This window comes from Cnephaeus nilssonii, assembly GCF_951640355.1.
Source record: "Cnephaeus nilssonii genome assembly, chromosome: 10".
Lineage (NCBI taxonomy): Eukaryota > Metazoa > Chordata > Mammalia > Chiroptera > Vespertilionidae > Cnephaeus > Cnephaeus nilssonii.
In genome coordinates, this window is record NC_137081.1 from 42,224,338 (window position 1) to 42,354,605 (window position 130,268).

General features: G+C 50.5%; 10 protein-coding genes and 2 long non-coding RNA genes across 17 annotated transcripts; 3 read left to right on the forward strand and 9 right to left on the reverse strand.

The window, feature by feature from the left end:
• Window positions 1-16,785: 16,785 nt before the first annotated feature.
• Window positions 16,786-20,593, reverse strand: HOXD1 (homeobox D1). Of its 2 annotated transcripts, XR_013814062.1 has the most exons (3): window positions 19,813-20,593; window positions 18,479-19,362; window positions 16,786-17,215 (listed from the first exon to the last, which is right to left on the reverse strand). XR_013814062.1 is itself a non-coding variant. In XM_079781751.1 (2 exons), the coding sequence occupies exons 1-2, from the start codon at window positions 20,444-20,446 to the stop codon at window positions 19,049-19,051; spliced, it is 948 nt and encodes a 315-aa protein (XP_079637877.1). In that variant the 5' UTR covers window positions 20,447-20,593; the 3' UTR covers window positions 18,346-19,048. The 2 variants fall into 2 exon arrangements, 1 of the variants encoding a protein (XP_079637877.1); XM_079781751.1 differs by lacking the exon at window positions 16,786-17,215 and having other exon boundaries at window positions 18,346-19,362.
• On the forward strand, window positions 20,066-32,491 carry LOC307105855. The gene is made up of 3 exons (XR_013814064.1): window positions 20,066-20,172; window positions 31,639-31,800; window positions 32,226-32,491. It is a non-coding gene; the product is annotated as an uncharacterized lncRNA (long non-coding RNA).
• A 2,465-nt stretch (window positions 32,492-34,956) lies between these two features.
• HOXD3 (homeobox D3) lies at window positions 34,957-39,956 on the reverse strand. Its single transcript, XM_079781750.1, has 2 exons — window positions 39,366-39,956; window positions 34,957-37,385 (listed from the first exon to the last, which is right to left on the reverse strand). Exons 1-2 carry the CDS (start codon window positions 39,901-39,903, stop codon window positions 36,628-36,630), a joined length of 1,296 nt encoding a protein of 431 aa, XP_079637876.1. The 5' UTR covers window positions 39,904-39,956; the 3' UTR covers window positions 34,957-36,627.
• A 14,882-nt stretch (window positions 39,957-54,838) lies between these two features.
• Window positions 54,839-72,513, reverse strand: HOXD4 (homeobox D4). Of its 3 annotated transcripts, none has more exons than XM_079781755.1 (4): window positions 72,276-72,513; window positions 70,932-71,025; window positions 56,098-60,527; window positions 54,839-55,556 (listed from the first exon to the last, which is right to left on the reverse strand). In XM_079781755.1, the coding sequence occupies exons 3-4, from the start codon at window positions 56,522-56,524 to the stop codon at window positions 55,228-55,230; spliced, it is 756 nt and encodes a 251-aa protein (XP_079637881.1). In that variant the 5' UTR covers window positions 56,525-60,527; window positions 70,932-71,025; window positions 72,276-72,513; the 3' UTR covers window positions 54,839-55,227. The 3 variants fall into 3 exon arrangements, with proteins under 3 accessions (XP_079637881.1, XP_079637882.1, XP_079637880.1); XM_079781756.1 differs by lacking the exon at window positions 72,276-72,513 and having other exon boundaries at window positions 56,098-58,305; window positions 60,502-60,527; window positions 70,932-71,756; XM_079781754.1 differs by lacking the exons at window positions 70,932-71,025; window positions 72,276-72,513 and adding an exon at window positions 61,685-62,794.
• LOC307105854 lies at window positions 71,229-75,119 on the forward strand. Its single transcript, XR_013814063.1, has 3 exons — window positions 71,229-71,332; window positions 72,738-72,827; window positions 73,079-75,119. It is a non-coding gene; the product is annotated as an uncharacterized lncRNA (long non-coding RNA).
• A 126-nt stretch (window positions 75,120-75,245) lies between these two features.
• On the reverse strand, window positions 75,246-78,250 carry HOXD8 (homeobox D8). Of its 2 annotated transcripts, none has more exons than XM_079781753.1 (2): window positions 77,102-78,250; window positions 75,246-76,725 (listed from the first exon to the last, which is right to left on the reverse strand). In XM_079781753.1, exons 1-2 carry the CDS (start codon window positions 77,652-77,654, stop codon window positions 76,445-76,447), a joined length of 834 nt encoding a protein of 277 aa, XP_079637879.1. In that variant the 5' UTR covers window positions 77,655-78,250; the 3' UTR covers window positions 75,246-76,444. The 2 variants fall into 2 exon arrangements, with proteins under 2 accessions (XP_079637879.1, XP_079637878.1); XM_079781752.1 differs by having other exon boundaries at window positions 75,246-76,728; window positions 77,102-78,238.
• A 4,287-nt stretch (window positions 78,251-82,537) lies between these two features.
• On the reverse strand, window positions 82,538-85,691 carry HOXD9 (homeobox D9). The gene is made up of 2 exons (XM_079783267.1): window positions 84,433-85,691; window positions 82,538-84,089 (listed from the first exon to the last, which is right to left on the reverse strand). The coding sequence occupies exons 1-2, from the start codon at window positions 85,187-85,189 to the stop codon at window positions 83,848-83,850; spliced, it is 999 nt and encodes a 332-aa protein (XP_079639393.1). The 5' UTR covers window positions 85,190-85,691; the 3' UTR covers window positions 82,538-83,847.
• A 2,407-nt stretch (window positions 85,692-88,098) lies between these two features.
• HOXD10 (homeobox D10) lies at window positions 88,099-91,117 on the reverse strand. Its single transcript, XM_079781716.1, has 2 exons — window positions 90,348-91,117; window positions 88,099-89,011 (listed from the first exon to the last, which is right to left on the reverse strand). Exons 1-2 carry the CDS (start codon window positions 91,090-91,092, stop codon window positions 88,734-88,736), a joined length of 1,023 nt encoding a protein of 340 aa, XP_079637842.1. The 5' UTR covers window positions 91,093-91,117; the 3' UTR covers window positions 88,099-88,733.
• Window positions 91,118-98,380: 7,263 nt separating this feature from the next.
• HOXD11 (homeobox D11) lies at window positions 98,381-103,286 on the reverse strand. 2 transcript variants are annotated; one of them, XM_079782088.1, is made up of 2 exons: window positions 99,749-100,888; window positions 98,381-99,004 (listed from the first exon to the last, which is right to left on the reverse strand). In XM_079782088.1, exons 1-2 carry the CDS (start codon window positions 100,524-100,526, stop codon window positions 98,769-98,771), a joined length of 1,014 nt encoding a protein of 337 aa, XP_079638214.1. In that variant the 5' UTR covers window positions 100,527-100,888; the 3' UTR covers window positions 98,381-98,768. The 2 variants fall into 2 exon arrangements, 1 of the variants encoding a protein (XP_079638214.1); XR_013814086.1 differs by lacking the exon at window positions 99,749-100,888 and adding an exon at window positions 103,158-103,286 and having other exon boundaries at window positions 98,867-99,004.
• A 3,601-nt stretch (window positions 103,287-106,887) lies between these two features.
• HOXD12 (homeobox D12) lies at window positions 106,888-107,989 on the reverse strand. Its single transcript, XM_079782729.1, has 2 exons — window positions 107,401-107,989; window positions 106,888-107,254 (listed from the first exon to the last, which is right to left on the reverse strand). Exons 1-2 carry the CDS (start codon window positions 107,972-107,974, stop codon window positions 107,016-107,018), a joined length of 813 nt encoding a protein of 270 aa, XP_079638855.1. The 5' UTR covers window positions 107,975-107,989; the 3' UTR covers window positions 106,888-107,015.
• Window positions 107,990-112,954: 4,965 nt separating this feature from the next.
• Window positions 112,955-114,909, reverse strand: HOXD13 (homeobox D13). Its single transcript, XM_079782971.1, has 2 exons — window positions 114,094-114,909; window positions 112,955-113,354 (listed from the first exon to the last, which is right to left on the reverse strand). Exons 1-2 carry the CDS (start codon window positions 114,866-114,868, stop codon window positions 113,104-113,106), a joined length of 1,026 nt encoding a protein of 341 aa, XP_079639097.1. The 5' UTR covers window positions 114,869-114,909; the 3' UTR covers window positions 112,955-113,103.
• An 8,726-nt stretch (window positions 114,910-123,635) lies between these two features.
• On the forward strand, window positions 123,636-127,224 carry EVX2 (even-skipped homeobox 2; the record flags this gene model as incomplete). The annotated part of the gene is made up of 3 exons (XM_079783004.1): window positions 123,636-124,062; window positions 124,978-125,258; window positions 126,502-127,224. The coding sequence occupies 3 exons, from the start codon at window positions 123,636-123,638 to the stop codon at window positions 127,222-127,224; spliced, it is 1,431 nt and encodes a 476-aa protein (XP_079639130.1).
• Between the last annotated feature and the right edge of the window lie 3,044 nt (window positions 127,225-130,268).

The following is a 130,268-nucleotide window of genomic DNA, read 5'->3' on the forward strand; positions in this document are numbered from 1 at the left end:
CAGTTATCAGAAGTCAAAATATGGAGACTTGGACAGTGGGAAAAGGAATCTTTTAGGAAGAAAAAAAATGCCTTAAAAAATAAACAGAAGCAAGTAAGAGCTTTATAAGACTAAAAGACAAAAGGAAGCTAATCTAACTAAAGTACAAGTAGAGGTGTTTGAGGCAATAGTGGGAAACCAGGCAGGATGAGTTAAGTAGAATTTTTTTTTTTTTTATAAATTTTATTGATTTTTTTACAGAGAGGAAGGGAGAGGGAGAGAGAGCTAGAAACATTGATGAGAGAGAAACATCGATCCGCTGCCTCCTGCACACCCCCTACTGGGGACGTGCCCGCAACCAAGGTACATGCCCCTGACCGGAGTCGAACCTGGGACCCTTGAGTCCGCAGGCCGACGCTCTATCCACTGAGCCAAACCAGTCTGGGCGTAGAATTTTTAAAGGTGGCTCTTAAAAGTGAGATAAAATAGTTTTTCTAGAGCCCAGGCCAGTAGCACAATTTGGGGGTTGGGGGGAGTAGGGGTGGAGATGGTTTATGAAGTATCACTGGTGACAGGATTGAGGCTGAATTAGATGGAAAAGACACTGGAGTCCTGGGAAATAGCTATAATCAATCGAAAGTGAATCCAAACACCTGAAGAGAAAAATGAGTAAAGAGATTTACAAAGAAGTTAGTGTAGAAAAGAAAGAAAATTGCATTTCCCAAGAGTTTTCACCTGAGAGCCTAGAAGTGAAGAGAACTGGGTGTCACTAAAGTGACAGCAGTCAGGTCACTGGAAAGGGGATATTGATTTCAAGTTGAGAGCAAGATAGACATTCAGGTAGAAAGGCCAAGTATAGGCAATTGGGAGCCCTTACATTTTTCAGGACTTTAGTGGATTAAGTTGGATACATATAAAACAAGGAGTTCAGCACGGCAGGAATAGCTTAGTGGTTGAACGTTGACCCATGAACCAAGAGATCACCAGTTCAATTCCTGGTCCGTACACATCCCAGGGTTGCAGGCTTAATCCCCAGTAGGGAGTGTGCAGGAGGCAGCTGATACATGTTTCTCTCTTATGGATGCTTCTGTCTCTCTACCCTTCTCCCTTTCTCTCTCTCTAAAATCAATTTTAAAAACATATTTAAAATGCACAGTGGATACCCTGAAGCTCAGAAAATCTTCTCTGAAGAGCAGTATGAAAAGCTTTCAAGAAATGACACAATAGTGAAAATTTGGCAGACCTCACACCTGCAAAAACTTACAGATGAGCTCCAATGTCCACACCAAACAGTCAGAATTCCGGATTCATCTTTTAACTACAGAAAATTCCACAAGAAGAATCTAATAATCCCCTGTGTCATCCAGAACCACTGAACACATACCCTATAGTCTAAATATAACTCTTTGCATTTTTCCTTAGAGAAACATTAATCACATGTGTGGGCCATATGTTAGAGTCTAATATCTCCCCAATCAGCAAGGAATTTCCTCGGATTTTTCATAGGATCCCCGAGGAACCAGAAATAGACAGCAGGAGGACCCAGTTTGAAGTAATCATCTTAGATTGAATTAAATATAATCATATATGTAATGGTACCAGAATCTAATAGATAAATTGGGATGTATTAAGTGTCCCTGAATTTGTGGGTTTTATCTTTATTGTTTTACCCTCACCCAAAGATATATTCATTGATTTTAGAGGGGGGAGGGAGGGAGAGACAGACAGACAGACAGACAGACAGACAGACAGAGAGAAACATCCATGTGAGAGAGTAACATCAATTGACCATCTCCAGTCTGCACTTCAACCGGGGATCAAACCTGCAACCTTTTGGTGTATGAGATGATGTTCCAACCAACTAAGCCACCTGTCCAGGGCTTATCTATTTTCAATTATTTCTTTTAAACTTATGGGGGAAATCTCTCATCAAAATATTTTATAATTCAAGAATCATAAATACATTGGTGGAAGGCCATAGTTAATCACCTCAAAAATATTCTATTTTCACCATGGAATACTATGCGCTGTAACAAAGGAATTCTTACCCTTTAAGACAGCATGGATGGACCTGGAGATTATTATGCTAAATGAAATAAGCCAGACAGAGAAAGACAAATATCACATGATCTCTCTTATATGTGGAATCTAATAAACAAAATAGGTCCACAGGCATGGATGCATAGAACAGACTGACATACCTCAGAGGGGCGTGGATGGGAACAGATTAACCAAAGATCATATATGCATATATGCATAGCCCATGGACACAGACAACAATGTGGTGAGGGCCTGGGAAGGAGTGGGGTCTGGGTGGAAGCAGGCAAAGTGGGGGGCGGGGGGGCGGAGAAGTGAGGGACATCTTTAACACTCTCAACAATAATTTTTTTAAAAACAACAACACTTTATCTTCAAGGTGAATAGGGAATGCACCAGAATAACTCATAGAAAGTGGGACCACTTGTGGCTCAAAGGTTCCCCAGAGCAATCTATCTGCTGAGCATTCCCTCTGCCTGCAGAGGAGGAAAGCTTTGGAAATTGCAGTTGCTGAGTCCCTCTAAAGCCCTGCATCAGAATCAAACCAGGAGCATGCAGGGTACAGCCATCTCCCAAGAGTTCTGAGCCACAAGTTTTTAGCCTCGGATCTCCAAGGCCTTTGGAGCGCAGAAAAAGCCCTGGCCCAGGGGCTCCTCCTGTCTCAAGGTCATTGGAGCTGGAGTGAAGGGAGACGGAAGGGAGAGGGGTGAGGGAGCATACAAGAAGCACTTTCTTGCCCATTACCAGAGGTTATTTTGATTCTTTTAAATTGATAGTTCACAGAATTATATTTTTTGTTCTTTTCTGTAACTCCAGTAAATTTGTTCATTGCAATTAAATAAGATTTTGCAGTCCATTACCTTATAATGGATGTAGCCTTTGGGTATTTTTGAAAACTAAAATTAAAAGAAAAATGAGCAAGTAAATATGTTGATTAGTGCATCTATGAGGATCTTTATACTATCTTTTAAACAGACTAATGAACATTTTGAAACAAAATAATAACATGAAAATAAGTATACTATGTCTTTGTAATGATAAACCTGTTTTTCGAAACAACCACCAATGAGTGAATAGCCAAACCCATTCCAAAGCTGAAGACAGTGAGACAGGAAGAGACCAACTTGCCGTCTCACACATGTTGGTAGGAGCAGCAGCTGCTATCAAAAACTGCTGACTCAGCCAGGTGACAGGGATTACCAGGATATTTGTCAAAAGTGTCAAAGTTGTAGCCAATTTGCTTTAAAAAGGAATGGCTTTATTTCTTTTTACCAGTCTGTACCTTCCTCCAGAGGCATGCCTTCCTGATTCAGGCTGCTTTTCAAGCCCTCTGTTAGGGCAGGGAAAGGCAGGCCCAGCTTGCTTTCGTGTCTTCCTGCTCCCCCGCTCAGGGCCAGTTTAAGGCCTTCCTCCAGATCCCAGCCCACCTCCATGTTTCTCCTTTTTCTGGGTTAACTCACAACTAGAATTGCAGCTGAAGAGGGGTATGGCAGCCAGCCTCTGAGATCCTCACTTCCTGGTCTTCAGCCTCCCACACTGTGTGAGAAATGGCTGAGTGTTCAAATTTCAAATGATGGATTAGGAAACAGAAGCATGGTGAAAATGAGACTTAATAACACTCTCGAGAGAGCTATTTATTTAGACCCTCCTCCAGTTCCTCATTGCTGAGGACTATTTCATCACCTATTTCCTAATAGGTCGCCTAGGTCTCGCTGTCTCCCATTGGGTTATTTTTAAAAAAATGAGCTGGGTCCTTCTGTAGTCTGCCTCCGGAATCTTCCTAGGACATGAGCTATCAGCCACGTGTACAGCTCTCATCCTCTCCCCACCCTCTCATCCTGTTTGCTCTGGGGAAATTCAGCAGCCTCCTGGCCACATGCTGTTTCTTTTCTATGAAGATAAATCAGAGGCATATTTTTTACAACCGAATCATAGAACATTCTGTCGTGATAGTGTGTCATTTCAGAGGTTAGATCAGAAAGGCATTGTGGCTTCCACCTTGTGTGTGTGTTTTTATTATTATTTCTTGCTTTGGAGGACTCAGTAGCTATGTCGTGAGGGCATTCAAGCAGCTGCGAAGAGAAGCCCACATGGAGATGAGTGAGCCATGTCAGTGAGCCACCTTGGGAGTGACTCTCCAGGCCCAGTCAAGCCATCAGATTGCTGCAGCCTGCGTGACGACATTTGGCTCAGAGATCCTGAGCCAGAACTATCCAGCCCAAGCCACTCCAGAATTCCAGACCCACAGAAACTGTGAAGTTTAGTAAGTGATTATTGTTGTTTTGAGCCACTAAGTCTGGGGTGATTTGTTACATTGCAATGGGTAACTAATGCAGGAAGTTAATATATAACCCTTCCTGAGGGGCATTTATACTTTAACCAGAGTCTTTTACTAAAGGACAGAAATGGTGACATGACAGCCCCTCCATCACCAGGCAGCCCCTCCCCTGCTCTGCCTTCCCAGTGAGCCTGTCCTTCTTTCTCTTGTGGGAAAATAAAATGAAGGGCTTTGGGTATCAAGTTACATTTTCCCCCTCAGGCCTGGGCAGAGAGATTCTTGATTGTAACCTAGTGTTCTCCCTTCATCCTGGTTTCAAGAAAACCAGAGAGCTAATGGGCATATAAAGGATCTGATTATTGTAGCTCCAACCCTGGCTCTACATTGAGCCCTCAGTGCAGTATCTCTGGGCCTCAGTTGTTTAAGAGTGAAATGAGGGATAGCTAACATAGGGTTAGTGTTTACTATATACCAAAAAGTACCCTTAAATACTTTGATGTTTTATTTAATCCTTACAACAGGTAATACCATTTTGCTCATTTCCCTGTAAGGAAACTGAAACACAAAAGAGGTCAAATGACTTGCCCAAGGTCAAACAGTAAGTACTGGAGTCAGAATTTGAATCCAGGTCCTATGATCCCCAAGCCCATGTTCTGAGCCCAAACAGTTAGGATTCTGTGCTGTGAAAAGCTGCTCCTAAACCACCACCCACCTTTAGCCAGGTGTGCTGGGGCCATAGAGCCATCTTAGGTCTCACCTGTCCTGGCCACAAGTCTCACCTCCTCTTCCATCAGCTTGCTGGTCTCTTGAAGTTTCTATTTCCACATTGACTCGAACTCATTAGGGTCTATATAAAATAATTCCTGGTTAAAATGTAAACATGTTATCTGGGAAATGTACAACCTTTTGTCATCAACCCTGGCCTAGTAGCAAAGAACAGGGCCCAAAAGGAATAGGAAACAGGGCAGATACATTTGAATCCGGCTGGAATTTGGAAAAGACCTAAACATGTAGCATTTCTGGGTGTTGGAAGGTCACTTGAGCAGTGGAGGAGTGTGAAGTAGGTGAGCAGAGAGTACCACCCCACAAACACCTCCCACTCACACCCCAGACACAGAGAGAAAATGTTAACTTCAATTATCCAGAAGTGTGCAATCAGAAAACCCAGAAATATGCTTTTTTAATTTAAGCATATACATAATTTAGTGTCATTTTGAACAATATAATTTTATCATAAATTACTTATAATGAAGGTGAGGTACAGCAAAATCATTTATATTGAAAATATTATGCTAATGAAATAAGCCAGATACAAAAAGCCAAATATTATATGATTCCATTTACTTGAAGTATTTAGAATAGTTCAATTTATAGAGCTAGAAAGTAGAAGGGTGGTTACCAGTGTCTGAGCCGGGGGGAATGGGTGTTTAATGTGTGCATAATTTCAGTTTGGGAAGATGAATGTGTTTCACACCATTGAACTGTACATTTAACAATAGGTAAAATGGTAAGCTTGAATTTATATACATTTTACCATGATTTTTTTTTTATCATTTTTCTTTCTAGAGCTCTAACATATATATCTGGTCTTACATCATCTCTTTTGCATTAGTTACTAACCCCTTCACATTTTTCCTCCAAAGTGTCTGTTTTATGTTTGATGTTTCTTCGTTGCCCCAAGCCTTCATCATCTCTCATCAAGTCTATTGAAATGAATCCTTAAGTGGCCTCTCTGACTCCTTCCTCTTTCCATCTAATCCATCTTACAACACTGCTTTCGAGGTCATCTCGGTGTTTAATACTTTCAGTGTCTCTCATTCTTGCCTCTAGAAGAAGCTTAAGATATATTAAAACAGTCTTATCTCCCGTTCAGAGGGAAACCCAGTACCAGATGTAGTGGTGGACACATGTTTTTAACATGCATTATTTCACTTTTTGATTGTGAAATACAGCATACATCCAGAGCAGTACATGAACTTTTGGGTGGGGCTTAAAAAAACCATCATAGGAGACCACTTGTGCAACCAGGTTAAGTTAGAGCATTGCCAGTTAGTACTTTAGAGCTGACTTAATCCACTCCTGACTGGAAGGTGTGGGCTGACCTACAGGGTGGGCAATGGCAGAAAACCCTCAGAAGAAGAAAATACAGAGACAAACGTCTCTTCCTTTATCATTTAACCCAAGCGTGGGGGGCAGCACCTTCTAGAAGGATCAGAGTGAGGCACATACACAACTCTTCTTTTTTTTTTTTTTTAATCTCCTCAAGAATTATGGCATATAAAATCAGCACAACACTAAACATAGCAAAATGGATATGGTAGGGAACCCAGAGTTAGGAAGATGAATATATCCTGCTCCTGCCCCGGAGGAAACAGACATGGATGCAGATCATTGCAATAAACAGCAATCATTCTATAAAAAAGATGTGGCCGAAACCAGTTTGGCTCAGTGGATAGAGCGTCGGCCTGCGGACTCAAGGGTCCCAGGTTCGATTCCGGTCAAGGGCATGTACCTTGGTTACGGGCACATCCCCAGTAGGGGGTGTGCAGGAGGCAGCTGATCAATGTTTCTCTCTCATTGATGTTTCTAACTCTCTATCCCTCTCTCTTCCTCTCTGTAAAAAATCAATAAAATATATTTAAAAAAAAAAAAGATGTGTACCAAGTGCAATGTGGAGCACTAAAGGACTTGGAAACAGAAGGAAATAAAAGTAACCAAACTATGAAACAAAGCAAGAAGCAACTGGTAGTGGGATCTTTGTTCATCCTTTAGTCCAAAATGCCCACTTTGAGCTGAGAAAGTTCTTGGGAACCAAAAGACCTGAAGGAAAAAACCGACTCCACTTCTTCATTGCCAGAGTCTGTGGAGCAACTTAGAGCGAATTACCAGTGGAAGTTTTGGAATCCCCTTCTCCAGAGATCTTTTGATTGACTCTGAAGGCTTATGCAGTCAATGGGCTGCCAAGTTTGTTAAAGCAACTGGGTGTGCGCCAGACTGCCACTTCATTTTGTGCTGTGTAGACACAGTCCTAAGCATGTGAGGCTCCCATTAAGCACTTAACGTTATTTTTGGACTTGTCCAATCTCCCTTACTACTGAGTTTATAAATTCCTTGAGGGCAGTGCCTCACACAGGGTTTGAGAGACAAACACTGTTCCCCTCAAGCTAGTTTAAACAGGAAAAAGAGAAAAGGTGAACTTCAGTTATCTTCAGGGCTGTGGACGGTGGCTAGGCTTAGCGGTGGCTCCACAGCCCTGAATGGAAGTCAGGTACGGCCCAAGTTCACATCACCACCATGGGCACAAGACTCAAAAAAGTGGAGAAGGGCTGTTAGAGGGAGGAGTAGATATAGGGCAAGCCAAAACAAGCAAACAGCCTTGTAATACATGCTCCACAAAGTTTTAATAATTTCAGCCAAATGAAGATACCTAATACAGTTACAAAAAATATACATATTTATTTTGTGTGTTTTTTTTTTCACACAGACCTAAAAGTGTCAAGTTGCTAATGAAATAAAACCAGTAAAAGAATTAACACTTTCTCACTGTGGTTAACTAACTCTTAATTAGCCTCTTAGAGGCTTAATTAAACCTGTCTTGTATTGTTTTTCTTTTTTTTGGTGTGTTTATCTCACAGATCACTGAAATTTTATGTCTTCCTACAACTGAAAGATAGAAATCAAAGAATGTTTTGGTGTTGCTCTCCAGAAAAAATGCAAAGCTTATTAAGAATGCACATTCTTGCCTGGCCAGTGTGGCCCAGTGGTTGAGCACTGACTTATGAACCAGGAGGTCAGGATTCAATTCCAGGTCAGGGCACATGCTGGGGTTGTGGGCTTGATCCCCAGTAGGGGGCATGCAGGAGGCAGCCAATCAATGATTCTCTCTCATTGATGTTTCTATTTCTCTCTCCCTCTCCCTTTCTCTCTGAAATTAACAAAAATATTTAAAAAGAATACACGGTCTTATAAAAAGTTTGATTGTATCTGTATAAACTTGCTTTCACCATTAAAAGCAGCATTTCTTTTGTTTTATAAGTATTGCAAAAAATGGTACTCAGAAGTCTAGTTTTCCATATTTCATGGCTCTCCACTTCACTTAAGCAAAAGGTATTCTTTTCTTATTCTTTTGCTAATCGTTAATTCTGCTTCTATCAGCACAATTTGGAGCTTGTTTCCAACTGGTAGGGTGGAAATTGAACATATGTGACAACCAAGTGCTGAATTCCCTGTTGAAGAAATGAATGATAGACCTTATCTATCATTTATTTGACTCATGTGTACATCCATGTATATTATAGACATTTTTATTTAATTATTCAGGAATTGGCACATGAGATGCATTATCTAATTCCTCTGAGGTCTCCAACTGGCAAAAATAAATGCAATGACTGTGACTACCAAATATATTTTTTCCTTTTTCACATATTTTAAGATAATGACTTTATTACCTTTACATTTAATGTTTTATTATTTAAAATTTTAAACAATGTAGAAGAAAAGTACTACAATGAAAAAACATCAACAAAATCTTACTATGTAGAAATAATCATCATCAACATTAAGTGAACATATTTCTTGACATCTCTCTCAGTGTAGACACAGATATGAAGAGTGATGAATAATACATGGAGAGATAGTTTGGTACACAGCAATAATTTTTTAAAACAGTACATTCCATGCATATTATTTTTAAAATAAAAATATTAAATTTAATAAAAGAGAGAAACAGGTGAAACTAACAAGACAACGGTTTTTTCTTTACTAAGAGAGTAGCTTTTAACAGAGCCTTCTGATATTAAAAGGGAAAGATATTTTAAAAGTTTGAATTTTTTAGCAACCCAAATGTGGTTTTGAATTTTATTAAAATGTCTCTAATACTACATAATCTTAATTAAGAAAGCTTTAAGCTAACTCTACTTATCCTGAATTCAAAATAATAATTGTTTTATAACTAAAATTGGAAGGGGCAGAAATGGAAAATATGAACTTTTATTTACAAACTAGAGACCTGGTGCACGAATTCATGCACGGGTGGGGTCCCTCGGGTGGCCTGCAGGGATCAGGTCCCAGCTCATGCCCCCAGGCTTGCAGCCCCAGCTTGCGCCCCCAGCCTCGCAGCCCCAAAGCCCCACCTGGCACCCTGCAGTGGCCTGGTGCCACCCCCTCACCTGCTCCACCATCCCACCTGCAGGGCAATTGATCAGTCTGGTCCCTTGGCCCCCCCACTTGCACACGCCTTGGCCTGGCACCACCCGCTCATCTGTTCCACCATCCCGCCGTGGTCCCGCTCTCGTTGGGGCCCATTGGGGCCAGCAGTGCCTCCACTGCCACCTGCTTCCAGAGCCGCGTTGCCCATGTTCTGTGCCACTAGAGGCCCGGTGCACAAAATTCATGCATGGGGGGGAGTGTCCCTCAGCCCAGCCTACACTGTCTCCAATCTGGGACCCCTCGGGGGATCCCTGTGGGATTGGGCCTAAGCCGGCAGTCAGACATCCCTCTCACAATCCGGGACTGCTGGCTCCTAACCACTCACCTGCCTGCCTGATTGACCCTAACCACTCTGCCTACCAGCCTGATAGCCCCCTAACCACTCCCCTGCCAGCCTGATTGATGCCTAACTGCTCCCCTGCCAGCATGATCGTCCCCAACTGCCCTCCCCTGCCAGCCCGATCACCTCCAACTGCCCTCCCCTGCCGGCCTGATCGCCCCCAACTGCCTTCCCCTGCAGGGCTGAGGGGACTGGCTGGATAAGGCAGGGCTGAGGGGACTGGGCGCCGCCATCTTGTAGCTGTGAGCGCCACCATCTTTGTGAGGGTGTGGCAGTCAATTAGCATATTCCCTCTTTATTGGCTGTGAGTGCTGTCATCTTGTGAGGGTGTGATGGTCAATTAGCATAGTCCCTCTTTATTAGATAGGATATCTTTATTTTTCTTTGATCATTCAGAATGAAATTCCTTCAGTATATTGGTATATTAAAATATGTAACATACAATAGTTTGAGTTTATATGGGACCAGTTAAAAATCCTATGGCATTTTCTTATAAAATATATAAATTTTCAAAATCAAGGGCCAAGCCAAAAATCACAAACCTTCGATAAAAGTGGACTTGGGCAGTTCTTGGATAGCATCACCATGTGACAAATTCCAAAGCATATTCAGAGATTCAAACACAACTGTTTTTGACATTTACAAAGAAACCATATGCTGGTAGGAAAAAAAAAAAGATTATTCTGATTGCATGTGGTATTTTATTAACAGTCAAAACAAAAGAATAAATTGGACTTTTTGTCAGGTTAACCCAAGAAAGATTATATTGCTTTTAAAGTCGATTGAAGAGTTTTAGGGATAAGTAGTATGCTACTTTTATCTGAATGAGAAATATTATAGTTTTAATTTGTCCATTGAAGCTTATTTTATTTACATTGACTCTATCTTTTCTATAATTCTTTCACAGTAAAGCCAACACACTTCATGAATTTGAAATTTAGATCAGGTTTAAAATGTAAGAGGAGAAATAAACATTTAAATTTGATAGAATAATCACTCATTCAAGCAAGTGAATACTATTTGGACAATTGCTCATAGGCATTGAGGAAAAATAAAATACTTTATATTTTATTTAGGACTATCCTTTAGCCATTAATTAGACCTAAAAGTGTCCTCTTTGTGGTAAGCCCCACCCTCCCCCCAATACACACACAAACACACACACACACACACACACACACACACACACACACACACACACACAATTTAACAGCAGGCTTTCATAAACCTACAATGGACATAGTTACAGATTATGCACAGTTGGGAAAATTCAGGATTCCCTACTTCCAGAGTAGGTAGAGGGGAAATTTTCTTCTTTCCACAGCAATAGAATCAATAATATGGTTGATCCTATTTTAACTTTGATGTCAACAGAACACAGCAACCAGAGTCTCTGTTTTTGAGAATGATAAATTCAACCCGGGGAAGCACCACAATGTAGGAAACTCATGGAAATCATCACTGCATTCTAATTTATGACATCTGACCCTCAAAATACCATGCATGCAAATTCACATGTCCTTTTGCATAGGGAAAAAATGAGCAGAAATACAATGAATTTCAGTTTTCTGCATTTCCCAGAATGATCCAGTAAACCAGAAGCAGTGTTTAAGGATCTGATGCCCCTCCTGTCCTTTATTTCTCCCAGGCTTCTTCTAAGGTCTTGGGCTCTTACTTAATTCAGTGAGTGCGCAACCATCAACTGCCATTTTATTTTCCAATGGCTTGCAAATTTTATCCATAATCCCAGGCCTTTACTTACTCTCTCCAACCCGATTTCCTGTGATTCTTGTTCCTTTCTCGGTATCTCTTTAATTCTAATAGTCTATACCTGGCACTTGGGAAATCAATAAATATTTGTTGTATTTATAAATAGTTTTCTCCCTCAGCCCATATTTCCATCCTAGCTGCCTATTACAACTCTTATAATCTATTCTGTCTTAATAGCAAATTTTTATTAAGCATCAGACATTGCACTATGCAACCTACATATATTATCTCTGTTTATTCTTGGATGTCAATGAAGTAAGGACATTATTATTCCCATTTTTAAGAGAGGAATTTAGAGCTAAGTAACACAGTGTCACTTGTCCCAGGATGTGCTCCCTAACCTATCTGCCGCCTAGGTGCACTACTATCACCACTGTATTTAATTGTCTCCAGACCTTTCTTGAGAAACCCCACACTGCACCTTGTTTGGTTTCAATAGTCCTCCTCCCGTCTTTTGTTCCCATAAGGTACATAGGTGACAGTAGCAAGTAACAAATGCAATATATGAAAAAGCCTCAAACAACAACTAAAGTGCATTATAAATTATATTCTGTACGGATAAAAGGGATCTTTTAGATAACATTCACACTCTTTATTGGTTTACACTGTATTCAATCAAAAGAATGAGCCTTAAAGCATAGGAGGGAAGTCTATAGTTTCCCCTCCTTTACCTCTAGCCTCTGATTTGTATTTTATTGTGTGATCAAGAATAGCTATGTTCTACTGTAAATAATGAAATCCAAAGAATACTTAGCAATAAGTCACTATAATGCTCTGCACCTAGCAGAAGAGGTGCTTGATGAGTAGCACTGTATCCTTTAATCTAATAAAACTATATTCCACGTTCAGCAAATAGTGCTATATACAAGGTACTCGATGAGAGATAAAATATATACCCGTGGAGAGAGAACTAATGGGAAGGGGGAGAGGGAGACAGCAGCAGAGAGGGAGAGAGAGAAGGAGGGGAAGAGAGAAAGGAAAAAAAAAAAGAGATAATTTAATATGGCAGAAGATTGTAAGTGCTGAGTGAGTATTACAAACAGTAATGCTGTAGCAACTCAGAGGAGTTTGCTTTAGAATTGGATGGTGCAAAAAAGATTTCACAGAGGTGGTAGGATTTGAGATGTGCCATTAAAGAATGACTTTGAATAGGTAGGGGAAATGTACAAGATAATTGTGAGAGAGCAGAATGGCATGAGAAAAGGTTCCAAGGCAAAAAGTATCAATTTCCTTGGGGAGAGAATGAACAGACTATTCTAACTGGGGTGAAGATTTTGTGTCAATAAATGGTATGAGCCCTGGCTTGTGTGTTCAATGGTTAGAACATCAGCCCAAACGAAAAAGAGTCCTGAGTTCAATTCCCAGTCAATGGCAGGGGCCTGGTTTGCAGGTTCAATCCCTGGCCCTGGTTGGGGTGCATGCAGGAGGCAACCAAACCAATCGATCTGTCTCTCTTACATCAATGTTTCTCGTTCTCCCTTTCTCTCTCTCTCTCTCTCCCCCCATTTTCCCTCTCTCCCTCCCTCCCTTCCACTCTATCTAAAATCAATGGGGAAATATCCTTGAGTGAGGATTAAAAAAAGAGAGAAAGAAATGGTATGAGATTAACATGGAAAATACAGAGGTTGGGAAACTTGAATCTCAGGCTAAAGACGTTTCAATTGCTCCCACTGGCAACCAGGAACTACAGAAAATTTAAAGTGGAACACGATGAAGACAGGCTTTACAATGGAATAGCTGGGAAGGATACCAGAGGCAAGGAGACCAGTGAGGCACCCACTGCATATCTGAATGAGAGATGATAAAGCTGAAGCCCATGGAGAAGGGGAAAAAGGCAGCACTTGGGAAAGGAGGAGTAATTTGGTTGTCCTTTATCTCTTTTCTTCAACAAAAGAGAGCATTTATTTTGCAATCCTACATATTTTAAAGGAATAAAAATTCAAGATTATTTCTCTATTTTGAAAGTTGACAACTTTGAAGTATGGAATTAAGGACAAGGAGATTGAGAATCTGAACATGAAGTACTGACGCCTATTTGAAAGGTTTCTTATTAGACCCTAATTTATCTGGTCAAAGAGAAGTGGTAACTTTGGGGTTGGGGGGCGGCAAGAGCATTGTTAGATTTTTTGTTCATCAAGTCAAGACCAATGAGAAACATTACCTACCTCACATACAAACACACACATATACTTCCTAAAGCTAGAGAGATGAAATTTTGAAGGCCTCTGATATTACTCCAATAACAACAGTCTCTCATTGATGATAATCTTACAAAGCTTCAATATTGTTAAATACACTTTTCAGTAATAAACAGCAGAGTAAAGGATTATGGAAGAATACTAAGGTGATAAGAAAACTTAAGGAACATCCAGACCAACTCCCCCCTTTTTATAGGAGAAACTGAGACCAGGGAAGTTACTTTTCCTTTTAATCAGAAAACACAACTGGTGTGAAAATCCATGTTTCCTATCTTAAGAGTAATTTTCTTAGTTACACAGTTCTTTACTTCATTCTCAGTGATTCTATCCTTCTGTGAAATTTTTAGAAGATTGTAGCTGTGGACTCTCTAAACCCTATATTTCTCTTCTGCTTGTATCATTGAGAAGGAAACACACAGAAAAAGGCCCCCGAGGATGAGAGGGGGCTCCCATTCCAAGGAGTGAAGTAATTCAGCCAGCCAGTAGCCCAAAGCAGAGTGGGATTGCGATGCTCAGATTGTAGAACAAAGCCCCAACCTGCCCTTGTCCACGCAATATATATTATTGAATGCACTTGATCGTTCAAATAGTAATTCTGGCTGGAAAGCAATTGTTGTTACCGTCTTATAGGCAATGGCTGGATGGTGGGCATGGAGCAATGGTTTCAGGAAGGGGCAGAGATGGATTTACCATGAACCCAAAGAAACTTAAGCTTCACTAACTTGGGCCCTTCTAGATCCTGGGAGGTGGCCTAGCAATTTTGTATTTATGATTTTGTATTTATGATTTTGTGTGGGGTTTTATTTCTTAAAAAGGACCCCTCAAATTGTAGGTTAGCTTCTACACAACCCCTAAGGATGGGATGTGCTAATAGTCTAGCGCCCTCTAGAAATGCCTCCAAGGGTCTGCAACCTGCTCTATTAGCTATTATAAGTCCAAATGTCCACTCTTTGGCCACCCTGTCCAAATTATATCAATAACACTATTAGAAATGGAAGAGGTGATGTTTTAAATCTTCACAATCTAAGTCAGGGGTGGGGAACCTTTTCTCTGCCAAGGGCCATTTGGATAGTTATAACATCATTCGTGGGCCATTCAAAATTATCAAGTTAAAAATTAGCCTGCTATATTTGGCCAAACATTAATTAACTAAACCCTAATGCCTTGGCAGGGCCAGACCAAAAGATTCTGTGGGCCTTATATGGCCCAAGGGCGGGACGTTCCCTATTCCTGACCTAAGTAATAGAATTCCCTTTCATTCAATATTTAGGGTTTCTTTCTTCTTAATTCATTATGGAACTTAGCTAAACAGTTTCAATTGAGATTTTATTTCTGAATAACAAGTATAACCTAAGCAGATATAAGTTAGATGTTTAATAGAACTCTTTTGTATATTTGTTGTATGTTTATGCCCTGGAAATATGCTATAGAAGTCAAAACCATGAAAATCTTGATTTCTAGTTAGGTGGAGATTTATCATTATTTGTGAGATATGTCCAGTATGGTTTCACTTTAAAACCACAAATAAAGTTTTAACAATGGGCATTTTTCTTGTTGAGAGGTCTGTGGTCAGACTAAACACCTCACTGAAACTGATTAGGTGCTGAGGTTTTCAAATTCAATATTCAGCAAATATAGAGCATTTGTTTGTCCATAAGACATAATTAAGAACATCAGAGCTAATGCAACTCTCCTGCCCCTCCTTTCTAATGACATGCTAATCGGACATAACCTCTTCTGGTCTTGGGCCTAGCCATATATGAGATTGAGGCAGAGTAAATTGCATACAATTAATCTTTTGAGAATCTAGGTGACATTGCTTTAGGATTTTACATCAGCAAGACCTTCATTTGCTAGTACTCAAGCAATGGAAATTTTATATGCTATTAAATGCTTTATTTCTCTTTCCTCACTCCCAACTATCATGAATCCACAAAAACAGACACATGGTCATTCTGTGAAAACTAACATTGAATAGTTAATTATACAACAGCCAGACTGTCCATTGTGTATTCATTCCTGTAATGGGTCACTGAAAGATGAACTAGCATGTTTAATTTGAAATCTTGTTAAATAGAAATGGGATTGTTTTAGCAGTTGCACAATTTGAGTAGTAACTATCACACTTCATGGAAGATCTGACTCAAAATAATACAAGGTTCTGAATAATGAGAAGGGGACTGTTCTATAAATAATCCACATGGGCTAGTTACCTCTACTGATGAGATGTATTTGATAATTTCTAAAATCCACTTTCCTTTTATAAACACAGTCTCGTCATAATTCTGGGGAAGGTATTTGCTTTCTTAGAACTGAATTCTCTTTCTTCCAGCGATAGGCCTAAAATAAACAATGCAGAAGTCATTGAATTGTTTCTGTAGCATTTTCATGCTGAAAGGAACCTCCATGACCTGGAGAATATTATGCTAAGCGAAATAAGCCAGTCAGGGAAAGACAATATCACATGACCTCACTTATATGTGGAACCTAATGAACAAAATAAACAAAAAAGGTCTAGAGACATTAAGGCATTCAACAGACTGACGTATTTCAGAGGGAAGGGGGAGACGCAGGAAGAGATTAAGCAATGAATTTATATGCATATATGCATAGCCCACCGACAGACAATATATATAGAGCAGGGAAGGCCTGGGGTGGGGACAGGAGCGGGGTGGAGGGGGTCAATAGGGGTGGAAAAGGGGCATCTGTAATACTTTCAACAATAAAGATAAATTTTTTTAAAAGAAACAAACATTTTATTTTAGAATGAAAAAAAGAAAGGGACCTCCAGAGGTCCTCTAGTTTGTCCTGATCTTCAGCCAGGATTCTCTCTAATACTGAATATCGCTATATAGTTATCTGCATTAAGAAAGCTTTTAAAGATCCCTCAGGTTGGTCAAAAAATAGCTAATGTTGGTCTGATTCATAGAAAAGCATTATACATATGTCAAAATAGCCACCTTCATCAAGGGAGACATCTATCAGGGTTAAGTGCTAGTAGTGGCTAAAAACAAACAACAACAACAACAACAAAGCTTTATTTTCTCAAAGAAAAGGGTAGTAGATTAAGGAAATGACCAAGCCTCTTGGTACTCTTTTGTTTAGGTGTACATTTGAACGCTTATCAAAAAGGAAACATTGTCTTGTCAAAGACCACTGCAGGGGAAACCGGAGGTGGCTGTAAGCAAGCTGATCACAACTTCTTTAACAAGTCCTTTCAAATAGCTTCAGAGCTCAGAGGGGAGGATGTTGTTTCAAACAAGATCTGATTCCGTCAAGTTAGTGAAGGGCAGATGGCAAAACATAAGAATAATATTGACAGACCTGCTTTTTAAGTGATATCTTTTCCCACTTATCAGCTGAGTTTGTTAGAGCTGACAATCTTATTTCTTCAACTCCATTAAACTGTGAAAGAGTACAAAGGACAGGAATTTCATTATAATTTCAATATTCTAAGACAATTAATCACATTGCTGTTTTATAAGGAAAGTAATCCTCTACAATCACTAGTTCTCTGAATTATTGGATTTGAGGCACTACTCTTAAGAATCTAGAAATCCTAGCTAAAAAGAAGAGCTTAAGTTCTTATCTGGATTATGTGGGCCTTTAAGCCTTTCAGTTGAATTATACAGAGAACTTAAAGATATAGCTATAGCTATCTATATAGTGAGGAAAATGACCTACCCTAACAATTGTCCCAAGTATCTACTGGATTTTGTGTATTAAAAATAAAAATTTTTTTCAAATAATATTTCTGTAAGGTTACATAAAAACTTGGTCAACCGCAGGTGCCTTCAGGATTGGGAACTGGATGGAAATAAGGTTAGTTTGTTGTTGTTGTTTACCACAGACCTTCATGCCAAGTTTCAAATTGTGCTTGTTCTTCTTCCTATGACTTCATTTGAAAGTATTTAATGTCAAAAACAGAAAGCACCTCTGTGCTATCTCTTGTAAGGCCAGATGCTCAGTCTGGGTTACAGAGAGTGGAAAGCTCTGACTACTGGCTTCTCCGAGCCTCCTTATAATACTTGACTTTGGAAATGGGAATTTAGACATTGAGAACTTTTGATGAGCAGCTGAGTACACTAATCAACTGGCAAAGTCTTCAGTTCACCTTTCCTCTTCCTTCTGTAAGACCAGGAGACAAAAGTACAGTAACTCCCTGCAGTGTCTCCTGGGCTTTACAACATTCCCACAGTGAGCACCTAATCTACAGGTTAATGTGCCGTCTACATATCTGCCATAAATCTAGGGCATTTAAGGTAAGGAATTCCTAGGTTGGTTGATATTTGGCAGAGTAGTTTTTTTTCTCCCTTAACCTGTTCAGATAATTATCCCAAACTTGTTTGTGTACACAACCTTTAAGAAGAGTTATTTTTTTTAAATTATCAACCTAAACAAATTTCCATAGCAGAATCAAGAAAGTTCCAATAGGAGAAATGGAATCAGCTTGAAAGAAAATAAAAATGAGAGTAAGGAAAAGCAGAGAGTAGTATATTCTGTAATTTTTATTATAAAACAGTTCAAACCTTTTACATGCTATGACATTAAATGCCATATATGTTCGTTTCAAGCAAACCTTTTTAAAAATATACATACTGTATATATTTACATTCAAGTTTGAGTAACTGGAATCAAGGTTTAGTTCAGGTTCTAATCTTTACCCACCTTGTGGCTTTGTTCAGCTACTAACTAAACAGCGATTGTATCTTCACTCAGGCACATGGAGAGGTAGAAACTGCTTCTTAAAGAAAAACAAACTGGAGTGCAAATGTGAAGATGTCATTGAAGCAGCTTAGCTACATCGGGGAAGCTCTAACTAGCTTTGGTCATCTCAGGAAGCTGAATACAGGTAGCCTTGTCCTTTAAATTAAACCCAGAAAAACTTTGGGTAAACGCTCTTTGGAGCACATCAGGGGGTTGGTTGCCAGAGCTCTGCACCCAGGAATTGCATATGACTAAGGCAACATAGCAGCAGGGTTGGGCTGGCAGCTAGGCACCTTTTCCCTGATAAGACACAGACAATACACATATGAGTGGCTTAAGAGACCTCAAATTCGTATCTGTACACCCACAGCCTGGAACTCAGAAGTCAACTAAGATACTTCCTTTCCCAAGTGAAACCTCTCTTTCTGCCCAGGCCCACTTCCATCCCAAACTGAGCTAGTTAAGTCTAGACAGGGATGGGCTGGCCTCTGAATTCTGCAGGCCAAGTTTCCTCAGCCTCAAGACTAAAGCTCATGAGGGCTCTTGGGCCTGAGAAGGGCTCCCCAGGTTCTTGCGTGAGAGGGCAAGTTGGAGGGAAGCCACAGAGGTGGCCGAGGGCAAAAGCCCTTCTCTTTCTCTTTTCTTCTGTTTCATCCTGCGGTTCTGGAACCAGATTTTGACTTGGGTGTCATTCAGCTGCAAGGAGTTGGCTATCTCGATGCGTCTGGCTCGAGTCAAGTACTTATTGAAATGAAACTCCTTCTCCAGTTCCGTCAGTTGCTTGGTGCTGAAATTCGTGCGGATCGCGCTAGAGGGGCTAGCGGCTCCACACTCGGTGAGTTTGCCTGCAACAGAAAGACAGATCGTCAACAGGGGCTAGAGGACAGGGAGACCCAACATCCGGGCGCAGTAGGGCTACTGTGAGAACGTACAGTTAGAACCAAAGTCACAGCGCAGCCTTCCAGGGTCTCTGCGGACGGAGTTGTGCCTGGGGCAATGCTCCACGGAGAGAGCCCCTTCCCGCACTTTTCTCCATGCCTGGCACACTTTTCTCCATGCCTGGCACACTTTTCTCCATGCCTGGCACACTTTTCTCCATGCCTGGCACACTGGCACACTTTGTTCGGAGCACGCTCATTAGGATTCTCCCGCTTTAATAACACCTGGGAACGCGTTTCCTCCCTAGAACCCAAACCGCCGTCTGGAGGAACAGCTGCAAGGTGCTCCCAGCGCAATTCCGCGGAGGGGGCTCTGTCCCCAACCCGGGCGCGTCCGTCCGAGACTCCAGTACTCACTTCTCTTAGGGGCGTTCCTCTTCACTTTCATCCACTCGAAGGTGCTGAGAGCGGCGGGGAGGCCGGACGCTGGGGAGGCGGACTTGGGGTAGGCGCCGGGGGCCGGGGACGCGGTCTGGAAGGCCCCGGGGAGGCCGTCGGCGGGCTCTTGGAGACCTGCCGGGAAGGGGCCGGGCTCGCCGAAGGCCGCGTAGTCCACCTGGCCGCTGAGAAGCAAGGAGCTGCCGCCCGAGAACACGGCCGAGGTGGCGTAGTGGACGTGCGCCCCGCCGTCGTCGGCCGGCCGCCCGAGCGCGCACGGGAAGTCGTACGCGGGCCCGGGCCCCAGGAAGGCGTAGTCGGCGGCCCCCGCCGCGGCAGGTGCGGCGCCCGGCTCGTAGGCCCCCTCCAGGGTGCACGGAGCGTACGGCGGGGCGGCGGGGGGCGGCGCGGGGGTGGCCGGCGGCGAAGGCGCGGGGCGGGCGGCGGCCAGGGGCAGGCAACTGACGAAAGCGCCGTCGCCGCTGCCCAGGGGGAAGGCGGGCTGCAGGGCCACCGGCCGGGCATCGGCGCGGCGGAACTTGGGCGCGAAGCTGAGCAGGTCCCCGCCGCCGCCGGCGCGGCCGCAGGACACGTACTCCAGGTAGGAGCTCATGGTGCCGGCCCTCCCACCGGAGCGCGCAGTCCAGGGCCGGGCTGCAGGCCCGCCGGACCGCCGGACCCTGCGCTGCTCCTCCTTTCCACTCTACCCGAGATGCCCTCGCGAAGCCATGGCGAGCGAGCCCGAGGTAAATAGTGGCCTAATATAGCGGCCGGGCTGGCCACGTGGCGCCGGCCGGCCAATGGGCGCCTTCCCCGCACGGCCCCGGCTCCACGCGCCTGCCCCACCGCCAACTTGGCCGAACCTGCGGGAGGCCGCCCCCCAGTGGCCCCCCGCGGGGGGGCAGAGCCGCACGGCCCGGGGGCAGGGCTGGGTGAGGCAGGCAGGGCTGGCCTCTCGGGTGAGGGCGAGAGGATGGAGGGGGCGAGAACTTTTCTGGGTCCTGGGTGGCTAGTTGCTCAGGTGCAGATTGTGAGCGTCGCGGTGCGGAAGGGGTTAAAAGGGAGCCCGGAGCTTGGCCGGTGGGGACTGCTCTTAGCCTTTCTCCGGGGAAGGTAGTGATTCCTCTTCCTCTTTTCTCTGCGTTTTTTTGTTTTCTTGGCACTAATGTTATTTCTCTCCTAAACCTGGAGCGGACGTTTAATTTCAGCCCCCCCCCCTTTTTTTTTCCGACTTATTTAAGGAACTAAATTTTATGCTGTAAGTGCTGGATGCCTGGGGGAGGCACAGCATTTTCACAGTCAGACTAGATTCTCACGTTACTTCGCAGCAGTCCCTCCAGCTTCTTCACTCCTTCCATTCGGTGGGGGCCTAAGTGCCACTGTTGGGAGTGACACGTTTTGATTCGGACGGAAGATAAAGTTTCTGCCTTGTTCAGAGGTTTGGCCGATTTTCCCCTCTGACGAGGTTGTCAAAATAAAGCATCTGCCCTTGTAATGGAGCGACGGCTGTGCTCCTAACTGAGAGGCTGGCGCTCGCACTAGTGCTGGGCACGCTTTCTCCCAGGCACTTGGCTCAAGGGCGCAGAGGCTTCCCAGGGACGGGTCAGATCTCAAAGGTTTGGACAGGCTTGTACCTCGGAGCAATTAAAGCTTCTGTTCCATCCGATAAGTGCTGCGTCGTCTCTTGCGAGTGAAATCTGAGGGCTTACGATGTTAATGGGCTCACGTCTTTCCCTTGATAATATGGTTTTGTTTACTGAGTGTAGAGAGACGGGAAATAAAAGTGCAGTTGGCACAGGAAATGAAGAGTAGAAGGGTTACAAAGACACGATTTACACTGACAAACTTTCCGACTTCCCTGAATATTTCTTTTAATTTTTCCCTCTTTGTGGCTGTAGGGAAAGAACAAATTAAGCAAATAGATGTTATTTACACACAGCAGTAATGAAAGAGCGTGGTTTCCTAAAACTCTGTGAATAAAGAGTCTACTCTTGGCTTTTCAAGTGCCCTTGAGCACTTGATCTATTACAGCCTCTGAGTTATGGTGACGGAGGTTTTATTATTGTTTTACTGATCCACTTGTCATGAAAGAGCCATTGAGCCCTTGCCTAAAATTGCCCTCTGAGGAAGTCTGGAATATAGGAGCCACCAGCGGCTAGGGAGCCAGTTCCTTACGGGGATGTGAACTTGTGAATAAACAAAGCCACACCAAAAGTGTTACTGCTGGTGAGGCTGAAGTTGAGCCAAGATGGGGGAGGGTTGAGCTGTAGTGCAGAGGGGGTAAATAGAGAGGAACCAGCACAAAGCTGAAGGAATCTGGGATTCCTGCACTGCTGGAGTGCTTGGATTTCATTGGGAAACAGAATCCTATGCTGAACTTGATCCCTTCAAACTTCCCTTCAAACTTGGTGTTGCTACTTCAGTTTTCTCCTGTAGCCAATCAAATGACAAAGGTCCTAACTAGTTTTTTTTGTTGTTGTTGTTTTTTAAAGAAAAATAAGAGCTTTTCTCTAGCACCCTGGTCAGGAAATGATAGAGCTCTTCAGAGCTAGCTCAGGCTTCAAATGCAGATGCATTTCTTCACTGTCCTCCCTCTGCACCTTTAATGCAAAAGTATCAGCAAATCACATGCTGCGGAGTTCATAGAGGGTCCTGTGGCTAGACTCTTAACAGCCAGTTTATAGCGACATAATGTCCCAGCTCTTACACTCCTATCTCAAAACCATAAGGCCCTCTCTCAAAAGGTACTCACCGAATGACAACACATAGGCCTAGAGGCCCCAGGGGGCCAAAAATGAAGGGTGGCCTTATAAACCTCTCTGAAGATGTCCAGCTGGCTGCAACCCAGGATGTAGGACAGAAAACCTACCCTGACTGTCTGGCAAGTCTGACCAAAATTTATCAAATGTAGGGCCCTTTCTCTAAGGTTTCAGGAGAAACAAATAGCCTAGATCCGTGGTCGGCAAACTGCGGCTCGCGAGCCACATGCGGCTCTTTGGCCCCTTGAGTGTGGCTCTTCCACAAAATACCACGGCCTGGGTGAGTCTATTTTGAAGAAGTGGCCTTAGAAGAAGTTTAAGTTTAAAAAATTTGGCTCTCAAAAGAAATTTCAATCATTGTACTGTTGATATTTGGCTCTGTTGACTAATGAGTTTGCCGACCACTGGCCTAGATGCCTGAGCAACCTTCACTGCAACAAGGACCAGGTTTTTGCTGCTAAGAATTTGGGGCAAAAGTTGGGTCTTTCCTATCACAATTAAACATTGAGTTTGATGCACTAATGAGCTGTCCACGCTGTTTCACTGAAGCAAAATTTTGGAGATTGAACTTTTGCTGAGAGAAACGAGTATCCTAAAAACAGAATGAGATTTTTTTAACTTGAGTTGTTTTGTTTTCACAGCTGTGGGTGAGGTTGTTCACTATTTGTTCAGACTCCCTACTAATTGCATACAGGGGGATACATTCTGTTCATCCTTCCTTCTACCCCTTTAATCTCCCAGTCTTTGGCATATCCTACACTTTGGGGTTCAGAATTGTCACCTCCACTCCTGAGATGCTCAGGTTAGCAGTCAAGACTCTGATCATCTCAGCCTCAAATTCGACAAACATTTGCCAAGGACGTACTATGTTAGAATATTTTGTTAGGGGAAGGTTAGGCTGGGGGGAAATATTCACAAACCTAAGGACCAAAGGATTCATTCCTGGCACAGGTCTTAGCTGTACTATAAATCTACTCCAGAAGAATCTGTGTCTATAGTTTCTAAGGAGAAATTGGAAGGTAATATTGAGGGCAGTGTATGTAGAAAGATGTGAATATAGGATATGGTTTGTGTTTTGTTTTGTTTTTTTAGAGCAGTGGTTCTCAACCTTTCTAATGCCGCGACCCTTTAATACAGTTCCTCATGTTGTGGTGAACCCCAACCATAAAATTATTTTCGTTGCTACTTCATAACTGTAATTTTGCTACTGTTATGAATCGTAATGTAAATATCTGTGTTTTCCGATGGTCTTAGGCTCTACAGCAGCGGTTCTCAACCTGTGGGTCACGACCCACAGGTTGAGAACCGCTACATTATGATTCATAACAGTAGCAAAATTACAGTTATGAAGTAGCAACGAAAATAATTTTATGGTTGGAGGTCACCACAACATGAGGAACTGTATTAAAGGGTCGCGGCATTAGAAAGGTTGAGAACCACTGTTTTAGAGAGACAGAGGGGGAGGAAGGAAAGGAGAGAGAGAGAGAGAAGAGTGGGAAAGAGATAGAGAGAGAAGAGTGGGAGAGGAGGGGAGCGGAGGGGAAAGATACATCAATCAGTTGCCCAGACTGGGATCAAACCCTGAACTCAGGTGTGTGCCCTGACTGGGAATGGAACCTTCAACTTTCTGATGCATGAGACAATACTCCAACCAACTGAGCCACACTGGCCAGGGAAATACAGGGTAATTTGAGTAACTTTAAAGTTTGTTTCCTAGATGTTTACAGGGTATGGGAGAAATGTCTTACAGATTTTATTGTTTGTTCAAGTCATGAATTCCCTAGGGTCACTTGCCCTGCTGGGTCCTGGTGCTGAGTTCTCAGCAGGAGGTATAGCAGAGGGTCCTGATTGCTAGGTTCTGTTTGATGCAGGAATGCTTTGAAATCTTTCCCATCCTGCTCACCACAGCAGCCACCCCTGCCCAACACACATGACTACTTTTCTCTCCCATTTGAACAAAGGACAAGCTTTTTTTCTGCAGACAGAAGTGATGGAGGGTGGCAGTCTGGTCTCCTGTGTGTTTACAGTTGTTTCTAAGAAGCCTCTTGGCAACCCCTCTCCGCAAGCCCCACCATGTTATTCCTTGGAGACACTTGAGCACATGCAAACTGTTGGCTCCATAGCCCCAAAGCATAGAAAGACTCTTGCTTTTGGGGGTAAAAGGATGGGGGCTTTTCCTAGTGTGGAGATGGGGATGACAGAGATCCTAAGGACAGAAATTCTAAACCTGTCAGGAGTCTGGTAACATGACCCTCCCCCTGGAAAGCAGTTTAGAGTTCTGTGCCATTCCCTGAGAGCTTTGTGAATGAAAGGCTCATGGTCAAGCTTGTGCCTAGCACACAGTAGGACTTCAGTAAGTGTTCGTTGGACAGAAATGAAGAATAGACAGAATGGTATGTCTTCACAATGACTAATACTAGCTAAAGTAGCCTTAGATTATTTGCTTTCAAAACCACTTCAGATGGGTAGGAATCACCATAGAAGCTTGTTTAAAAATGCAGGTCCCTTGGCCCACCCCCGGAGATTTTATTCTAATAGGTCTGACTTAGGAGTCTATTTTTTAATAAACCTTTTGGGTGGTTCTAAAGTAAGGTTTTCTGGAACCACGCTTGGAGAATTTCTGCTTTAGGAGCCGGGTTGAGGGAGCAGTGTGGGGAGAGAAAGTTTATTCTGTGAGAGGAACTCTGGAACCAGCAAGGTGAGAACTCATGGCTAGTTCGAGTCTGAGTGAAGCTGAAAGTGTCCAGTAGCATGTTGGATAGTCGAAACAAAGAGGTCAATGTCAAGGTCAAATTTAAGTCTAATTCAGCTGAAGTTCCAGAAAATATCCTTAAGAAGTAGCCAGTAGGAGTTTCCCAAGTTTTGCTGACAAAATAGTGCTTTGCAGATTGGGCTCACTTCTGCTCCTTGCCACTCCCTAACTTGGCTTTGATGATGCCAGTGAGGTAGGAAGTGAAGGGGATTTGCCTCTCCTAATCTCTTCAGAGAAAATTTAGATTAGTTCTGAGGCAGTGGGAAGAGGGAAGGAGTGGGAATGGGGGTCTCAAGAGGGTGGAGCCAACCCTCATTCCTTTCCACCTCTCCCAAGTTGTCTGGAATGAGCATTTGAGCCTCAGGGATCCAGACGGGATGAAATGTCCCTTGGGCCTAAGCTGTAACTCTTTCTCTGGCTGAAGACTGACCTTTCACAGCACTAGAGGTCCATGTTAGAAGGCCCTGAGAGAGAAATGACATCAAACCCCTCATTTTAGAGAGAAAAATCACTTTAATCAGAGGTTAAAAGGCAAAGCCATCCTGCAGAAATGAGGGAACCAACTTGGGTCTCTGACTATCCCACATTCTGTTGCCTTTTCACAGCCTGCAACAGCAGGGAGTAAGGCAGCCCCTCCTCTGCACTGCGGTGGCCTTGATGCTGAGCAAGCAGCACAGTGATCAAGGAGGCGTCCTCTTTTCTGGAAGACCACACAGCCAACGTGGCTGACTGGGAGGCCTACTGCCCTCCCTTTGCTAAACTTGAGCTACAACTGCAAGAGAGGGCAGTGATGGACCAGGGTCTCCACCTACTCCATCACCAAGCAAGTGTAAAGTATCCCTTCATTTCCTGCTGAGCTTGATCAGCATCAGGGTCCTGGGGGGACAAAACAAGAAGTGTCCCAAGATTACTGTAGCTGAACAGAGCAAGTACAAATAAGGATAAGTGTGAACACACAAGTACACCCAGGTCAGTTACACTTGTAGTGATATTTTTTCTTCTCATTTATTTTTTAAGTAGGTAATAAATTTAAATTTACATGGTTCACGTTGCAAAGGGAATGCAGTGAAAGTCTTCCAAACCCATCCCCAGCCACCTAGTTCCCCTTCACACAGGCAAACAATTTTACGAATTTCTTGTATATCTTTCTAGAGATACTACACATACACACACACACACACACACACACACACACATTTTTTACACAAACAGTAGCATATTAGACTCTTTTAAACCATGCTTTCCCCCTATTATATCTTGAAGATCATTTCATATAAATGCATACAGAACTTCCTGGCTTATTTTTACAACTTCCTGCTGTTCTACCTATCATAATTTATGGGCATTTAGTTAATTTTCAATCTTTTGCTGTTACAAATACATGTTCAAGTTTTTGCCTATTAGAAAAATTCCTGGGTATGAAATTAGTCAAAAGTTTGTATGCTGGCAATTTTGATACGTATTGCCAAGCCTCTCTCCATAGAGGTGAATCAGTTTATACTTCTACCATCAACAAATGAGAATTCCTGTTTCCTCACACTTTTGCCAAGTCACTGGGAATTAGCCTTTTAATTTTGCCAATCTGATAAGTGAAAAATAATACTTTACTTGCCCTTATAGCATTCCTAGAAATAATCATTCTACTTGTCTTATTTGATCTTTTCATCATTCTATTTTATAAATGGTACTACTGACACAGAGAAGATTGCTGTAGTCACACCCAATGTAAATGGCCAAGGTCAGATATTCAACTCTCTTTCATATACTACACTGTGCCATAGGAAGCTTGAGGTTCAAAAAGAGCGGGTGGCTTCAAGCATTTCCTGAAAGATACATGATATAAAAATAAAAGTGTAGAAACTTTCCAACATCTGCTAAGAGGACTCCTCTTTAAGTGGTCTAATACCAAGACCATATTTCTGCATGTCTCCCCTGGAGAGTACCATCCGGAAGCAGAGGGGCTCTGATTAGCAATCTGATCTGACCTAGTCTTAAACATTAGCTTGAATTCAATATCTGGGAAGCAGTAGGCTATTGTTTTTAATTTTCCTGAGACTTCTCACTGGCCACCCAGGACCTAAATATTGATTAGCATGGATGGGAAAGAAAATGTTCCCCTAGGTTTTAGCTTTATATAATAGGACATTCACTTGGACCTGATGAAGATAATAAAACACATACACACACTGCTCTAATTTTATCTACAGATAAACTTATGAGGTATATATCTTTATTGACTGTTTCATTGATGATGAAATTGAAGACCAGAAAGATTAAGTGAATTGCTTAGGGTCATGCAATGTATCAGTTAACAAAGCAGAAAACACAATGTAAACCTAAACTTGAACTAATTAGTTTCCCCTGCAAAGTCTTCTCTTCTCCCTCCTCTACTCATGTTGGTGAAATGACCTGACTACCCATGTAGACTTCAAAATAGAATAAACCTAAGGATTAACACCCACCACTCTATTTCATCTAGTTGATCACTAAGTCCTGTGAATTCCTCCTCCTAAATGACTCCCCTCTTCATCCTATTGCATTAGTTCCTCTCTAGGCTGGGTATTCCAGCAGCCTCCTTTCTCCCCTTTCTCTAATCAGACACAGTACCCCCAAGAGTTAGCTTTCTGCCGAGCCAACATGGCTCAGGGGTTGAGCATCAACCTATGAACCAGGAGGTCAGGGTTCCATTCCTGGTCAGGGCACATGCCCAGGTTGTGGGTTCTATCCCAGGTAGAGAGCCTTCAAGAGGCAGCCAATTAATTCTCTCTCATCATTGGTGTTTCTATTTCTCTCTCCCTCTCCCTTCCTCTTTGTATATATACATATACAAATTTTTTTAAAGTGTTAGCTTTCCAAACAGATGGCCTCACATTCCAGCTTATAACCTTCAGTGGTTCCCCGTTGCCTACAGATTAAGTCTAGATTCATTTCCATGGACCTTCTACAACCTCTTTCCAGCCCGGTGGCCCACTCCAAACCACTCTCCTCATTCCAGGTCCAGACTTTGCACTTTCTTCCCTCCCTCCTTTTGTATGTGCTGCTCTCTCCACCTGGTATGTCCCTCCTTCCTGGGCCCCCCAAAAAACTTCTATACTTCAGGGACCTAAATTCACTTCCTCTGAGAAACTTCCCCCCTCCCCCCCCCCCTCTTTTTTTTTTTTTTTTTTTTGACACTACAGTACTGTTAGTGGTGCCTTCTCTTTATTCCAGGAACATTTTGGCCACACCTCAATGACAGCATTTGTCACTGTTTTAGGATTGTTCTTTTTTCTCTCCCCCAGGAGACAGAAGGGTACTCAGCATTAAAGGCTCATTTTTGTATCTCAGAGCCCAGGACAGTGCATACAGGAACTGTTCAGTCAGTATTGGTGGGAAGGCAAGGAGATGGGCAGGTTCTGAACAGAGAACATCAGGACCAAGTACTTTAATTGCTCAATGAGTTCAGGAAACTGCCAGGCTTAAAGTTTCAGCTTATATATATCTGAAGCAAAATGACAGTAGAACATTTCTTCAAAGCAAGTTAATTTCCACCCAAGAGGATGATGAGAGAGAAGAGGACTGAGGGGAGGGGGAAGAAAGCTGGGACTTGATGTCCTTCAGAGGCTCTTTGCTGTAGGCTGAGGCAACACATTTAACTAACTTCAGAACATTCTTACCTGATGTCACTCAGAAAAAGGTAAAAGAGACGGTAGCCTGGAACTTCCTTAGAATTTACAAACTGGACATTGTGTAGCATTCAAGACTGGATAGAAGAATGCTTTACCACCCACTCACCTAAGCCTCCTGCTGGGAACAGCTCTAATGTCAGTGACTGCCCCTAAGCTTGGAGTCTGTCCCTTTCTGGTGTTTCTAAAATGAACCTAAAAGAACTGAAATAAAAATACTCATGCAGCTGAAACTGGTTTGGCTCAGTGGATAGAGCATCAACCTGTGGACTGAAGGGTCCCAGGTTCGATTCCAGTCAAGGGCATGTATTTTGGTTGCGGTCACATCCCCTGTGGGGGGTGTGCAGGAGGCGGCTGATTGATGTTTCTCTCTCATCGATGTTTCTAACTCTCTATCCCTCTCCCTTCCTCTCGGTAAAAAATCAATAAAATATATATTTTTAAAATACTCATGCAGCATGGTAACCATAGTTAACAATACTGTATTGCATATTTGAAAGTTGCTAAGAGAGTAAATCTTAAAAGTTACCATCACAAGAAAAATTTGTAACTATATATGATGACATGTTAGCTAAACTTATTTGGTGATCATTTTGTGGTGCATACAAATATCAAATCATTAGGTTGTACTCCTGAAACTAATACTAATATATAATACCTCACTTAAGAATATTTTTAAATACTCAAATCCTGCCCTCACATACACACACACACACACACACACACACACACACACACCAAACAAAAACAGGAGAGGCATATCATTGTGTTTGGTGTTTTAAGTATATTTTTATTGTTATTTTAAATGGCATTAAAGTTTAGCTTCAAGTTCAACAGAAGTCTTATCCTTCTTCCTCCCACGTACACTGAGTGGCCAGATTATTATGATCTCTGAGCGCATAATAATCTGGCCACTCAGTATACATATATTAGAGGCCTAGTGCATGAATTCGTGCATGGGTGGGGTCCGGCCGGCCTGGCCAGGGGGTGGGGACATGGGCAGTTGGCCAGCCTGCCTGGTCAAACTCCTGGTCAAGGGGACAATTTGCATATTAGCCTTTTATTATATAGGATATACACTGAGTGGCCAGATTATTATGCGTTCAGAGATCATAATCTGGCCACTCAGTGTAAATACTCCTGCAGGTAAATATAACTAAACTAGTTCAGGCTCTCCCTTGAATTCTAGTTCCTGGAGACATCTTTCTTAAAACTCTTAAATGAAAAGTATCTGCAAGAACTTTCAGACCCATTGGGGCTTTTGTTGTTGTTGTTGTTTTGTCCTGTTATCTGAGATGGGTTTGGCCCTTTCTGGGGATAGAGCAGTGTTTAAGAGTGTCACTTGAACAAGCAGGAGGTCTCGGGGGAGAAGAAGGGGATGAAGGATCACTGAGAGGCAGGTGTAGGGGGCAGGCATGTTGGGCAGGCGCTGGGCACCCTGAGTGGTCCGAGGGCAGAGCTGGTGGGAAGCAGTGCTGGGCCTGTGGGAGGAGGTAACTGGCCAGTGCTTCCCTGCGCCCTGACCCAGCAGAGTGCTGGCCAGGCTGCCCGGTGGCGGGTCTCGCCCTCCTTTGGCGCTCAATCCCAGTGCCTGCGTGCCTGCGTCTCCTCCCCTTGCGGTTTATGGTCAGTTCCCAGCTGGCCCAGACTTGCTCTGAAGCAGGAGGAACCGCTGTCTGGCGGGAAAAGTGCACACCGGGTGATTGATGAACTCTTAATAGGACTAACCTCTCCCGCTCCCCCCACCCCACACTAGACACACACTGAGAAATCGTTCACCCCAGCCCCTCCCCAGACCTCCTCGCTGCTCGCGAGAGGGGGCTTGGCCACCAACCGGTTGGGTGATTATCTCACCGTTTGTCTTTCCAAAGTGTTCCAGGTGGATTCAGGAACACCCATCCTCCCCCTAGCCGCGCAGCTTCCTGCCGCGCCGGTGGAAAGCTGGAAGAAGCGCGCATCCAGCGTCACTTGGAGGCGCAGCCCAAACTGGTCTTTGTGCTGCCCAATGACTGACCGCCTGACCGCCCAGGGGAGGCGGGGGCTATTGTTACCCACGGGGAGGGAGGTGCTCAGACTCGCGGTCCACGCCAGCCTCCTCCCCAGAGTGTCTCCGGCTCCCAGGACGGGCGGGGGGCTTCCTTTGTATGTTCTCTGCCTGCGTGGGGAAGGCGTCGTTGCTGCTCCAAGGGGCAACAGACTGGGGGAGGGGAAGGAGGTGCCAGCTCTGCCGCTGCCTGGAGCTCAGCTCCTGGGACCCAGCTTTTTGTAGGGCAACACTTTGAACAATAGATCCATAAAAAGGCCTTCTCCTTATAAGTCAGGGACTGCTCTTCCCTCCTTCAAAAAGGCCCTGGTCTAGCAGGTTCTCCCTCGAGGCCTGGTTGGAGGCCTGGTTTGAAGCCTGCTTCCCCAGCAAAAAACACTTCATTTGTACCAGGGTTCTCCATGAATCCTGATTTAAATTAAGATCTTCTCCTTGGGCTCTTACTAATGTTAACACCCTATTTTCATAATTTTCCAGATAGTATTCTTCCATGAAAATGATCCAGACTAGTTGTAGGAACCAGTCAAGATAATTTGCCACAAGATCTAGGACAAGAGGACTTAACCAATATCTCCCATCTTGCAGATCTCCTGGGGACCCTTCACCTGCTTCTGCTACTGCAAAGGATTGGACATGCATTTACCTTGACTCTTTTCAAGTATGGAAACCTTTTGTTCACTGTGCATCCGCTGGACTTGGCCTGAAAGTAGGTCTTTGGATTGTCTCTGACCTTTCCAACTTGCCAGTGTGAGTATGAGACCTGACGAAGTGTTTAGGTACAGGCTTTAAGCCAAGTATATAAATCCACTTGGTGCCAACTTAGGTCCCAAAGATAAGGGAGTTTGTAGCTGGAGCGGAAGACAAGGGAACAATGAGAACTAAGGTTTCATTCTCTGTGATGAGCCTCTCCACCACCAGCTAGCACCACCAGTGCAGTAAGTACAGAGGATCCATCTGCCCAATTGTGTTTTCTCACCCAGGCCTTCTCCAGTCCTCAGAGATGGTGAGGGTGTGGCTGGTGGCTCAGTCTTGGCTTCCTGTGCCCAAAGTGTCTAGGGATAGATATCTGGGAAGAGAGCTGGCTACAGGCCTGTGGAAACTAGAGCTTTCTGCCCCTCTCTATTTTTATTTCATAGTCACAAACTTCTGTTCATCCTATTCTTTTCTGACAGTTTCTGAAAGAAGGACCAAAGGAATGCCAGGAACTCCCAGATGAGGAGGACCTTTCTAGATTTGTAACTGGGACTAACCAAGCCTTAACTTTGGGAGGAAGTTTCATCTTGTTCTCAGGTTATGTCAAAACAGGCCTGTGACTGCCCTTTGAATGCTGAAGGTGTCAACCAGCTTCTGGCTCCCCCAGGTCAAGTAGAAGTTGGGTTCCTTCTTTGTTATTCAAACATACACCCACACACCCGGCCACTTCACCCTCCCTAATGAAAAACCTCAACAGATGGAGAGCCTAGGCTCCCGAGCCTGCTGGCTGAGAAGATGCACTTCACTCAAGGGTCAGTCAGCTGGTACAGGGCGAAGGGAGTAGCTGGTATAGGTAATCACTATATTTCAAAACTCTCTTCAGCAAGGTTAGCAGCCTCTGCGGCCTGGGAAAACAATTTGACTAATGTGTCTCTGATAGGGACTAGGCTTGGGGCTGTACCAAGGGGAAAGTACTCTATATTCTCCCCCTCTCATTTGAAAGCCTGTATAAAGAAATGGTACAAAGGCAGGGTTAACAGTGATTCCATCAGAGGCGGATTTTTTTCTGTCAGGTCCCTGGATGAGGTTGAGGTCTGAAAGCCAGAGGGTGGAATATGTACTGAATCACCCTTTCTTACTGCCTTCCCAGGGGCCAGAACTACCCTTCAGGCCTTTTCCTCTTGCAACTTCCCCACCCCTCTGGCTAGCTCAATTGGATCTCCTCCCCATCACTCCAGGCCGGGGCCTGAGTTTCCCCTGGTAGCCAGCTCTGCCCGCAGCTCTTTCCCTCCTGCCACCTCCCATTTTGCAGTGGGCTGTCCCTGCTGCCTCACCTCTACCTTGCTTTATTTCACACTTGATTGAAAGGAACCACTGCCACTCCCATCCGTGGGCGGAGGCTGGAGGCCCTAACCCTTTTCTTCTGGCCTCGGGAAGATTCCCCCACAGCCTCCCAGATCGCCTCCCCCAAAGATCCCCCCACAGCCTCCCAGATCGCCTCCCCCAAAGCGGTCACTACAGGAAAAGGCAGAGCTGGTCAAGGCCTGCGTCCAAGAGGCATTTCCTCCCCGTGGGCAAACGAAGGGAACCTCCTAGACACCAAGGCCCGGAGCTAGGCTAGGCCCTTCCCCAGCTCCGGTCGTCGGCCTCGCGGTGCCTTTGAGTGGCCTCCCCCGCCTCCGCGGAGCCCGTGGGGAAGCTGCGCACACAATGGTGCAGCCGCTCCGGAAGGCGGGCCGCTCGGGGCGTCCTCAACCCCGCGCCCGGCGGCGAGGGCCCGCAGCCTCGAGGCCTTGGTGCGTTCCCCATTGTCCCCCGCGCGCCCGTCACGGGATAGGGCGGCGGTCTGCTTTCCGGCCAGCTCGCCCCTTCCCGCGGCAGGCCCTCCCCGGGAGCCGGAGCCTCAACCCGGAGCGCCGCAGCCGGCCGGGCTCCCCTCCCCCACCCTCCTTTCTCTGCTGCTGGCGGGGGGAGGGGGCGACGCTCTCCGATAGAGCAGCTATTGTGACCTTCCCTCGAGGAGTGGGAGCCCAGCCGAGTGTGTGCCGCCGGCGGCGGCGGGGGAGGAGGCGGCTGTGTGTGCAAACCTCGGGTACGGAGGGGAAATAAATAAAACTTTGCAACCTCGGGCAGTTGGGCCCTTCGGAGGGCGTTCGGTTGTGTTTAGACTCTGGTGCTTCCTAACACTAATTGCAGGCTCAAAGGGAGCAGAATTTATGGCGGAGGCCAGGGCAGCTTGTTTATAATTTATGAAGTTTTAAATGGCTGTGTCGCAGGGCCCACTCTCGCCCTGGCCTGTGGCCGCGCGGGAAGCGCCCTCCCCAGACTCCCCACCCGCGCCAGGAGCGACGTGGTGTGGCCCATCCGAGCCATTCGGGGAAGCTTTCTCCAAGGAGGAGAGGGAGCGGCACATTTGTCCCAAGAGAACGCCTCCACCCCACAGGAGAAGGTGCCTCCGGGCGGCTGCGGCTGCCTGGGGAGGGAGCCCCGAACCCCGCGCTTCTTTGGAGTCTTGGTGTGAGAGGGAGCTGATGTCAGCCGGGCTAGACACCGTTTAAAGTCTAATCCATGAAACCCTAAGCCGCAGATGACACTTGGGGCCTCGCAGACACCCGCAGACTCAGCAGATACTCCTGCGGTAACAGACCGCACTGGAAAACGCCTGGAGCCATGATGCATTATGTATTTTTATTATTACTTATGGTAGCAAGAGGAGATGAGGGAAAACCGGGCTGAATCTAAACAGCCTAACAATTCATCTATTTAATATTTAGCCAGTTAAGAAAGATTGTTATCCCTGCAAAGCAGCAAGCTCTTCTTTGATTTCCCTAATAATTTTAAAAATAATTTCTTACAAGACAATTAGAAATTCTGCCTATGGATGCAAATTTCATAGAAAACAATTTTAATCCTTGAAAGTGGGTAAACTATCCCTTCGGTTGAAGTCATTTATTCTTGCTGATACACTTGTACAACATGTATATTTTAAGCCTGCTTGGAAAAGGTGAAATTTAACAAAAGGATAACCCCCTCCCGCCCCCAATCTAACATGCCATTTTTTTTAAATGGCACAAAAGAACAAGGAAACTAAATGTTTTTTTAAGCCGTCATTATTTAGCGAAACACAAACATCCAAATAGAAACGGTTGTTGCTCCACCAGAAGATTAGAAGTTAAATTATTTCCACACAATAGGAATTTCACCTCGTGTCACCAGGGATGTAGTAGGAGTTGCATTATTTGTCAAACCAAATAGAGATGTGTGGGCCGACTTTGCTGAAATACAAAGAATTGAACCTTATCTGAAGGCGTTTTCCAAGTGCCTCCTCCCAGAGAAGTGGGTGGAAGTTGTCCACCCCTAGCTAAAGCCACGCTATTATTTACAAAATGGTTATAAATCCTTGGAGACATTTTTTGCCCATTGAGTACAAAGGAACAGGAGAAAACAAGGTGTTTATACTTGTGTTCCATTAATGAAACTTTTATTACTTTACATCATGGGGAATGCTTGTTTTCTTTAGAAATGAACCACCATCCACTATAAAGGAAAAAGTCGTGACAGCATTTCCTAGAGAGAAGGCTTAGGTGACTGTCTCCAAATGATCATTTCTCTTCCTGCACCTTAACTTTTTCGTAGCTCAATTCTTCTTACGACTTCTCCTGTATCTTTTCTTTTGATTGTCAGTTTTCTTTCAAAGTTCTTTTTTTTATTACTTAACACAGAAAAGTGAGCTCTGGCCCCCCCAATGTAAATGCAATCTAAAAAGGTGGATTTGTGTCTAGAAAGACGGGTAGAAACAGCAAAGCAGGCACAGTACAAAGCTCTACCCAAATCACCCCGCCTGGAACATTTCTAGGTTTGCATCCTCAGATTCTTCCCCCTAATGTCAATAGCTGGGATGTAATCAAGTATCCCAGAACCAATGTGTGCACTAGATTCCAAATACATGAAAAAAAAAAAACGTATTTCAAAGGTTCAGCCTATTTGGGGGTCTTCCATTGAGGTTGTGGGGAAAATAAAGGCAGTGATCTACTTGCAAGTGTGTGTGATTAACACAGATACTCTTCCAACTGAGAAATTCTTTATTCTAAATATTTGTTCAAATAGTACCAGACAATTTGAAATCAATAAACTGTGTCGAGTTGGAGGGCTGTGGCTGTTTGAGAAATGAATAACGGGTGTCGTCTGACTCTACCCATGAAGGACAATTTGCGGTCTTAATCCTTTACATCAACTACAAACACCAGCCACGGTTACAACTGTTCAAAACTACTCTCTCAGCTAGTTCAGACCAAGGGGACGAAAGAGATGAAATGTGGCCCCCGAGGCCTGGGAGCGCGTTCCTAAGCTGGCTGGAGAATTCTACAAGTATACACATAAATACATTAAGACGAGGATAAATAATCAGAGAAACGAAATGACTCGCTTCAAATAATAAATACAGATTGTTGAGTCCGATTCAATCCTTACAGGACGGGGAAGGAGCATATAAATTAAGGTCTCCGCAACGAGGCTAGACGCGGGCCAGGCCAGAGCTCTCCAGGCTCCGGTCCTTCTGCCGAGCGCGCGGCCGGCGAATCTCAGACTTACCTTCGGGACATCATTACCAGCCTGGAGCCCCTCGGTCCGCAGTGTTTGGCACTGTCAGGCTTACAGAGGAGAATCCTTGCGGTTGATTTATGGCGAGTCACCCAAAGGAGGATGCGCCTGGAGGGGAGGCCCAGTCGCCTGCGCCTCGGCCCGCTGTTGGCCCGCAACCCGGAGAGGCAGCGGCCGGGACCGGGCGAGGGAGGGTCACCGGCGGCCCCGCGGGCCCCGCCCGCCACCCGCCACCAAAGCAACAGAGGTAATCGCGCCAGGAGTTCGGGCCGTCGGCGGCCGCTACAGATGCGTCAGTTTGGGGGCCTCGGGCAGGCGTCCCTGAGAAGAGTGGTGGGCCGAGAGATCTGTGTAGGTGGGATGAGGGTCGCACGGTGCGTGGTGGTGGTTGCCGGGAATCTGCGCGGCGCAACTGTAGTCCACGCTGGCCGAAGACGGATGCGAGAGGTGGCCCAGGTTGAAGACCGGCCCGGACGCGGGCGCCATGGAGTCGACGAAGTTACCGCCCACGTACACGGGGCTTCCCTGCAGGTTGGCGCTGGCGAAGCCGCCGCCGTTGCTCGCCATGGGGTGGGGCTCGAACTCGGGCGCCGGGTACCGCTTCTGCTGCGGCAGGCAGCTGCTGAGCGGCGCCGTGTAGGCGGCCAGGCCGTACATGTTGGGCTGGGATTTCGCGAAAGCCGGAGGCGAGGGCGCGTCGTAGGCGAGGCCCGGCACCGGCGGCAGCTGGCCCGAGTAGGCCACGTGGCCCGCCGAGCCCCCGAGCGGCGGGCTGCGCTCCGGGGACTGGCCCGCCGGCGAGTGCAGGATGCCCTTGGCCTTCTGGTCCTTCTTGTACTTCATGCGCCGGTTCTGGAACCAGATCTTGATTTGACGCTCCGTGAGGTTCAGCAGGTTGGCCATCTCCACGCGGCGTGGCCGGCACAGGTAGCGGTTGAAGTGGAACTCCTTCTCCAACTCCACCAGCTGTGCGCTCGTGTACGCGGTGCGCACCCGCTTGGACGCTGGGCCCGGCGGGCTCTTGTCCTCGCAGCTCTCTCCTGGGCAGGGAGGGAGAGGGGGGGGGGGGGACGCTGAGAGGGAGAGGTGGGGGCACCCAGGGCTGCAAAGAAGTGCTTCCCTGGTTTCCCTCCTCTTCCCCCCACTTTAATCCTGGCTGGATTGGGGAGGGGCGTTTGAGAGGTGAGATTCTAAGGAGGAACTCACCGGCCCCTGGCCTACCAATCAGTCGCACCTGAAACACCCATCTGCCGTCTGAGGTTTGATTCCCTCTGCCCAACCCCTCCCCTCCAGCCTAGTCCATCATCCGGTCCCAAAGGCCTTGGAGGAGTTTAATGGGAGACTGGTAGCAGCTGGTAAGGCCTCCCCTCTGCCAAAGAAGGGCCAGACTTCTCTGAACACTACCCTCTGCTAAGGGGTGTGGGGGAGGGAACAGCCCAGCCTGCCTTGCTCAGGGGCTGGCTCCTGGGCAAAGCACCCAGGAAGCATGGACTGAGGGTGGAGATCTTAGCACCTCACTCCAGCCCAGCTGCACCCAAATGCAGAGAAGGTGATAAACCATAAAAATACTGCCCCAGGTTTTAGGGGCCCCAAGACCAGGCTGGGAGCATTTTTAGTACGGCAGTGCTAGGACCAGCAGCCTCAGCACTGTTTTCCACCACCCTTGCCACCTCTCAGCAGCTTGTCCACTCCCTCACTGGGAAGACAAATGGATTTCTCCTGGGAGGGAGGGCCTTCTCCCGCAGCTGGGAAGGAGGGGCGGGAGAAGGAGCTTAGGGCTGGAAGATACTTTTCCCTTAGGAGCAGCAGTCCCAGAGAGCAGCAGGCAAACCAGAGACCAGGTTTGCTAACAAGCTAGCTGCATTCTGGGCTTCACCCTGGCCCTGAATGGATAGGCAAGTTCATCTCCCTGAAGATAAGCCACATCAGAGGACACAAGACCAAGCCAGCTGAGAAGAGAGAGGAAGCAGGCCTCAGAGCTCCCGTCCCTGCCCATCTTCTCCCACACACCCTGAGTGGGCCTGCAGAAGATCTTCTCTACTCCAGGGTCTCCCTTTCCAGGGAGAGGGACACAACAGGAGGCTGTTCCTGTTTCAGAGCATATCCTCTGGGGGAGGGAGGATGTCTGGCCTGTGGGCCTGGCTGTATAAGGCCCACAAAATCGAAATCATTTGGTCTGGCCCTGCCAAGGCATTTGGGGTGAGTTAATTAAATGTTTGACCAAATATAGCAGGCTAATTTTTGAGTTGATAATTTTGTATGGCCTGAGAATGATGTCATAAATATCCAAATGGTGCTTAGCAGAAAAAAGTTTCCCCACCCCTGCCCTAGGATATGCTCCTCCCTATATTATAGGTTTGCTGGGTGGGGAGAATTGGGCAGGGGTGGGCCAAATAGATCCCTTGGTTATGCCTTGGAGGCCCTGGTTGGATTCAAGGGCACCACTTTGTTATTTTATGGTCTTGGGCAAGTCACTTATCATCTCTAATAGTTTCCTTACCTACAAAATGGGAATTTTATCATATACCTGCCTCAAAGGGTTCTTTGAAAAATTAAATAAGATAATACTTGTAAAGCACTTAGCATGTTCTTAACATAGCACTCCACAGACTTTAGTTATTAATTTAAGAGACTGGAATTCATGTGATAGGGACTACGTAACATCCTTAGCCAAGTTTTGAAGTGCTATTGGATGGAAACAAGGAGCTGAATTATGACCAGCAGCCTAGGAAAGCAGATAGTAGGTCAGTATAAAGAGCTGTCTATTAATAACTATGAGACGTGCCCAGCCATGCCACCAACAGCCTGGAATGGAAGGGAGAGACCCTGTCACTGTAAGGGTATAGCCCCCAATCAGGGACACTATAAAGAAGGGACATTTCTGTGTCAGTAGGAGGTTAGACATATGGCCTCCAAGGTTACACCTCCAGCCCTGAGTCTCTTGGTTCCTAGGAGAGCTAGCTTCTTGGGGTCCGTGTGGAGGGGATGGAGCCCAGGGGTAAGCGCCCTCAAAGAGCTACCTGCAGTGGTACAGCTGTTCTTCTGCTTGGAGTTCTGTCGGGACTCTTTCATCCAAGGGAAGATCTGCTTGCTGATGGTGGCTGAAGAGCCAGAAGCACTGGGCCCACCCTTGACCTTCTTGGCAGGCACTCCACCTCCAGGATTAGTGGGCGAGGAAGGTGGCAGGGTTGGTGGTGGAGGAGGGGGCTGTGGTGGCTGCTGCTCTGAGTTCAGACCCGGAGGCTGGCTGCTACCCCCACCCTGGCTGTTCCCAGTGCCAGGCCGCATGCAGCTGCCATTGAGTTCAGCCGCCTTGTGGGCTGGCGCTCGCAGAGGTGCAGAGCTCTGGATGGAGCAGGCAGAACCTGGGTATTCAGTGTCCAGAGAGTTGGCAGCAGTAGGGGGTGGAAAAGGCTGATGGGGGGCACTGTAGCCATATGTGTCAGTGGCTTTGCTGTAGCCATAGCCTCCAAAGAGTCCTGGGTTTTCATAGTAAGCAGCCTTCTGCATCGTGCACTCAGGGAGCTCCAGGGCCTGCTGACCCTGCTCAAATAACATTGACCACCACTGTCTCCGTCACTGCCACCTCCGATGTCTGCCGAATCCTGAGAGCGCTGGGGCAGCCCCAGGTTCCAGGTGACCTGCAGAGAAGAAAAGTGAGAGGCCCCAGCGGCTCTGTCATTGGCAAGACCCATCAATATAGAGGTACTAGTTTAGGCTCTCTGCTTCTCACCCACTTAAAAGTGGGGGATCTGGAATTTTATGAAGTTCAACTTATATGAACCCTTGGAAAAGTTAGAAGGAATTTCTCATAAACATATGAAATGATTCCTTCTCTCTAGCTATGTCTAAGGGAAGGGGCTTTTCTTTCTTTCTTTTTTTTTTTCCAGATACAATTTTCCTCCTCCAAAGAGTATCAATTTAGCATTTGAAACTTCATGGAAAAGCACTTGTGGCCTCATACATTTTAATGGCTGATTCTCCCACTTGACTTTGAGCTTCCTGTAGGCAGGGACTGTATCTTATTCATATATATGTAATATCTAGCCCAGGGCCCCCCATGTAGTAAGTGCAATAAATGCTTGTTGAATGACTGACGGAATGGATCAATCAACCACAGAGCCATCTCAGGGTTTTGATGGGCAAAAGAAAACACACTCAGAACAGCCAGAGCTCTCAAAAAAAGTATCTCTCCCACCTGGTTTCAAAATCACAGCATCCTTCATGAAGACCCAGATAGTCCACTTTCCGGTGACAGGGTAAAAATCAGCCCAGTTAGCTCTGTGGTCAGCACTGTGAAATCCACTAGGAAATAAAAACCAAGAAGAGGACTTAAAGACTCCCAGACTTATTTTTGAGGCTAGAAAATGTTTCTTCTTTTTCATCTACATTTTTTTAGACTATTAACTTGGCTTTCTGCTACTTTTAAATGGATACCACTGAGAATGGGTGAAGAGACTTAGAATTTAAAATGCATGGAGCACAGGTGAAAGGTGAATGCTTTATATTATTACTATTATTTTTAACCTGCAGCTATTGTATAGATATTATTATAGACCTCTGCTCTGGATCATCCATTCTACCACCACCACCCAACTCACAACCAGTGAGAGAGCCTCTTTCGGCATGATGAATGGACCCAGAATTAGAAGGGGGAAAAACTAAGAAAAATTCTACCCCTTTTGTGTCTTCTGACTCTTGATGGGGGTTTCCCTTCTCACCCACCCACCCCTTCTCCTGAAAGGCTCCTAAGGAGTTAAAGTATAACTAATACCATTCAACCACTTTTGTCTGCTCCATAAAGAAAACTCATAGGTCAGCTCCCTGGTCTTACTCCTTGATCTCTTCTTTCAGGCAACTTTCCTACCCCACACTCCCTGGCTTACATCATGGTCACCATGATGGACCATACTATCTACACAACTTATGTGGCCTACATACTGGATTTGACCACTAGTTCCAAAATTGCTCCTCTGATCATTCATCTCCCCTCCACTTTCACAAAAAGCTAACCTGATTTTTTTTTAAATATTCATACCCTTCATTTGGTAGTATTATTGCCCGTTTTTGTTTTAAAATATAAGTGAATATGCCATTTATCTTGATAAAAGACAGGTCCTTCTCAATGGGATAATAGAATACTAGGATGTTATGTCTTAGGAATTGTTTCTACTATTGTTATTAAATGTATGCAATTAGGATATCTGTCCAACAAAGATGGTCTTAATTTTTCTTTCAGTTCATTTTCTATATCATCCTCTGACTCCTAAAGTTACCAAGCTACCACCTCATCCTGTGACTAATATTTACATGTGTATATGCCCAGGCAAAAGTGCCAGGTACACTGGGTTTCCTTAAGTTTTGGTACTTTTCTGGGATCCTGCTTCCAGTTTTAAACTTTGGGCCCTCTGGATGTCAAAATGGTCACATTGGACACTGAGACCACCAGAATCACTGCTGCTTCTGTCATTCCACTTACAACTGCGGAAGCAAAACACGCCCCTCTTGCCTCCTAGGTTGACCAAGTTTATCTTGCTAGGTGGACCAGTCATATTAAAACCGCTTCTTCAAGAACTGACCAGGTCTTTGAAACAGATGGCTTTACATATATATCTGCTCCTATGGCATATTCCTAGAAAACGCTCGGTGTACAGACGTCAAAAGTGCAACTACTGGGCAGCTTCATGAGTAACCACAGAGTCTGTTCACTGTTTTCATTGTATTAAGGAATTTCAAGGCCCACACAATGTCCATTTCCCCCAGAAGCTAGGGCAGTAGGCTTCTCATAAATGGGAAGGACTTTGCAGCTTCCCCTCCCCCCACCAAAAAATATATAGTGCCCTAAAGAAACCACCTCTCCTAAAACAGAACCTGAGAATATTGTTACAAAACTGTTGGGGGAAAAAAAAAGGCTCATTTCTTTCCAGAAATCCCTGCTCCTTGTGAACTCTGCTTGAACCTAAAAAGCAGGAATGGGTCATAAATCACTTGGACAATGGTCAACTGTTCAGTGGCTCATCTTTTCGATCACCCCCCCCCTCTTTTTTTTTTTTCTTTTTTTTCTTTAAGGCTTTCTTTTCTCGCCCTTTGGTATCTCTGCTCATTTGGGCTCCGGGACCCAAATGCCTTGGGGTGAAGACAAGCCCTGTAGGGGGAGGGGCAGTCCTCCAAGTCCTCAGCTGCCCTTTCCTCTCACTCCTCCTCCCCTTCACCCCCCAGACCAGGGAACCAGGCCAGGCCGCCTCCCCAGAACCCTGCCCGCGCCACCCTCGGCCCCTCCGGGCGAAGGGGCGCCAAACCGGGGTCTGGCTTGTCCTTTCTCGAGGTCCCAGGGAATTGCCAACTTAGTCCAGAGGCCCAAGCACAGGCGGGGCTCACGGGTCCCCAGCGGGAAGGAAAGCAGCCTCTGAGCGACCACCGCCGCTCCCCAGGCCCGGCTGCTTTGTCCGCCGCACCCACCGCGCCTCCGAAACAGCTGAATCCAGATACTTGCTCACTGCACTTAATTCTGCCCGAGATCAATACCTAATATGATACCGAATAAATAAAAGGCGCTCACAGCGGCCAGGGGACGGGGTTATTAAGCAGCTGGAGCTCTCACGGTGCATATCAATGCACCTGTCATTGTGGTTTGAAACAAAATTTATGACTGCGAGCGCGGCGGCAGTAAACGCTTCAGTAAGGAAAGAAAAGAAAAACACTTCCCCAAGCCCGGCACTTTTCAGAAGTGGGAAACAGTCTCCGCGTAGGAGGAAGCGCAGCAAAAGAATGCCCTACTCCGCACTTTTCCCGGGGCCCGCGCCCCCGGAGCAGGGTGATTATATAAAGTGGCCGGTGCCGCCTCCTGGAGCAGCTCTGCCGGGCGGCCGGACGCGGGAGGGGAAGCGCGCAGCCTCTCCGGGGCCGAAGACCTGCCGCCCGCCGCGGCCCGGGGACGCCAGGAGGCTCGCGGACCGCACCGCGCGGAGGCCGGCCCGGCGCCTGCGGGCCCACCGCGGCCCAGGAAAGGCCGAGGGGCTTGGGAAGGGAGGGGGCGGCCGTCTCTGGGCTGTGACTAGCGCTCAGTGGTCGTAAATCACGGATGGGTAGAGTGGGTCCGTGCAAGTTGAAAGAGAAGGGGGAGGTGATGGTGTGCTGGTTGCTTTTGTTAGTCTCAATTTTTTGGAGGTTCGAGTTGCGTCTTCTCTCCCTGTTTTGCCTAAACCAGGGCCTCGGGAGCCCACAGATCTCCTTCTGGCAGACACGACTCTTGCTGGGTATCCCCGTAACTCACTGGAACTGAGCAATGATTCTTCCTTCCTGTTGGCCTTGCTACTTCGGGATTTTGTAGCTACTCCTTTTCAGGTTTGCTGGGGAGGGGAAATATTTACCACAAAGCTTTCTGCCCAAGTTCTCCTGATCTCTCAGCCCGAGCCTCTTCTGACCTATGGGGAGCCCTGGATGGGCCTTCTAACTCACTCTTGTTTAGCCCAGATAACTTGGTATGTAATACACCCTGCATTTAAGGCACTGGGCTCACCCCATTAAAGCGCCATAAATTTGAAGGCCGATGATCGGTTATCATGTAACGGGCTGCAGTTCACACTGAGGTGATCCACTTCAAAGCCGCCCTTTTGTTTTGTCTTGATGTATGAATCCTGAGATGGCTACTTTGAGTTGCTGGACAGATGGAAATGTAGTGGAAATAGTTTTTTTAAGTCACGCCACTCACCACAATTGTATATATGAGTGTGTGTGTGTGTGTGTGTGTGTGTGTTCTCAAATTTTGTCTCTAAGTCTTTTTGTGGGCTCTTCGGGTTTCTTTTGATAGTCTGTTCAGGTGGATCTGGAACAAAATGGAAAACTCTCAGTGGCCGCTGGTTCTTACAAACACTTACATGTCCAGAGGCTTTACCCCCCTTAAGGCTGTCATAATCAATGTGACTGTTGTAAAGGGTGCCTGCAGCCATTGCAGGTGCCTTCTACCGGGCAGAAAAGAAACTCGGTTGGCTCCTGGGGAGAGAGTAGCCTTTAACACTGAAATCCTTGGCTGGGTGGGAGAAGGGGGATTTGGGCCTGAGGGAAGGATCACACCCTTGGGCAGGGGGTGTACCAAGTGGGTCAGAGGTTCAGGGAAACCAGTCCCCCTCCTGCTGCTCCAACCAAGCTCCAAATGCTCCAGGTTTCCCAATCCCCCAGGCCAAGCCCACCTTCTAAGAGCAGAAGAGGGGGACTGTACAGAATTGGAGTGGAAGGGAGGCTACCACGACATAGCACCAGAAAAGGACGGGGAATATGTAGATGGGCCTGGGTGAGTCCCAGTCAACAGCTGCCACAGCGGCTCCAGCAAAGAGGGTACTGGACACTGTTTCTCGGTTTCTACATTATATATTGATGCTTTCCCCGAGTTTATTTTATTCCAGTAAGTACCAACCACCCTTCTGGTCTGGGCTGCAAACCGACTAAGAAACAAACATCCCTTCCGCCCTCACCCCAAAACAGTCCGTGCTGCACACCACTGCCAGGCGTTCAGCAAGTACCTGCCCCAGGCAGGTGAAAGTAGACAATCCCCCCTCTTGCATCTGCCCTGTGCAATTTGTCGACTCACTAGTTTGCAAACACTAAACCACGCTGGGAAAGCCCCACACAAAGCATTCCGGGCCCTTCTAAAGACCAGAGCGCAAAGCCATAAGCCTTTGAAGTGACCTTTGGCTCACGCGGTAATAACTCACCCTTAATGAACACCCAACGGAAGCGCCTCGAAGAAATCCTGGCCCGGTAGAGATCCTAACATCACGCCTGGACTTCAGCTTCCCAGCCGGCTGGGATCCAGGGGGTCCTCTCCGCTGGGCTGGCCAGAGGGCTATGCGATGGAGGCACGATGCACTCAGGCCCACCGACCCGACCGGACCAGAGAATCCCAAAGCTGCTTTATACGATACATTCACGTGGGCAGACGTCAACTTTTGCTGCTTGATTGTTTTTTTTGTTTGTTTTTTATTGTTTTTAAAAAAGGGTTCTTTAAAAGTAGGAGCTTCCCCTCAGAAGGAGGGCTAAATTGGGAGACCACCCAGGGCCACGATCTCCGGATGCAGGTAGCTAGATTTTGTTTCCCAGCCACGGAGGAACAGGGTAAGTTTGCTCCTGGGCGTTCAGGGGTGCGCTTTGCTCTCTGGGTGCAAGAGGCTTGAGGAAAGTGAAGAGGACCCCAAGGCAGCCCAGAGCCCCCACCGCCTTCTCCTGCGCTCCCTCCCCAAACCACCCGCCATTTAGCACCAGCGGACCTCAGACCCTGCTTGTCCAGAACTGCAGGCTTCACAGGGCTGGCTCTGGGCCACCAGCTCAAGTACCCTTTCCACAGCCAGGAACTGGGGGAGCAGGGGAGGGAACTCCTTCTGAGAGCTGTCATTGAGGAGCTGGTCCCAGGCAGCCCCGGCCCTGTACCCCATCCCTCACGAGCACCACGGAAGAGTCTTTAGGATCAGGAGCCTTTACAATAGGGTTCGGGTTATTGAAATTTTCGGGAAGTTATAAGTGAGTGCTCCATGGGGCCAAATGAAATGCTGCTTGTAGTAATTGGATTCAGCTGACTAAGTTGGCAGGCGCGCAGCTCCAAGGCAGCAAGCGAAGAAAAATGTCCAGTGACTTTAAGTTCTGATGGAGCCAACCACAGGCAATTGACAAAACAACTTTACTACTCTCCTTTCCAGGCAATGCCGCTAGAAGTTGGTCCCTCTCCCGCTGGTGTCCAGTCACAACCCAGGTGAAGGGAGGGCTCCTTGCTTTCTGGGTCCCTCTCTCTACAGAAGCCCCGTCTGGGACCTGGCCCCGTGGCTTCCCAGGAGCATGGAGCCCCTCTCTCAGACTCAGATTGCTGCTTGCTTAGGCTTCGGCCCCTGGGAAAGACCCTGGATGGATTGTCCTGTCCTCCCCCAGCCAGCAGCCACACGGCATAGTAAACAAAAGGATGGATGGGATGCTGGAGTCAAAATACAATTTAGCTTCCATTCCTGGTTCTTTGGGGAGAAGGACCCAGAAGCCCTAAACCTTTTCTTTGCCACTCTTGCAGTCAAAACCTTAGATTAGTGAGGGGAACGTGGAGGAGCCTCCCAAACTCTTCTGGGTAAGTTTGGGGGTTCTCTTGAATTTGGGGAGATAATCTTGAGTGACACTTTCACCTTCCAAGAAAAACAATAAGCCAAGAGCAAAAGATAAAGGCGTCTGTATGTGGAGCTAGCTCCCAGAACAATGCAGGGAGCTGGCTGGCCACAGAGTTTATTTTAAATACATATAAATCAACCTGCCTGCGCCCAACCGGGCAGCCCAAGACACGGCATTAATATGATGCTCCATCTTACTTTGGCAGTGACAGTGTAAAAAAAGTTTCTTTTTATTCATTTTCAGCCCATTCTCATAACTGCACTTGTACCCCCAAAATACTTCCTTCAACCCCCAGCCCCGCACTGAACCTCTCTTCAAACTGCCACGTTCCTTTCCCCCACCCCACGCCACCACCGCCACCCTCCAAGTCTGTCAAGGTAGTGTGTCCTCCTAACCTTTGGGTAGGCGGGGAGCATTCCCACAAAGCGCGCCTTGTTACAATTAATCACCCGTCCTCGATGTATATGTAGAAGTGTATCTAGGTCTACGCGGGCTGCCTCACCAATTGGCAATAATCAAGATCACAGATTACACAAAATAAATCATATTTAGTATCCCGTTCAGGGCAGCAAGCAGCCCCGTGCCCAAAGATTTTCATTTTGCCATGCAATTGCTTACCTGGATCCCAATTTATCATAAACCCGGCGTCCTCGGCCTCAGAGCGGGCGCCAGTGGGGGGCAGCGCTAGCCTTCCCCCTTTGTCTGCAGACAACACTGTCCCAAGCCTGGTCTTGCGTGCTCGCTGACGCGGCCATATACCCAGGCACACGGAATTCCCGGTAGAACGGAACCAGGCTGAGGTTCAACTACCAATAAACGCAGGAGGAACGAGTTCTGAGTCCCCGAGCTGGCTTCGCTCGCACTGCGCACCCGTAGGTCCACCCGCCAGCTTGTCCGCTCCCAGGCCCAGAGCAGTGGCTACCCGCGCCTCCACCCACTCCTGGGTTCCTGCCCAGCCCTCCCAGGCCCCCCAGAGCTGGGGGTTTGTTTTGCTTTCAGAATATGGTCCTCTCTGTATTTGGAGAGAGCCCCGGAAACCCCCTCATAGTCCACAAATACAGACGCTGCCTTCAAATGCGAGCATATTTGTTCACGTGACCCAGAGAGAAGATTGTACTGATTGAGGCTGAAACTTTCACACCATCCAGCCCCGGAGCGCAGCCCGGCCTGGGGTCTGGGAGGAGGGGCAGGAGGCGTGGGATCCGGGACCCTTTCCCTGGGGCAGGCATGGGTGGGTTAGAGTTTGAAGGAAAGCTCCCACCCATCTCGCTGCTCGGGAGAGACCTAGTCCCAGCTTGGCTGATGACAGTGGATTGGGGCGCTGGGAGTCTCTTCTCCTACGACCTCTGACCCTGGGCTGGCCATCCACAAGAAGGGATGGAAATTTAGAGGCCTGTCTTAGAGACTTCTCAGAGGGCGGCTGTGGTGCGCTAGACGCTCAGGGTTCCCTTGGCTCCCCGCCTGGTCTGCACCTAGCTTCCCGCATTCCCACGCTCCCACCCGCTCTCCCCTTCCCTGGGCGAGGCCATTACGTTGTGGCACAGCGCAGGGTCAGGCCTTCAGGTAGGAGCCTCTAGCTCCCAGACCGGCCCGTCCCCTCACCACAACCACCACATCACCACTGGTTGGGGCCTTGGCTCAGCTCGCAGACGCGGCAGACGGAGCTGCCACTTCCGAGAGCCGGCACGGGCGCACACGCAGCCGGCCAGGACCGGCGCAGTCCCCACTGTTCACCTTGCTCTCTCCGCCCAGGTCCTGCGCGGCCCCAGCCGGCCAAGGTGCCGAGCTGCCGGTTACCGTGATCTCCGCGCCTCCGGATCCGGCCCGGCCGGCGGGCTCCGCAGGAACGGCGACTGTCAGGCCGTGCCTCCCCGCTTCCTGCGGCGCCTCCAAGAAGGCGCGGGCCAGATGGGAGAGGAGGGCACTTAGGTTTTGGAAATATTAAATCAGGACAGGTTCCCGGCCCTCTTCTAGTGGTCGGGTGGAATTTATGGTAACAATGCTGCATGTGGTCGGAAGAGTGAAGCTCCCCGCTGGCCAGGAGCCTGCGGCTGGCGTCTGGCTCCTGCCTTCCCACGAGCCCCCACGCTGTCCCCCAGCCTGGCCTTCGCCACGGAATCCCACCCCACACGGGGGTCTCGGGCCATTTCTTGAAGTCTCGCTTTCGCGGCCAGCTCTGCTTCTCGGCGGCAATGGGCACCGTCGCCGCCGTTTGCAAGGTCTCCGAAGAGCCGGGAATGAAGGGGGTAAGGTCCTCCACACCCCCATTCCAGAGGCCTGGGAAAGCCCAGAGGGCAGGTCGAGGCTCCAGCCCCCAGGCATGCCAGCCGGCCGGCCTTTTGTTCACCTGGCCGGGCCTGGCTGGAGGCCCACTCCGGACCCCTTTTGGAGCCAGACCGTGGGTGCCCCATTCCACCCCCCGCCCAGAGGACCCCGCCCCCTAGCCTTCCACCGGGGCGAGCAGCCGGCTGAAGCAAGTGTTAATCTCCAGCCAAAGAAGGGGGCCCCTTTGCGGGGAATTTGTCTCCAGGAAAGGATCTAAGCCTTCTTCAATCGGAGCATATGTTCATAGAGCAATAAACCGGAAAGATTTACAGTCCTCGCCCGGCCCCCAACAGCCTCGCACCCTTTCAGGAATTACTTACGATGATTTATCACACCAACCCGGGCAATTGTCACACTGATAAAATAGCCCGGGCCGGTGCCCGCCAAGCCGGGGCCTTGGGAGGCTGTTGGCTGCCAGGCTGCCAGCGGGACTAGGGAGGTTTTGTGTGTGTGTGTGTGGTGGGGGGGAGAGTTCCTCTCCGGGCCTACCAGGAGAAGTGGAGGTGGGTTAGAGTGGGTGGGGTTGGGGTGGGAGGGGAGCCAATTCTCATTGATAAAAAAGTGAGCAACTCGGAGAAAGCACCCGGAATCTGCACTGGAGTCACTTGCAAAGCACATAAACATTTGTCATCTTTGAATAATTGAATTAATGTGTTATTGTTTGAATGTATAATTCATAAGGGAGGAAACTTTGTCTCTGTCTGATGGGGAAATATACATACACCAAAAAAAGAAATCAAAACACACTCAATCCCCAAACAACCACCAAACGCAGCCAGCCTCTCCTCGTGGAAATTATCCTCAAAGCCAAGGAGAGGGAAGGGGCTCAATAAAGAGGCTGTCCTCCCGGGCATCCTGGCAGGATTTGGGGATTTTCGAGCTAGAAAAGTGCGCTGCCCACAGCCCGAATACCCCGCAAGCTGGCGGTGGGATGGGAGCGGAGTGGGTCTGGAACCTCGAATCTCCTTGGTGTGTGGAAGGAAAAGGGCTGAAATGGGAGCAAGTAGGAGATACACAGCCTTTGCATCTGCCCTGGCCTCTCCTGCAAAACCCTCCCCCCAGATTTCCACTCACCCCAGGATATCCCACTTCTGAGGCAAGGACTCCCCCCCCCCATCGCCTTTAGTTTATATCTTTCCCTAAACTTATAAATACAAAAATAAAGGGGAAGGAGAGGAAACTCCTTGCTGGGATGACAGAAGCAGCAGAGCCTCGGTGGGGAGGGAGGGCAGTGGGAGAATCAACTCGGAAATCATTATCTGTTGGTTAAAACCTGCCTGGGGTAAAATTTCAACTCGATTTTATAGCCTCCTATTATGACGCAAAGAAAAATTTACGACCCTCGCTTGAAAAGAGGGCTGGGGCCTTTTCTCACCGGTTTAAGAATAGGCGGCAGATGCCGTGACAGCGACTATTGTTCCCGGTAGACACAGGCGACCGGGCCACTTCGGCCCGCGCGCGCCCGGCGCATCCCCCAGCCGGCGGGCTTTGCAGCTCCTGTTGTCTCCCAGCAGCCCGCGAGCACCCTCGCCCCGAGTCCCTTCTCTCTCTCTCTCTCTCTCTCTCTCTCTCTCTCTCTCTCTCTCTCTCTCTCTCTCTCTCTCTAGGTAATTTTTCATAAGTGCAAACCTTTGCTGAACCAAAGGTCACCATCCAAGCCACTAACAACTCGCCAGCGCGCAGTTCCAAATCAGGAAGCAAAGGGAACTATTTGTCAGCGGCCCTGACAGCTAAATTCATTAAGGATTTAAATCCGAAGAAATAAAAGTCGCCAAAATATTTACCTGCCGGCTGCGCTCCCGCGCCCTCCACGGGGCCCGGGTGGAGGCCGGGGCGCCGCGCGGGGGGCCCGTGGGCGGGTGATATTCTTGGGATCCCTGCACTTTCCAAGTCGGAGAGAGCCCTTTGCGTGGCAGATTAATGACGACTCCGTGTTTCTTAAGGGACGCGCTGAATTAATTATTTCGCCAATCACGTGGTCGGGACTTGTAGAAATCTATTCTTATCATCTTCCTCGCACTTTGAAAATTCTCCGGGTTATGAAAGGCCCTCCCCCAGCTGCCAGCGAGCCGGGGCCGCCAGCCCGGCGTGGGGGGCAGGGAGGGCTCCCCAACATGGCGGGCGGCGGGAGGCGCCGGCTGCCTGCCGAGGGGCCGGTTTACTGTACTGGACTCCGGCGGGCTCGGCTGCGGACTCGCCTCCTCCCCGTCCCAGCCCGCGGTTCCGCACACAGCCGAACTGATGTATTGGTGGGCACCGGAGGAGCCATTAGCCAGAAGACAGGCAAAGGACAATCATAGAAGGTGTCTGAATATTTAAACTTCTGTCTGCGCACTTATAAATACACATGTCCACGCGTCTGGGGCGAGCGCTTCCATATATTAAGGACACATGTCTGATTTTACGCATTCTGCTCATTTCCTGTCTCGAGCAAGTCCCCCCACCCCCATCTACTTTGCAACTGCTGTCTTCGCCCCTTTTCTAGGAGAGGCAAAAAAAAAAAAGCCCTCGTGATAAAAATAGCGCAGGCCACTTGGATAATGGGGAGTGTTTATTGTCGTCTGGAAGGCGGAGGGGGCGCTAGGGGTAAGGAGGGGCAGGTGCTAGAGGCCCCACTAGGGTTGAGTCCCACCAGAAAAGTAGAAGGGGCCCAAGATTGCAGGCCAGCGGGGTCAGGCCGGAGCAGCCACCGGTCAGTCCCAGCTTGGCCCAGAACCCAACACCATACACCCTCTCTTAGAGTTGGGGGTGGGGTGGGGTGGGGAGATCTCTCACTCACCGTGTTACAAACAGAGGCTGAAGAGGTCTAGGGCTGATTGGGGCCACGAAGAAAGCCAACCTGGAGCATCCTTTTAGGCCAGTAACTTATTTTCCTATAAAAAATGATGCCCACCATCCAGCAGCCTGATTTCAAACCCAGACTTCCCAATGCTCACAAAATACGGTGGCCGAATTGGCAGTATGTATGTATGTATGGGGGAGGGTGTAATGATAGAATTGCTAAGCCTTACACAGTTTAACCTTCATATGCCAAGCACATTTTGGAAAATAAAAACAATAGTTTATATTGAATGTTAGCTGTCAGAAGACTTAATGAAGAATGCTTCTGTGGAGGCACCAAACAGGAGGGAGATTTCGCTATACCTTTTATTTCAAATATAGATCAATGAATTACATCAAAACTACAGGCAACAATTAGTATAAATAATACTTTAATCAGTGGCAGCAGAACATTGGTCAATTCTATTTAAAAAGCATCTTGTGTGAACAAACACCACGGGCTGGCTGACAATGTCATCTCCCAACAAAAGGCTGCAATGGACAAAGTGAGATGGGAGTTCGAGGAGCCATGTCCTCAGCAAATACCTCATTCCCCCTCGTCACAACCCCAACACAGCTTTAAAAAACACCACCACCAAAACAAACACTTCTGGCTCATATTTGGGGGAACAGAGTGGAAACAAATAAAAGCAAATGGGCACTGAGCCTTTCTACATCTAGCTTTCCTCTAGAGCACGTTCCCAGATGGAAACTCATTTCCTTCCCTGCCCTAGGTGGCTGGGGGGGGGGGGGGGGGGACTGCTTCTTCCCTGCCCCACTCCTGTGGGCCCAAATGGATGCTGAGGTCCAGTTAGGACCTCAGGGTCGTGGGCTGCCCTCTGGGCCATCCAGGCTAAATTAACATTTCAAAAGGCAATTCCTGGAAGCTGAGAAGGAGAGCTGAGGACTTATAAACAAAGAAGTTGTTTCTCTGATTAAGTTACTTTCCTAAGTAATGTTTGAGAATGAGCTTGGATTTTCTTCATCAAAACTTTCCTCTTGGCTTTCTATTGGGACAGGGGTGAAGGTGTTTAAGTAGTTTTGGCATTTGGCCTAAAGCTGGGTTAAGTAACCTGAACTTTTGGGAAAGGGGGAATCTATAAACAACCTCTATAATATATAGGGGCGGGCAAAAGTAGGTTTACAGTTGTAAGTATGCGAAATAGAATTTATTCTTGTATTATTATTTATTAATTATTGTATCACTTATTTGTATCACACTGTGAACCTACTTTTGCCCACCCCTGTATAGCAGTTGGTTGTTGTGAAAACATACTTTTACCCCCTCCCAAGGAGAAGTTAAATGTATTCACAGGTCTGGGTTTTAAGAAAGAATTTTAGCAACTTTCCAACTTGTCCAAGGATAACTGCTCTTTTCAAATGTTACATCCAAAGACCGCTCTCCATGTTAGAAGGGAAAAAAAGAAGAGAAGGGTAGTTAGAGTCCAAAAGGTTAAGGGTTTAGAGGTCAGTCCTCCCGGCTGAAATACAGCTAATCGAATAGAAAATTTGTCCTCTGGATGAACCTGATTCTGTAATTTAGCCCCGAACTTCAGTAAAATACCTTTTCAGCTTCTCAACGTGAGGGTGTCAGAAAAAAGACATCTTGACTATGTATGAACTCTGTGCTTTTTGTCATAGAAACAATGATGTGAATAATGCAGGAATATCCATCTTTAATATCCCGACGTGCCGATATTCAAGTATTGCCATGTGCAAGTCTGAGAGCCAGGCTCACCCCACAGAGGAACAAAGAGCTGTCCCCAGGGTCTAATACAAAAGACCGAGGCTTGGAAGATACTTTAGAGAAGTGGAATTTCAGCCTAGGGACTCCAGTGAATACCTGCCCTCAACTCTCAGGAGACACTGAACCAAAGAACAGGGCTGCAGAGAAAATCTTTTCTTTCCCCTACACTTAAATGCATTTTTAATTACCACTCAAACCTACTAAAGTGTTCAGAAGCACTGAAAAAAAAACAACAACCCAATTCTGAGTCTTTCTTTCAAGCTCACCCTTTATCCCTCCCCGCTTTTTGTCACTTTTTGATAGCTACAACCTGGGGTTTCTTTTTGGAGCCTGAGGCTTTGGGGTTTAAACTTTCGAAGCCTTGTTCCATTTGAGTATATAAACTCTGGTCATTACCTTTGACTCTTTCCCCCTTATCCCTAAGGGTCAACATTTTAGAAAAATGAGCTTTGAACCCTTCCCTGGCAAGGCATAAGAAAAATGACTTAAAAATCTCTCTCCTGTTGTTTGAGAGCGATTGTTTTAAACCACTATTCTCAAGGCAAGGAAGAGGGCCTGAAAACTTTTGTACTTTTACAATTTCTGCTTCTAACTAATGGATTGAGAAAAACTTCCTTAAGGTTTGTTTTAAAAATAAGAACTTCAGGGAAAAACCCCAAGACCAACTTTCGTGGATTTCTAGATTCAATTAGTGTGGTTTTTTTTTTCCTTTTTAAAGTAAGACTTCCTCAACTTCCCACTTTCTTCCCACTGCACACCTCCTTCTCGCAAATAGGCCATACACCAGTTCCTATAAAATATTGCTATATGGGCTATTTGGGCATTTGGAATCCAGTTGGAACAGAAAATTCGGTCATTATCAAATGACCCAGAACAGAGGTTTTGTTTTCTTTCCCCAGAAGGAAAATGTTGGACCATTTGTTTCTTTCTTTTTTCCCTTTCCTTTAACAGCCTTTAATACTGGTTGTAGCACAGTGCTGAAAAAAGCACATGTGGAAATATGTTTTCAAGAATGCAACTCAGAGTGGACTCTTTGCTTCCCTCTAGAAGGGTTAAGGGCCCCTACACACATTTCCGGGGAATGGGGAGGGGGTGGGGTTCAAAATGCCAGTTACAGCCTGAAGTAAGTCCACACATCTCTGATTCTGTTCCCTGAAATTTGGCCCCTTTCACCATCTTAAGGTTTTTGGCATTAAGATGTCAGTGATTTCTGTACCCCCATTCCCCAACAAATAAATATTTAAGCAAATATAATCTAAACATAAAATAACCCGTTTCCACTTCCTTCTTAGACTCATTTCTTTGGGCATGGGCCAGTGGGAACAATATATATAATTTCACACTGGAAATTATATAGACAACCCAGAAAGTTCAGAAATCCTGGCACAGCTCTCCTGCTTCCATTGAAAGCACCTAGCACAGGGGTGGCTAACCTGCTGCCTTAACTCCCCCACCTTATTCAACCACAGCGCTCCCTGGAGAGGTGGGGTGGGGGAGGATGTTCAAATTCTCACTGGGGTAAAGCATTCAACCTTCATTTGTAAATTCAAAATCCAACAGCGGAGATTTTCATGAGTTTAATGACTCGCCAAGGTTTTACGTTCTCAGTAGCTCCTGCCATATGATAATATACTTAGAGAGAGAACCCCATCCCCCTCCCACCCCCATACCCGCTCCGGGTAGGGGGCTGCCCTCGGGCAGGATGCTAACCTAGTCCAAGGACGGCCTGCACGTCCCAGGTCCATCCTACAGTACCTTAGAGCCCAGCGAGGTGACCGCAGGCCGGGCCTGCCCCCGCAGCTTCGGCTCAGCCGGGAGCGCAGGGAGGGATGGGCCCAGGGTCCCCACTTCTATAAGGTCGTCAGGTCCGTGTGGTGGTCTTTGGGCAACGGCTGCAAATGCTGGCCCGGGGCAGCCGAGGAGGAGCAGGAGGACGAGGAGGACGAGGACCTGCCTTTGGTGTTGGGCAGCTTGTGGTCTTTTTTCCACTTCATCCTCCGGTTCTGGAACCAGATCTTGATCTGGCGCTCAGACAGACACAAGGTGTGCGCGATTTCAATCCGACGGCGCCGCGTCAGATACCTGTTAAAATGAAATTCCTTTTCCAGTTCTAGGACTTGCTGCCGGGTGTAGGCTGTCCGGGACCGCTTGGGCTCCCCGCCGGTGTAGTTGGGGTTCACTGAGAGACAAAACAGACAGCACGGTCAGGTCAGCGCCTGGCCACTAGTTAGGCCCCTGGCCAACGCGCTCACTTCCTGGCGCGCCCCAGGCCCTCCCAGCGCTCCCAGCCGCTCTCCCTCCCTCCCGCCCTCTCTCCCAGCACACACGCTCGCTCCTACCACCTCATCACACCAACCCACTCCCCCGCGCCGGCAGGCGGGGATCCCCAACTGTGCTCCCATCTCCCCGGCCCACCAAAAGCTCCGGAATTTCCAAGCATTTTGGAAAGCCCCCATTTCTCTCCATCGTGGAGCCTCTGTTCTGAAAATGGAATCCTACCCCCCCCCCCGCCCCATCTCCACCCCCTTTTTTGCCCACAGACATGCAGCCAGCCACATGGTCCCGGCCTGCTCCCTCAGCTATAAAAATTTATGGAGAGAGTAACTGAGGTGCCCACTGGAGCCCCACGCGCCCACACCCACACCCACCCGCACCCACTCCCGGGGCCCAGGCCGCTGGGCTGGGGTGAGGGCTGCGAGGTCGCTGGGCCCGCGCCTTACCAGAATTCACGTGCACCTTCTTCATCCAGGGGTAGACCACAGCCGGCTGCTTGAGTGCCGTCCCTGGGGGCGGCTGCTTGGGGCCGCCCGGCTGGCTGCAGGCCCGGGCGCCTGGCAGGGGCGCGGGCGGGGGCGCAGGGGGCGCCGGGCACGGCTCCCCCGGAGCGCCGTAGTGGCCTGCTGGTTCTTGCGCGTGACCCCTCGTGGGCAGCGCCGAGCCCGGCCCCGGGCCGCCGCCTCCGAAGGTCTGCTCACCGAAGTCGGGCCGCGGATAGAGCCCTGGGGGCTGGAAGTCAGCACCCTGTGCGCCGCCGCCGTAGTAGTCGGCTCCCTGCTCGCCTAGGTAGCCGCCCTGCAAATATTCCTCGCAGGGAGGGAACTTGGGGTCCACATACTTGGAGTTCACCATATACGAACTCATGGCCATTAATTTCAGAAGGTAGAAAATACTAATTTTTCTCGTGTTGTCTTTTTTTCTCCTTCCATAGGGCCCTCCTACTTGCTGTCAACTGAATAAAGTTGGCGGCCATGTGACCAGGCCAGCCAATAGCGAGGGAGCGAGTTTATCACCGGGTTGGTGAGCATCTCATAATTTTCACAAATTTAACTAAATAACCTACGTGTAATCAAGTGACTCGCTGTGGCACATTCGAGGGCCCTCAAGAGATGTTAATGTACTTCTAACCCTCAGCACCCTCCTTCCCGCCCCCCGAAAGTAATTCCAGCTTTTGTCTGCCACTGACTTTGCTAACCTCCAGTGCCCTCTCCACTCAGCAACCCGCCAGAAAACAGCCCCCCAAAGTGGGCACAGCTCCAAGCGGACTGAATCCGAATATCTGTCGGAGTGCAGGCACCAGCAGGCAGGTGGGTGAGGCAGCATCAGCGGTGGGCAGAGTTCCCCAGCAGGCAGAGCTCCCGCCAGCCCAGCCGCGGGAACGGGGACTCTGCCATACAAAGGCTCAGTCCCGGCTTTGTCTTCGTCAGGGTCACCCAAAAGTTACTACGATCTGGCTGGCCTGAATCAATTTAGGCAATGAGTAACCGCCCAGCTTGCTGTGAGTGCCCACGCTGGGGTATTTCTAGCCAAAGCCAGGCCTTGCAGGTATGGCAGGAGGTTCCCACTGCCTCAGCCCGTGAAGCGAGAGGTGTGCCAGGAAGATGGCGAGGGTACCCCACCCAAATGGACCCCAAAAGGACTCTGCACTCCTTCTTTCCAGCTCGCCTCCTTCTCACAGGGCAGTCAAAGGCCAGTGAGCCCCTCACTGGGCACCCTGCAACCTCATGCTCCTTGAGGGCAGAGCTGGGGCTACCTGGCCTCCCACCGCACTCCCCAGTCCTCCAGAACCTAGCCCTTTGGCTCCGAATTCCTGCAACCAATTAGGGGTTTACACAGGAGCCTCTGTATAGGGGTGAGGTGCTTCTTGAAGAAAAGGGTGCTCTGTGTCACCAGGCTCAGTCGATCCTCCGATCATCCTGGAGTCCAACGTAATGAAAGAGAAAGAGGTGGTTGACCCGCCCCGGCTGTTTCTGGCCTCTCCTTCTGACTCAGGCTATTTTGGAGAAAAGTGAAGTTTTTGCATCGACCATATATTCCCCTAGAATCGAATCTGTGACTATGTGGATACCACACAAATTCGGTTCTACAGGGTATATATAGACAACGTTACTACTTTCAAGTTCTGCCCACATTGGGTACCCAGACCGCTGCTAGCCTTGGCCTCTTCTTCGGAGCCACCACCAGCCCGGCACAGCCACTGGCATTTTCAAGGACGGTTCAGGTAGCCGGAAGGGCTTGGTGGCGATTTGCAGCAATGAGTTCCCCACCCTTTTACTAGGGCTGGGGTTACCAAGCAGCCTGGGAGCCAGAACAGTCTTCTTAGGGAAGAAAAATTATTCATCCCAGAAATGGCGGTTTTATTATTCCTCTTTCTCCAATTCCAGTATCCCTCCCCCCTTATCAAGTGGTATTTTCCAGAAACGAGCAAATGCCCTCCGTGGCAGAAGAGAGGCAAGAGGGGAATACCCTCCATCCATTATTTTTTTCTACTGCGGGGGCGAGCCAGGTTGGCTGACAAAGCCAGTTCTTCAAGAAGTCGCGCATTTACCTTCCTGGGCCCGGCTGGCCTCTCTGTCCTGCTGCTGCTGCTGCAGACCCCGAGGCAGGCGCTGCTTGCAGGCACCAAGCTGCCCTGGGCTGGGGCCAAGGCACTAATGGTGAAGGGCAGGGTGAGGGGTCATTCAAAATCATTTACAAACATATCACCAAGTTTCATTATTTCTGCTTTGCCGACAGCAGCACACAAGAGTACAAAAGTTCACGAATTGCGTGCCTGCCCCAGCGCTTCAGCACCGTCTGGGGCTCCCCGCTCCATTCAGGGCACCAAGAGCGCAGACGCGCCCAGGGCCCCGGATGAATTTCGGGGCAGAGGGATGCTCAGGCTTGAGTGGGGCTTTGGGGTCCCTGACGGGTAGGGCAGAGGCGTTAAAATGTTGATGGTTTTGTTTTTCCACTCAAGTTTCAAAATTTTGTTTTGGCCTGGTGGGGCGGCGCAGGGAGACTGCCCTCTGCCCCCCAGCCTGGCAGAGTTGGCTGCCTGCTTCTCCAATGCACTTTGCACACTCCCCCCGCCCCAATCCGTTGGTTCCAGTGCTTGAGCGATTTTGTAGGGATTTCCTGGTGCCGATTCTAACAAGAGCTCTGAGGCTGCCCCAAGCCTACTTCCCTTGTCCCAGAGAGGTTCCCCCCAACTACCTCTAATGCCAAACGCTCCCCCACACTCCCCATCTTGGGGACACTGGATCTAGGCTTTATCCAGGCAAATTGGGTGAGCCTGCTGGGTCGGGTAGGGAAACAGTGAGGGTACACATTTTCATATTTGTTAGACGCTGTGACCTGCATTTCACCTTATTGCTCGACTTGTTCAGACAGGTCAAAGCCAATGAGTTATTGATGAACAAAAGCGTTAAATATTCACCTCCCGCACAACTGCTCATACAAATGCTTTGATCTCCGCTTTTTGTGCTGTGTTTCGCTACAGGGTGCCAAATGTGGGTTTTCAAGCGAGGAGCATCGGCAGAGATAGGCACCCAAGAGCCAGGGCAACGGCAGAAAGGGGGCAAGACAAGAGGGTCCTGAGGATGCCAGACTTTCCAGCCTGGAGCCAGAGCCATTTCACTCGAGCCAGCGTGGTTTGTACAGGGAAACCGTGTGCTGGGTGAAATCTCCACTTCTCCAGTTAGCGTAGCCCCCAGGGAGCTGACTAGGCTCCCCAGCCTATAGGGCAAAGAAACCTGGCCCAGAGTCAAGTCCCAGCTTCTCGGACCCTGGAGAGAGGGAGGGTGCCTGGTTCCTACAGCCCTCGCATATTCCATCTCTCATTCAAATAAAACCATCTCCGTTTTGCAGTGAGGGAGGGGGCCTCTTTTCCCCTTGACTCTTGAACCACTGCCTTGATCCTGGAACCACTACCTTGATCTTAATGGGGCAGTCTTCCTGAAACTTCAGGGGCCTCCTCGGATAGGTACTTTCTTCTGTGGCACATGCAACTCAGAAAGATCCAACTTCTGAGCCCAGGACCCCCAAAACCTATGCCCCCCACCTCACCCCTCCCAATCACCCCCCCCTCATTTTCCTGCAACACCAGCGGCTTTGGCACAAAAATTTTCCAATTGCAGCTCCAGAAAATGGGAGGTGGACAAGAAGGGCATATTTCCCCCTCCTCACTCAGCCCGTGTCCCCAACCCAGACCCCAAACTGCTGAGGCTGGGGCCGGGGGAGGGCTGAGGAGGGACTTCCATCTAAAGCTCAGAATCCGCAGTCCTTCCCGGAAGCTTGCCCACTCATCACAGCCCAAGAGTGGGTTTTTGTTTGTTTGTTTTTTCGTCTCTTTTTCTTTCTTTCTTTTTTAATAAAAACAAGAGAAGGGTGGCCCGGCGGGACCAGGTTAAGTTGGGCTGGGCTGCTGAGGCAGATCGCGTTGCCTCGGTCTTTGGCAGGTTGGTTCTAGCAGAAGGCGATGCTAGCCGCGACTTAATAGGGCGGGCTGCTAATTAGCTGCAAGCTCTGGACAGAACAGAAGCGCGCTCCGCGCCGGAGCTGCACCTGTGCGAGCCGGGAAGCCCCGGGAAGGCCGGAAGGTCCGGGGAGGCCCAAGAAGATGTGGGTGAAAGCCCGCGTGGCACGTTCCCTTCGTTAGGTAACTGTGAGCTAGGCCCCAAAAACCTTTCCTGGAGCTCAGCTGAGAGCCTCCACCTCCGGAGCGAGCTCCCCTCCCTCCCAGCGGCAGGCCCGGGGAGGCAGGCCCGCTCCTCCACCCGCCCACTCCCCTGGCGCGGCCCTCGCCCACCACCTCCCCGGCCAGCAACACCGCCTCCGCGATTCGGAAAAAACGGGAAGGTACTTACGGCGGCGGTCTCTCCTGGTCCCGAACCTGTTGCAGTGAAAACGGGGGTCACTTAAATTCCACAGGATAATAAAGCAGACATAGATGATACACAGGAAAATGACAAGGCCCAGACACCCCACCAATACCCAGACCTCCCCGCTTCGGGTGCCCGCCCCCAGGAACTGCGCCAAGTTCTCCGCGGAGCGGAGACCGCAGTCCTCAAGGGCAGATCCGCGGAGTAGGAGAGTAGGGCCCACATCACCTCCCCCCTTCCAGGCACCCTTGGGCAAAGCCTCACTGGTTGTTTGGCCTGACTCAGGCTGCTTGTAACAGGGTCTCCCCAGTGGGAACACGGGAAGCGAGGAGAAAATGGGCCTTTGTGTGTTTCCTTATGCAGAATAGGCTGGGTGGGCGCAGGTCCACTGGGGAGGGGGCAGTCGCTGCATCTGTCCCCAGCTTCCAGTCTATCTGGTGCTGAGAGCAATTCAGCCCCCTTTTCCAGTTTCAGACTGGTTCTCAAACTCCCAAACTAGTACCCCCCAAACTAGTAGCCCCCAAACCTGTCTTCTTCCCAAAGAAGGACCAAGCAATACTGGGACTTGCCTTCCCACTTATGCTCCAATTCAAAACAAAGAGCAATTTCCAAGGGAGATGAAGACCCAAATGATAACCCAGGAGGAGGAAAATCAATGGGTTTCAAAGTGAATGGCAATGCTTCAGATTGTTATCCAGCTCTATGGATGTGGCATCGTTTTGTCAGCATTGCTGCTGGAGAAACCACAAAGCAATCTTACAAAGCAGTGGTCCTCACAGAGACTGGTGTCCAGCTTTAAGTTTTCAGTCTCCTCGAGTCCTGTTCTAGGCTGGCAATCTTCTCTGAGAAATCTGAGAGTCAAAGCCATCTCCATCCTCATCCTTTCCACCTAGACTACCACTGTCTTATTTCACTTCTAAAACAGATGCTCCATATAGAGAAGAGAGAGACAGTAAGACCCTCTTGTGAAGTGGGAGCTCTCAATTCCCAACTTTCTGTGTCCAGAGGGAGGGGAGAAAACAGGGATTACCCTTCTATTTGTTATTTTAGGTTTAGGCTAAAATGAGAAATTACTTTAATGGGACTTCTTCCCACCCCAGGTGGAAAAGAGAGGCAGAGAAACCCCCCACCCCTGGAGCTGTTCTGGAAAAAGTAGTAAATGACTTACTGGTTCTCTCTCCTAGTGGGCAGGGGAGCTGAGAGTAGAACGGCCTCCTGAGCCCGGCGCTAGCTGGAGCCTCTCACTTTCCTATCGCTGCTCCAGGAACCAAGCATCTGCACTTGTATGCTCTTAACCTAATTTATGGTGGGAATTATATTTTGGCTTGTCAACTCTCGAGCCATAAAACAAAGTTTATTGGAATCACGTGCTCGTAAATAGCCATTCAGGTCCCATCTCTGCAGAACCATAAATAACCTTTGGCTTTAAACTTTTATTCACTAAATAAAGGTTCACTGCAACTGTTCCCTCACATTTAAATAGTTCCAAATATCCAGAATGCAAGGGGGTCAGAGTCATAGCAATGCCCCAGGCTTTTCAAATAGCATCTTTTCAGAGAAGTCCGTTTAAGTTGGGAGATAGTACTATTTGGAAAAGGCTGGTTGGTGGGCATGTCTTATGATTCTTTGGCTGCATTCGCTGTGAGTACCTTCAACTCCTTTATTTCAATCATTTTCTAGCTCTAGATATGGTAAATAAATAAAGAGGAAAGTCAAAGGCCACTTTTTAACTTGCTTATACCAGAAATTATTTGAGATTTTGTTCAAGCTTCAATAGTAAAAAGGGTGTTTTGGAGAAGTTGGGTGGGCTTGGGGGTGGGTGGCAGTTGGAGTTAACACTTGGCTCTGCATTGTTGTGGATGGGCTCAGCAAAGTCTAAGGTAGCCACATGCCTAGAAGTTTCTATAATTTGCTTAGATCTGAAAGGAAAGCCTTTGCAAGTGACCAAACTGCTTAAAACAGCAAGACTTGGGGTTTGGTAAAGTGCGAAAGTAGAGAATAGCTCCGTCGGAATCTTTGGCAACTGAAGCTCTAAAGAAGGTTATAAAACAATAAAACAGCCCTGGTGTGAAGGGGAGAGGGTGTGAGGAAGCAAATGAGGCTCTCAAGGAACCCAAGCCCAGGAAGTCAGATGTCCCCATTCCCCCAGTGCCCCAATCACAGGGCTCAGTCCGGGGCCCAAACCTGGATGGGTCATCTCCCCCCAACTCCTGAACTGCCACTCCCACCAGAGAGAGAGCCTAAGAGAGCTGGGGGAGCATGCCTTCCTGCTGAGAAAGCCAAGAAAAGGAGCTTGGGCCTGAGGGCTGCTCTACCGGAGAGTGTGACATTCTGTGCCTGGGGGAGGTGGGTGGGAAAGATGCCCCCAGCTCCCACCAACAGAAGTAAATACAAAGAACTGATCCCCAGCACCCTTCCATAGCCTGCCAGAGTGCCCCCAAACAGTGTAAAAACATGTGTGATTTTTACAATTCTGACGAAAAGAATGGATGTTCTGTGTAGATTTTAGAGCACATACACATATATAATTTCTCAGTCAAATTCAGTTGCAAAAGTTCTCATCAGCAAGTCCCATCAAGCGCATAAAAGAGATCCCTCTCTACAAAGATCACTTTGCATTCTAATTTCCACCCATTCTCCATGCATTTCAAAACCCATTTCCTGATTTGACTTTCATTAGCTAGAAAGCAGGGGGTGGGGCTGTTAGCCTAGACTGTATAGCACCCACTTCTCCTCCCCCCACCATTAATTACTTAGGAGGATCTTCTCTTTTACATTTGGTAGTATCTGTTTTTAAAATGAGTAAAGATCAACCTCTTTAAAAATGGTTTCTGATTCTGTTAGTACTAAGTGAGCAGCTTCAAACTTAGTCCCTGTTAAACCACTGTAAAAAATAATCAAAGTTGGAAGGGACAGGAAAGCTTCTTTATTTTTCCTTAAGTTAATAAAACAGAATTAATCAAAGGATGTATGACTTTCTAGGCAATTGTGATGAACTTTTTATAGGGGTGGGAGGTGGTGTTTGAAACAATGCCTGGCTAGTTGCAGTTTAGTATATATTTTTTTTTAATGTATGGTGATGAAAGATGGTGACTGGGACTTGCTTGCAATCTTCACTGTGGCATACAGAAGGTGAATAAATGAACAGCCTGCTCTGTACATTCAGATAACAACAGGAAAGTAACTAGCTATGCATAGGGGGAGGGGAGAGAGGAACACAGTGAAGCAGACACCTTCGATTACTTTTCTAATCTTAGAAGAGCCAGAAAACATGATTAAGGAGAAAGTGTCCACCTTCCTACAATATTCCTTTGCCCTCCCCTCCCCCAGCCCCCAATGTCCTGGACTTCTGCAGATGAATGAGAGAGTGGGGATGAGGAAGAGCAAGCTCCATCTAGTAAGAACTTTGAGCACCAGGAGGGGACAGCAGACTAGCCTGGGCTAATTTGTTGGGGTTTGCCCAAGGACTTTCAATGGTGGTGATAGTGATAATGAAAGAGAAGGTACGGGAGGAAAAGTTGAAGTTTTCGTAAAAACCTGTAAGGAATTTGTTTCTGGGCAAAGTGAGACCGTAGACACTGTCCTTCCCCATTCGGCTAGAAAGATCCAGTTCTGAATTCCTCCCAGAGAACTCCCATAAGGTGGAGTCCCGGTAGGGCTCCTCCCAACCTAGAAGCCAGAACAGCTCCCAGGAAGGAGGATGCACCAGCTACACTCCAAACGGAATGAGGTCTTCCTTCTGCCCACCCTAAGGGCCCCTCCTATGTGGCCCCAGGAAAGAGTATTCTGATCGTGACTTTTAAGAGGTTTCTTGCCCAGAGGTGATATTAAGCTCTCCCCTTAAACTAAACATCTGCACAAGCAGAATACATATGGTTGAGACTTTGGATGAACTCTCTGGCCCAGGGACAGAAGGAGAAAGGCCTGGCCCTTAGGGACACATGCTGGGGGTGGAGCCAAAGAAGGGCTGATCGGGGAGTCCCAAGCAGGAGAGAAATATGATTCCATATTCTTGGCACTGTGCTCTATCACTGAAAGAGGAATGTACTCTTGCCACCCTACTCTTACCCCCTACAATGGAATTCATGCATTGGAGCTTTGCCTTGGTGTTCTCTGGGAAGAAAGGTGACTGCAGAAGAAAACTTCAATAGTGAGAGATGGGATCCAAAAGAATGGTCCCCGGGGCAGGACGTCTGACAGTGGGGTCAGGGGCTGAAAAAGGCTCCAGTGGTCCCAAGAAGGGCAGGGCCTGGGTTGGCCATCTAAGTCCTTTGAGAACCAAAAATGGAGGTTATATGGCATAGAAGTTGGGATGACTGGAGGGCTAAAGTGCTGCCCTATGCCATGGACGAAACTCCACCTGACATGGTTGATAACAGGAGAGATTGTGTGTTTTGAGAAAAAATATGACCCAGGTGGACTCCTTGTTAAACCAAGAGAAGCATCATAGCCAAGGATTGGGGAGGCCCGCACAGGAAAAGTCTATAGGCAGAAATCATGGAAGCCAGGGCTAAGGGGTTGGAAACTGAATGCAGTGTGTGTGTGTGTGTGTGTGTGTGTGTGTGTGTGTGTGTGTGTGATGTAGCCTGAGGAAGTATTTACATAACTGTTTTTAAAAGATAGAAGGAATCTCAAAAATTTGGAAGGGCTGGAGGAGATTTTTGAGGATAAGGCCTCTCAAAGACTTACCTCGGCACCACTATGGCCCAAGTTGGGAGCTATGGCTCAGCTATAGTCCTGGAGCCCAGATCTTGGAACACAAGCAGATTAAGGAGGAGCGGGACACTCCTGGCCTCCCCTGCTGTTGCCCACTGGCCTTTTGCTTTTTCACCCTACCCAAGATTATAAGAGACTGAAAAGAGAGTATTTGCCCTAAGGCTGTAAAAGAGGGTTCTTGCCTTGATAGGTGTGACTGATAGGTGGTGGTAGAAAAGAGTGACTTCAGGAGCTGGAGAGTGGGACCTGCTCTCTGGAAAGGCCTGAAGCCCTCTGTCTGAGTTGAAGATGTGTTTATGTGGTTTTGAGGCTTCCCCCTACCTGGCATCTGCCCACTGAGGAACTAGGGGTACTTTCTTCCTGGGTGTGGCCCTGAAGTATACCTGTAGACAGGTGCTAGACACTGAGACCCAAGAGAGCAGGGCCTGTGAGGCCCACTACAACAATAGTAAGAGTCCCAGAACTATGTGTTGCTGGGTCTACCACTTCCTGTGATCAAGCCTAGGCCTGTCTTCTCCTCTGTAGAATTCAAGGATTGGTGAGTGAATCAAGTCTCTTTCAGCTCTAAAAGTCTAGGCCTGGATTGCTTAGCAGAAAAGAGAAAGTGATGATAAGGAACACATATTGAATGCTTGTTATGTGCTAAAACACTGTTTTAAGTACTTAACCAGTGAGTTAATGTATACAAAGTCGTTGGAATAGTGTTTAACACATAGTAGTGACATGTGAGTAAAAATCCTTGTAACACTTGAAGGTTCTGTCATTATCCCTACTTTTCAAATGAGGAAATAGGTCCTACTTTCCTAAAGCCACACAGCAGGTAAGCGGTAAAGATTTGAACCATGGTAGTCTGAACCTACTCACTTCTTTGAAATCTCCAAGTTAGCCAAGGATCAATGTCCCTTTCCCTAAATGTGAGCACTTATTCAACCTATGGGATAGTGACATTAGAAAACCCAATTAGGGAGTGAGCACCAAGAACTATGGGGATACCTGAGTGGTAAAGGGAATTTGACCCCTGGAGACATAATAACCATAAAAGAAGCAGGAGAACCCTTGATCAAGTGGCTCTCAGACATTAAGTGCATCTTAATTGCCCTGGGGGAAGAGTGTTTACAAAATGCAGGCCCAGATAATATGATTTAATAAGAAATCTGGTGTGAGACCCAGGGACTTGTATTATAAACAAGATTTGAATGCAGGCCTTCATTAAGAACATTGCCCTAACATGGGAAAAGGAGGGTGAAAACTGCATTGCCAGGAGACAATGGAGTTGGATTAGAGCCCGTTTTTAAAGTTGGGAGCCACCCCTGGTGCAAGAAACACCTTGTGGAACCCACCAAAGGCCTGAAATGGGAGCAATGGTGAAAGAAGGGCCTGTGGGTGGTGTAGAAAAGGGTAGAGATAGGCATCTGCATAGTTCTCAAGCCAAAACGTCCATACATGTTGCCCTGGCTCTCAAAGGGAGACCCCGGGGAATCCCAGGACACAGGCCTTGCTCTAGGACTAGGTGAGCCAGGGCAAGGCTCCTCAGCCCGCAGGAGGCACGGCGCTGTGCTTTTCCCGGCACCAGCGGTCGTGGACGGGTAAAGTGTAAAGCACAGGAGCCCAGCCAGCATGAGGGAGCTCCTTGGGACCCCATGGATTGGGCGCGGCTTGCCCCACCACGGAGCCCAAATTTCTTTCCGGCTCTCAAGAGCCAAGCGCGTGAAAATCACGCCCCCTCCAGGAAGGCCAAGAAAGTGAGGTAACCTGCCTGCCACCCCGGAACCGGCCTTCAGGCGCCCGGACCTGGACTAGAGGCAATCTCCGCTGGCCGGTTCTGAGAAGCCTCTCCCTGGGAGTGGGTGCAGTGTCCCCGACCCGCCTCGGAGGGAGAAAGCACTCCGAGAGCCCAGGTGGAGAGCGGGCACCAGGAGGCGCGGGATCACGTGTCCTCCCTCCCCCACCTTCCCCGGCCCGCTCCCGCCGGGGCCACTCCGGCACTGCCGCAGCCGCGAGACGCTTGTCCTACAGCGCCTCCTCCTGGACAAGGCGCCGGACGACGGAGCACGGGCCCTGCACGGCCCGGATTCTCCAGGCCGGAGCTTCTTCGAGTGCGCGGAGGTCTCCCCGCGCCGGGAGCTGGTCCTGCGGCGTCTCCCGCGGCAGCCAACGGCGTTCCAGAGGCTGTGAGACTGCCTCCTACCGCACCCTCTCCAGCACTGACAACAGACTCTGGCCCAGGAGCATGCATCCCCATTAATTAGGCAAGCCCAGGCCGAAAAGCCTCCAGTTTCCCCGTTTACTTATTGACTTATTTGACCGATTTCTGCCGAGCCGTGGGCGCCCGCAGAGCCCTCGAATGTGTTGCGCTGGCGTAACCAGATCCGGGGGACGGTCTGGCTGAGGGATTGGCCCGAAGTTTGGTGGTTTGAACCGGCGCCAAAAGGAAAGGCTTTTTCCCAAAGCAGAAGCATCAGGTTGAAAAAAAAAAATCTATACACTTCCCTGAGGATCATATATATAAAATCCTCTTTGAAGGGGTGTGTGTGTGTGTGTGTGTGTGTGTGTGTGTGTGTGCATTTTAACACCTTGAGAGGAGATTTGGTTTCCGTTTGGCCACTAGCTCTCATTTGCAGACTGTTCCTAAGTACAGGTTTCAATTGGGGTGGGTGGTGAGTCAAGATGTTTGAAAATAACGCAGTCAAGGGCAAGATGTTCAGCTATATTTAGATTGAAGGCTGGAATAAAGCAAAGAGGAGCAGCGAATCCTGAGGGAGGGAGGAGCGGAGAGATCCGGTTCTACTTTCCTGTTCTGAGTCCGCTCATCCCCTCCCCCGTCTGTGCTGTGCTGGTTGGGTCCCCGGGCCGGGCTGTGTCAGTGCACATGCGCCAAGGCCGGTCGAGCGTGCGTGGCAGGCCCCTCGGCGCTGTGCGGGCGTGCGGGTGTGCGGCACCGGGCACTGCTTCAGCGCCCAACTGCGGGGGTGCTTGGCCTCCCTCTATCAGGCCGGAAACATACTTTTCTTTTTTCAGGAAAACCGGTATGAAAAGTGCCAACCGTGCTTCCTGATTTGCAAGTCCTGCTCTGCGCACCCAGCACAATCGCCATGCTGCCAATGAACACTCCCAAGGTTGTGTCATGAGGATCAGCAATTTCACATCTAGTGCGGGGGTGTCTCCTGAGTGTCCACCAAGGCAGGGGGGAAACCGCCCTCCGTTCAGACAGCACCACTTCTCCTTCCTTTTGCACAACGGCCAAGTCTAAGGGACCAGAAAGTTCCTAGAAAGAGGGTATCTATTCACACCAATTCCGGAAAAAGTGGCCCCAAATTGGACTTAAATCGGAATTCCGAGTTCTTGGTGGCTTCTCCCCAGCTTCCGGTGCCCCCGGGTGCCCTGCCCCGCGGCCGCACTGCGGCAAGGCCGTAAATACCTCCAACAGCTGCCTGCCAGCCTAGAGTGAAATACTGTCTTTGTTCCGATTGCCCCTGCTTCTCCAGCTCAGAAAACAAAATTCTGGCGAAATATATGTATTGGGGAGAGCATCTGACAGGAAAACACGTTTGGTTTCCAGCCCTGGTGCTTGGCCGCATTTATAATCGCCTAACAGCGAGCTTTGCCGCTTTTCCTGGTCCTCCGGGAGGGCGCCAGCCCAGCTCGCAGCCTGACCCAGGCCCAGGCGTGCCAGGGGCTCCGTCCCGTCCCGTGTGAGCGGATGGAGGCAGAGGTTCGGGCCCAGGACCCTGAGAGTCACACTCCCCCAGCTTGTGAGCTCTGAGAGTCCAAGTGCTTTTTCTTTCGTTTAATTTTTTTTTTTATTGCGTTAACAGGGACAATGGAGGGATTTCCGGCAGTGGCCAAAGCGTTAACCAGTCTCCTCTTGGACTCAGCGGCCTGAGTTTAAATGTGATTTGTGATTATTTATTCCCTTAGATGCAATCGGCCGTGTAGTTTCTTAATGTACCTGGGCTTACAAAGAGCCCTCCAGTCCTCCATATCTAACTGCCCATGACATCACCCTCCGCTGCATGATTGGACCTGCAGCCCGCCCAGGTTCCTAGTCACTTGGGCTCGCTCAGCCACTGAACCCAAAGAAAAGCGACTGCAGCTCTGAACACCAGGGCTTGGGAGTCCTGGACTCAGCTCCTCCCCACCCGCTCCGCGGCCGCAAAGCCAACCTAGGGGCTCCTCAGGCTCCGGAGCTGCCAGGGGAGGGCCTAGTCCCTGAGCAGGGCCCTGGTTTTCAACATGTCCTGCGTTTTACCAATATGAACGATTCATCTCAACAGCCATTGTACCATAGTAGAGAAATACAGTCGTTGCAAAACACGGATATTCCAAATTTTAAAATCACTCGGCGTTTCTTATTTGTGAGTGTTCATAGTGATTGATCCATGACAATTCCGCAGACGTCAACTGGCCACAAATCCTGGCCCTCCATTTTGAAACTAGTGTGATTCCATTGTTAACTACTAAAAATAACCTTTCTACAAAGATGTCATTTATTTTTAGGAATGCTTTTACGGCCAACACGGTTACCCTGGAATATTTGGGGAAACATTAAGTCAGATTTTGCCTCTGGGTGCTTTGAAGATCACACTCCGCCCTGCGCAGGTCCACCACGCCATGCGCAATGCGGCAGATTGTCCAAAGGTTTTAGTATTTCACAAGGTGTCCATGGGTAAAGAGGCAACAGGATTTGAGAACTACATTCTCAGGTACCGTTCAAAATTGGTAGGAGAAAATAGCATTCTTTTTTTTTCTGCCAAGATTTTCTTTTGACTCAGAATGTTTCGGTTCAATAATTTTGAAGAGGGGAAATGTTGCTATAGAATATTGATTTTTAGGCAACCCCCATCCCCCACCCCAAAACACCACAACACAACAGTACATCTAGAGAGCAAAATATGTACCCTTTTCTACCCTGGCAAATAAGAAACACACGCGATGTTGGAACATACACATGCTTCGCATTTCTGAAATGTCCGATTGGTTTTCTACCCAAGCCCTGCACCAGATTTCCTGATACTACAACCTCCCCCAAATGCATCCATTTTGTGACCTAAAATAAGCCAAATTCACCTCTCAAATTATTAGCTGTGGGAAGAACCTTGCTTGAGTTGTTACAAAAGTTCACTAAGAACTACAGCTTAAAAATATTTAAAATTCCATCTCATACAACAAGGCCCAATAAACCACAAACCCAGAAATTCGCCAGCATCACCTACCAAAAACCTAGATGAACAACAAACCGAGCACATCTTAGATACACAGAAGGCAACCCACTCCCCACCCCAAGCCCCAAACCTCAAAAAACACCTGTTTGCCTCCCAGGTGCCTCTGACCCCAGACAAACCGCAGAACGCTACCCTACATAGAGCTCTAGGGCCCCCCGCAAAGCTGCGTCGTCCGGGAACCGTGTGCACACTCTGCCCGGGGTGGGGATTGGGAGCTCTGGATCCAGGCAGGGGATCCAGGCTGCCCCTCTCCACCTCCACCGAGGAAACGGGGCTTCCCCTCCACCTCTGGGCTCAGCAGGACCCCGGCGGCGGCTCAGAGACCCGTGCTTTGGGAGCAGGGGGCGCAGACCGCCCACCCCAGGTCCTGGGGCGCTGTAGGGGGTTGGGCCGGGCTCACCGAGCTGCCCCAGGCGCTGGGCGCCTCGGACTTCCTTCTCGGGGCCGCGCTCGGGCGTGGGGAGCGGAGACTCTTACCCGGAGGCTGCGCGCTGGAGGCGGGGGGCGGCCGGGGAGGCTGCTGTAATCCAGGAGGCGCTGCCGGGCTCCGCGCTCTCGGGGCGTCACGGACCTGCTGGTCGGAGAAGGAGCCTGGTCGGAACGGCCCCCCGGAGCCGGCCGGGGGCTCCCGGCGGGCGTTGTCGGCGCCGGCGGCGGGCGTTCCGGCGCCTGGGGCTCCTTCCGGGCTCTTCCGCCCGCCGGGCTCCCCACGAGCGCGCCGGGCTCCCCGCCGGCTCCGGAGGCCGCTGCGGCGGCCCGAGCCAGCGGCGGCGGGGCCAAGTCGGGCATCGGGCGGGAGCCGAGGCCCGCGGAGCCCGCACTCCCGCAGCCGCGACTGGAGCCCACCTCTGCAGAGACAAAGGTTACGAAAAGAGGGGGTGAGGCTCAGGAAGGCAGAATGCAGGGGGGAAATTCGCCTGGGAAATCAGGAAAAAGGCCGTGAAGGCGAGCGGCGCCTGCACATGACCAGCCGCAGCCAATGACGACCGCAAATAGGTCATAAAAAGGTCTATTACCAAGTTGTAAATTTTCTTCAAACAAAAAGGAATTTACTGCAATTCCTTGCGGATTTTGCACGTACAGCTCACAAGCGCCATGTTTTTTTCCTCTCTTTTTCTCTTCTCTCTTCTCCCTCTCTTCCTCCCCTTCACTTTCTCTCTCCCGCCCCTCTACTTTCTCTCTTCCTTCCCCCACCTTCTCTCACCCCCTCTCCCTCATTCCGTCCTTCCTGGCCTCCCTTCTCTCTTCCCTGTCTTCCTCCCTCCCTTCCTTGTCTGTATTTCTTCCTCTCTGTCCATTTCCTCTGCTCTCTCTCTCTCTCTCTCTGCTTCTTTTGCCTCCATGGTTCCTGACTCTCTCACCTTTTCTAGGAAATATTTTTTTCCATTTTGGTTTGCCTCTAAACATCTGCTCAATTTGGCGCTGTGTTAGAGGGGGCAGGAGTGCGGTGTACAGACAGCCCAGGCACTTGGTAGCCCCGGCAGCCACCTCCCTCCAACGCTCCTCTTCTCCTTGGGGGTGGGGGGGTGCACTCAGCTTCTCTTCCCCTCCCCTCACAAAAGGCCCGCTCAGGAAGGCAGCCTAGCACTCTCGGGTTTGCCCCTCTCATCTCCTGGCAAGCCAGCGCCAGGGATCTTGCGCAGAAAACCTGAAGGCCAAGAAATTATACTCTCCTCCCTCACGCCCCTCCAACATAAATTGGGGTCTATCCTATTCCTTGGGGTTTCAGTGGTAGGAAAGTCACCAACCAGCTCAAAGACTGGAAATGGTTTTAGATACCTGTCAACTCCAAAATAATAGTTTGAGCTCCCAATGCCTGACCTTTATCTCAGCAGAAACATCCTCCTGGTCAGTTCCGGGTTAGAGGAGAAGCAATCCTTCTGGATCCCCTCAGAAACCTCTTCCTTGAAGCCTCCACTAAGCGCAGTTCTAATTTCTATGGAATTTAATTCTAGTTCCTTTCCTCTTCCCTTGCCCCCTCCCCCAATGTTTATCCAGTGAAAAGCCTGCTCAATATATTATCAAGGAGGAGAGAGGCCTCATTTATTCAGGAAAAGAGTGGCTCCCAGTTTCAGCCTTGGGGGGGGGGGGGATCATTTTCATTCAAAGGCAGGAATCACATTCCTTTTGCACTTCTGATAGGAGCTGCTCCAGTGAATCTCAGCTGAGAGTAAATGTCCTTGGCCAGTTCTAGCATTGCCCCCATCGTTAATGCATGGGCATGGCCATCCAGGCTTCAGAACCTGCCTGAAAGAGGTAACTCCTTCCTCTCTTCCTTTCAAGGACACTGTCTTTGGGCTCCTGGTAATATGTTTGTAAATATCTGCACTGGATGGTTGTGTACGTCCTCTGCTATGAACATCTCCACACACAGTAAGTACCTAAGTGGGTGTGCTCCTAAGCAGGAAGAGCACAGCTTCCTCTGGAGCAGGCCATTTGTATTTCTTGAAAAAGTTCCGATGACCTTGGATGTTTCTGATTAAAGGTCTTATGTTGCCATCTGTCAGCAAAAGTCGTATTCTTTCTAGAAAAAAATCAGTGGGCTTTAACTTTTTTGGAGGGAACTGTAACAGCAGCCACTCCTTTCAAATGCTCTCTCTCTCTCTTCCCCTGTCTGTCCCCAGATGCCCAAGGATTCAGCAAACACTGGAGAAGCACAGGACACAAGCTTGGATGTGAAATAGCAACACCTTCTCCACTGAAGAATGAGAAAACGATGCTTTTAATTATACAAGAAAGTGGGGCAAGTTGTTGGGCCCTCCCAAGCAAGAACACTTTACACCATTCCATTCATGTGGAACCGAACAGATTGCCCAATCATAAAATTTTCTGATAAATAATCTCAATTGACAATTTTCCTCTCCCTCTCTAGTCAAATAAAAACTGAGCTTTATGACCCTCCCTTTCACCTTGGGGAAGAAGGGCTGGAAAAAGACTCTACACTGAAAAGGCAGCCATATTTGCACTTTCCCCCCCCAGTGCAGAGAGAAGGGTTGTGCTGGGTTTTGTGAAACATCACAAAATGGCAATCCCTGAACTGACTTTTCTCTGGGAACCATTGAGACCTACACCCTCTTTTGTTTGTTTCTGGCCCTCACAAACAAAGAACCTAAATCACTACGAAGGCTTGGTTCTTTCATTTAATGTTAACGTTAGAGTGTCCTATTTTTCTCTGAACGGTTTACAGACCTCTCTAAGCAGATTCCCTAAGCAGTACAGTGAAGAGAAGCTGTCGCCTGGGTTGGCAAAGGGTTTTCTGAAGGTTTATGCAAATTTCTGCAGCAAAACTGTTTGTTCAGTTGCCGCAACCCTCGGATGTTAACAGATTTTAGCCAATTAGAAGGGCATCTTCTGCACTCGTCACTGCAAGTCTCATAAAATACCACGATGGGCGGTTTCTAGCTACTATAAAAAAGAAGGTGGTGAGTGTGTGTGATGTGTAATTCCCAAGCTCTTTATTTGGAGACAAATCTATGGTTTTCTTAGCTACAAAAGGAAACATACAGACTGACATTTATTTATTACCAACACTTTCTGCACATGTGTAACCTATGTATATGTACAAATCCACCAATCTGTATATGTACAATACTCTCAAATACACCCGTAATTGCAATCGTCTTTTTCTGTACATGAGCTACGATTTTACCATGTGCTTAGGGGCACGATGGGGCCAGAAGGTACAGCACTTCCAGAGCAGCACGGAATCAGAGGAAATAAGGATGTTTTTACTCCCCTTCCTTATTTCACATCCATCCACCCACCAGGTTCCCCACCTAATAGAATCTTGCCCAAATCAGTGGCTCTAAAAGTGATATCTATGGAGTCTTCGAGTGGGAGAAAGCAAATTTTGCTAATAGAGGAGTCCCTTAACTGGAGGGCAGCTGGAGTTTAGCCAGTACCAGTCTCTGGCGAGCTTACCACCACCCCCACGGCACACATGGGCTTTCAGGCACTTGGCATCCTTGCTCTTTATCAGCCAATAGCAGTCTCAGGCAGCACACAGAGCAAAATGTTTCCAAATCCAGCATGCACGTTTGCAGCTGTCTCCTCTCCTGCAAATGTTTCTTAAGCCCCAAGCCACCCATGACTTAAAATTGTCTTTCCTGGCTCAGGTCAGCGAATGCCACAGCCATGGTCTCTTCCCTAGATAGAAAGTCAGGCGGTGCTTCCCCTCTAGGCCAATCAGTGACATTTCCCTGGTCCTTGAAGTGGCAGGCAAATAGCCCACCAATGCCTGAGGGGGTGACCCAGGCCTAAAACTATAGGATTCTATTTCTTTACCTGTGCAATAAATGCCACTTGGAAATTAAAATGTACCTCTTTAATAAGGCATCTAGGAAAAGCAAAGTTGCTTTCCCTTTTGGGGGGAGAAATGTTAGTTTACTTGAATTTCTTCTCTTCTCTCCCACCTCTTTCCCCCCCTCCTCTTCTCTCATAAAATGGCAGCTGCAGAAGCGGCCTCAAACGGAAAATGGATATCTTGTTAATAACGGAGCCCAAACCCCAGCATCAGTTCGGGCTCAGCAGAATAAGCTGTGGTGTAACCCGGACTCTGGGTCATCCCCCACTGGGCCTACAACTTGAATCCTTTGTGAAGTTCAAAGCTTTCACACTATCTTAGCAAGGTTATATAGAGCAAGATGAAGCTACAGTAGCCTCGTCAGCCCTCTGGAATGAAAGAGACTGCCCCCGCCTGCATATATTTATTTTTATAGCATGTAACCCCCACCTCTTTTTTTTTTTTTAATCAAATAGAAGCTTTAGCTGGACATTGCCTTCATGGGAGTAAAGAAAAAGCGTTATTTGCGGCGCTCAAAGACACCAGCTCTAGAAAAAGATTCATTTCTTTATTAAGGAGCTAGCTCTGTTCTGGAGCGGTTGTTTACACTGGGATTGTTCTGCCTTTGCTCCCAGGGCTTGTTGCAAATAGGTGAGGCCATCCTGGAGAACAACAGAGGACGTACCAACTGACATCTGAGACGCACATAGTAAGTTGGCTCAACATGGGCATGCAAACAGCGAGAAGAGAGTACAAATAAATATGGCACCTACTCAGAAAAACAAATCACAGTGGTGGCTACAGCACTGAGGCCGGAATTTCAGTCGATACCAAGTGCAGTTCAAAACAAAAGCAAGTTTTGGAAGGAGAGGCATTCCACAAAGTGACTTGCTAGAGTGAAAAATTAATGAATGAAAATGTTATCATTGGCTTTTCAAGTATTCATTCACTCTAGATTAAACTGCCATATTTATATAGACTATAGAAAAATTATTAAATGTCAACATTGACATTGCCCTGAAACTTTTGTCACTGGCCCAACATTTTCCCCAAGTTTAGGAAGCTGCAGAGCCGGGACTATACATTACACTCTTCAATTAACATGTGCTTTTCAAATATTTGGCCCACACTAGTCCCAGAGATACTATGTTTACAAAATAAAGAATCCTCTTAGGAGTAAACAAAAGGCACCTGAACCCACTATTATAAAAGCAGAAAGAAAAATACATAAATAATACATTTTAATCAAATAAAATAAAGTAAATATTCTGCAGGCATAATTTTTTAAAAAATTATAATAGATTTCTTTTAATTTACTCACCATAAAGAAAAGATTTAAAATGTTCAAGTGCACTTGTTTGATTAATAAAGCATTTTATATTCAATTATTTAGTGCTAGTTATTAGGAAGTTTACGTTGTTGAGGCAAATCACCAGCTCAGACATTAAAAACTACCATTATAAAAATTTTGCTATAGTTAGTATCAAATTACCCTTACATAGGACAGCTCAAGAGCTGTTTCTATGCGATACAAGAAACTTTTTAAAACACCCAAATCCCTCTCAAAAACCAGAAACCTCAAGAGCAGTGACATGAAGGTAGCTTGAAATACAGGTAAAGTCCTTCCAACCAAGAAAATAGGTGGTATCCACCAGCATATGTTGATCATTAGCTTTAACAGTCTGTGGTAAAATTTTAAAGGTAGAAGTTAATTCGTGGGGCCTTCAGTTCTGTCTTCTTCCAGCTCTTGGGCTTCCTTTTTAGTTTTCCCATCCTTCACCTCTTGTAATGTTTCCTTGTTGTTCTCCTTTTTCCATTTCATTCTCCTGTTCTGGAACCAGATTTTTACCTGTCTTTCCGTGAGGGCTAGGGCGTGGGAAACCTCGATTCTTCTCTTTCTGGTCAGATAAGGATTAAAAAGGAATTCCTTTTCCAACTCTAGGGTTTGGAAACGACTATAGGTTTGTCTTCCTCTTCGTCGACCAGGAGCTGCTGATTAAAAAAAAAAAAAGAGGAAAATGAACGTTTTTTAAAATGTAATGGTGTCTCTGCAGGTTGCTGGAGGTTTCTGGAGTGGATTTAAGGGATGAAATATACACAACTCTCTTTAGCTCTAATATATATATATATATATGGTGTGCAGGCAAAAGAGAGAGGTCTTCACAATTATTCTGTCCCCATCATCGTTTCGTGGTTTCTACTTTAAGGGGAAAAGTCAGTATTACTTTATGAATAAGAGCCACTGTAGCAATAAAAGACGGAAAAGGAGAGGGAGAGGGAGAGGGGTTTTAAAACTAGAACGTGAGATGAAAGCAGATTTCTCCCCGTCTCCCCGCTTTAAAAAAAAAAAAAAATGCATCCCAACCTTGTGGTCTCATCCAGGCAAACATTTGAGAAGGAGACGAGCTCTGATTTAAGTGGTCTGGGTCCTCGCCAATATTACCACTGGACGATTTACAGTCAGGATATTGTACCAGCTCGGCTTCTTGCTGGGTCGTAAAAATCGGCTGTCTCTGTAAGTTATCGTATCCGTAAAACTTCGCGGGCTCCCCGTGACAGGCAACCCCACCGCAGGGGGGAGGCGGCGGCGGAGGATGCGGAGGAGGAGGGGGGACGGCCTGGTAGGCTGCGGCCGGGCTGCCCCCGCCGCCGAGGTGGTAGTAGTCCTGGCCGAGGCCCAGGCCGCCCCCACCACCGCAACCCGGCCCGGCGGGCCGCGGCGGCGGGTGCGGGTGCGCGTGCGCCTGCGGGGGCGCGTGCGGGAAGCCGGCGGCGCCGTTGCCATAGAGTTGCAGGGCGGCGGCGTGGCGGCCGCCGACCTCAGGCGCGAAGTGACAGTCGTAGTAAGTGGGATTGATGGCCTCGCCCGCCGCCTTGTACTTGGCGTACGGCGACGGGTTCACGAAGTACGAGCTCATCGGAGCGGCGGCTGCGATCCGGGGCCGAGCGAGGGCGGCCCTGGGCGGGCGGGCGGGCGGGCGGCGCGGGGCGGGCAGGAGCGCGCCTCGGCCCAGCCGCACCGCCGCGGGGACCTCTGGGGCCGCTGCTCGCGTCGTCCGAGCCGCCGAGTTACGCTGCTGCTGCTGCTGCTGCCGCCGCCGCCCGCCCGCGCGTCGCCTCTGAGGCTCGGCCGCCGCGGGCGATCGGTTACTGGGCGCTCATGTCCGGCTGCGGCCCCCGCCGCCTCGGCCTTGCGCCGCCTCCCCTGCGGGTCGCGGGGCCTCACCCAGCCCCCGCGCTCACCGCCCGCCCGGCCTCTCCCTGCGCGCGCCGGCTCGGCCGCAATATAATCGCGGACGCCCCGGGTGACCTGCCCTGCTGCCTCCACTGTTTCCTCTCCGCACCAGGCGGCCCTCTGCACACCGGGACAAGAAAAAAAGTGCGCCCGGCCCACGGGACACGCTTTGGCTTCGATGTGCAAACCCCCGCTCTGGAGGGGAAAGAAAGAAAACAACCCTCTGCCCGTCGCCACCTCTCACCTCGCCCCCCCCGCGGCCCCCTCCCACCGCTCCCGCCGCCGCCGCCGCCGAGGCTGCCGCCCCGGTGCGCCCCGGCGAGGCATTTTCGCACCACGCCACTGCGCGGAGAGGGAGCGAGATGGAGGCGAGATAACCTCGCGGAGGGATCCGCGCGGAGGCGATACCGCCGCTCTCACGGGACTCCTCACGCTGCCCGGGAGATGCCTCCGCCGGCCTTAAAGGGGGCCCATAAAGCCGCACTGCCAAGGGCTCGCGTTGCCCCTGGGGGCCGAGGGAATGTGGACTGCGGCCAGCGGGGCGGGGGCGCAGCAGAACCTTACACTTGGGGGGGAAGTAGGGAGGCCACTCCCAGGAGGCTGCAGAGCAAAGGACTCTCTCTCTCCCGGCCCCTGGAGCAACCCCGCAGAAGTTGGCCGCGGCTTTTGCACCTTTGGACACGTGGGCGCAGCCCAGGGAACATGGGCAGGCTCTGTAGACGGACCGGACCGTACTTTTTGGGTTAGGTCCTATCCAAGTAGCTTGATTAAAGGCCACAAGGGTGACCCCAAAACCTGGTATTATCAAAGCGAATCTAAGTCCTTCTTTTCCAGCCGAACAGGCCTTGTGGAAATGAGATGTACATTTACCCTTGACGCACTGCACGCCTGGCTGCGGCTCCCAGGTTAATTGATATTTAATGGAAATCATGCCCATGAATATAGTTTCCATCATTTCACCCTTGATAGACGTCAGCACCAGGCGCAGGGGGGAGGCTGAAGAATGTGGGGAGGGAGGCATTAGCATTGCTGAGGGAGTAAATAGAAAAGCGGGACAGAAATGTTCCGAGGCGGGAAGGAGGATTCGCGCTGGGGTGCGTGGTATTTCCTCGGGCAGGACGGGCGGCTCCCTGGTCTCGGCCCGGTGTGGAGCGGACCAGGGCAGACTGAGGCCCCGGGCGGATTACGGGGGTGTCCGGGGGGAGGGACTCCCAAGAGTCCCCCCCCCCCTGCCCAACCCCCAATGTGACTGGGAGCTGGCCTTGGGATTGTGCTGGTCCCAGGCAGCTGCGGGCAGCGCTCGTGTCCTGCTAACGACTCTAGTTCATCCGCCAAGCCTGTGCAATTACTGCCGGGAGCGGGCGCCCTGCTCAGCTTTAAAAGTTACGAATTTTTCCAAAAGGAAAGAAAGAAAAGGCTCATCCTAACTTGTGAGCGACGAGGAAGACAAACGTCCTGACTCATGTGGGCAAGTCGAATGTGAATCGCAAATATGAAGGTGGCTCTAAAGCTGCTTGGAGTTACACCATCAACCACCTTCTCTCCCCCACATTCTCCCTCCCAATAAATGTGATGGGTCTCTGTTGAGCGAGTTTTCCCTCGCCAACTCGGCTTTTTTTGTGTGTGTGGGTTCTTTGGGTGACCCAGCCCCTTTCCCTTGCGGATAACCCATTGTTGTAAGGGCGCCCAGGCCCACCGGCCTTGGGACCAACCTCGAAAACCCTGAGTCTATCGAGGAGGCTCCCGCTAATACTGAAACATACCACGCCGACTTTTCACGCCAAATGCAAAGCTCTAAAAACCCCAGGTAACCCAAAGGCACAGCAGGCCAGTGATTTCAACTACCCCACTCCTTGTGGGTTGCCCCAACCTGTGAGCGCTATCCCGGGGTCAGTCCGGGTGGACTGAATATAATATTTTGCAAATGGAGGGGGAAAAGGTCGAAGAAAGGCATAGCAAGATGATGTCTAAGACTCTCAATTGTTTGTACAGGGAATGGCTGGAAATAGTTAAGGTAAACTGATTGCTAATAAATCTCCAGATGATAAAGGCATCCTTTAGTTTTTAAATTAGCAAACTGCAGGGGACTTTTGTTGTGGGGATGTTGAAGGGTTGGGGTTTGTTTGTGTTTGTTTTCCGTAGGTTATCACCAGGTAGAATCTATCTACTATAAATCCTAAGGCGAAGGAACGAAGGAATGGATAGTGACAGTTAATTTGTATTTCAACCTTGCAAATATCCAATTAATAGAGTATTATTTTCAACAAAACCTTGGAACTAATTTTGTAATTGTGCCTTTTTAATTTCGCTGTTTGGAGTGCATGTGTTTGCATGTTTAAACACTGTGTAAAAGAGTGGATTTGGAATGGAATGGGAGAAAAAGAAGAGCAAGCCCAGATCTCAGTAATGCAAGGCATCTTCTAGAACTGTGTGGTTCCTCGGTGTGAAAAAAAAGAAACACAAATACTACAAAAATAATTTCTACACATTCTGGCCTAATTAAGAAAACATTGCAATACAACATTTTCTCCTAGGACAAAACAATTCGTTTTTTCTTTCAAGCGTTTTGTTTATAATCTGAATGGAAAAAGAACGCGATTAACTTCATAAATAAAGATCTATGCCTTTACACACTTCTGTTTTGATCGGATGCATTAACTTACCATAACGTTTATAGTTTTAGCAGTGACATAGTCCAAATTTTTCTGAAATCCTGACTGAGCCAAAATTTTATCCCTAACAACACGACTGCAGAACTTAATAGTGCACATTGTTTCTTTTTAAAAATAAATTTATCCTAATTTGGAATCTAAAATAATATTGTAAATATTTTTAATCAAAACCTTCCTTCACCACCACTCCAACTTTACGAGATCACAAAGTGGAGCGACGGCGCTCTCTAGTGGCCAAATACCACCTCGAGCCGAGCTTAACTTCTCTTTATTAGACTCAAACCAATTTCAATCTAGTTCTTCAGTTTGGGACTTGGATCGCTGAGGCTAATGATGCTTCATCCCTTTGATTGTCAACAAATCAAGCCCAGCAAACAGCGGCTCCTAAATGCCAAATATTGTTGTGCTCCCAAGAACTTCCAGTAGTGTCTTTCAAAAGTTTCCAACCCTTCTTTTGCCAGACAGTAGTTTCTCAATTTGTAATCACCTACAATGATAGGATGGACTAGATTTAACAAAAATTGCAACTTTCTAACTATCAACTGCAACAGGATTTTTTTCCCCCAGAGAACCTGGAACTTCAAAAACTAAAAATGTACAAGTTAATTTAGTAATCTTTTAAAGTGGTTTCTCTTAGCGTTAAATCATGAGTATTTGCTGTTTTAATTTTGTAATTTTAATACTTCAGGTCCATTTCGCTGGGCAATGGGGTGGAGAAACCAAATTAAAAACTTTTTGCTAGATCTCTCAGTGGTTGTCTGGAAGGGGCTTATTGGGCCCATGTTCGTGGGAACATGTATAGACAATAAATGAGATTTTAAATGTATACCAAAAGTCACAGAATGAAATGAATTGACTAAGCATTCCACTTGAAAATTTTTAAAAAGTAAAGAATTTAATCAGCTTAGGTGTTTCCTGCAAGATTAATCTTTTTTTCTCAATTTTCAAAAACCCTTTCCTCCAACTCAGCAGTAACTATTATTTTCTATAATCAAATCGATATAATTTCCAACAATATTTTCACTGTGAAATTTGGAGTGGAGGGCCAGATATTTTTTTAAAAAGGCATTTAAGTAACTTCATTTTTTCCCCTAAGCACCATTTGGCTGGGAGACCCTCAGCCTGAGTAAATGACCCAAGATCACTAATTCTCCCACCTCTGAATAAAAGGCCGCTTTTAAAACAAACAAAAAGAACAAGCTAGACCTCGACCATAGTCAAATATTATAAAGAGCCACCCACCGTAGGCTAATTCTAATACCCAGACCATTTTAAAAATCAGAAATTCATCATCTCCTCCTTCCTATCCACACACCCCCGTTTTTATTTCCTAGGTGCTCACAACCTAACCACCGGGAGGGGGGGGGGGGGGGGGCAAGGCCCTGCCTTGTTGGTCCAACGCAGTCTTGTTTATATTTTATTGTCCAGATTTTAAGACCCAGTTTTTGTCTGCATTTTTCCTTTTCTCCTGCAAACACAAACATCAAAATGAGACGGTTTCAAAGCGAAGCGCCGGGCCTATCGTAAACCCATTACCTCCAGACGTCTCGCCGGCTGGATGGCTTTATGACACCTTGGCTCTTCCTGTTTTCAAAGAGCCCTAGGTATCGGGTTGGCCGCAGGGGCGGGGGTACGCAGCACCTTCGGCCGGATCTGGGCCTTGGCTTTCCCTCCCAGCCCCCCTCTGCTTTTCCTTCAAGTCCCCTCTTTCATCAGGACACCCCCCTCCCCTCAACTTTGCCATTGCCCCTGCCTTCCGCCCAGCCCAGGCCACCCGGCGCCTCAACCTCTCGGGCCTGCAAAAGCTGAGGGCCCCGAACCCTCACTTACAATGACCTTCATTTTAGCCCCTGAATGCGGCCCTCAGAGGGCCTAGCTGGGAGCTAAATGCACACAGAAACGGGGTTGGGGGAGGGTGGAGGTAGCTGTGGAAGAGAGCCTTGACCATTTTGATCGGCTAAGGTCACTTTGGGGCTCCAGTGGGGAGGGGTGGAAGCTTACAGCCCTACCGGTTCAGGCCTCCTGGAGCCAGCCCGCCCTGCGGAGCTGGAGGAGTTGCATCCTGAGCGCAGAGTTGGCCTTTCGCTTGTTTGTAGGAAGGGGTGGGGGTAAATCAATGGCTGGGACCCCAGGAGCAGAGGGAGACATGGGGTATGGTGAGCCAAAGCCCCAGAGAGTGAGTGCCTGGCTTCGGGGGCTCTTCGGCTCCTCTGGGCACGGAGCAGAGCCTGTCACTGGGTCCAGGGCACAGAGTTCCAAGAGGTGCTGGAACCAAACTGGGGGAGGGATACGCTGCCCAGGGCCACCCAGGTGCTGTGTTCTGGGCTGGGTCTACTCACACAAAGGGAAGCACATCAGGGGACCCCTGAGGTGGAAGGTCCCCGGATTTCTAGCAGTGTCTCCCTCCCAGGGATGGGGGAGGCGTCCAGGGAGGGTGACATTTTGCAGAGAGACAGAGAAAGCAGACACACAGCGTTCAGGGCCAGTATCTGGGCTCCATTTAATCAGGTCAGCATTTATTGGTAGGAAGCGGTAACATTTACAACTGGTCCTCAGGCAGGAACGCGGAGGGCCAACCCCCGCAGCCGCCCACGCGAGGGGAGCCCTCCCGTGACAGCGGCTCCTCCAGTGCACTGACAACAGCCCCCTCCGCCCCACTGGAGGCCCTGGGCTCCTCTTTCGGCTTCCTTCCAGGTCTCAGTCACAGGCTCCCCAGGAAAGGGGGCTTTCATAACCGTTGGGCTACCCGGCCGGGCCTCTTTGGGCCTCCGCGGGCCTCCACACTGCAGTCCTCTGCCTTCCTCCTCCCAAGTGAGGCGCATGTGGCTCCTGCTTGAGCAGCGCTAGGGGCTAAACTACAGCACTTTTCAGAAACACGGAGGGCATTTACAAAGGAGAGAGCTGTTCAAGCCAGCGTGCACTCACAAAACACAGCATTTCCTAAGGAACCAACGGGGCAGGAAACGGAGGGTGCGGGGCAGGGCAAAACCCCAAAGCCACTTGGTTTCTCCAACACGTAAGCGAGCAAATACAGAGTCCCCCCCAAATACCTCACAGAGACCAACCACACAGTCACTTCTACCTAAAAACGGGGTAAAATGTCCGAATCACTGGAGAGTTTCTGGAAATCAAGCACCCACAAAGGAAAAAAAAAAACCCCACTGCCTTTGCAGAGCAGAGCGGTCCAGCCGGCACCTCGCCGGGTCAGTCTCCTTTGGGGCATTTCTCCTTGCTCATCTTTTTCATTTTCATCCTGCGATTCTGGAACCAGATTTTGACTTGTCTCTCTGTGAGGTTTAGAATCCTCGCCACCTCGTAGCGCCGGTCCCGGGTGAGGTACATGTTGAAGAGGAATTCCTTCTCCAGCTCCAGCGTCTGGTATTTGGTGTAGGGACAGCGCTTTTTCCGGGTGGAGCGAGCGTGGATCCAGTTTGCAGCGGGGTTGTCTGTGAAGAGGGGGATTGAGAGGAGCGGAGAGAAGGGGAGGTAGGGAGAGACGACAGGGGGGTGGGGGGGAGAGGTCGTTAAATTAATTTCACCAAGGATGGTCGCTTTTCACAACTTGGGGGGAATTATCATAAAAAGCCTTAATGCCCGCGCTCTGTTTGCCGAACAACCCGCGCGCCCAGGGTAGGTTGTTATGGGAAGCTTTTTTATGGATGCGTGTTGCTCGCCGTGGCTAGGGTAGGCGGCTAGACGTTTTTATAGGTTAGTAAAACTATCAGTTTTGCACATTCGAGCCTTACAGGTTTCAGCAATAAATCAGGGGGCAATTTCTTTTGCACTTACTTGGGTCAAGTTGCTGCGGTGGCGGCTGCGGATGCTGCTTCTCCTCCTCCTTCAGCGGGCAGCCCGGGCTCGGATGGTCGCTGCAAGCCGCGGGCTCCGAGGAGCCGCCCGCCCCGGCCCCGATGCCCGCCCCCGGCCGTGCTCCCCCAGCCGCCGCCGCCGCCTTGTCCCGTAGGAACGAGTTGCAGGAGAACTCGGGGTCGCCGCTCCCCTGGGACTCCCGGGCCGCAGAGCACTCAGTCTGTTTGGAGGAGGAAGACGAGGAAGTGGAGGAGGAGGTGGCGGCGGCCGCTGGGGTCGGGGCCGCTCCGGTTTCAGGCTTAATCCCGTAGTGGCGCCTGTTGGGTGGGCCGCTGGGGCCGGGGCTGGGACCGGGGCCCGGGCCGCCGCCGCCGCCGCCCGCGCCGCCCGGGAAGCCGGGCAGCGGTTCCATCCAGGAGCGCATGTAGCGGCCGGGCTCGGAGGCGGCGGCGGCCAGGGGCGGCGGGGGCACGTACGGGTGGTAGAGGCCGCTCATCGCCGCCGCCGTCGGGGGCTGGGCGGGCACCGCGGACCACGAGGCAGAGAACACGGTCGATTTAGGGGCAAAACTACACGAGGCAAACTCGGCGGCGGCGGCCGGGCTGTCGGCCACACCTGCGGGCCTGCCCTGCGCGCCGGGCCCGGGCGGTCCGAAGCGCGCGGCGAACACCTCGTCGCCCTCATGGCCTATGAGCGAGTCCACGTAGTAGTTGCTGAGGGTGCCACTGGAGGACATTTTGCGGCGCCGTGCGCTCCCACCCAAGGTTACACTGCCCGCCGCGGCGCCGCTCCCCGCCGGCGCCCTAGCCGCCGACTAGTTCGCAGGCTGCAGCCTCCACCATTGGTCGCGCGGCCCACGTGATCATATTTACCAATACCGGGAGTAAATCAGTCCGCTAAACTGGGGGCTGCTGTGATTAAAAAAAAAAAAAATCATCATCAACATAAGCGCCGCAATTAGAGCCTGCGGGTCCCGGCCCGTGCGCCGGACTTGGCCCCGCCGCGCCCGGCCAGCCCTCGGACCGCCGGGACCGCACGCCGGGCTGCGGCCGGAGGAGGCGCTGGGACTATTTGTTCGCCTCCTCTGGCCGCCCTCGGGCTTTCCGTCCGTCCCCGCGCTGCCTCCCCAGCTCCTGGGCTCCACGCTACCAGCCACGCGTCCTGGGCTAACGGAGCGCTGGGCCAGAGCCGGGACCCGCAGGGCCGCCGCTGGCCCCTGGCAGGGCGGCCTTCAGGGGCGGCCCCCTGGCGCCGGAGCCAGTTCTTCTCCCCGCGCCTCTCTCCCTACCCAGACCCACCCCCTCCCTGCACATACCCACACACACACACGCTCTCACAGCTTGTCGTGTTGTTTAAAACAGGTGGAAGACCTTTGTAATGATATTATGCCTTTCAATAAAAATTTTATGAGGTGTATTTGATTATAGATTAATGTGTCCCTAATAAAACGGACGGATGGAGCAGCTCGGAGGGCCCCCTCCCCCTACCACACTCACACACGGCCCCGTGCAGCCACACACACCCCCAGCGGGAGGCTGAGCACACGCCGCGGCCGGGTGGGTGAGCTGGGGTGGCCCACGGGCTGGCTGGGCGCGACGGTGGCCACCACGGCGTAGGCTTCTGTCTGCCCTCAGAAGGGCTGGCAGGAAGGCGAGTCGGACCCGCGGCCAGCGGCGGCCCGCGTGCCCTGTCTTCTCCGGGGCTGCTGCAAATGCCCTGGAAGAGAACACGCCATAGGGCAGAACCCAAATCTGAGCGCCAGACCCGCTCCCGCCCGCCGCCCGACCTAAAGGCCAGGGGAGCCGCGTCCCCCAAGGCAGGGCGTCTTCGCGTGGCTCCCACTCAGAGGCCTCCAAGGGGGTGCCGGGGATGTCTTTAAAGTGGCCCTGGTCCTTGGGCCACTCTCGGCCGATTTTTTTTTTTCCCTCTTTCCCTCCAGAGGTAAGGCTGGGCAGCCTTGAATCTGAGGGAAATGCCCATTGTCACTCCCAAATCCATGGTACAAAGCCTCTGGAGCCTGGCTGGGAGCTGAGACAAAAGCAGCTGGGTGCGGGCGCTGGAGGATGTGTTCCTGGCTCTACACGTTGCCCGGCGCACCCTGGGAAGGCTCCCAGCCCACCTGGAGCCCCGGAAAGGAAGCGGGTACATGGCTCGTGGCCTGATTGTCTTTGCCAATGGCTTTCTGATTTTGTTCCAGAGGAGCTGCCTTTGCCTGTAGCACGGTTTTCCTCCCAGACATGGCCCCCTGTCAACAACGACGGTGCTCCCCACATCGTGGGGGAAACGGAAAAGTTAAAATTGCCCTCCTCCCGCCCAACCAATGGCGGTCTGGGGCCAATTGATTCCAGCGTTCCTCACCTGGCATTCATTCAGACCCACTCTCTCCCACCCCTAGGAAATAGCTCCCTTAAAAGGGTTCTGTCTTAGAACTGGGGAAGGTTCCTGGTTTTGAGAAGGAAGTTTAAAACTCTGAATAAATACAGAGTCTGCCAGACTCCCTGGGTGAGGGCTCTAACTCTTAGAGCCCCTAAAAAGTTGTTTTTAGGGGGAAAAGGGCAGGGATGAAAAGAACACGTTTTGTGGAGCTGTTGGAGACCCTTTGAAACTGCAGCACAACCTGGGGTAACGGATTCTCTGTCAGCAATTCTCCCCAAGGCCTCTCTTTCCTTCTCCCTGGCAGAAATAGATTAAGTCCGGACTCTCTTGGGCTATGGATCCTCCAGTATATATACTGGTGAAAGCTGGGGTTTTTCAAACCATGGCAGCAGCTGGAACATTGGACTTCGTGGGAAGTCATGTTCATTTGCAAATTCTCTTTCAGTCACCCTTTGTACATTTTCTTGCCTCCCAGATACAGTGGCTCCAACTAGCATTTTGTAATTAAATAGAGGGAGAATGGGGGGGGGGATATTTCTGCCTTTAAAAAATTTTCATGTGGACCACTAAAAGGTAATGACTGAGCATAAAATCCTTCCACAAGGAAACTAGGACAAAGTGGATGGGAAAACTCACCCATCCTCTGCTTCGCTGTGGCCTGGCTGTCTTGTGCTTGGGATGGGGGTGAGAATGAGGGAATGGGGGGCAGAATTGGATCCGATGCAATGCTAAGCTGCTGCTTGTCCTTGAAATGGAGGCCCCTTGGCTTCCAGGTGGGCAAGACTGGTTTCAACCCAGCCCCTGATGATGGCACGCCAGCCAGAAATTGCCAAGACCCACTGAAAGCATTAAAAATAACAGAACCAAAACCAAAGAGAAAGACACATAAGTGGGGAGCTTTGAGGAAAAAGCAGCTTGGGCACAAGCTTACTTACCAGGCTCGAGCTAGAGGGAAACTGAGAATTCAATTCAATTAATGGGGAGCTAGGGAGAAAAGACTTCCCTTCTTCCCAACTATGGAAATAACACCCCCCCTCCATTCACACACACTGCCAAATTTCAGGACCCTAGGCCTCCTCCAGCTTCTCTCTCACATCCTTTTCCTCCTCTCTATCCCCCCAAACTTCCCCAAACAAGCAGATTAACAGGAAGATAGTCTCATCAAAGGCTTTCATTTCCACTGTAACAAATTTTCATTTTAGAAAGCAGAGGGAGCGAACTTGTTTCCAGAATTTATTGCATTATACATGCGACCAGAACATGCACAGAATGGACAGGTTGCTGTTATACTCTACCAAACCACAGATGCACCACAAGGGAAAGGCTACAAGGCATAAGTCATCAATATTCCATCTCACCAAGGACAATTGCTAAATTCATTTGTGAAAAGATACATTGTAATGTGCTTTTTAGTCCCCCTCCCCCCAAAGCTTGTGAATTTTCTTAATCTTTTTTAAATATATATGTAATTTAAGTACTTTTAAGTACTGATGTATTCAAAACGCCATGGGCTCATGGACTAACCACACACAGACCTTTTGTGTTAGGAAAAACATGAAAAAGTCACATTGCTGGATAGATGAATGGATTGATCAATGCTCTACAGTTCCAATAAGTTAAGACCCAAATGAAAATGCGCAGTAATAGTTACCCTGCATTACGATGAACAAAATAATAAATTACACGTGCTAGTTTTTAATATATATATATGTATATATATACTCATAGGGATTACAGATCACTTGCAGCACGAACAGAATAACCCCAAAGTCACATTCTAGCAGGAAAACAAAACAAAAAACAAAGAGCAAAGAAGGTTTTGTTTCCGCCTTCCCAGTCTTCCAGCACTGGGCCCTGGAATTCGGTGCCCCCTCTCTGATCCTGGACTCCCACGGGCCTCGGACCTAAGAGAAGGTGAGGTTGGCGGTCAGTTCTCGGATCCGGTTCTCTCGGCTCATCTTCTTGAGTTTCATTCGGCGGTTTTGAAACCAAATCTTGACCTGCCTGTCGGTGAGGTTAACGCTCTTACTGATCTCTAGGCGGCGCTCGCGGGTGAGGTACATATTGAACAAGAACTCTTTTTCTAATTCCAGCGTTTGGTGCTTAGTGTAAGGGCACCTCTTCTTTCTGCCACTCTTTGCAGTGAGCCAATTGCTGGTTGGAGTATCAGACTTGATTTCCTCTAACAAAATTAAAGGGAGAAGAAGAAGAAAAATCAAGATTTTTTTTTTTGTCTGTCTCTCAGTCTGTTCAAATGTACCCTTGGCCATGACCCTGCAGGCAGCCAGGTCGCTTTGGGAAATACTGGTATTAAACATTACCCACATGAGGTGGGCCTTGGAAGGGATTAGTCAATGATACCAGATTAGCTTAAATGCCCCAAATGATAGGATGGGCGGGGACCTGGCCTTCTGTGCCAGGGTTCTCTCAGCTTTCTGACCTGCACCAAACATTAGTACAATAGTAAACTCTCAGGGTCTCCCCAGCAGCATTCTAAGTGGTCAGCTCCTAACAGGGCTGGAGTGGAAGAAGCAAGCCGCAGCCTGGACAAGGCTACCGACCCCGCTGCTGCCTCAGGTCTCCAAGTCTGCCCCTTCTTCCCCACTTTCCCCAGGCGGGTGGGGAGCCACACAGCCAGGTCCATAGGTGCCCATTTCCCTTTAAAACGTAACTGAGTACACCTTCTGCACCCTGCCTGGGCATTCAGCGTTTCCTGAACGCTCATGCCTTCTCGCCCCCACACAAAAGCATTGCCCAGAAATGTAGCTCCTTAATGTGGCCCACCTTTAGGCACTGGAAGAGAGGCTCAGGGGCAGGGTTCCTTCTCCAAAAAAAAACAACCCCAGAGTCCCTGGCTCTTTGCCCTAGCCCAGCCCTAAGGCTGGCTCTGCCGGGTTGGCCAAGCAGACTGTTCTCCCCCCTTCCGCCTTGGCCCCCTTTGCAAATGAATTGCAAAGCTCGAGGCACTTTCCCCAGACAAAGCCAAGGTTACCTAGCCCCGCAGAGGCAAAGAGCCCTTGTTTCCCCGCTCAAGCGCCAAACAACCAAGCCATCTTGTTCCCCTGGCCGCCCCCAAGCTCGCAGGATGCGGGGTGCATACACTTAAACACGAACACGGTGTCTTGGACCACCTTAAAATCATAACTGGGTCAAAGTTGGGGCTGCAAATCTGAGCGAGAGAAAGGAGGTTCTGGGGCTGTGTTTATGAGCGGCAGGTCATTTGCGCTCTTTTGTTGCATTTCAGATCTAGCTCAGGAAAAATAAACCCAGCAAGCCCTTCCTCTGGCCAGACGCCATCCGCGTGGGGCCAGGACTAGCCAGGAGGGCCGGGGCAGCGGGGGAGAAGCGGGGATGATCTGGGGACTGAGAATGCCCCCTCTAAAAGCTGGGAGGAGCAGCAGCGGCCCATCGGCCCCGCCTGAGCTGCCAGGGCCCTGCGCCGGGCACCCAGGTGCTCCCTCTTTGCCGGGCTCCCGGGCTGCGCGCCCCGCTGGGGTGGCAACCCTGCTCATACCGACCTTTGCTCTCCTTCTCCTGCACTTCGGGACTGGACACGGAGACCTCGGCCAAGCAGCTCCTTTCTTCCGGAAGGCCACCCTTGGCCTCAGGGCTCTCCACCTGGGAGACTTTGCTGGGCTCCTGGCCGCTTGCAGGCTCGTTCATCTTCTTTTCCATCTGCAGCTGGGCGGCCGAAAGCTGTGGCTTGGCCGCGCCGCGAGGGTTGAGCTGGAGCATGACTGTGGAGCTGCCTTCGGGGCTGTTATTGTACTCTTGGGTTTTCCCGGTGGCGTAGGTCTGACTCAGTCTAAAATATCCAGGGACAGGAACCTCGGGGTTCTCAACGGGACAGGACTCAGGGACCAGCCTCTGGTACGAAGGGACCTCGGCAGAAATGAGTTTGTTGCGCTTATCAGAATACATGCAGCAATTGGATTCTTCCTTAATGTTGGTGGTGAAGGAGCAAGTGGGGACTTGCTGTGTAACAGGTTGCTCTATTCGACAAGATCTGTTCGGGTCTGTCCAACTGTCTACTTGAGGTATATAAGGATGCACATTCATACCCATATTTTGGTGGTTCACTTCTCTTTTGGCCAGAGACGGGAGCAGTCCACAGGTTTGCATTCCATAGGTCCCCATGTCTGCGCTAGGTGGTGGCATGTACATGCTGGCGCTGCTCGAATAAAAACTGTCACTCCTGCAGGCACTGATCAAGGAATCTACTAAAAAAGTATTAGCAGCAGGAGAGCTGTTGGGAAAGGACATTTTGGGGAGGAATTTGAAGAAGAGAGATTGTGTCCTTTGTAGGCTGACATCTCTAGGAAAACATTCCCCGTGTAATTGTGGATGCCTCTGCCGACCACATGACAACCAAGCCAATGAGATTTGAAAATGGCCTTGAGCCGCAGCCTCCTCGCAGGTCACGTGTTCCAGAGCCAGGCCGGCCGGCCGCGTAAGCGCGGACAACAGCGACATCTACTATGCGCCAGAGATAGTGCGCGCTGGAGACAACCGGCCCAGCGCTCTCCGCTGCCCGCCAGCCTACCCGCCTCGGCTCGGCCCGCCCGCCCCATTTGCGTCCCCCACTCCGGCCTCTGGGCCACGAAGGCGGAAGGAAAGGCTCCGCCGGAGGGGCCTCGGGAGGACACGCGCGGGGAGGGAAGCCGGAGCGTCGTGGCGCCAGCACATAGAAGCATTCCACGCACACACCCAGGCAGAACGCTCCCGTGAGGGCCGGGGCCCGGGCGGGGGATGGGGGCCCAGGCTGGGTAATTTTGTCCCGGGCAGCCTGGGAAGGTGAGTCGATTCCCTGGGGCCTGAGACATTCCACCCGAGGAGTCCACAGGAAAGATCTCCCGCGCAAAGACGCGGCCAAGGTATCCCGGGGCGCAGAGGCGAGAGGCCACGTAGCTGGCCGGCCCCCGAGGCTGAGGACCGCTCGGTCCCAGCGCTGCCCTCTCCTTCGGCCCGCCCGCCCGGGCTCCAGGTTCCTCCGCCGAGCCGTGTGCTTTCCGGAGAACCACACCCCGACCTGTAGGGCTGGTGCTGGGAGCTTTCAAACCGAAGACCGTCCCTCGCCGCAGTTGGTTATCCGCGAAAGCGTTCCCATCGGGAGAACTAAACCGATGTTTCCCTCCCCACACACCCTGACAATAGAGGGCAAAGAGGAAGAAAGAAAATAATTTTTTCAAAGAAAGAGGAAAACTCTCGCCCTCAGACTCTAGAAGTTTTAGAAAACTGACTGGGCCAAACAGGAGAGAGAGAGAGGAGAGAGATGCAAAGGTGTCATTTGGTTCTTCTGCAAAGAAAAATGTTTTCCTTTTATGGATTTTGTAAAAGCATTGGTTTCTGACAAGTGCGAGGTACAAAAGGTTGTGAAATTTATTAATACATATTAAGAAGAATCAGGGCGATCAATAAAATTCTCATCTACATTCTTGGGCTACTTGGTAATTTTCTTGCTTCTGAAGGTTTTTAAAGAGTTATACCCGCTGTTGCCACACACGGGAAGATATTTTATTAACAAATCAATCGAGACTTTGTAAAGGATAAGATTAATAGTTAGGATTTAGCATAATGGCGTTCGCTTTATGAATTATTGAAAATTATACTATTGATTTTTCCCCTTCGGTACTAACCAAGAAGGTCAATTTTTGTTTTAACACAAATTGTCAAATATTAAAAGCTATACTTTTGTCAGAAGTCAAGTTTTATAATTTTGGACAATTCCTCAAATTATTTGACATGGTTTTGCTTGGGTAAGAGGAGGGAGAGAAAGGGAGGTGGGGTAAGAACCCTAGTCCTCTGTTTCCTTTGTGAGGGAAAGTTCTATAAAGGGGATTTGGTCTGGGCTTGTGGTTGAACTCATTAAAGAACACCACCATCACCGCCATGGAAACTCAGAGTTTTATGAGAAACTTCTCCAACAACTTCCTCTCTCCTTCTCTAGTTGTAGGCGGGTGAGCAACACTATGGAAGCTCCGGCCTCCGGGCAGTAGCGGGGAGCTTTAACCTTGATTTCTTCCCAAAGGCTTGCCCTGGCCAGGCCAGGTCGCTGGAGCTGTCCTCTGGCTTCCGGATCCCCTTCACTGCATCCGAGAGAAGAAAAGGGCCCCTAGCTCTGATGGTGAACCAGTTCTCTATCCCGAAGACATCCGTGTTTTCTTCTCCCCGCATTGCCCTGTTATGGGCTGGCCTTGGATTTCAGGCCCAGAGACTGAACTTGTGGGCAATTTGGGTTTCCATCTCAGCAGAACAGTTCTTTGGAGCCTGATGCTAAATGAAGCACGTCAGCATTCTGGGGGACCCACTTGCCCACTTGCTCCTTCACGGAAACCTTTTCCAACAAACCCTTTGTCAGCCCCTCCCCAAAAGGAACGTCCCCTGGCCTGGTGGAAAAACAGGGGTTGGACATTATTTTCAGCCTTGGGACGGCTTCGCCTGTCCCCTCGAATTGCCCTCGCCCAAACAATAACCCCTTTTAAAAAACTCTGCGGTGGCAATGAGACAGACCTTTTAAACCTTTAAGCAGCTGTTCAAATACAACATCATTGTCAGGTTAAAAGCCTAGAGCCTCTCACTGCTCAGACTGCAGGGAATGCCCTGCCAGGGAAGCCGGAGGGTTAAACATTACATTACCTTTTCACCGGGTTGTCTGATTTTAAGCATGGGGGGGCGGGGGAGAGGATGAGGAAGGCAGAAAGAAACTCCAACTTTTTGCTCTAGTCTGCTAAGGTCCTATTCCAAGCTAACAGCCACTGATCAGCACACTGAAAATTGCTTTCCTCAAAGGCGGAGATTATCATCCCAGCCACGGCAAAACGTGCCCAGGGCTGGACAAAATGCCCGCTACACGCACTCTCGGCAGGCGCCCTGACGCCAGCCTGGCGCTCCAACTCTGTCCCTTTCCATCTCGGCCAGGAGCTTGGTTGTCCAATTCTCCCTATCCCACGCAGAAGGCAAGACTGTTCAATCTAACTGGGAATCAAATGCCCTTTCATAGTATTTGTTTACACAGGAAAAAACAGCCAAGCTAAAGAACAGCGATTCCTCGTGGAGCGTAGCCTACCGGGGCAGGCACAATCTGCCTTCCGATTTGAGAGCCTTTCTGTTTCAGCTCCCGGTGGCTTGGAGTTCAAAGTCACCCCCACATTGGATTTGGTTTTAAATAAACCTTCTTCACTCACAGAAATAAAAAGGGTATCAGATATAATTTTGAATTACCACAAAATTTGATTTTATTATTTTTCAAATTTCTGCCTCCAGACCAGCTCCTGGAGGCCAGAGACTGCCAATATTGCAAAGAGATTTTATCATAAAAATCAAGCAAAATAGTTTTAATACGAGAGCATCACCTGGGCAGAGGAGGATGGAAAGTTTGTCTAAGACCCTAAGGCTGAGATGAAGCAAATGGAATGAAAAGGCAGTGGCTTTCAAGGCCAGCCTTTATTTTGCTTACGAGTATTTAATATAGCCGCATGGCCACTGTTCTCGATCATCTTTAGATCAGTGGGAGCAGTTACCATTAATAATAAATCAATATTGCACCATAAAGGAGATGAATATCCACGTCTCTACCAAAACATCCTTCTCCCTGGCACAGCTCTTTCCCGAGGAAAATTAAAAGGGTCGCTTTGTCAAGAAATTAGCATTTGTAATCAAGAAATGGTTTGCATCTGTGCTCTCTTGTCACCGGGAAGAAGAGCAGGGGCCCTGGGCCTGAGTGAACTTGGGGGCCCCTAGGTTTGCCCTGAAGTTTGGGTGGCCTCGGGGCTGTGCCACCCTTGGGGTGCAGAGTAGATGGAGACACGTTTAAAAGGCTGCTTCCTTAAGGCGCCCCTCGGGGTTGTGCTGTGCACCTCCCAACCAACGTGAAAAGAAATCAAGGGAGCAATGGGGAGGCTGGGGAAGCCACCAGCACCTGGATGAGGGGTCTGTGAAAACAGGTAAAAGGGCCCTGGGCCAGGGAGCCTCTATCCCTTGCCGACACAAAAGATTCCTTATTTAGCGCATTTCCCCTCCACTTCAAGATCTGAGACCCCAGAGACTCAAGACACATGACCACCCTCCAGGAGCCCCATAACCCTGACCGATCAGGAGAGGTCAGGTCCGCAGCCCTCAGAAGTCCTGATCCAATGCCCTGGCCTTTTCCAAGTCCATCTTGGGAGCTACCAGGAGGGAAGGAATTGCAAACCGATGAGCATCCATGATCTCAGGGAAGGCTGCCGGCCAAGGCCCAGGCCACCCCTCCACAAAGCCATATGCACCCCGCCCCCCCCCCAGTCACTTAAAGAAGAACACAATGACATTTGGGGAGGGCAGTTCTCACCCCGAGTGAACTGAGGCCCCAGGCGAGGCCCTGGGAAATGTCGCTTCAAAATATCTAAGCTGGACCCACAGTCTGACAGGCTGGAGCCGGGGTGTCCGCAGGGAACACCATGCCTCTGGCTGGCGCCTCGTGGGGTGCTCATGGTGCCCCAGCCACGCTGGAGCCACTGATGCCAGCTCCCCGGGGTGGACCCAGGGCCTTCGGTCCAGGGTCTGGAGGGAGGAGACAGAGACAGCGGAGCCCGCACTAATTCCGGGATTTCATGAGCTTCACAATGAACTTCGAGGAAGAAGGGACAGTTACCCATCCTTAGAAACCCACGTCCTAGAGAACTCTCTTTTGGAACCTCCCTTTAGGCCCAAGGCTGGTAACACAGACCCTCCCCAACGTCAGGGACTTTACAAAGGGGGCGGGGTGGGTGGTAGAGAACGGCAGGAGGCACGAAAATTAAATTCTGTGCTCAAGGCCCGCAGGCGGCTTGGAAGGGTGACCAGGAGTCTGTCAAATGCAAAGCCCGTTTGCTTCCAATGCGTCACCCAGTCCATGCCGCCCAGGAGTATAAATGTTAACCAGGACAGTCGGCCGCTTCCCGCAGCCGCATCAGCCTAGCCTCACCCGGGCGCCCCAACTCACAGTCCTGCTTGTGCTTCCCGGTTGCTACCCCATCCACCCTGAAGCTAGGCTCGACCTGGGGGACAAGGGGACTTTCCTCGCCCAGAACGACCTCCCTCCTTAGTTCCGATGGGTCCCATTTTTTTTCTGGGACCACACTCAGCTACTTTGCTGGCGCCCCATCTGTCTTAAACAAAGCCTTTTAATAATCTCAGGGGGTCGGAGAGCGCTCAAGACGGATACGGTTTTGGGGAAGGGGTGGTCCTATCCTCATATTGCTCTCTGCATGCAAACTAACAGGAATATTGATTTCCCCCGATTTAATTAACTCGCAGTGGCATGACCTATTTCGAAATGCACATATTAGTCTTTTCAAAATCTCTCCTAGACTCCGCCAGGTTATAACAAGGTGCTCCTTGCGACATCTTTATCTTTAAAGAGATCGCTATTTTCAGAAATAGCGGCAGTTCCCTTTTCTCTGTCTTTATACAACTTCCAACATCGCATAGCTGCTTAGGACAAACAAACAGCAAACGAATGCCTTAGTGGCCGCCTGTTTCTAACGGGGCTGAGATTGCCTATTAGAATCCAGTAATGGACAGACATGGTACCGCGGCCCCTCCGCCAACCGCGGCTTCTGGAACGTGAGCACGCCCCCGTGTGGCTCTCCAAGGCCATACAAATGGAAAATGCTATTTCTTGCCTACGGTGGTGGACATACAAGCTTGCTACATTTAGCCGCAATAAAAAAAAAAAAAAAAAAAAAAGGAAAAAAAAAGATAGATGGAGAGAGAAAGAAATAAACCAGTTTTAAGCTCCTGGAACGATCATACTAATACTACTAGGGCACTGACATTTTAACGCACGCCCATAATTCCAAACAAAGGAATCCCTTTCCAAACGAAATTACTCAACTGTAGACTTTGTTTCTATTGCATCTTTCACCAAAGGTTGTAGGACGCTTTTGAAAACAATATATTTTCTTTTGTTCCATGTCATAGAAAGTGCAATAATTTATTTGACAAGGCGACAATTTTTAAAATACATAACGAAGGTGTAAGTCTAAATAGAACTTCCTTTTTAAAATGCCTGCGTTTAAAACCGAGGTTCATTATCAGAGCAAAGGGGACAACTATCTATGGCTCCCCTCAAACCCCCCACCATTTTGTAGCTGCATTAAAAACATGCTGGTAGACATTTTAATCTAACTAGTGTTGTGTGTTTTTAAAGTCAGTTGCTATTGAATTACACAAATGCTTGAAGGGAAATTAAGATTATTGATCCTGAAATTAGGAATTTGCTTAGATTTATGGTGAGCCTCCATATGATTCTGTGTGGTCATAAATGTGTGTGGGGATCTGGATGTGTGAGCATGTGTGTGAGAGTGGGTGGCGGATGAATATCACAGAAGAACCTTAAGGCGCCTAATTATTCAGAAAGGTTAAAGGTGATGACCTTGACATTTTGGAAGTTCAAAGGCGTACACTTATGCACTTATGTTTTTCCTTGCCCCCTAAAGCTTTGGCAATTAAAAAAATTTTTGCTTTTGGAAATGCATGCTCCCTCAGAAGAGGCATGTGGTGCTGTGTATCTTATGGATTTTTTTTTTTTTTTACTTTGGGCTTATGAGAGGTTAAAAGTCACAAGATTCACTTTACTCTTTTCAGAGAAAGAGAAGCTTTTCTCACTCCTCCAGTTTATTGCACATTGCGGAAATCTCTTTTGGGCCCACCAGAAGGTGTATAATATAACCCAATTAAGCTGTTTAGAACTTTGGCTTTTATGGTGTTGTCTAGACAGTTCAAGGTTTTGTAAACAGCTTGGCCTGGTCCTGCAACATAAAGTGCAGTACACCCCCCCCCCCCCCAACACACATTCTTTAACTTGAAGCGATAAATGTGGAGAAAACTGGATCTGCAGCCCTGGGCCCTATTTTAGGAAGATGGCTTATCCTCCTTGTTCCAGACCCGCTGTGACACCAGCAAGCGCCGTGACACCTCTCTGCCCACTTACAATTTCCTTTCCGAAAACTTTCCCCCCCCCCCATAAAGTGTTCTAATATTGGTTTCTTCTTTTAAGGGACCTTGTATCCTTGACACTTTGTTAAGAGTGACTTTGGATTTTCCAACCAGTATTTTAAAAATGTTTTTTTTTGTTTTGTTTGTTTGCCTCCCACCCCCACCCCCAAATTCCAAGTTCACTAGACTAAGGCGGAGGGAGTGTTGCTACTTCCGTTCCTGCTGCCCCAGCTCATCCTCTGGAGAAGTCAGCACCAGGGTCACATCCTCAATCCAGAAAGCCATCCCTAAAATGGTTTTAAAAGCCAACGCCGAGGACCAGTGGGGGGTGAGGGGCGGGGGAGGACAACTCTTACTTTAACGGAATTAAAAAGCATTTCACTTGAATTTCAGTTGCGCGGGGGAGAAGATTTTGGCCACTACAATATCCTAACCAGACACTAAAATTATTCAAAGAGGAAAATCCATACAGTGTATTGAAGCTGTGACCTCCATTTTACTAGAAACCATTTATTCACACAAAAGACAGTGACTCGAGCCTTGATCCGACAAACCAAAGGTACATTTCCCAGAGTTTAAATAATCTGCGTTCACCAAGGGGGAAGGACAGGGTCCCTTAAACTCAGAACAAAAACAAGTGCCTTGCAGCCCCAGGCCTAACTCTCTACAGATCCCACAGCGTCCGCACCGGGACCTGGAGAGAGAGAGAGAGGGTAAACAACAGCACACTGGCGGTAAAATTGTAAAGGGACGTTTGCATTACCATTTTCCCCATATTAGGATCCATTCGGCCAAGTCCCCGGCCTCGTCCGCGGGCAGCAGTGGTCGCTGGGAGGTCCCGAGTTGACCGTGGGAAGGAATGGTGGAGTTCCACAGAGAAGAGGCGTCATTAAACCCAAGGACATTGGGCCTACCGAAAGCAGGCTGGTGGGGAGGAGGGTGAGTGCGTGGGGCTTGGGGGAGAGGGGCGCTTCCTGGAGCTCTCAAAATAAGGGATTTCCAGTGAAATACTGCAGACGGTCTCTGTTCAGTTTCTTTTCCTTCATCCTGCGATTCTGGAACCAGATTTTGACTTGCCGGTCAGTGAGGTTGAGCATCCGAGAGAGCTGGAGTCTTTTCTCTTTGTTGATGTACACGTTAAAGAAAAACTCGCGTTCCAGTTCGCGGATCTGGTACTTGGTGTAGGGACAGCGCTTTTTCCGGGACCGCTGGGGGGCTACTGCAAGGCAAAGAGACCAAGGGGTGAGAGAGGCCGCTGCCTGCCAACCTCCGCCCACCCTCCCGCCCAGGCCTTCGCGAGGGCCAGGCCTCGGCCCTGTGGGGACGTCCCCTGCGGCTGCTGAAAGGCCCTGCCTTCGTCGCGGGGGGATGATATATGGGCGGGCACAGGAGAGAGTGCGGGCGAGGACGTGTGTTCACACCCTGACACACATGCAGCCTGGCACCGAGGTGGGGAAGCAGGGCTCCGGGCAGGCTCCGCGCCGGAACCCGAAGGGGGAGAAACGCGAGCGCGCCGGGCGTCTGCTTGACTCCAGCCCGCAGCGCGCTTCAGCCAGAGGCTTGGATGAAGTCCAGTTCAGGGATCAACACCCCCACCCACCGCCACCACCAGCACCACCACCTTAGTACAGGAGGCGCGAGTGTCCACACTCACAAATTGGCTTGAAATCTCCCCTCCTTCACGCCTCCCTCCAGGGTCTCCAGCACATACACACCCCAAACTGGGGAAAAGCTCTCTGCAGCGATTAATGTCCTCCTCCAAGTCTACCTTAAGCCCACCTAAATTGGTTTCCTATCGTAAACACGCTTTACAACGGCCCGGGAAATCTTATAGGATGTATAAACCTCTTCGAACGCTTATAAAGTAGCACATAAAACGGCGCAAGCAGAGGGAGGCCCCCGCGCCCCCCCCCGCGCCCGCGGCCCCCGGGGCCCAGCCGCCCACCCCGCGCCCCGTGCCTACCTGCGCCGCCGCTCTTCTCAGCCCCCGCCTCCCCCGGGGGTCCCTCGCCGTCACCCCCGCTGCCTTCTGCCGCCCCCTTCGGCTCCGAGGCGGGGGTTGCCTTGGCGCAGGGGCTGCCCCCACCGCCACCGGTCCCCGTCTTGGGGTCGCCCTTATCGGCAGCGCCCTCGGGCTGCGGGGGCGCGGGCGGCGGAGGGGGCTGCGGCCCGGAGAACGGGGGGCCGGGCGCGGCCTCGTAGAACTGGTCAAAGCCCTGCGGCAGGATGCCGTTGCGGCCCACGGCGCTGTAGAAGTTGGAAGCGGGGCCCGCAGGGCCGTGCGGCGGCCCCGGCGCGGCGCACACCGGCTCCGGCGCCTTGAAGAGCACGTCCGGTCGGCGGCCCGCGGGCGGGAGCAGCTCGCGTTGCATGGCCGCCTCCTCGGCCGCCGCCGCTGCCGCCGCCGCCGCCGCCGCCGCCGCGTAGTAGGGAGCGTAGCCCCCCGCGCCGCTGCTGCCGCCCCCGCCGGGGCCACCCCCTCCGCCGGCCCCCGCGCCACTGCCGCCGCCGCCACGGTACGGCCACTTGGCGCGCTCTAGGCCGTAGTCGCGGAAGGCCACCTCGCGCACGGGCTGGACGTGCGGCGCCAGGTTGGAAGAGTACGGAAAAGTCATCTGGCAGGACGACGGTTGCGACAGGAACGACGGCTTGCTAGCGAAGTCCGACGGGGCCACATAGTAGGCGCAGCCGGGCAGGTACATACTAGCTGCGCTCGGGCCGCACTCGTCAAAGTCGTTCATGGCTCCGCGGCGTGCGCGCCGGCGAGCCCCGGGCCGCTCCCCGCGCCGCCAACCTGAGCCATTGATTGCACAAGAGGCTTGGGCCAGGATCAACTAAGCAAAAATCCCCACCGGGCGCTGACGTGCAATTCATCTTGATTGATTCTGGTGGTAATTATGTCACGTGACGCCATGGAGAGAAATGTCCTTATATCTATATCAGCGCTCGCCAACACGCCCCGGGACGGCTCCTGGCGCCGAGACACGCGCGTTGGGGGCGGATCGACCTCCCTCTCCAGCCAGATCTCCTTGGGCGCCCCCGACTAGGCGGCTCCGCAGACTGGTCACCTGTGCGCCGCCGGTGGCTGCCACTGCTGGGTGCATCTGCCACCGCCCGGCCGGGCCGCCCGCCCGCGCCGCTTAAGTACGCGGACCGAGGCTGACGGGGAGGAGGAGGGAGGAGGAGGAAGGGGGAGGAAGGGGGAAGGGAAAGAAGCGGAGAGCAGAGGGGGGAGCCCCGGGCCCGGGGCACTGGGGACTAGGTGTGAGGGTGTGAGGTTCCCACTCTCCACACCCCTCCCAGCAGCCGGTCCCTCCCCCGCGACGCCACCACCCCAGCAGCGTGCCAGCAAGGAGCTTGTTGCTTCTCCTTCAAGGGGCGTGATTGCGCAGCTCTCAGGCGCAAGGAGTCTGATTTACATATTTCTCTGCCAAGCGCTTTCGCTGCAGAGTAACTTGGCTCTCTTCACTCCTGACCTCGGGAGCGCAAGTGCCAGCCTCGGAAAAACCCACTCCAAACACCCTACCCGGAGCTCACCCGGGCGAGGGCCTCGGTGCCCACTCGGTCCTGTCGCCCTCTCTTCTCCTCTCTCTGCTCCTGTCTCTTCTTTCGTCTCTCTCAGTTCTTTCTCTCCTGGTCCTAATTTCTATTCCCCTCTCTTGTTTCTTCTTTTCCCCTTCTCCTACTTTTCTGTCTCCTTTTCTCTGCTCCGTCTCCTGATATTCTCTCCTCCTTTCCCCTAGCTGTGTGTCACAGCCTCTATCTGGATCCCTGTCGCCTCTGCCTTTTTCTCTCGCAGCGCTAAAGCAAGGGTGACATCCTGATGGCCCCTCTAGAAGCTGGGGGGGGGGGGGTCTGCTGAACAAAAGGACCTGGAGTTCTTCTCTCAGGGTGCCCAGCCTTCAGCTCTCCCCCAACCAGAGACAAGCCACCCGGCCTCTGCCCTGCTCACCCTCTCTGCTTTCTGGCGGGATGTGGGACCAGCCGGCCTCACAGACAGCCCAGTCCCTGTGTGGGAACCCCATCAAGGCCTACTTATCTGCCACGTCTCCCCTTGTCTCCTTTCTGTCCTTGGGCCTACACAGTCACTGCACCACCCTCTCCCCAAGCCTGTTGATTTGGGGGGTGTCTCTCGGCAGCTCTTGCCTCCTTGCTTGACTCAGCCCTGAGGACCTCCCATCCGCTTGCCCCAAGGCCTCACTCTCCTTGGTGGCCGCCTCGTCCCTATTTCCTAGCCGAGGGATCCAGGCAAGGCCTGGGCTCCCGCCTCCGGAAGGGCCAGCGCTTTCCAAAGGTAAAATCGGGCTCTCAGAAAGAAGCTCCCACAAACCCAGATCCCAGAATCCAGGCTAGGACGTTGCTCCTTTCCCCAGGATGCCTCTGCCCAAGCAATGGGAAACACTGAGTCCTGGGGCTTAGCCCTACGCCCAGGGAGGCGCAGGCTGTGCAGCGGGGTCCCTCCCTGGCTCCGGCCGGCCACTGCGGGGCCCCTGAAGTGAGCTCTGCCCACCGTGCGGACACACAGAGAAAAGGCGGGTGGTCAGGGCTCAGATCTATTTTCTGGCCAACGTCCCCCCTCTTCCTCTTTTTCTCCTCCCTTCCCTTTTCCCTCCCACTCACCCCTCTCCGCCCCCACCTTCCTACCTCTGCTTCCCTCTGAATACGGCGCAAACTGGTCGGTGGCGACTGGAAGGCAAGGAACCTCCCCCGCCCCCCCAGAACTGCCCATCCTTTTGTGCACCTCCTCCAAGCTGGCACCTTTACCCAGATTCCAGCTCGACCCCCTTCTCCTCAGCCCGACCGCCAGCACAGTTATCCGCCTCCCCATCCGCATCCCCGGCCTAAGCCTCCTTTTGGGCTCGTAGTCGACGCCCCTGGATCCTTCTCCTAAAATGGCTCCCGGGACAGTGCACACTAGCCCTGCGGCAGCTCAGGACCTGGGCAACCGCGGCGGGACCCCCGCCGGGTCTGTCTGTGTCTGGGGGCACACAACATTCTCGCGCCTTCTCTCTGCATGGGGTGGGGCACAGGCATCCCTCTACCCCCCAAATAAAGCCTGCTGGCTGCCTAAGAGGGAAATGGGGAGGACGAGCCATTCAAGTTCAACGACATGGCGATGGCGGCTCGGGCTGGAGCCGCGCTTTGGCGGGGGAGGGCTCGGCATCTGCAGCGGCTCGCGGGTGTAAAGAGGAAAGGGGCCGGCGGGCCCCCTCTGCGCGTTTGCACCGGCCCCCGCCCCCACACCCAAGCCAGGGCTTTCGTTCTGGGACCAGCCCGCCTCGTCTTTTGGCCCCAGCTCCCTTCTCCGTCTTTATCCCAAACCCAAAGAAAACCGCAACCTCCCAACCCGCGCGTCCCGCTCGAGAACCTACCGTGAAGACCCCGGTGCTGTGGCCTTGTCCTTGCCCGCGCGACCCCACTCGAGGCGCAGGGAGCGCACCGCACCCTCCCCGCACCGCCCGCAGCTCCGCGAGTGGTAGCTTTGCGAGCAGCGCCTGGACGCTATGCGGTAATTTGGAGCCACCCAAGATAAGACACTAACTTGACCTTAACTTTGTCAGGGCGCCCCTGGTATCTGGAGAACGTGAACAGACACTGTCTGGCAGCTCTCGTAAAAGCTGCCTGGGGAAGGGATTCTGAGTCATTTCATTTATTGCCACTACAGTTCTGCAAGAAAGCTTTTCCTCCCTGCCAAACTTTAATTATTTATGCTCTTTTAGGAAACGAAAGAAGAGGAGGAACGAGGGGAAAACACCCAGAGCCAGTCCCTTCCTGCAGAGCCTTCGGAATGAGCTTCCTAAGTCAAGTGACTGGAGGACAACAACAACAACAAAATGTGGGGAGATCACCTTTGTCCAAGGATGATCCGACAGGCGCCCAGCACCCCCACCCCCACCCCCACCGCCACCGCCACTAAGGTGGGTGGATGCAGCTGGGAGGGGGGGGGAAGGGCACCCCCTTCCAGGCACACACATGAATATTTACAACAGTCCTGGATTTCTCCTCCACCCCAACCCCCCTGCCTCCCGGAAGCCTCCCCAGCCCGCCTCCCTCGGGGAGAGCCCCAGGCCTTAAAAGCGTCCCGGTAGGCTCCCTGAGTTCGCAGCCGATTGAATGCCAGAAGAAGCAGTTTGGTGTTTTTTTTTTCTTTCTCTCGTTTAAAAACCGTTTTCTTGGTAAAGAGGCCTGCCTGGACTGCAGCATTTCCGAGGACCTGTTTGTCTTTGTGCGAGGGAATGTTGAGCACTCAGACTTCAGCATCCTTTCTCCTGGGCGTTTGTTTCTTGTGAATTTCATCGTGGTTCCAAATCCCCGCCCGGATTTCAGCTCCAGCTACTACGGGAGAGAGGACACCGCCACACCGCCGCCTTTGTATTTGTGCGGGTCAGTAAAAGGAATAGATTCGAAAAACATCACCCAAGCCATACTCCACAGACAAGATTTTACATTTAGAATCATTTCAATCTGTTTGGGGAGTGGTCTCCATGAATATCTCCTCCCACCCTAGGAGCCGGGCTAAAGAGAAAGAACAGGATGCTTTAATGATGTATATGAGAAAGAAAGGGCCCCCTGCATGCTGTCTCAGGTCTGGGGTTTAAGTCCGGCCTCCTGTTCCTTTACCCAGCCCCTGAACCTGAGGTCGGAGTATGGTCTCCTCTTTTGTTTGGATGTTTTGAGAACCAGCTCCAGGTACCAATGCCTCCCTGAGCCCCACAAGACGGGGAAACATTTCTAAAGAGAGGGCCTCCACAGTCTCTTGGCTCCTTTCCCCTCCGCTGTATTTTTTAAAGGAGCTGCTTCAAAAATATTTTTAAAGTGCACATCAAATTCGATTGTGGGAAGGGGAATTGGAACCATTAAATAGTCAGTATTGGAGATTTGGCAGTTTTGTTCATTGTCCCATTTGCTAAAAACTAGAAATTCTTTACTTTCCCTCTCCAAGCTAGCTGGAGCCGGGGTCTGCAAGAGGACAGTGAATACAGCAGGCCTTTCCGTGCTTTCCCGGACTGAGCTACAGGCTTGGGAGACCTAGCGGTGCAGAGGCCACATTTCCCCAGGGAGTTTGCTGGGCTGAAGACAGAGGTGCCACAGGGCATAGCCTTTTCCAGAGAAGGCTGACCAAAACATGGCAGGGCGAGATGTTTGTATTGAAATATGAGGAACCTCATAACTTGGTAGCCTCCTCCCTGCCTCCCCCCCCCCAACAATAGCAAGCTTTCAAGTTTGAGAATTTAGGCAAAATACAGAAGCCCCTGCCTGCAATAAGCGGAGGGTTTGCTTAGTGTGTGAGACACATTCAAATCTGTCCACGAATCCCCCTCTTTGGTTATTTCACACACATTTTGTTCATACATCATTTCCTGACTGACTTGGAAGACATTTTCACATTTAATGAACAATCAAGTCAATACCTACAGTGAAACGGCAACCAGGAAAGAAAAACTGAATTTCGTGGCCTGAAAAACATTAGGAGGGAATCCGAAACGTTTTGATAAATCAACATCAGTCCCTTGACAGCTTGGCTGGGACCTGGATATTTATTTCCACTCCAAACATTTCTATGTGTCTGATATATACAAGCTATTGTTTTTGACAAAATCAAAACAAAATAAAACATGCATGACAACTCTTAGATAGCAGAGAAAATGCAATTCATCTAAATATCAACTAAAGTCAGTTTGGCTGAGGCTCAGGGGCTCCTTGTGAGGTGCCCACTCTAGATCCAGGGCCTGGTCCTCCACTGAAAATAAATCATTGGACTTCGGGAAGGAATTTTCAAGCTCTTAGGCTGTTGTGCATCTTGCTAGGAGTTGGGGGCGCTAATTCACAGACGGAGAGGGGAAAGAAGCAGGGATGGTAAAAGGAGTTTAGGGGGCCCTAGGGTTCAATGAGGTTAAGACAGGATACCCCAGCACATGTGGAACAACTCCTTTTGGCATCCTGGAACCCCAGCCTCCACAAATTAAGCCTAGCAAAGCCCAGGGCCTTTCAGACTCCATGGGGGAGGCCAGAGATGGCCTCAGAAAGGGCACAGCATTTGGGCCCCTCATGGATTTGGAGGGGGGTGGAGAAGAAGAGGGGAACTTCTACTCCTCTCTACTTGGTCAAGAGCTGCTTTGAGGGGCCCAGGATCTGAGGAAACTCCTTCCTTGCCTGCCCCCTGACTGATCGACTGATCGATGGAGGCGCTTTCACTTCTCCTTGCAGTGGCCCGTTACTGTAGTTTAAGGAAGAAAGACATATTGACACCTTTACCCACCTTGACAGGAAAGTCGTATTTACATTCGGAATGTAGGACACCCCTCCCCCTTGCTCACTCCATTCTCCTGCCCCTGGACATTTCCCCCTCCTTTTAGTGCAGCCCAGCCTCAAAGCAGACTAGCAGCTCCTCATCAGAGCTCACCTCTGGGGGTCCAGTTACAAAGCACAGGGCTTTGGCCTAGGCGTGTGTGAGGAGGTGAGAGAAGTAGGGGAATTTTACCAGTCTTGGCTATGAAGTGCAGTTTGCCATGGAGCCCAGCCTCCCTTGTCCCATTCATGGGAAGGAAGTATCCAGTCCATTCCCCCACGCTGGAGGAGCCAATCCAGCCTGAACTCCCGAGGTGTTTCTGCGTTTGTAGGGCCACACTCCTTCCGCTTTCCTCCCGAAGTCTGGAGCTCTAGGGCCCCTTTGTCCTCCCAAACCACCCCGGGCAGAGAGGAGGGAGTGGTGGTGGCACCCTTTCCTTTCTCCAAAATCAAGGTTCTGGCTTTTCCACAAGGGGCTTTGGCTGCAAAGAGACACAATTATGCCCACAGCCCTTTCCACTCTGCCCTGCAGGCCTTCCTAAATTCAATTGCCAGCTAAATGTAGAAGGGATTGGGGAGGAGGGGAAAGGGAGAATAACTATGTGAAAGCAGAAATCCAAGTAAAAGGGAGCCGGAGTGAGCCCAGGTTTAAATGCCGCAGTCAGAAGCTAAGACAGGTGCGCCTAGGCCCCCACTGGGGAAGCCTCAAGGCCAAGGTTGTGCTGCAACTTCCACAGCCCCTCCGGGAAAGGGGAAAGCCTGGAGGTCTCCAAATCTGACCAGGTCTCCAGATCTCCTGCTGGCTGTTGGGGCTGCAGACGGAGCGGGAGGGTACCTAGGACCAGCTGAGAAGGAGCAGAAGGAAAAGCCCCAGTCTCGGCTCTTCCTCCACGCCAGGCTTCAGCTCAAAGAGGAAGGCCCGGCCATGGCCAGGCCCCGGGCTAGTATAGCGCCAGCGCCTGCTCGCGCAGCACCACGCGCTTCTTCTTCATACGACGATTCTGGAACCAGATTTTAACCTGCTGGTCGCTGAGGTTCAGCCTGTTGGACAATTCCTTGCGCTTCTGCCGGTTGATGAATTCGTTCAGGAGGAATTCGTTCTCCAACTCTGCAATCTGCTGCTTGGTGTAGGGTTTCCGCTTCTTGCGGGCCCTCCCGGGGGCCGCCCCCCACGGCAGGCCTGCAACACAGCCCGAACCCTAGTCAGCCCAGCCTGCTCCCTGTAGCCTGCCCGCCCCCGGAGGCTCCCTCCCCCTACACACTCTCCCCTGCACCCCACCTCCCATTCCTGCCCGTACTGGCCCGGGGAGCACGGCCAATGTTTACCGTCGGGCAGCGAAGGTCGCAGGCAAGATGCGACGCCCGCTGCCTGCACTGTCATGTTCAAGTTGAGCGGGCCCTTGGCGTCGTCCTTGAAGCCGGCGGCGCAGGGGGTCCCCTCAAGCAGGGCCGCAGAGCCGGGCGCGGCACGGCCCACACCCGCGTAGTCGTACTTGGTCGATTTGAGACCAGCGGCTGCGGGGGCCAGGCTAGACTCGGGGGCAAAGGGCGGCCGCGCTCGGCCGCGCTCCTCAGGCCCAGCGACCGCGTCGGGCGTATAGAACTTGGCCTGCTCTTCGGGTCGGTCCTTGGCGCCCAGGGGCTGCAGGCCAAGAGGCCCGGAGCCAGCCAGGTAGGGCTGCGAGAAGCTGCCGAAGGCGGTGGCACCGGCAGGCTGCGCGGGGGCGCAGGAGGCGGGCGTGGTGGCCCAGGGCAGCGCGCCGCGCGGGTATGAGATGGGGGGGAGCGCGGCCAGCTGGCCTCCATTCGGCCGCAGGTTGGAGAAGTAGAAGGAGTCCGGAGACTGCAGATTCAGGAGCGAGCCCACATAGCCCGCTCTGTACAGACTGCGCTCACACATCTCCAACAAAGGGCTTCGGCTACGCTCGCAGCAGTATTTAGTTACAACCGGGAATAAGAGGACAGGCTCAGACGATTGGACGAAACTTTGCCTGCAGGTTCTTCAAAGCCGGTCATTTCAGCACCGCCTACATCCCCCGACCCGGTTTCCCCCCCTTCAGGGTATTATGATAACACCCGCAATATTTGATGGTGAAGGACAAGGCTGCCAGGCAGAGCCCAGGCATATCGAGGGGAGGTGAAGCCTCTGTGAGTTTGCAGGCCCAGTGTAAGGAGCTGGGGGCATCGGGCACAGGGTGCTTTTGCCCGAGTGTCCCTTGGGACCCTTCTTGGTCTTGATTGGCTTTGCACTCCCGTTTCCTCCGCTTACCTGGGCCAGGCTTGCTTCTCCCAGCTGTAAGCTGCAGCTGAGGCCTTTTCCAGTACCCGGTGACTCTCGGCTTGTCGGAAGATCCCGTGGTCCGGTGCGGCCACCAGCTCTACCCCTAGGCCTGAGCAATGCTACTCCCAACCCGTTCCTCCCCGTCCGGTCTCTCTGGAGAGGACTCTTCACCAGGGACCTGGCAGCGAAGACCCGCGCACTGCCTGAGTTCTGGGTCCAGGCTGCAGGCACAGCCCCAGAGTTTTGATGACGGAGGAGAAGTGCATCACAGACTCTCCCAACTTGGGCGCCCAGGAAGGAAGCTTCACACCAATCCTGGGTGCTTCTTCATGGCCAAGCCCTCTGCTCCGGAGGAGGCCCTGACGGGGCAGCTCGATTGGCCAAGGCTACATTCCTTTTACCGCAAGGAGTCACCTTGGCGACTGCATCCTGCAAACCAGAAGTCCAAGGTGTTTATCCACTCTGCGGCGGGCCGAGCACGCCGAGCTCCCCCGACCTGGCAAGGAAGGAGAGCAGAGCCAGAACCACCGGTCAGGAACAGCGGGGCGCGCGGAGGGAGAGGGCTAGCAGCCTGCCTCCGCTCAGCGCCTCCGGGGACTCGGGGGGCCGGCGGGTTCCGGGGACCAGCACATACGGAGGTGGGCGGGGCCGCGCTCCTTTGCGGGGAGCCCCGTGGCAGCCCCCGCCGCAGGCCCCGGGTCTAGTCCGGTCAGAGGGCTAGGGGTCCCCCTCTCCGGCCTCCGGCCCTAAGACCCCCAGCGACCCCTGACCGGAGCCCGCCCCAGCCTGCAGCCCGCCTCGCGGTCCCCGAGCCAAGCTGGAATTGGTTAGCCCGCCAGCCCCGGCACCGGGACCACACAGGCGCCGCCGGAGGGCACGGCTGACCACCGCGCTGCGACTTTATTGTGTGAGTTATGGCGACCAATTGGGCGGCTCTGGGGAACGCAATCGGCCTCTTCCTCCCGCTCTAGGGCGGGGGTAGGGGGTGGGGGTGGGCAAGTCGGGGGCTCCTCAGACTGTCGGTTTCTTTAGGCGCTCAGACGTTGAAACGCGCTCCACTCCCCGTCCTTTCAGGATGTGGGGTGGGGGGGGGAGGGGGGGAGACACAAGCTGCAACCTCAGTTCCTTGGGACTTAGGGGGCCCAGGCTCTCATTTTTTTGAAACTCGCCCCGTTTTTTGAGGAGCTACAGCCTCCCCAGGCTCGAAAGCTCCAGCTCCAGGGGTCCCTGCGGTCTCCTCTCCTCCCAGCTCAGTAAGCAGAGATTCCGGTATTTCCAAGTCTCCTCCGAACACTTAGCAGTCTCACAGCTGCGGTTTGTGCCCCCCCGCCCCCCGCCCCGGCCAAAGATAGAAAAGAACTAAGTGAGACACAGAAAAACCCAGAACAACTAGATTATTTTTTCTCCTTGGCGCAGCCGCCCCACCTCATCTCCTGAGTTTATGATTTCCGAGGGCCGGCGGGCAAAGTTGGATGCTTGGAGCTGGGAGCTGGGTACAGGGGAGGAGGGCGGCGGGGGGGAGGAGGCGGGAGGCTCCGCTGGTAAACTGGAGAATGGGGAGGAAATTTGGCCTTGGAGTTAAACGGCGAGCTCTGCCAATGCCGCCAACTGCCCAGGAGATGGCGAGCGAGCTCCACGCCTGGAGAGGCGCCGCCGCTCGGTCAAGATCAACAGTGAAGGGCGGCGCAGCCGGCCCGGCGTCTCCAGCCGGTGCAGCCCCGGCGCACCGCCGGGCGCGGCCCAGCGACGCGGAGAGCCGGAGGCCGTGGCGGCTGGGCTGGCCGGGGCCGCGAAGCCAGAGCGGCTCCGCAGGCTGCCGACCCGGGGAAGCGCCGCCGCCGCCGCTTTGTCTGGCGGCGAGTCCCGGCTCCAGAGCCTCCTGCGCCCCTCGAACCACGCGCAGACGCGCGGGCCTCGATTCTGCACCCGTGGCGCTCGGAACCTGCCGGGCTTCGGAGGCGCTCTCCGCGGGGCCTCTGTCTGCACCCGAAGGCAGGGCCTCGCCCCCAAGCTCCCAGCGCTTCGCGGCTTCCCGCGAGCCTCCTTTCCCGCACTTAGCCCACCGACCGGCTCCTCTCCTCCCTCCTCCCTCCGGAATAGAAAAGGAATTCATATAAATAACCCAGTCTTCATCTGTTATTGATTTAGCCGTCAATTCAAATTCCGCCGGGAGAGCGTTTAAGCGCAGTTTTAATCTTCAGCAAACCTCCCATTTCTCTTAGGCGGAGGGGAAACTACAGAGGACAGGAAAACCTCGAGGCAACCCCCCCCCCCCCCATCCACTTATAGGAAACCTGAGAAATGGACCCAGGAAATGGAGTACGGGCCCCTGAATCTGGAAGTTACAAAAAGGAAGGTGAGGAAAACGACGATGGAGAAGGGAAAACAGGCCCGTTTCGGATGAAAACACATCTTATGAGAAAAACAGAAAATGTTAGTAATTCTTCCCAAAGTGGAAGGTCGGGCATGGTGTGGCCCCATTTTCAGGGGTTCTTTCTTCTCCAGAGATTGAATCGTGGTCCCTTCTCCTCCTCCTCCTCTTCTTCCACCTCCTCCTCCCTCAGTGTGTGTGTGTGTGTGTGTGTGTGTGTGTGTGTGTGTGTGTGAGAGAGAGAGAGAGAGAGAGAGAGAGAGAGAGAGAGAGAGAGACTCATTATTAAAACCAAGTTGGCCACCCCGCAATCAGTTGTAAGATATGAGAGAAATCAAGCCGTGCCAGAGAAAACGAAAGTAGCTTCGAACCTCGGATCTCTGCGCTTTCTCTGGCAGATGCCTAAAGGAGCCCTCCCACCAGAAGAGTTTACATACTGTGTGAGGTTTTAAACATCTGTATTGAGCTTACATTCCAAAATGTTAGCAACCACTAAACTGATTGTGCCTGGGTGTTAACAATGACAAGGCACCCCATTCCGAAAGGGCCATTTCCCTGAGAGGCAGAAAGAAAGTTCTTAGTGCCTAAAATTTGCGTCCAGAGGTTTAGGGTGTATAATTATGGTTCCAGTCTTCAACTGCTGCGTGCAGGCAGCCGAGAGAAGGCGATAAGGCAGAAGCTGAAATGTTTCTTTTTCAATTGCCAAATATGGATATGTCTAATTTCAAGACCTTCCTAGAGTAGATAGATATTTATAACAGCCTTTCTAAGAAGAAAACCTCCAAGTGAGCATGTTTTTCTGTACCCAGGCACATACATATTGATTTTTAAAATAAAACTGAATAAATTGATAATGTTCAAAGAGAAGTAAAATTTTATTGGAGATGTTTTTGAGGTGGTCTGGTAAAAAAATATCATTTTAGACACCACAAGTTATATCCTCATTTAAAGTCATCACTATTTATATTAAAGCCGTGGGAAAGGGGGGAGGAGTGGCCAAAGTGGAGAGGAGGGGGTTTCCAGAAATGGTGTTGAGTTGTCATCACCCATAGGAAACATCATAGTGATTTGGATAACAAAATTTTATAATAAATAAGAATAGTTTCTAGAGGCAACATAAGCTTGGAAAAGAAAACAAATGTATAAAGACTCAGAGGAAATAAGAGAGTTCTGTTTATTTGCATCTCCCTAGGAGTAAAAAGTGATATTTAAATGCCTGAAGCACTGCTCATGTATCCCAGCTCACAGACATTTCATCTACAAAAATAATCTCTCAGTCACATAAATATGCAGCACTTTAAAAGTAGTTATCACTTTCAGAAACATCCTTTTTTCTTCTTCTTCTTGGACCTTAAAGCTCCACAACTTTTTTGCATTTGTTAGATGTTGTATAGCTCTGAGAGAGGCCCAATACATTTGTTCAGGTAGTCAAATTCTTCAATGGGTTCTGGGTAAAAATTCCCACTCATGGTCATATTAATTTAGCCTTTCTTCTGGGGATGGAGGAGATGGCCTCAATTCTAGTCCCACAGACTGGAAGCCAAGGAGAGGGTTGCATTTAGATCATCCACATTTAGATACCTCTGACAGTTGCAGCCATTGAAATATTTGCATCTAGAGCTGGGGTAATAAAGGCATCCACAAGGACACATTATTTTCAAATTAAAGATTATAAAAGCACAGGTCTACAAGGTGTATTAAACACATACAACTACAACAGCAAGTGAAAGACCCAAAGTCGAATAGATTGTCTTCATCCCAATACAAACCCTATTTAATAAGGTAGCTGCTTTTAAAGCCATCGCAGTACCTCCAGCCTCCTGTTTTTAGACACTTCCAGTGACCCTGGAGCACTGCCGGCCCAGAGCTGTTTTCACTTGCTTCAGGGCAATTGCTGAGAGGTAATTATTCAATTACCCAGTCACAGGATATGAATGACTGCAAACTTTTTGCCCTAATGGATTATGAAGATAATCAGTGCTGGAAATAGGCATTTAAAGTGATTTAAAAAAATAAATCCCTAAAATCAGAATGGCACTTCTGAAATTCATTGGGGTGGGGGAGGGTATTCAAAAATACTTCAAGTCCTTTATACTGGCCTGGAGGGAGAAACAGAACATTAAAAAGTCATAAAAAATAAACCTAGAAAAGAACAAAATCAATAATAAACAAGTAAGAAACAGAAACAGAACTACAAAGTCAGGTTGGATAGCAAAAAGTTTTAGAGCAAGATAAGGGGAAGAGAGGAAAAACAATTCACAAAATGTGCCATTACTGGCAGGGGGTGGAGGGAATTAAATACATATTCAAGTCTTTCCAAAGGTCTTTTGGAGACAACGGAAAGCATTTAAACGCTCTGTGGCCAATCTGGCCCACATCAGGAAACAGTATCTTTGAGCTTCGAGACGATTTTCTTGTCTTTCACTCTCCGGTTCTGAAACCAAATGGTCACTTGTCTTTCGGATAGGTTCGTGGCAGCCGAGATCCGCCGCCTCTTGTCCTTGTTAATGAACTTGTTAATGGCATACTCGTTCTCCAGTTCTTTGAGCTGCAGTTTGGTGTAGGGCACCCTCTTCTTCCTCCCACGACGGTAGACACACATGTCTGGCTGATTTAGAGCCACATCCCCTGGTATAAAAAAATAGCACGGGAATAATTAGACCCGAATATCTGCAGCACCTAGTTGGGGACTGTGTGTGTGTGTGTTTGGAGGGGCTACAGTGACTAAAGAAAGCCAGGCTGTTTACATTTTATCATTATTTACAAGACATTATTTACATGTTATTAAAGAAAGATTATTTACACTTCAAAGTGAAGGCCTATTTGATGGATCATCATGATTTCTCAAACCGGCATCTTAACAAGCCTGCGATTTTTTTATGGCGTGGTTATTGGGGATGTTCATAAGGACAGTTTCAGCAAATACCGGTTGTGCACATACAAACCATACACAGACTTTAAAAAAATGCAGGCTGCTTGTCCAAGCTTCGATTTCTTGTGTTCCTGTGTTTGAAACTTGTGAGCTTTAGTGGTTACTCTGGGGCATTCATGTCCTTGAAAAGTAGGGCCCAACTCTGTGACACCTCTTTGGGGAAGGGGAACCACGGCCCGACTGCGCAAAGGGCACGCAGAGACGTTCGACTTTAGGAGAAAAAAAGGCCTGTATCCGTACGTAAAATGAAAAGGGCTGCGAGAAAGTTTAAATCAAAGGAGGAATTTACCGATTTCACACTAACTGGGTTAACCCTGGCTGGGCAAGGACAGGCGCCCACTCCCAAGTAGGGGCATACACTCCAAGTCCTTTCTTTTCCTTCTTTCCCTCCCCCCTGTCCTCCCTCCACATCCCCCTCCCCACCAATGTCCTTACCTGGAAAGGATGATTTCCAAAAGTGGGAGCCCTGTGGCTGGTCCTTGGCGCAGTACACCTGGCTGTTCCACCCGTTGGCCAGCGTCCAGGACTGGTAGCCCTCCATGGAGATGTACGCCTCGTGCCGAGGCTCCCCGGAGCCGAAGGTAGACACCATGTCGATGTAGCCAGGCACGTGCTGGTAGGGGCTCGTGTAGCCCTGGTAGAAGGACACCTCCTTGGCTCGCGCCGGCACCTCGTTGGCCGGTACGCTGCTGCTTGCCAGGCCCGACACGTCCATGTACTTCTCCACCGGGAATCCTCCCAGCGAGGAGTGCGGCGACGACTTGAGAGCATTTTGCTGTAAGCCCATACCGTGCGACATGCGGCAGCTATAGTAGCCGTTGCCGAAGTGGTAGCCGTAGCCCAGAGCTGGGGCGCCCGGGGGCGCTGCAGCGGCCGCCCCGGGCGCAGGGCACTCTTTGGCCGAGGGAGCCTCCGGGCGCGCTGAGACCACAGCCGAAGACGAGGACGACGAGGCGGAGCCCGCGCGCTCAGAGGTCCCAGGGTAGGCGAAGCCAGACGCCGCCGCCGCCGCCGCCGCTGCCGCCGCCGCCGCCGCCGCCGCACGCCCGGAGTGCGTCCCGGCGAACACCGGCGCCGAGAGGAAGCCGCGACACTGGCCGGGCGCCGCCGCCGCCACGGAGGAGGAGGAGGAAGAGGAGGCCGGGGCCGCCCCGGCGGCCCCGCCGTCCGCCCGCAGCCCGTCCATGTCCCAGCTCCCGGCGCGGCTCATGGCCCGGCCTGGCCCGGCCCCGGCCCCGGCCCCGGCCCCGCGCAGGACACCATGGCGCAGCGCGCCTCCTCCCTCCTCTCCTTTCTCTCTCGTTCTCGCGCTCCCGCCCTCTTCCTCTCGCCCTCTCTCCCACTGCAAGCCTCCCGCCTCCCGCCCGCCTGCCCGCCCTCCAACAGGTTAGCTCATCGCGGGACGTTTATAAAAACGAAGTTCAGGTTGGGAGGGGGCCTGGGACGGTCGGGGGGCCGCCTCCCTCCCCAAGGGCTCCAGCTCGGGGCCGTGCCATTGGCTGCACGGGGCCACGTGAGGGTGGGGGCGCGGGAGAGCCTGGCTCCAGGCCCGCGCCCCTCTGGACCCACCCACCCCGGCCCCCACCCCTCCCCAGCCCCTTGAGCAGCCCACCTCTCCTTCCCGCCCTCCCGGGGACCCTGGCGTTTGCGCCGCAGCCACCCCCACGAGCTGATTGCGCGACCAACCATCCTAGGCCCTGTTTGCGACTGAGGCGGGCTCTGAGGCCTGCGCCTCGTCTCCGCTAAGGCCGCTTTTGCCACCTCTCCTTGGCTCCCGAGTTGCTCAACTAAATGAAGGGGAACGACAGAGATGGTCAGAATGATGTGAAAACAAACCCGTTTTTCATCCTGTTGCTTAATTACTCGAATTAGCTGACCTAGACCCTAAACCCGAGAGAGCTAATTTTCACAACCTTGCTAGGGGGGCAAAGGCATTTCACGCATATTATCTCAGGGATCCTCCGAATTAGGACCAATTGGAGCAGACCCTACTTATACACGTTGTCCGCCTGGAAATGCTCACAAAGCGCCCGTGGGGCCAAACGCGGAGGCTTACAAATAAGTCAAGCACACGATCTGCCCCAGCGAGAAAAGTCCGTGCCTGGTGCACGCTCTTCGCCTCTACACTTGGGCCAGCCCGGAGTCATCTCCCGAGCTGGACTCCCCAGGCCTGGCGCAGCCTCCCCCACAACATTTAATTGAGGGCTCCAGGAGAACGCCACTTTGCCGCGGGCGCAGAAGTTAAGCGCCTCGCCTGCAGCCAACCCGTCTCTGGCATTTTGCAGCCACCCCCCACCCCGCCGCCCCCGCCCGTCACTCACACCAATTAATTGAAAACTTCACTTTCCCAGGAACCTTTGTTTCACTTTCTTTTCCAAGCTGCCAACTGCAGAGACCTAAGAGGGGCAAATTAAGAGGGCGGGCGTGTTTCCCCCCCCCCGCCCCCCAAGCAAAGTTGGGGCTGGGGATAGAAGCAGCCCAGAGCAACTGGTTCTGACTTGGAGGGGTTAGAGTGGGCTGTCGGCAGCGCTGTGAGTGTGCCAGGAATCACAGCCCTGACCCCTCTTCATCCCTTTGTGCCAGTCTTCAGCCATTGAGCCCCAGTCCACCCTCCTCCATCTCAATCATTAATAGGGAGTCTTTCGGTGACTCTAAGGTTCTACTTTAGGACAGACATCCGAATAGCTGAGGATTCTGGGGTGGGTGTAGGAGCCCTCCAAATGAGTCCATTTGAGTTCTTACTATCAACTCCCCAGGCCAGCCCATCTCCAAGAAAATCACTCCCCTGAGCCTGTGATTGGTGAAGCCAGCTTGTCACCTAGACCCGCTGTTCCTGGATCCAAGACAGAATCTGGATGGGGCAGAATACAAGAGCCTGGGCCTTTTACTGGGGCAGAGTAAGAGAGCCCTCCTGGGCCTGGCCTGGCACTGCAGGGTGGGCTGCTGGTGTTGAGAGTGTTGACACGCAAAACCCAGTAACCATAAAAGGCTCAAATAAAGGGGAAAGTTATGAGAGGGGTGCTGGGAAGGAAAAGCGGGAGCATTTGACCTTTTTGAAGTCCTAGACATGTTCTTGATCAAATTGAGACTGGAGGAGTCTAAGGATTTGCAGAAAATCATAGGGAATAGGGATTTGCTGATGAAAACAATTTTGAGAGAATGCAAAAGCTAACAATGGAAGCTGCACAGGCGTTAAAGAAAATGCCAGTCAGGGTTAGGTGATAGTGACTGACTTTTCAGAAGTGTATGGCTTGGTTCTCTTTACCCAACAAACCAATCATGAGATGCTACTCTGAAATGCTCTTACTTTCCCTTTGTCTCAGAGAGAGAAGACAAAGGTACTTAGGAAGAGGAGACAAAGGTACTTAGAATTTTTTTCTGTGACCTCAAAAAAACAAACTTGTTGAAATATTTCTAAGACATAATTGAACTTTCAGTCTCTTAAAACTAAATATCCCTGTGATTTTGGTACTCTGGGACATCTGTGTGATTTTCTATCTGATAAATACCTCTTAAAAACTGATTATATGCTAAAGAATGAAGAAAGTGATATTAAAATAGGAAGCAAGAACTTGTCAAGGTTTGCTGTTTTCAGACAACACTTCACTTTAGGCTGAATTACCTATGCAGCAAGCTAAGCTCTGCAGGACTGGAAGGAAAGTCTGAATGGATGCCCTGGTTGAAAGACATTTCTCAATGGTGGCCCTGCCTTCAATTGCCCCCTGGGTCTCCCGCAGGACTTGGGGTTTCTCTGACTAATCTTGAGAGTATTCAGAGACCAGGGAGACTTTGAACAATAAAGAGCATCGCCTCTTGCTATCCTGCTACTGACCTTGCCTCCAGTGTAGCCTTACATCCCAGGAGAGGGAATGCCCCATAGGAAAGTGTCTCTGACTGGACCCTATGAGGGCCCCTAAACCCAGCACCCCAGGTCAGCTGCTGTGTTGGATTATAGGGCTGTGGTTGAGTACCAGACAAAGTCAGGGCTGCTCTTTTTATGAACCAATAAGACACAGCGTTTTACAAGCAGGGGGTGGTAGTTAGGGAAGGAATTTTGAGGCTGAATTTGCAGAAACATTTCATTTAGCTTGTATACCCTATGTCCAAGCTGATCTCAGGTTTAAAGTTAATAGGAATAATTTTCTTAAACTGGCCAGGAGTACAGGCTGTGTGTGGGTGTATTAGTTGGGGCTTTAACAACAGAAATAAATAGTCTTTGTTAAATGAAAATCTTTTGCGGCCATAAGTGTGTCCAAACTGATGTGTTACTCAGTGAAATCAGTGTTGCCACCTTTCCTGATTTTGGTGAGAAACTCAGCGTAGCCCCTCATTGTCCAAAGTCCCACTCTGCCAGGGAGAGAGAAAGTCAGATTAGCTCTGCCCTCTCCTCTCATCACTTACTCCCCTTCCTTCTTTCCTTCCGCAAACACCCCTTTTGGGAATCAGTCATGTTCTGAAAGTAGCATTCTCTTTTTCCTCCTTATAGATGATCTTTCAAATCATGTTCCTGTCATTGGGTGGGGAGCAGGTAGATGCAGGCTGTGATTTAGATTTATTGAAGAACATAAGTTCCTCTGCTTGCCAAGACTGCAGTGAGCTATCGATTAACCACATAATCTGTGACCATTAGCGCCAGGGCAACAATTACCAAGTCGTATCAGAGTGGGACACCCTCCTAATTAACTTGTAAGATGCCAAAAATTCAGTGTAGAAATAGAGTCTTAATTCCAAAGTAAGATCTTAAATCCAGTGAGTATGGCTGGACAGTGTTCTTAACCAAGTCTGTGCCCTGACAACTTTGGAACGAATCTTCCCTCTGCAGACAATACCCAGTTTCACTCAGGCTGGAAATATCCAAAGGAATTTAAACAACAACAGCAACAAACCAAGGGTGAAGAAAAGGGTCTCTAGCAAAAGCCAGACAGTGGAATCCTGCGTTGAGCACTTTTTAGATCTGAGAAGTATTCCATTTGTATTTAACAACAGAATTAGAATTTATTTAATGTAAATTGTTTGCAACTAAGAAAACCCTCTCCAAACCCAAAGCGCATTTTGGTGACACCAGGTTTGCCTCCCACAAGGCAGCTGGCCCTTGTTGGGGACGGGGAGAACTCCTCCATTTCCTGTGGGAATTAAACTCTGGGAGCATCATCGCTCTCAGAGAAGCACTCATCTCCTTGAGGAGGAGGCGCCAGAGGGTGGGACCAGAATTGGGAACCTGGGTTACTTTTGCTTTTTTTGGCAAAACAAAAGCGGGGACCACAACAATTTTCTGCTGTTTTGTCCACATCTCAAGGTGTGGGATTGGGATTGTCCTCGGAATACACTTGTCTAGCAATATTATTAACTGAAGTCCAGAAAGTGCAAACTCTGTCGGCCCTTTTGGATGACAGAGCATCTCTCATCTCTCTCTCTCTCTCTCTCTCTCTCTCTCTCTCTCTCTCTCTCTCTCTCTCTCTCTCTCTGTCCTCTTCCCTCCCCCCACCCCACCCCCATTCCGCTGTCTCTACCAGAAATGCAAGTGCTGTGTGGTCAGTGGCACCGCGACGGGATGAAGGTTAGGGAAATGCCTAAGGACCAAGGGGCGCGGGGTGAGGTGGAGTTGGGGGGCGCAGGGAGGGAGGAGAAGGGGCAAGCAGTCAGGCTAAGCTTCCCGGACGGCGGCGCGCAGTTCCCCAGGCCTGGCGCTAGATGTCCCTGCAAGTTTTCCTGTCACGTCTCAGGGCGCACAAGTTTCAGACAGGCAGTGTGCCTAGGGAGCCCCAGAGTTCATGGAGAATGTACTCCTCCATCCTCCACTCAGGTGGGGTGCGGTATTCTAGGGGGAAGAAGGAGGAAAATAGAAGCAGCCAGAAAGACCTGAGGGAGGCAAAAACTCAAGGCTGACTTGCAAAAAGTTGCCAGTAAGAGCCAGGCCTGGATTCCCCAAACCAGCGTCTTCCCTCATAAACCGAAACCTCCAAGAAACCTGCAAGCCGTGGGGAACTCACTCAGCCTAAAGAAAATGTGCCCGGGGTTCGCAGCTCAGGCTGTAACCAGACAGCCGTTCCATCGCATCCCGCGCCCAGCGAGCTTGCGGCCCAAAGCGCCGCCGGGATTTTTGCCCCGTGGTCCGGGAGGCGCCCCTGCCCTCCTCTCCTGCAGCACGGACACATTTTATTATCTTCAATCGACCCCAAGTGGAGAACCTGCCGCTCCCCAAGAAACAATATTTGGTCCGAAGGCCCACCCGTTCCTCAAATTAGGCCTCTTTCCTGTAACTCCTTCTTTTGAGCAAAAAATTGCTTTTCAATCCATTTGGAGAAACGCCTTTCCGCACCCTCACCCTCAATGCGCATTGAAAGTTCCGGTCAAACCGCGAGGACCTGGGGTGGGTCCTTGTCTTGTTTTATTGAGTCCTGCACCTTGGTAGTAAGTAGGAGGCCTTGATAGCCCTAAAGTTCTGTCTTTAAAAAGTGGGGACGTTGGACAAAGCCCATTTCCAGTTTCAGCCAATTTCCTGGGAGAAGTGCAAGGCTTGGGCATTTCATTAACAAACACCAACAGAACTGTGTTCATCTTCTCACTGCCTACCCTGCATACACAGGCTCAATATTTCCGAGGTAGGCCTGAATTTAAAGGAGATATGTGCAAAATGAGAAGACCAACCAAAAATGCTGCCCAACGTTTTTATACCGTATAACTTGGATATTATCCAAGGTAAGTTTACATCAGGAGCAAATCCCCCAACCTCTCTGTGCGGAAGGGTTCTCACCTCTGAGAAAGGGATAATACTACAGTCGATTTCTAGAGTTGCTGTGAGGTGTAGAGGAGATAATATATGTAAAAAGCACCTGTCCGTTCAGAGTAAAAGCTACATATAAGTTGACCAATATTACTGTTACTTCTAAGTGTGGAATCTAAATAAACGAAGGGGCATTAAATATTGTAATGGAATCTTCGCTGCCTCCTATGAAACATTGTCTGCTAAACGCAGTTTAGTGAGAAGTAATAGGTGCCTTCTACGGTGAGCAGTTTCCCTGACATGGACTTTTCATAATAAACATGCTAAAATGCAGAATCTTAGTGTTATTTAAAAGGTGTGCTGTAGTTTCCAGAACCCTAATGAACGAAAAGTGTGCCCGAGAAATGGAGAAATGGTGCTTTTCCTTTTCAGCAGACCAAGGCAGGTTGGGCGCAGACACTGGGGCCAGAGGTGAGGGGTCCCAGGGGACGGGAGGCAGTGGGGGACCTACGGGCTGGGGGTAGGAAGAAGGGTCAGGGTGCCCACCCCAGAACTCAGCGGCGGCTTCTGCCATTGAAAGCGGCTCACAGCCGCCAAAACCTCGAGGAAAACAGATGGGGGCGCCAAACGACAGCAATAAAGGCATCCACGATTTCCGCCCTGGTCGCGCCTCCGCCCGAACCCGCCCCCCCCCCCCCCCTCTCGCATCTGCCTCCCCCCCTCCCTCTCCCCGCCAGGGCCTCGGTCCCCCGTCCCCACCACGAATCCGAGCCTGGACTGAGGTGTCCCATTTAGTCCCCAAGGCACGTGGGGCTGGGAGAGGGGTACCCTTTCGGTTTCCTGCTCAGCGACTCCCCTCCTCCCCTCCGCTGGGCAGGCCTGGCCGGAGTGCGGCGCTGGGCGCTCGGGCTGTGGAGCAGGGGGGGAGCGGTGGGGGCGTCGGCAGGGCTGAGCCCTGACTCCGCGGAGGGCCGGAGAGCCGGCTGGGAAGGGCTTGTGGTGGTTTTCTGAGTCGGGTGGCCTCTGGGGCAGGGGCGGAGGGGCACGCGAGTCAGTCCTCTGAACACCCCAAGCCTACTCCGCGTCCCCCACCCCCTACCTCCCCAGCCACAAGGCCTATCCAGCTTTCCATTTCTCACCTGGGGGGAGAACTCCATTTATTTCCTTAAAGAGGTGGAATTGGTTTTCTAAGCAAAGCTCGCGTCGTTGGAATGAGTTGGCGCCAAGGGGAAAAGGAGAGAAACTTTTGGCATTGACTACGTATATATAAATGTATATAAATATACTTCACACCTCGCCTCCCCTTACATTCCTGACGCGCCCCCAACGGGGCCAAGGTTAAAAGGAAAGCGCCAACACAGAGATGGACACAAATAGATCCCGGATTTGCCCCTAACACACCCCGATGTGCTGGGTGTGGCGGCGGGGCGGGAAGGGGGGGCCTGGGTTGGGGTATGGGTTGGTGCTGAGGCGGGGATGCAGGACCCGCGCCCAGCGCCCAGCCTGCCAGGGTCTTTCGGCCGCTTCGGAAGCTCGCAGGCTGACCTCGGGGTCCCATCCCTGTCCCCTCTCACCCCCGCCTGCGGCCGCGGGTCTCTCTCCCTCTGGGCTGCGGGCGGGCGGGCCGGCACCGTGCTTTGGGGTCCGGGCAGGGTGGGGTGTAGGCACGGGAGGAGCCGTGCAAGGGCCTTGAGTAAAGATTGATCTTCGTAAAAATGGTTGCCGCCGGCGTCGTTATGACCATCCAAGTTCTCGCCCGGAGGCTCGGCCGCCGAGCCCCGGCGGTGAGGAGCAGCGGCGAGGCTGGCCCGCGACTCTCGGCGCCGGGAGTCAGCGCGGGGAACACCCGGGGCCACAGGTAAGGGGCTGGGCTGGGGGAGGGGAGGAAGGAGCAAAGAAGAGCCGAGTGGGAAGGAGAGGGCAGAGGGATGGAAGGGGGAAAGGCCCTCTTCTTGGCCCCGATTGACCTCGAAACCCGGCAACTTAGCCACAAACAATTTGATTTGAAGAGGGAAGCGGAAAGCTGGCAGCGTAAAACGTGGATTTGGGGCGGCCCATATGGCGCTGTAAATCGCGACTGCGTTTTAAGTTAGCTGTCGAATTCTGCTATGAAATCGTCCAGCAGAGTTCATTTCCCCCAGGGAAAATCCGTAGGCGAGAAGCCTATCCATCAGCAAGATTATAAAAGTAAAAAACCTGGGACTTCGAGTTCAGAACTCACTCTGCAAACGGTGTTAAAAAATCAGAGAGGACCTAATGATTTCCGTTTGGAGGCGCGGGCCCAACGCACCTCCCCAGCCACGTAGCACTAAACTGCTTTCAAAAGTCTACAATCTCTCTCTCTCTCTCTCTCTCTCTCTCTCTCTCTCTCTCTCTCTCTCTCTCTCCTGGGAAGGAGAAGAGCAGCCAGGCTGAGGCGAAGTGGGGGAGAGAGAGAAGTCGGCGTCCTATTTGTTAAATAAAATACATATTTCGTTCTGAAATTCAAAAGATAAGTAATCCAGACAGGAGCGCAAGGTCTTCTCCTTACGCAACTCTTCCTACATCCCCCCCCCTTGTCCACCCCTCACCCCCTCCCAATTGTAAATGTTCAAAAAAAAAAAAAGCTTCCCTACGACGATCTACTCTGGAAAAATCAAAGCATTATCTATTATTTAACACGTATCTGTGTCCGAGGAAAAATGAGGAAGGCGCTGCATGATTAGGACCTAAGGGGCAACCCAGCAAACTGAGAGCGTAATGATGCCCCTAAATGAAGGGGGAAATGTGCCGCGGAGCGCTCTATTAATCAGACTGTCAATTTCACCCCCGAGGCCAAACCCCCGGGCGAGCAGAACCGGCTCTGAACGGGCAAAGGACCGGAGCCTTCCTCCTCACTTCTTGTCTTTTCAAGCCTCCTACCTGGATCTATTTGTCTGCTCCGAAGCCGCCTTCATTACCCACTGACAGGAGCGTGTATTTATTTGCTTATAAACCTGTTACAATAAATGATTATTCGAACGGCGTCATTCGTACCTTAATGACGAGCGAGCGCTACTTTTTGATGAATGACATCTTGGGCTCGGAAGGATGTATGGGTCATTTTGACCAGTCATTCCCTCGCTCTGGCATTCCACAATTTTTTCTGCCTCCCTCCAAAAGAGATAATAATATTTAGAGGCGCTCGCTGGGGCTGAATGAGAATTAGCCCTAGGCGCAGCCCATCATTAGGACGGGACAGCCGGACCGCGGTGACATTTTTTAGAAAGCTGAGATGATGGAAAGAATAAGAAAAGAGATGATTCTGATGGAGAGAGGGCTGCACAGCCCCACGGCCGGCAAGAGGTTCTCCAATTTGTCCGACTCGGCTGGCAATGCTGTACTCGAGGCCCTGGAAAATTCGCAGCACCCGGCTCGCCTTAGCCCGCGCCTGCCGTCCGCCCCCCTGCACAGCTCTCTGGGAGACCTCCCTGCCAAGGGCAAATTCGAAATAGACACTTTGTTCAACCTGCAGCACCCGGGCAGCGAAAGCACCGTCTCCTCCGAAATCGCCTCTGCCGCGGAGGGCCGCAAAAAGCCGGGCCATTATTCGGAGGCGGCCGCCGAGGCGGACATGAGCAGCGACGTGGAGGTGGGCTGCTCCGCTCTGCGCTCCCCCGGCGGCCTCGGCGCCGCGCCGCTTAAGGAAAACAATGGCAAAGGTAACCGCGCCGCGCTCTCCCGTCCCAGCCTCCCCGTCCTCCGGGGCTGCTGCCTGCCCTTCCTGGTGACTTTGCTCCTTGGCTAACCCCCCCCCCCCCCCCCCCGCAGCAAGCTGCAGCTCGCCCGCTCTACAGGGGCGGGACGCCTGCGGGAGACCATGCCCTCGGGCTCTGAGCATTGAGTCTCTCAAAGAGGCGCAGGCCCGAGGCTCCAGTCCCGCCCTGGCTCCCGAGCTGGAGAAAATGTTTCTGCGCCCGGCTCCAGAAGCCGGTGCGAGCCGACCGACCCCCAGCCAGCCGCTGAGTCGCGCTAGGGGGAGAGGGCACTGAGCAGCTGCTCTGGTCTCCTCTGCTTCCGAGCTCCCCAGGCCGAGTGGAGGGGGCATTCTGAGTAAGTCGGGGGGGAGCCTCGCCGGGCGCCTTTGGGAGACCCGCTTGGGTCAGCGGGAGAAAAAGAGTTGAAAAGTAAGGTCCACCCCCTAATGGTTCCGGTTTGAGCGGCTGCTAGCTTTCAAGTCTTAAAAATTTTAAACAAACCACCCCCAAAAAACCGTCAAAGAAGGGTGAGAGGCCGTACAGAAAGCTGCCCGGTGGTCTCCAGACCAGGGCAAACCCAGAGCTCCCCAAACTGCGCCTGGATGTGGGCACTTTCCCTTGGCCAATTTTCCCAGAGTTGCAAATTTCCAATTATTATTTTTTTAAAACCACCCTAATTGAGTTCTTATTATTTGGTTATGAAGTGCTCTCCAAACTTTATTGATTCCATTAACGGCAGCAATTTGTAAGCATGACAGACCCCATCAATTCAGGCAGCGCCTCGCCTTGCTCTCCCGGCTTCCCCCGTCCGCGCGCAGCCCCGGCGAGGGGATCTGGGCCCTGCAGGGACTCATGCGCTGCGGGCCGTGTGTTTGCCAGGGTACGCGGACAGCGGTTCCGCCGGGGGCACCACGACGTCTTCGTCGGGCTCCGGCCTCGGCAGCCTGCATGGAGGCGGCGGCGGCGGCGGCGGCGGCGGCGGGGGCGCGGCGCTGGGCAGCTCGGGCACCGGTGCCGATCAGGTGCGGCGCTACCGCACGGCGTTCACCCGCGAACAGATCGCGCGCCTGGAGAAGGAGTTCTACCGGGAGAACTACGTCTCACGGCCCCGCCGGTGCGAGCTGGCCGCCGCGCTGAACCTGCCCGAAACCACCATCAAGGTACCGGTTCCAGCACGCGCCCGGTTCCAGCCTCCCCCCGGGGGGTGTCCGGGTGGATTTTTGCTTCTCCTTTCTGGGTGGCTAGGTGTAGCTGGGCCCGAAAACCCGCGGGGGAGAGTCACCAAAGGAATCGGCGTGTTTATTTCCGAGCTGCCGAACCCGAAGGGTTGGTGGGCCTGGCTGACCTGGGAAGGCCCCGGAATGGCGGAGCCGAAGCCGCCAACGTCCGCCCCTGTCCAGGCGCCCCTGTCCGCGGCCCCACTTCGCCCCGGGCGGCAGAGCAGGCTGGGCTTTGTTCCTCTGGTGTGAACCGGACCTGGAACTTTTCATTTGCTTTTGATCTCGGAGATTAATTTTCCCCATAAATCGTTACGACACAGAGAAAATGATGCTGTATTTTAAAAACCGATTGGGTTTAAAAAAAAAGTATGTTTTAAATATATTTTTTTCCGGGGCAACAGGAAAAGGACAACCCCCTGGAGAGACAACGCAATGACATTGTCCTTATTTACACGTTTTAGGTGACTCGTTTTATTATAGGACCGGGGGAGACAGACGGGAGGTTGGGCGACTTGGTGACTACTTCGCAGAGGATCCGACTCTCTAGAAAAATGAAACGGGAAACTCCACGGGACGGGGGAGGGGCGTGGAGACCTCCCTTCGGTTCCCTCGGACTTTCTCTTCTTTAGGGGATAATGTCTTCAATAGAAACCGGGTTGGGAGGGCGTAGAAAAACCCCCTTCCCAGTTTAAGAGGAAGTTATTCCCACCACTCATTTGAGGCCAAAGGCTCCCAACAAAATCATCCCTTCAGTATCAACATCGAACCAGTGACCCCACGGGCAGGTTCTCGTAGCTCAGAGGACTCAGCGCCTCGAGCGGCGACCTTTTACCAAAGCTGCCGCCGCCGCCTCTGCTCCGAGGCGGTGCGAATTCTGGGACTGAGAGCCGGGTGCGGGGAGCGGCGGGGAGGTGCGTTGGGAGGAGAAAACGCAGCAAAAAGTAAGGGAGCAGAGCCCGAGGGGCGGCAGCCGCCGGTCCCAGAGCGGAAGAGGCTTTTGGTCGAGGAGGGTGTGCCCCGCGGCCCGCACGGCCGCCCGTGGTCCCAGCGGGGAGGGCCGGGCCCCGGGAGCTGGTTCCGGTCGGAGGGGAACAGGCCAGGTCTCTCGGGGGTCCCCGAGGGGCGGGGAGGCCCGGGGCGCGGGCGCCCCCTAACTCGGGCCGCGGTGCGGCTCTCCCCGCAGGTGTGGTTCCAGAACCGACGCATGAAGGACAAGCGGCAGCGCCTGGCCATGTCGTGGCCGCACCCCGCCGACCCCAGCTTCTACACCTACATGATGACGCACGCGGCCGCCACCGGAAGCCTGCCCTACCCCTTCCACTCGCACGTGCCGCTGCACTACTACCCGCACGTGGGCGTCACGGCTGCGGCCGCGGCCGCCGCGGCTTCCGGAGCAGCGGCCGCCGCCTCGTCGCCCTTCGCCACCTCCATCCGCCCGCTGGACACCTTCCGCGCCCTCTCGCACCCCTACTCGCGGCCCGAGCTGCTGTGCAGCTTCCGCCACCCGGGCCTCTACCAGACGCCCGCGGCCGCCGCGGGGCTCAACAGCGCGGCCTCGGCCGCCGCGGCGGCAGCGGCGGCGGCCGCCGCAGCTTCCTCGGCCGCGGCGGCGGGGGCGCCCCCCAGCGGCGGCTCCGCGCCCTGCTCGTGCCTCAGTTGCCACAGCAGTCAATCTGCCGCGGCCGCCGCCGCCGCCGCCGCCGCGGCCCTGGGCTCTCGGGGGGGCGGCGGTGGGGGCGGCGGGGGCGGCGGGGGCGGCGCGGGGGCCGCGGGGGGCTCAGACTTCGGCTGCAGCGCCGCGGCGCCGCGCTCCGAGAGCGGCTTCCTGCCCTACTCCGCGGCGGTGCTTAGCAAGACGGCCGTGAGCCCGCCGGACCAGAGGGACGAGGCGCCTCTCACCAGATAACTACGCCGCCGCCACCGGGGGCCGTGCCCGCCCGGGAGGCCCCCCCGCGCCCCCCGCGCCCTCTGGGCGTCCACGTGCCCTCTGCGCGCTGCCCTCTGCGGAGGCTGCCGGCAGGGGGCGCCCCGGCGCGGGAGGCTGAAGGGAACCTGCAGGAACTGGGGGGAAAGAACGGGCGCGAAGCCCGGCGGGCGTCCCCCCAAAAAAAATTATTTCTATTTTTGTATTTGCTACCCAGCCAAGGCGCCTCCCCTCCTCTAAGTATGTTTCCCGCTGCCCAGGGCCTGCTTCCCGTCTCTGTCCCGAGCTCTTGGTCTCCCCAAGACAACCCCCGCGTCCTGAAAGCACCCCTCTGGGCTCTGGGCTCGCTGTGAGCCCGTAGGCCGGGTCATTCGACCGAACCACGTGGCCGGCAGCGACGGTGAAGGAACCACAACAAAGAGAGGGGAACGGTGCGCGCGTGTGCTTTGTGCGGGAGGGAAAGTCACCCTCGAGGTCCCTGCCGCTGCTCTTTCCCCCTCATCTTCCTTTTCTTTACACGAGGGTGAGGGCCGGTGGCGGTTTTTCTCTCGGCCTGAGCTGGTTGGGGGCCCTGTCCCAGGAGGGCGGAGGAATGGGAGGTCTGAGCAGAAGGCGGGGGGACAGGTGGACAGCACGGACGGCCGTGGGGGGTGCTGCGAGCTGGTTCCCTGCGTGCGGCCCGAGGCCAGCGGGGCTGCGGCGCCTTCCCCAGGAAGGACAAAGCAGAGGCGGGAAGGGCTGGCGTCTCGCCTCCTCTCTCTCGGCCCACCACCACCTTCTCTTTTTGGGTTTGGGATGGAGGCGTCTTGAATATTTTATGCAAAAAGTCATGGCTAATGAGGTGTCCACAGCCAGGCCGGGAAAGAAAAGGGGAATGAAGGGGAGGGCGAGATTGACAGATCTCCGGAGTCTTCGAAGAAGCGTTTTCAGCTCAGTTTTTCAGCTACCGGGTTCCACTTCATCTGGGAAATACTTGAATCTCTAGATGTATGCTTATTATCCTGAAGCATTTCCTTAGACACTTTTCTGAGTCCGAACTCTATCTCCCTCGTTCCTTTCGCTCTTCGCTCTCTCATTCCTCGGGTAGAATGGTTCTGGGCGTGTTTCTCACGCACGTCTACTGCGCCCTCGCCTCTGCAGAGCCGCCGCCGGGTTGTGGAGACCCGCTCTGCCGACTCCCGGCTACTGGAGGGGGTTTCCTTGAACTTGAAGAAAGGCACATCAAAACCCACCAGTGTTAACTGCCACGTCAATTTTGATGCTAATAATGTGCAGATTATGACGAAAATTGCCAATCATGCTCTCTGATGGACCTCCTTTGAATGTGGAATTGGAGAAAAGTTCCCCGCACGGAGACCTGCTGTCAAGTACTAACAACCCGCTAAGGGAAGTCATTAGGAGAGACGGATAAGAGACTCGGTACATAAAACATTGTTCTTGGTGCATAGAATGTATGTTACTTAATGTTATCTCTGTTACCTGAAGTGATTTCGCAGAAGAAAGACACGTTCTTATCATCTCAATTGCCAATTTTCATTTTGGTAACTTGGACGTCCTGGGTAGACTTTTCTCTGTTAAGTTGATATTCCACCAATGTGAAGAGCCTCATTAAATCAAGCCCAGATATTTCCATAATGCTCCCCGCAGAGCCACTTCGCTCCTCACATAATGAGATTTTTCTGAAGAGTTAAAGCCCTAAAATAACTTGCTAGTGCATGTTTAGACCCAGTGAAGTGGGTATGTGTATTAAAATGTAGGTATGCTACCTACATATTTGTGTGTGTATATGTATGTATGTATGTATATACATATATATCTGTTCTCTTAAACATATACATATGTAAGAGATATACACACACATTCATATATACCCATTGGCACTATTTTCTGTGATTTATTTCAAATTTGTGTTCTGACATATTTTTGTTATTTTAAAGACACTGGATTTTAAAAATTCATTTTTAAAAAATAGGCTTCCAGGAGGCTTTTGAAAGAATTCACTTTCCAGGATAAATTATTATTTTCATCAAATGGAAAATATTTCAAGGGGAAACAACATTTCCTCCTGGGGTCTATTAAAAGATTCCCATAAAATATTAGAGAATTTCCCAATGAAATAGCAATGATCTAAAGCTCAACTTTTTTTCTTTTTTCTTTAAAGAGATGAGACTACTTATGTTAAATATTGATTATACCAGCTCTTACTGAGTTTACATTAAAAATATTAATATATAATTTAAGGCTAAATAAAATAAACCAAAATATGGTACCCTTTATCAGCTTTAACTTTGTAGATTGTTAAAGTCCTTTCTTATGATCAGCTATTAGATGTATATAAGGTACTTTAGATGATAATGTTTACATTTCCCCTCCAAATATATATGACCGGTGAGAAGGATGGTTGAAAAAATGAACATAAATTCATGTTATGTTAGGTCCATTGGATCTGGTTATTATATTAAAATAAAAACTGTAAATAAAGTCTCCGTGCTTTAAATATTGCTGGCTGTATGAACTTACTGTAAGATATTTTACAAATGTGCAATAATTATAAAGCTTTGTATATTACGTTATTTATTGTGTTTGGTCATGTAAAATAAATGTTATTTAAATCAAAGCGATTTTATTTGTTTATGAGATTGCAAAACGGTGCGTACTGGTGTTTGTTTTTAACTCTGGCATCCAGGGTTATGAAAATCTCTTAAAACAACATATTTAAATCCATATAATACACATATCAGATGGATTAATTCATTCTAATCATTATTTTTACGGCAAATACATTACTCATGTTTATAGGAGACGCGCACTACATCCAAACATTGGTTTAACGTTAATTGGCTGGCTAAACAGATAAGTGTTTAGGAGTAGTGTGTGTGTGGATACAAAATATAGAAGGCATGCCAGCATAGATACAGGGAGTGTGTACACACAACTCAGGGGCTGTTTGCGTTTAAGGTAAACAAAATTAATTCCTCTGTCTAATTAACTGGTCTTTTTTATTCTCTCTTATAGAGTATATATTA

Bases quoted from the DNA above. Each gene is read 5' to 3' on its own strand.
- HOXD10 (XM_079781716.1), bottom strand. From the start codon at position 91,092: ATGTCCTTTCCCAACAGCTCTCCTGCTGCTAATACTTTTTTAGTAGAT. The intron at 89,012-90,347 runs GTCGGTATGAGC...TAATTTTGTTAG, and splicing joins GCAGGAGAAGGAGAGCAAAG to AGGAAATCAAGTCTGATACT.
- HOXD13 (XM_079782971.1), bottom strand. From the start codon at position 114,868: ATGAGCCGCGCCGGGAGCTGGGACATGGACGGGCTGCGGGCGGACGGC. The intron at 113,355-114,093 runs GTAAGGACATTG...TTTTTATACCAG, and splicing joins TTGGAAATCATCCTTTCCAG to GGGATGTGGCTCTAAATCAG.
- HOXD12 (XM_079782729.1), bottom strand. From the start codon at position 107,974: ATGTGTGAGCGCAGTCTGTACAGAGCGGGCTATGTGGGCTCGCTCCTG. The intron at 107,255-107,400 runs GTAAACATTGGC...GCTGTGTTGCAG, and splicing joins GCGACCTTCGCTGCCCGACG to GCCTGCCGTGGGGGGCGGCC.
- HOXD11 (XM_079782088.1), bottom strand. From the start codon at position 100,526: ATGAACGACTTTGACGAGTGCGGCCCGAGCGCAGCTAGTATGTACCTG. The intron at 99,005-99,748 runs GTAGGCACGGGG...TTTGCCTTGCAG, and splicing joins TGAGAAGAGCGGCGGCGCAG to TAGCCCCCCAGCGGTCCCGG.
- HOXD3 (XM_079781750.1), bottom strand. From the start codon at position 39,903: ATGTTATTTGAGCAGGGTCAGCAGGCCCTGGAGCTCCCTGAGTGCACG. The intron at 37,386-39,365 runs GTAGCTCTTTGA...CTCCCTGCCCAG, and splicing joins GAACAGCTGTACCACTGCAG to GAGAGAGCTGCGAGGACAAG.
- HOXD4 (XM_079781755.1), bottom strand. From the start codon at position 56,524: ATGGCCATGAGTTCGTATATGGTGAACTCCAAGTATGTGGACCCCAAG. The intron at 55,557-56,097 runs GTAAGGCGCGGG...TTTGTCTCTCAG, and splicing joins GAAGGTGCACGTGAATTCTG to TGAACCCCAACTACACCGGC.
- HOXD1 (XM_079781751.1), bottom strand. From the start codon at position 20,446: ATGAGCTCCTACCTGGAGTACGTGTCCTGCGGCCGCGCCGGCGGCGGC. The intron at 19,363-19,812 runs GTGAGTACTGGA...TTTCTGTTGCAG, and splicing joins GAGGAACGCCCCTAAGAGAA to GCAAACTCACCGAGTGTGGA.
- HOXD9 (XM_079783267.1), bottom strand. From the start codon at position 85,189: ATGTCCTCCAGTGGCACCCTCAGCAACTACTACGTGGACTCGCTCATA. The intron at 84,090-84,432 runs GTAAGTGCAAAA...CCCTCTTCACAG, and splicing joins ACCGCAGCAACTTGACCCAA to ACAACCCCGCTGCAAACTGG.
- HOXD8 (XM_079781752.1), bottom strand. From the start codon at position 77,654: ATGAGCTCGTACTTCGTGAACCCGTCGCCGTACGCCAAGTACAAGGCG. The intron at 76,729-77,101 runs GTTGGGATGCAT...TTTTTTAATCAG, and splicing joins TGCCTGGATGAGACCACAAG to CAGCTCCTGGTCGACGAAGA.